The sequence below is a fragment of the Moschus berezovskii genome, chromosome 2 (genome assembly GCF_049115385.1).
Source record: "Moschus berezovskii isolate FMDL1 chromosome 2, NW_MosBer_1.0, whole genome shotgun sequence".
NCBI lineage: Eukaryota > Metazoa > Chordata > Mammalia > Artiodactyla > Moschidae > Moschus > Moschus berezovskii.
In genome coordinates this window covers 134450405-134592243 of record NC_142461.1, presented here as the reverse complement: position 1 = coordinate 134592243, position 141839 = coordinate 134450405, and the positions used below count along the sequence as shown (strand labels likewise).

The 141839-nt window shown below is 51.0% G+C and overlaps 1 protein-coding gene across 13 annotated transcripts; it reads left to right on the top strand.

The window, feature by feature from the left end:
• The first annotated feature begins 38838 nt into the window (after positions 1 to 38838).
• BIN1 (bridging integrator 1) lies at positions 38839 to 94935 on the top strand. Of its 13 annotated transcripts, XM_088830951.1 has the most exons (19): positions 38839 to 39227; positions 67931 to 68011; positions 74552 to 74606; positions 74815 to 74909; positions 75602 to 75697; positions 76560 to 76667; positions 81103 to 81188; positions 81367 to 81442; positions 82783 to 82865; positions 84072 to 84116; positions 85615 to 85762; positions 86943 to 87071; positions 89508 to 89615; positions 90106 to 90129; positions 91087 to 91194; positions 91966 to 92034; positions 92254 to 92364; positions 92579 to 92680; positions 94290 to 94935. In XM_088830951.1, the coding sequence occupies exons 1-19, from the start codon at positions 39144 to 39146 to the stop codon at positions 94395 to 94397; spliced, it is 1716 nt and encodes a 571-aa protein (XP_088687077.1). In that variant the 5' UTR covers positions 38839 to 39143; the 3' UTR covers positions 94398 to 94935. The 13 variants fall into 13 exon arrangements, with proteins under 13 accessions (XP_088687077.1, XP_088687084.1, XP_055253096.2 ...); XM_088830958.1 differs by lacking the exon at positions 84072 to 84116 and having other exon boundaries at positions 38848 to 39227; XM_055397120.2 differs by lacking the exons at positions 89508 to 89615; positions 90106 to 90129 and having other exon boundaries at positions 38854 to 39227.
• Positions 94936 to 141839: the final 46904 nt, after the last annotated feature.

Sequence of the window (141839 nt, the reverse complement as noted above, 5' to 3'; positions counted from 1 at the left end):
TGACTGATGGGGTAGTGGCTTAAGATGTTGCAGTGGGGAAACCAAGACAAGCAGCAGCCTCGCCCTCCCAGCCCGCCTTCCCCTTAGCCAAAAAGCAGCAGCGGAAGTCTCTGCCTCCATCATGCAGGGCTGGAGAGACAAGGCAACAGGAAAAATGGGCATTGGGTAAGGGCACACTTCCCATCGGCTTTCTCCTTACCCACTGTCATGCCTCCCACACCGTGCTGGGAAACATTATCTGTAGACTGGGTCAGAGGGACCCCAAATCCAAGATAAGCACACAACCAAGAGTCATTAAACACGGAGGAAAAGCACAACTGTGAAAGAGGCACAGAGCACAATGAGCAGAAGAACTGAAGCTCAAAGAAGCAGAACTGACAGAGCAGACACATGAAACATTTAGAATAAGCATGAGCACCCTCAGAAAGTTATCAGGAGAAACAGTGAGAACCCAGAAATAAAAAATTACTTAGAAACATACTCAATAAATGGGCTGCAAAGAGGTTGGATGCATATGAGTGACAGCATATAAATGAGCTGGAAAGTCCAGTTGAGAACTTCTAGAATGCAGTGGAGAGAATAAGAGAAGAAGAGAAAAACAAGTCAGGACAGATGAATGATAGATTCAGACAGTCAACATCCATTAAGTGGAAGTTTCAGAAAGAGGGCATAAAGAAAGTGGAAATGAAGAATACTGGAATAAACACAGGAGGAAATTTCCCAAATTAATGAAGACAAAAGTTCTCATAAGGAAAGGGTCCATCCCATGACAACAGAACAGAAAATAAGACAACAAATAGATATGTCATGATGACATTTAGAACATGAAGGATAGAAAGGAGGAAAGCAGATTAATATCAGATTCAACCGCAACACTGTGTGCTAGCTTATCTTTAGAAGTCCAAGGGACATTTACTTGAACCAGTCAAGCTATCATTCAAGAGGGCAAAATATATAAAGACAATTTCAGGCATCCAAGGATGATCGATCATCTTCAGTTTTACCTGTGAGAAGATATGTTCCAATACAAAAATAATTCCAAGACAGAGCTACAGGATTTAAGAAGCATATGTAAAAATTAACTTGTCTGTTCTCTGTGACTGTAAGTCTCTTTCTGTTCCATAGATAAGTTCATTTGTATAGTATTTTAGATTCCATTTATAAGTGATATCATGTCATCTTTCTCTTTCTGCCTTAGTGTAATAGCCTTTAGGTTTATCCATGTTGCTGCAAATGCATTATTTCTTTCTTTTTATGACTGAATGGTATTCCATTGTATATATGTTCTATATCCTCTTTATTCATTCCTCTTTTGATAGCCATTTAGGATGTTTTCACGTCCTGACTGGGGTTTCTCTGATGGTTCAGTGGTAAAGAATCCACCTGCCAATGCAGAAGACACGAGTTTGATCCTTGGGTTGGGAAGACCCCTGGAAAAGGAGATAGCAACCCACTCCAGTATTCTTACCTGGGAAATCCCATGGACAGAGGAATCTGGTGGGCTACAGTTCATGGTGTAGCAAAAGAGTTGGATATGAACAACAACATGTCTTGACTTTTGTAAATAGTGCTGCTATGAACATTGGGGAGCATGTATCTTTTTGAATTAAAGTTCAAGACAAAACTGTTGTTAGCAGAGAGTACAACTTTCTACCTAGGTAACCCAAGAGAGTTATTTGGCAAATGATTAAAATCCAGCAAGCTGGTCAGATTATAATATCTTTAAGTAACATAGACCTTCCCTGTGTGCCATCAATAATCAAGTTGAAAATGCCACCACCACCACTGCCACCGTCACAAAACATCGTTAGTGATTTTATGTTCTTCACACGCTGCCCTTTTAAAAGTAAAGCCTCCAGGAAAGCCACCTTTAATCCCTAACTTCTCGAGTTGAAAGTCTTTTCTGCAGAGTAGAGGTAGCAGATGGGAAGAAGGGTACAGACAGCAAAGAGGCAGACTTGATGCCGCCTAGAATCTTCCTTTCTCTGGAAGAACTGCTGTTTCAGGCTATACCGGAACTGGCAGAACAGAAGAGCACTTGGCAGCAGGAAGAGGGCTGGGGAGCCGGAGGGAAGGGTGACGAGATTAAACAGCAGCCAGCGGAGGCGCAGCCAGAGGCCGGCCCCTCGGACCAGCTCTCTGTGCGGGGAAGCACCTCTCCTCCGGGCCTCTGCTTCCAGGGCTCACGTTCCTAGAGGCCACAGCCCAGCATAGGGCAAAGTCTGAGGAACAGAAGGGTTAATGCCTAAGCCAGTGATTCTCAACCTTTGGTACTCCCAGAACCCCTGGGTGTAGAGGAACATCAAATGCAGGTGCCAGAGAACCCCACTTTCTGGAGCCCACCTCAGGGAGCTCCCAGGGGGGCTCACTGTACAGCAAAGCAGGAAACACTGCCCCGGAATCATGCCCAAGCAGGGACTGAGCTTCTCCGGCTGCACTCAGGAGGGGGCTGGCAGCTGCCCTGACCACAGCAGGGTCCCGCTGCTTGAGCTACAGACTAGGAAATGTGTGACATCATCTGCCTCCTCCACCCATCTCCTGACTTGTTTTTTCATCATCTTCTCGTCATTTCCACCATTAATAATGATAACAGTCAATTTTCAATTGCCCACACCAGCACCCCAGGCCAATTAAATGAAAATATCTGGGGCATGACCCTGGACTCAGGGTTTTCTGAGGCTCCCCAGGTGGCCCAGTGTGCAGCCCAGACGGCCACCACCTAAGGGTGGCCCATCGGACTTGCCAGTGATTGGTTCAGAGACGGGCACGTGACCCAGTTCTGCCCAGTGAGATGCAAGAAGTCCTGGGGGTGAGGCTTCTGAAATTCTGTCAGTTCTGGAGGATTCTTAAGTCCCAACTGACCCATGCTACAACATGGACGCACCCAAAAAATATGATTCAAAGTTTAAAAAGCCGGTCAAAAGAAAACATACTGTAATATTCTACGCATATGAAAGGTCCAGAAGTGGCAAACCTACAGGAACAGAAAGTAGATGCGTGGTTACCTAAGCCTGGGGAGAGGAACAGGGCTGGGGAGTGACTGCTTGGTGGTTACGGGGTCTCCTGGGCTGATGACGCTGATGTGGGACTGGGGCCTGCTGGTGGTTGCATAATGTGTGTGAGATGCTGCCAAGGAGAATCACGGTGTGTCTTCTACCTTAGAGATGCAAAGTATAGCTCTCCTCTGAGAGAGTTCCTGGGAGAGATGGCACCTCTCCACGTCAGGGGAAGCAGAGGGGAATCCCCAGATCCTGCAAGCAGTCTGATCCTTTGAGAGGGACCCCTGTGCTCCAGACCCTGCCCACAGGTGGGCAGCACAGTGGGACCAGTTGGAGAAAGTGTGTGTCGCCAGAGGCATGGTCAGAAAGGGGAGATCAGCCATCAGGCTCTGGTCTGGGGTCATGGGGAGCCTTGGCCTACAAGCCTGCCTTCTGGGGCCTCGTGGCAGGGCCACACTTGCGAGGGGAACCCGGTGATAGAACTCAAGGATGAGGCCCACTGAGTTTGGCCAGCCGTTTCCCTTTGCACTGAGCCAGAGTCACCCAGAACTTCTGGGAAGACCTTGGGCTTCCCACAACAATGCCCTATCAAGCGGGAACGTGCCAGCCTCAGGGAGGGGTGCTGAGGCTCTTGGCAGCTGAAGTTTTCACTGCCATTTCAAGCACTGGCATGTGTAAGGGCTCCATTGGGCCTGTCCCCAGTGTTGACAGACAGAAAAACACACATGTAAAAATGATGAGTTTTGAGTTTAATTTGGGGAACTTATTGAGGACTACAGCCTGGGAGACAGCCTCTCAGTGTCTCTGAGGACCTGCTGCCAAGAGGCAAGGGAGGAGCCTGGATATAGATGAACTTTTCTGCTGGGAAAGACAGGTAGTCAACAAAAGATTACGGCTAACCACCAAGAACAGACATCTTAAGGTGATGGTTTTAGCCCTTTTCTTTGTATGAAAAGGGCTCTTCCCGTACATAGAAAGTGGCTCAGTGGTAAAGAATCTGCCTGCCGATGCAGAAAACACAGGAGACATGGGTGTGATCCTTGGGTTGGACGGAAGAGACTGGCAGGCTGCAGTCCCTGGGATCGCGGAGTTGGACATGACTGAGCGACTGAGCACGCACGCACACATCTTAACTATCGAGGAGTCATATGACCAAAGCAGACAAAGTTCCTGTTTTTCTCCATCCTGAATCCCCCTCAGGGCGTGCTGTAGGTGGGCAACTGCAGTGGTGATGACCTAATCCCTCTAGAACTGGAATGGCTGGCAACATTTTTTTCCTTGCACTTGGAACAGGGTGGCACTGGGTGGCCTCTGGGCCACCTGGCTGAGACCACGCCAGCATGATGTGTTCACCAGCTCCCAGGGCCACTCCAACCCTTCCAGCTCCCCAAGGCTCAGGTCTCTGTTCTGCCAGAGCTCTGCAAAAGGATCGTTCACTTTTGGCTCTTGAACGGAGCGGCCGGTGCCTTCTCCAACTGCCTCTTGTTTTTCTGGAAGGAGAGCAGCCTCGGTCTGATTCTGCAGGGAGAGGTGATACATCCAAGACCAAAGGGAAAATTGCCTCAGGACTAACTTCCATTCAAACTGAGCCTCATGAGTGGGCCAGGCATTCAGGGAGATGCAAGGAGGAGGCTGCCGGGCACTGCCAACACCATCACAGCTTTCAGACCAGGGGAGCTACCAGGCTTATCCTGGCAGTTAGCTACGCCCACCCCCTGGCAGGTCACATCTTTCATCCCTCCGCCTCCCACTCCCATCCACACTGGGTGAGCAGTGTCCAAACCCTGCAGGGCTCCTCTCTACCTGACTTGCCCTCTCCTGGGGGTGCTAACATGCCCCATCCTCTCAGTTCCTGTTCCGTTGCTAAGACGTGCCTACATCATTAGCCTTGGGTTAACTTCCGTCGCTTCCTCCGCACAGTGCACGGAATGGACAGTGGATCTCAAGGCTCCGCCTCCCAGCCCTCGCGCCATCCGTCCCCTCCTCTCCGCACAGAGTCCATCAGATCCCCTCGCAGGCCCTTTCTCCTCCTTCCTCGTTCATTCCCCTCACCTCTCCTCCTCCACTGCTCCTCTCTCCCAAGGTCCCTCCCTCCCTCCATCTCCCCCGTTCTCCAAACTCAAGCCCTTCTCTGTTCGCTGACACCTTGGTCCCTCTGTTTCACCTGTGCCAACACTGGGGACACGTCAGGGATCTACTCACCTCAGCATCTCCGGACTCCCCAGCTTCTGGGGCTGACTTGCACTGGGCAGTGGGCAGGGCCGGGCACCTGCCTGCCTTCTCTCACCTTATCCTCACAACTGACTCACCAGCAGGTGCTGTTCCTTCGTGTGCTCGCACAGCTGCATGAAGGAACGAACATCTGCCTTCCTGTGGATGTGGGCTTCTCCAGGGCCTCTGCCCCAGGCTCTGACACAGTGAGGCTGCCACAGGAACGCTTGAAAGAGGCGCAGATCATTCCATGGCAGTGAGGACGGTTGGTGCCTGGGTTTCAGGGACGAGGGGATGACAAACATTCCGGACGGGGGGGAAGGGTTGACAGGATGCTGGGCCTTTGTCCACGGATACTTCCTGAGCAGGCAGCCCTGAGGCACTGAGGCCTTCCCTTCTCTCTCTCCCTCCCTCCATCCATCAATCACTCCCTCGCTCCATCATCCGTCCCTCTTTCCCTCTAACCATCCATCCATCCCTCCATCCACCCTCCTTCCTTCTATCCATCCATCCTTGTAGCTTGGTGTAGCTGTCCACAAGATATGCAGTGGAACAGATCAGGAGGAGGCCCATGGGCTTTGATGAGGACTGAGTGAATATAGGCAGCAGGCTCTGATACAGAAGGGGTCAGCTCAGCCAATTATTGCCAAGAGGAAGTGTGGTCCTGGGGGTGGGTGAGATATCCTAATTTTTCGAGAAAACCCAGAAATGTGAGTTTCTAAATAAACTTTCCTGATTATTAAATGTTGACAACTAATCACATTTAAAACACTGTGCAGGCCCCAGTTGTGTGAGTCAAACAAAATGTATACAGGCTGGAATCAGCCCAGGGGCCGCCAGTGTGCAGCCTCTGACATGGGGTGCAGAACACAGACTTTGGAGTCAGATGTAGAGCCTGCTCTCCTGCTGGCCGAGGTGTGGGGCAGGGCACTCAGCCACTCTGAACCTCAGTCTCCCGCTTTATAAACCGGGGTGAGACCTACTGACCTCACGGGGATGGTATGAGGCTTAAACAGATAGCTCACGGCAAGGACCATGCGCGGTGCCTCCCTGCAGCCCCTGCTCTAAACGATGCTTTGTTTCATCTCAGTGCTGAATGTCTGCTCTGGGCCTGGCCTGGGGCAGCCCGGCAGTGAGGACCGCCCCTCAGGAGCAGCCTCTGCAGCCTCGCTGGTGCCGGCTCCATGGGGGTGGCTCCCTCAGGCCCCAGGACCCCGAGGAGGATGAGGGGCTCCCAGCCAGAGCACAGACTTCCTCTTCCCGTCCCCTCTCCTTTCTCCTTCCTCTTGCATTCTCCCCTAGTCCTCTTCTGCTGAAATCGAAAAGAGGAAAAGGGGATTTTTAAAAAGCAGAACAGAGGTCTTGGTTATATTTTGTGTTTGTTGCTTTTCCAGCCTACTTGAAGTCCGTTTTCAAAAGAGTCAGTGTAGGTCATGAGCTAAGTGCAGGGACTAAAAGTTGTCTTCACGGTGATCAGAGCCTGGGGTGCTGGGTCCTGGGGACCCCTATTCTCAGAAGTCTCTTCCTCCAGGTCCCTGCTCAACGAGTGTTCTAGCAGGGAGGGGCTGCGGTGAGGAGTCAGGGGGTTGGGTGGGGTGAGCGCAAGGGCAGGAGGGCCCCCTGATCCCCACTTGTAGGCATCATAGACTCTCCTGGTTTGCTTGAGCTGCCCTCAGCTCATTTCTGTTATTTGAATCTTAGATGGAGTTGCTTGGGTTTCAGGGAGCAGTGCCGGGTCCATGTTGCTACAGACTGAAAAGGGGTTCGCTGCGGGTTCCTGGTGACCCTGCTCTGGGTCTAAGCACCCAGGTCTCTTTTTGCCTCCTACCCCGTCACTGCAGCTTCTCCCTCTCCTGTGACTGCTGTCTGTCCAGCTGTCCCTTGCCAGGGCCAGTGGGCAGGAGTGGGGCTTGGGTGCTTGGGGCTGGCCCCATTCTTGCCTATGTGCCTTCCCTCCCCCTTGCCTCCTTTCCTTTAATCTTTTTCTCAGCGTCTCAGGATCTTAGTCTCCATCTCTCTCTGCTTTCCAAATGTTATCTCATTCCTGGAGGTTCTCCACCTCACGACTTTTCACTTCAGCAATCCTTGCTGACCAGCTGCTCTTGTCCGGGTTTCCCAATTCAAAGGAAAAAGCTCCCTGGAGGGAGGGGTCTGAGAACACTTCTCACTGCCCACGTTGCCCGTCATTGTCCATCACGTCTTTGCGGGCCTGCTGGTGGATGAAGTGCCACAGGGGCCAGGTGTTCACTCCAAGTGCTTTGTGACCTTGAGCAAATTCCTGCAACCTCTCTGAACCTCTGTTCATCCCACCTGCCAAAAGCGACATTAATGTTTTTCTTACAGAATTGTGTGAAGAGCAAAAGCATAATCTCAGTGACGTGAATTCTCTGAGGTCAGGATCTGTGTCTTATTCTCATCTAGATCCTTCGATTCAGATTCATGATAAGTGCTCAGTAAATATCTGTTGGATTAAATTGTTTGTAAGTCGTTTATTTATGTGTGAATTAAGCATGCTTTTTGCTATAAATAACAGAAAATTATCTTTATAGGGCCTAGTCATATAGCAAGACTCTTCAGACCAGGTAACTGCTTACATTGGTTTAGCAACTCCTGATGTCTGTACAAGCTTATCAGCAAGTCTCTTGCTTATTGTCTAATGACTACAAGAGAGCTGCTGTGGCTCCAGACATTTTGTGTTCAAGGCAGCGTGAAGGAGGAAAAGCTGCATATTTCCATTTCCAAAAAACCCAAGCATTTTTCGTTTATTTTTAGTTTTGGCTGTGCTGGGTCTTCATTGTTGTGTGCAGGCTTTCTCTAGTTGCGGAGTGTGGGGGCTTCTCATGGTGATGACTTCTCTTGTGGAGCACAGGTTCTAGGGCATGGATACGGGCTTCAGCAGTTGTGCTGAGTGGGCTCAGTACTTGTGGCACACAGGCCAAGTTTTCCTGAGAAATGTGGCGTCTTCCTGGATCAGGGATCGAACTGGTGTCCCTTGCATTGCAAGGTGGATTCTTAAGCACTGGACCACCAGGGAAGCCCTGCAAGTGTGTGCTTAGTAGCTCAGTTGTGTCCAACTCTTGCAACTCATAAACTGTAGCCTGCCAGGCTCCACTGTCCATGGATTCTCCAGGCAAGATACTGGAGTCGGTTGCAATTTCCTTCTCCAGGGCATCTTCCTGACCCAGGAATCGAACCCAGGACTCCTGCATTGCAATTAGCCTCTTTACCGACTGAGCTATGAGGGAAGCCTTGCATATTTCCTTTTAATCAAGAAAAGCAGAAACCTTACCAATCTTAGAAAATTTTCACTTACGTCCCATTTCTATGTCAAATGTCCACTCAGTTGGAGGGATAAAGTAAGTATTTAACTCTCCCAGGCTCTTTAAGGGAGGCAGCAAGAAGCAAGGGGGTAAACCGTAATGGGATAGTCAGTGGCAATCCACTCCTGTCCTGTTCCTCCTGCTCTCCTCCTTCTGACGGAATTGGGAGATAGAGGCCTTTTGTGAGGACTGTGCCTGGAGTACAACAGAGGGAAAGTCAGCAGCAGGATTCAGGCCTGAGGACAGGAGGTTTGTGTGACTGGAAGAGTGGCTGTTGCCTAGCCCATGGCCCTCGCTGGACTTGGGCTTCCAGGCTCCTCGGTGAGGTGGCTGGACAAGGTGGTGTCTGAGGGCCTTATAGCTCTCATCATTTATCTCCGTGAGGTCATGGTGTGAGGGTCAGAGGGGAAGGAAGCACGTGATGGGAAGTCAAAGTTAGAAACAAGTGTGTGTGACAGGTGTGCAGAACTGTGGACATGTCGTAGGGACGGGAGCTGAAAGGCTGGATTGAAGCACCCCCTGCGCTGGGCCAGCCAAGGAAGAGGTGAGAAAGCGGGCTGTGGTGTGTGACAGTGCGCCCAGGCTGGCAGTGCTCCCCAGGTGGGCAGTGCACCAAGGCAGGTGGTGGCTGGGCCTCAGAGACGGTTCCAGCTCCCTAGCTGGACCGAACTGCGGGGCAGGGAAGGCAGCATGGGTCAGCCCTTCATTTTCTGTCCTGAGGAATGAGTCAGGCGGTCTGGACTCCCTGCTCCAGCTCCTTCATGCTAGGCAGGCACTCATTTATCATTAGCTCTAAAATAATAAGGATATCTACTCTTTATGGAGCTCATCTGTATTTTCTGCCTTTTCTAAAAGCCAAATTGGGGCCTACAGCAGGGTTTGCCATCTTTCCAAGGAAGGGATTCTCCCCTACATCAGGCATAAGCCTAAATTATATTTAAAATATAACTTTGTTTTTTTATGTATTATTTTTTTAGCTTGTGAGAATGACATAGGCTTATAAAAAAGTGACTCATTATGGAAAAGCATAAAAACTGAATTTTTGCTATTTTTCGGTGACTTTGTGCGTGCTTGTTCCCGGTCGCTTAGTCATGTCCGACTCTTTGCAACCACATGGACTGTAGCCTGCCAGACTCCTCTGTCCATGGGATTTTCCCCGGGCAACAATACTGGGGTGGGTTGCCATTTCTTCCTCTGGGGATCTTCCTGATCATGGGATCAAATCAGCATTGTTTGCAATTCAAAAAAGAAGAGCCTATAACTGACTTCATTATAAGATCTTTAGTTAAAACTAACGACTAGATTGTTTTGAGAATAGTGTTTCTTCAGTTCAGTTCAGTTCAGTTCAGTCACTCGGTCGTGTCCGACTCTTTGCAACCCCATGAATCACAGCACGCCAGGCCTCCCTGTCCATCACCAACTCCTGGAGTTCACTCAAACTCATGTCCATTGAGTCGGTGATGCCATCCAGCCATCTCATCCTCTGTCGTCCCCGTCTCCTCCTGCCCCCAATCCCTCCCAGCATCAGAGTCTTTTCTAGTGAGTCAACTCGTCGCATGAGGTGGCCAAAGTATTGGAGTTTCAGCTTCAGCATCAGTCCTTCCAATGAACACCCAGGATTGATCTCCTTTAGAATGGACTGGTTGGATCTCCTTGCAGTCCAAGTGTTTTTTGCTGCTGCTGCTGCTGCTAAATCACTTCAGTCATGTCCGACTCTGTGTGACCCCATAGTCGGAAGCCCACTAGGCTCCCCCATTCCTGGGATTCTCCAGGCAAGAACACTGGAGTGGGTTGCCATTTCCTTCTCCAATGTGTGAAAGTGAAAAGTGAAAGTGAAGTCGCTCAGTCGTGTCCGACCCTTAGCGACCCCACGCACTGCAGCCTACCAGGCTCCTCCATCCATGGGATTTTCTAGGCAAGAGTACTGGAGTGGCTTGTCATTGCCTTCTCCGAAGTGTTTCTTAAATATACACAAATATAAAATTAAGCATAAACTTCTTACACTTATAACTCTTATACTATTATGAAACCAAAACAAATTTGGACATCACATATAAACATCACAAATCCAATAAAAAATACCATTAATTTAACACGAGGGATGATAATGTTTTGCTGATAATTAATAAAAATTACACACAAGGAGATCCAACCAGTCCATTCTAAAGGAGATCAATCCTGGGTGTTCATTGGAAGGACTGATGTTAAAGCTGAAACTCCAATACTTTGGCCACCTCATGCGACGAGTTGACTCACTGGAAAAGATTCTGATGCTGGGAAGGATTGGGGGCGGGAGGAGAAGAGGACGACAGAGAATGAGATGGCTGGATGGCATCACCGACTCGATAGACATGAGTCTGAGTGAACTCCGGGAGTTGGTGATGGACAGGGAGGCCTGGCGTGCTGTGAATTCATGGGGTCGCAAAGAGTTGGTCACAACTGAGAGACTGAACTGAACTGAACACTTGGACTGGGGGACATTCGGCTTTATTTTGTTCTTTCTTTTGTTTTTGTCTCATTCAGCATGCCTACACTTCTAAGGACAAAGGAATTGAAAACAAATCTTAAACTCTGTTTAATAGTTTTTGTCCTCCAAGTAATATGAATAATGTAATTTTGAAATTATCTGATGCATGTTGTAGGAGAAAGTAAGTAAATACACTAAATAAAATAAAAATTTCAGTTTAAGGGGGAAAGATACAAATTAAAAACAAAGAAGGAGGAAAAACCCTCTAAAATTAAATTTGAATTGAAAATATCAATAAGAACATATGCTTTTTAAAAAAATTGAATTTTCTAGCTTTGCCCACTGGGAGGGCCCAGGAGCAATCATGTCTCAGTATCTCAGTAGCAATGAGCACACCTGGCATTCAAATTGTGGATTCTAATACCATTTCCCATGGAAAAAAATTAAACTTTCAGAGAAATGACTGACTCTAGGAATGGAGTAAGAAAACACAAGGTGAGCTTGGAATTTCTTATGTGAGAAAGAAAGAAAGTCTTTTGTGATGGTAAATTTTATATGTCAACTTGACTAGACTATGGTGCCCAGTTGTTTGGTCAAATGTTAATCTAGATGTTGCTGTAAAATTGTCTTGTAGATGTATTAATAATTACATCTACAATCAATTCACTTTAATTAAAGGAGCTTAATGTGGGTAACCTCATCCTACCAGTTGAAGGCCATAAGAACAAAGAGTGGATCAGAAGGCATTCCACCTGCTTGATTGTAGCATAAAAATTCTGCCTGAGTTTTCAGCCTGCTTGCCTACCCTACAGATTGCAAACTTGTTTGCCCCCACAACTATGTGAACTAATTCCTTAAAATAAATCAGACATATATATAATTGATTCCGTTTCTCGGGATAGCCCTTACTGATACACCTTAAGACTAATAGAGGATATCAAAAGGACAAAGAGTCAGCTAAAAAGGACTCCCATTGGACAAATTCAGGGCAATTTGAGTGTGAAAAAGAGTAAAAAAAGAATTGGTTAAAAACATCAAATAAATAAAAACTCATGAGTCCATGGGCTTCCAGGATGACTTATTGGTAAAGAATCTACCTGTCAATGCAGGAGGAGCAGGAGATGCGGGTTCGATCTCTGGGGAGGGAAGATCCCCTGTGGTAGGAAATGGCAACCCACTTGAGGATTCTTGCCTGGAAAACTCCTCAGACAGAGGGTCTTGGTGGGTTACATTCCACAGGATTGCGAAGAGTCAGACATGACTGAGTGACGGAGCGTGTGAGTCCATAGCAACGTTGAAAAAGACAGAGGAAAAAGCCACCTCTGTTGCTGCCATTTATGACTATGCTACCAATACCTTATTCTGGAAAGAACGGGAAAGACATAAACATTAATACTGTCTATTTAGCAGGAAATGTAAAAAGAATGTTAAAAAACAAGTGTTTTGCAATCCCCAGTGAAAGAATTGATTTGGGAATGGGTCATCAGTAGATGCTAACCCTCCATTAATTGACTTGCACGGGGCCAAACTGCCATCTTGCCTCTCATCTGCTAATTGCAAGACAAAAACATACCTTCACATTGAGAAGAGCAGTGTCACTACCTTAGCCAGACCAGTGGGATCAGCTGGTATTTCCGGCGCCTCCTGTAGTGGTGTGCTGCGAAGCACCCAGCAGCATGGGTCAGGCAAGCCTGTCCGAGAGCGCTTAGCTTCTGGTTTATAAGACTGGAAGTTTATAAGACTTAGCTTCCAGTTTATAAGAAGCTCAAGGAAGCAAGTCAAACCAAACCCTGAGGAAACACAATTCAGAATATGAGACATTCCATGAGACAACTGACCAGACAATAGCGTATGACACCCCATCCAAAGGTGGGGGCCTTTTCAAAGTGGACTAAAATGACCCAGCAACAAATTCAAAGTGTGAATGTTATTTGAATCCTGTTAACAACTCCCCCCCATGTCTTTAAATATACATATATGGCTCTGTGACAGTTGGTAAAATTAAACTTAGTTTAATATGAATTAGATATTAAATGATAATAGATGTGAAAAAGTGGAAGTATTAGTCACTCAGTCGTGTCTGACTCTTTGCGAACCCATGGGCCGTGGCCGCCAGGCTCCTCTGTCCATGGAATTCTCCAGGCAAGAATACTGGAGTAGGTTGCCATTCCCTTCTCCAGGAGATCTTCTGACCCAGGGATCGAACCTGCATCTTGTGTGTCTCCTGCATTGCAGGCAGATTCTTTACCATCTGAGACACCAGGGAAGCCTGAAAATAGACATATTATTGTTAATTTTTTAATGTGTGACAATGGTAGTGTAATTTATGAGAATTCCTTTTCCTTCGGAGAGGCACTAAAGTCTCTTGGAGTGATGTGCTATGGTATCTGCAGCTAAATTTAGAATGGTTCATATATATTATGTATACATTAAAATAACATATCATATATAAAATTATATATATAATGTATACCAATATAATATATAATGCATATAATATTATGTACATGGTTTATATGTAAAATTCATATATGATGTATATATTATATGCATACAATGCATATATAATTTTTTCACTACATATATATGTGGCAAAGTATTCAATTCTTTCATTGAGGAGATGGGTATATGAGGATCTGTGGTATTATTCTTCCCACTTTTCTTTGTTTATGAAATTTTCCATTAAGAAAAGTTGGAAAAACTGTCAAAGCAAAGTAACAATGTAAACGGACAATGTGATGAGCGATGTTCATACCTTGCAGGGTAGCTCTTGGAAGCACTCTTGCTGCTATATCAATTGTGGGTGCTGTGTGCCCATGGAACTCAGTGTCATGAGAAGGCTCAGTTGTCCAAGTACTTTCCCTACTCAAACAATCATTAAACCACTTTACAGGGCGTTATGCAGTTGTTTGGCTTTCTCTTGACCTGATGCTCACAGTGATGTATAAAATCTTTTCTATGTACCATGAGATACAGTCCTTGGTGACAGGATGACCCTAAATGGGAACACAGCTTTCAGCCTGCTGTGGCTGACAGGCATAAATGACCAGGTGGCGTGCAGATAATACAGGCACCAGCATAGGGGACCTGCCCAATGGGCCTCATTCTGTCAACATGCAAATTACAGCACTCAGCTTGAATACTCACTTTCCCAGATTCCCTGTTGGTGAGCATGACATGTGACTCAGTTCTGGCCAATGGGATGAAAGTAAAATGATTCTTCTGGACAACATTTGTACAAGGGACATAATTGGGGGCCAGGTGGCCTTTACTGTTTGCTCTTCCCATTCTCCCCAACTAAAGCTGGAGGCATAACAGCCAGAATACGCTAATGCTAAATGTATAGATTATCACATGTGCCATGGTGTAGATGCAAAAGTTTTCAAAAAATTTTAACAAATAGAACTCAGAAAATTATAAAAAATTATACACCATGATCAACTGTAATTTGTTCCAAGTGTGCAAAACTGTCTCAATATAAAAAAACGTCAATCAGCAGTCTTAATCATATTAATAACCTAAAGGAGAGAAAGTATATGATTGTATCAATTAAAGTAGAAAAAGCCATTTGACAAAATTCAACATCCATTCACAATTTTAAAAAAACCCTTTCAGAAAACTAGGAATAGAGGAAACTTCCTTAATTTGATAAAGAACATCTAAAAGAAACCTACAACTACCATCATACTTCATACATCATACTGAACTTCAGTTCAGTTCAGTCGTTCAGTCATGTCCAACTCTTTGCGACCCCATGAATCACAGCACACAAGGCCTCCCTGTCCATCACCAACTCCCAGAGTTTACCCAAACTCATGTACATTGAGTCGGTGATGCCATCCAATCATCTCACCCTCTGTCGTCCCCTTCTCCTCCTGCCCTCAATCCTTCCCAGCATCAGGGTCTTTTCCAATGAGTCAGCTCTTCGCATCAGGTGGCCAAAGTATTGGAGTTTCAGCTTTACCATCAGTCCTTCCAATGAATACCCAGGACTGGTCTCCTTTAGGATGGACTGGTTGGATGTCCTTGCTGTCCAAGGGTCTCTCAAGAGTCTTCTCCAACACCGCAGTTCAAAAGCATCAATTCTTTGGCCCTCAGCTTTCTTTATGGTCCAACTCTCACACAGACTACTGGAAAAACCATAGCCTTGACTAGACGGACCTTTGTTGACAAAGTAATGTCTGTGCTTCTTAATATGCTGTCTAGGTTGATCATAACTTTCCTTCCAAAGAGTAAGCATATTTTAATTTCATGGCTGCAATAACCATCTGCAGTGATTTTGGAGCCCCCCCAAAATAAAGTCTGACACTGTTTCCACTGTTTCCCCATCTATGTGCCATGAAGTGATGGGACCGGATGCCATGATCTTAGTTTTATGAATGTTGAGCTTGAAGCCAACTTTTTCACTCTCCTCTTTCACTTTCATCAAGAGGCTCTTTAGTTCTTCTTCACTTTCTGCCATAAGGGTGGTGTCATCTGCATATCTGAGGTTATTGATATTTCTCCCAGCAATCTTGATTCCAGCTTGTGCTTCTTCCAGCCCAGCGTTCCTCATGATGTACTCTGCATAGAAGTTAAATAAACAGGGTGACAATATACAGCTTTGACGCACTCCTTTTCCTATTTGAAACCAGTCTGTTGTTCCATGTCCAGTTCTAACTGTTGCTTCCTGACCTGCATATAGGCTTCTCAAGAGGCAGGTCAGGTGGTCTGGTATTCCCATCTCTTTCAGAATTTTCCACAGTTTATTGTAATCCACACAGTCAAAGGCTTTGGCATAGTCAATGAAGCAGAAATAGATGTTTTTCTGGAACTCTCTTGCTTTTTCGATGATCTGGTGGATGTTGGCAATTTGATCTGTGGTTCCTCTGCCTTTTCTAAAACCAGCTTGAACATCTGGAAGTTCATGGTTCACGTATTGCTGATGCCTAGCTTGGAGAATTTTGAGCATTACTTTGCTAGCATGTAAGATAAGTGCAATTGTGCGGTAGTTTGAGCATTCTTTGGGATTCGATTGAAAACTGATCTCATCCAGTACTGTGATCACTGCTGAGTTTTCCAAATTTGCTGGCATATTGAGTGCAGCACTTTTATAGCATCATCTTTTAGGATTTGAAATAGCTCCACTGGAATTCCATCACCTCCACTAGCTTTGTTCATAATGATGCTTCCTAAGGCCCACTTGACTTTGCATTCCAGGATGTCTGGCTCTAGTTGAGTGATCAAATCATCGTGGTTATCTGTGTCATGAAGATCTTTTTTGTACAGTTCTTCTGTGTATTCTTGCCACCTCTTCTTAATATCTTCTGTTTCTGTTCGGTCCATACCATTTTTGTCCTTTATTGAGCCCATTTTTGCATGAAATGTTCCCTTGGTATCTTTAATTTTCTTTTTTTTAAATTTTTTTAATTTTTATTTTTTTATTGGAGGCTAATTGGGAGGAGAAGGGGATGACAGAGGATGAGATGGCTGGATGGTATCACTGACTCTATGGACATGAGTTTGGGTGAACTCCGGGAGTTGGTGATGGACAAGGAGGCCTGGCGTGCTATGATTCATGGGGTTGCAGAGAGTCAGACACACTGAGCGACTGAACTGAACTGAACTGAATTACTTTACAATATTATATTGGTTGGTTTTGCCATACATTGATTGACATGAATCCGCCCTGGGTGTACATATGTTCTTCTTCTTGAACCCCCCTCCCATCTCCCTCCTCCTCATATCCTCCCTCCGGGTCATCCCCGTGAACCAGCCCCGAGCATCCTGTATCATGTGTCGAACCTGGACTGGTGATTCGTTTCACATATGATAATATACATGCTTCAGTGCCATTCTCCCAAATCATCCCACCCTCACGCTCTCCCACAGAGTCCCAAAGACTGTTCTATACACCTATGTTTCTTTTGCTGTCTCGTATACAGGGTTACAAATAGCTGTGAATAGAAGAGAAGCGAAAAGCAAAGGAGAAAAGGAAAGATATAATCATCTGAATGCAGAGTTCCAAAGAATAGCAAGGAGCGATAAGAAAGCCTTCCTCAGCGATCAATGCAAAGATATAGAGGAAAACAACAGAATAGGAAAAACAAGAGATCTCTTCAAGAAAATTAAAGATATCAAGGGAACATTTCATGCAAAGATGGGCTCGATAAAGAACAGAAATGGTATGGACCTAACAGAAGCAGAAGATATTAAGAAGAGGTGGCAAGAATACACAGAAGTGTACAAAAAAGATCTTCACGATGAAGATAATCACGATGGCGTGATCACTCACCTGGAACCAGACATCTTGGAATGTGAAGTCAAGTGGGCCTTAGAGAGCATCATGACGAACAAAGCTAGTGGAGGTGATGGAATTCCAGTGGAGCTATTTCAAATCTTGAAAGATGATGCTGTGAAAGTGCTGCACTCAATATGCCAGCAAATTTGGAAAACTCAGCAGTGGCCACAGGACTGGAAAAGGTCAGTCTTCATTCCAATCCCAAAGAAAGGGAATGCCAAAGAATGCTCAAACTACCACACAATTGCACTCATCTCACACGCTAGTAAAGTCATGCTCAAAATTCTCCAAGCTAGGCTTCAGCAGAATGTGAATCGTGAACTTCCAGATGTTCAAGCAGGTTTTAGAAAAGGCAGAGGCACCAGAGATCAAATTTCCAACATCCGCTGGATCATGGAGAAAGCAAGAGAATTCCAGAAAACTATCTATTTCTGCTTCATTGACTATGCCAAAGGCTTTGACTGTGCGGATTACAATAAACTGTGGAAAATTCTGAAAGAGATGGGAATCCCAGACCACCTGGCCTGCCTCTTGAGAAACCTGTATGCAGGTCAGGAAGCAACAGTTAGAACTAGACATGGAACAACAGACTGGTTCCAAATAGGAAGAGGAGTACGTCACGGTTGTATATTGTCACCCTGCTTATTTAACTTCTATGCAGAGTACATCATGAGGAATGCTAGGCTGGCAGAAGCACAGGATGGAATCAAGATTGCTGGGAGAAATATCAATAGCCTCAGATATGCAGATGACACCACCCTTATGGCAGAAAGTGAAGAGGAACTCAAAAGCCTCTTGATGAAAGTGAAAGAGGAGAGTGAAAAGGTTGGCTTGAAGCTCAACATTCAGAAAACAAGATCATGGCATCTGGTCCCATCACTTCATGGGAAATAGATGGGGAAACAGTGTAAACAGTGTCAGACTTTATATTTTTGGGCTCCAAAATCACTGCGGATGCTGATTGAAGCCATGAAATTAAAAGACGCTTACTCCATGGAAGGAAAGTTATGACCAGCCTAGATAGCATATTAAAAAGCAGAGACATTACTTTGCCAACAAAGGTCCATCTAGTTAAGGCTATGGTTTTTCCCGTGGTCATGTATGGATGTGAGAGTTGGACTGTGAAGAAAGCTGATCGCCGAAGAATTGATGCTTTTGAACTGTGGTGCTTGAGAAGACTCTTGAGAGTCCCTTGGACTGCAAGGAGATCCAACCAGTCCATTCTAAAGGAGATCAGTCCTGGGTGTTCATTGGAAGGACTGATGCTAAAGCTGAAACTCCAATACTTTGGCCACCTCACGTGACGAGTTGACTCACTGGAAAAGACTCTGATGCTGGGAGGGATTGGGGGCAGGAGGAGACGGGGACGACAGTGAGATGGCTGGATGGCATCACTGACTTGATGGACATGAGTTTGAGTGAACTCTGGGAGTTGGTGATGGACAGGGAGGCCTGGTGTGCATGGTTCATGGGGTTGCTAAGAGTCGGACACGACTGAGCGACTGAACTGAACTGAACTGATACAGGGTTAAGGTTACCATCTTTCTAAATTCCATATGTATGCGTTAGTATACTGTATTGGTGTTTTTCTTTCTGGCTTACTTCACTCTGTATAATAGGCTCCAGTTTCATCCACCTCATTAGAACTAATTCAAACGTATTCTTTTTGATGGCTAAATAATACTCCATTGTGTATATGTACCAAAGCTTTCTTATCCATTCATCTGCAGATGGACATCTAGGTTGCTTCCATGTCCTCGCTATTATAAACAGTGCTGCAATGAACACTGTGTCTCTTTCAGTTCTGGTTTCCTCGGTGTGTATGCCCAGGAGTGCAATTGCTGGATCATATGGCAGTTCTATTTCCAGTTTTTAAAGGATTCTCCACACTGTTCTCCATAGTGGCTGTACTAGTTTGCATTCCCACCAACAGGGTAAGAGGGTTCCCTTCTCTCCACATCCTCTCCAGCATTTATTGCATGTAGCCTTTGGATAGCAGCCATTCTGACTGGTGTGAAATGGTATCTCATTGTGGTTTTGATTTGCATTTCTCTGATTATGAGGGATGTTGAGCATTTTTTCATGTGTTTGTTAGCCATCTTTATGTCTTCTTTGGAGAAATGTCTGTTTAGTTCTTTGGCCCATTTTTTGATTGGGTCATTTATTTTTCTGGAATTGAGCTGCAGGAGCTGCTTGTATATTTTGGAGATTAATTCTTTGTCAGTTGTTTCATTTGCTATTATTTTCTCCCATTCTGAAGGCTGTCTTTTCACCTGGCTTATAGTTTCCTTTGCTGTGCAGAAGCTTTTGATTTTAATTAGGTCCCATTTGTTTATTTTTGCTTTTATTTCCAATATTCTGGGAGGTGGGTCTTGGAGGATCCTGTTGTGATTTATATCGGAGAGAGTTTTGCCTACGTTCTCCTCTAGGAGTTTTATAGTTTCTGGTCTTACATTTAGATCTTTAATCCATTTTGAGTTTATTTTGGTGTATGGTGTTAGGAAGTGTTCTAGTTTCATTCTTTTACAAGTGGTTGACCAGTTTTCTCAGTATCACTTGTTAAAGAGACTGTCTTTTCTCCATTTTATATTCTTGCTTCCTTTGTCAAAGATAAGGTGTCCATAGGTGCGTGGATTTATCTCTGGGCTTTCTATTTTGTTCCATTGATCTATATTTCTGTCTTTATGCCAGTACCATACTGTCTTGATGACTGTGGCTTTGTAATAGAGCCTGAAGTCCGGCAGGTTAATTCCCCCAGTTCCATTCTTCTTCCTCAAGATTGCTTTGGCTATTCGAGGTTTTTTGTATTTCCATACAAATTCTGAGATTATTTGTTCTAGCTTTGTGAAAAATATCATTGGTAGCTTGATAGGGATTGCATTGAATGTATAAATTACTTTGAGTAGTATACTCATTATCACAATATTTATTCTTCCAATCCACGAACACAGTATGTTTCTCCATGTATCAGTGTCCTCTTTGATTACTTTCACCAGTGTTTTATAGTTTTCTATGTACAAGTCTTTTGTTTCTTTAGGTAGATATATTCCTAAGTATTTAATTCTTTTCATTGCAACAGTGAATGGAATAGTTTCCTTAATTTCTCTTTCTATTTTCTCATTATTAGTGTATAGGAATGCAAGGGATTTCTGTGTGTTGATTTTATATCCTGCAACTTTACTGTATTCATTGATTAGCTCTAGTAGTTTTCTGGTAGAGTCTTTAGGGTTTTCTCTGTAGAGGATCATGTCATCAGCGAACAGTGAAAGTTTTACTTCTTCTTTTCCAATTTGTATTCCTTTTATGTCTTTTTCTGCTCTGATTTCTGTGGCCAAAACTTCCAGAACTATGTTGAATAGTAGTGGTGAGAGTGGGCACCCTTGTCTTGTTCCTGACTTTAGGGGAAATGCTTTCAGTTTTTCACCATTGAGGATAATGTTTGCTGTAGGTTTGTCATACATAGCTTTTATTATTTTGAGGTATGTCCCTTCTATTCCCACTTTCTGGAGGGTTTTTATCATAAATGTATGTTGAATTTTGTTGAAGGCTTTCTCTGCATCTATTGAGATAATCATATGATTTTTATTTTTCAGTTTGTTAATGTGGTGTATTACATTGATTGATTTGTGGATATTGAAGAATCCTTGCATCCCTGGGATAAAGCCCACTTGGTCATGATGTATGATCTTCTTAATGTGTTCTTGGATTCTGATTGCTAGAATTTTGTTAAGGATTTTTGCATCTATGTTCATCAGTGATATTGGCCTGTAGTTTTCTTTTTTTGTGGGATCTTTACCAGGTTTTCGGATTAGGGTGATGGTGGCCTCATAGAATGAGTTTGGAAGTTTCCCTTCCTCAGCGATTTTTTGGAAGAGTTTGAGTAGAATAGGTGTTAGCTCTTCTCTAAATTTTTGGTAGAGTTCAGCTCTGAAGCCATCTGGACCTGGGCTTTTGTTTGCTGGAAGATTTCTGATTACAGCTTCTGTTTCTGTGCTTGTGATAGGTCTATTAAGATTTTCTATTTCTTCCTGGTTCAGTTTTGGAAAGTTGTACTTTTCTAAGAATTTGTCCATTTCTTCCAAGTTATTCATTTTATTGCCATATAATTGCTGATAGTATTCTTTAATAATCCTTTGTATTTCTGTGTTGTCGGTTGTGATCTCTCCCTTTTCATTTCTGATTTTATTGATTTGGTTCTTCTCCCTTTGTTTCTTGATGAGTCTGGCTAGCGGTTTGTCAATTTTATTTACCTTCTCAAAGAACCAGCTTTTGGCTTTGCTGATTTTTGCTATGGTCTCTTTTGTTTCTTTTGCATTTATTTCTGCCCTAATTTTTAAGATTTCTTTCCTTCTACTAACCCTGGGGTTCTTCATTTCTTTCTTTTCTAGTTTCTTTAGATGTAGAGTTAGGTTATTTAGTTGACTTTTTTCTTGTTTCTTGAGGTGTGCCTGTATTGCTATGAACTTCCCCCTTAGCACTGCTTTTACAGTGTCCCAGAGGTTTTGGGTTGTTGTGTTTTCATTTTCATTCATTTCTATGCATATTTTGATTTCTCTTTTGATTTCTTCTAAGATTTGTTCATTATTCAGCAGCATGTTGTTCAACCTCCATATGTTGGCATTTTCAATGGTTTTTCTCCTGCAATTGAGATCTAATCTTACTGCATTGTGGTCAGAAAAGATGTTTGGAATGATTTCAATTTTTTTGAATTTACCAAGGCTAGATTTATGGCCCAGGAGGTGATCTATCCTGGAAAAGGTTCTGTGTGTGCTTGAGAAAAAGGTGAAATTCATTGTTTTGGGGTGAAATGTCCTATAGAGATCTATTAGGTCTAACTGGTCTATTGTATCATTTAAAGTTTGTGTTTCCTTGTTAATTTTTTGTTTAGTTGATCTATCTATAGGTATGAGTGGGGTATTAAAGTCTCCCACTATTATTGCATTGTTGTTAATTTCCCCTTTCATACTTGTTAGTAATTGTCTTACATATTGTGGTGCTCCTATGTTGGGTGCATAAATATTTATAATTGTTATATCTTCTTCTTGGATTGATCCTTTGATCATAATGTAGTTTCCTTCTTTGTCTCTTTTCACAGCCTTTGTTTTAAAGTCTATTTTATCTGATATGAGTATTGCTACTTCTGCTTTCTTTTGGTCTCTATTTGCATGGAATTCTAATTTTCTTGAAGAGATCTCTAGTCTTTCCCATTCTGTTATTTTCCTCTGTTTCTTTGCATTGATCATGGAGGAAGGCTTTCTTATCTCACCTTAATGGTGAAAGACTAATGCTTTCCTCCTAGCATTAGGATATAAGGAACATATTAGGATATAAGTCAAGGATGTCCACCTTTACCACTGTTGCTCAACATAGTACTGGAAGATCTAGCCAAGGCAACATGTCAAAAAAAAAAAAAAAAAAGACCAAGGCATTCACTGTGCTGGAGTAATGGGATATCAATAGCAATCCAACAGTTCACATTTTTTGCAAAAATTAACTTAAAATGGATTGTAGATTTAAACATAAAGCTATCATTTTTTAGAAGATGATATAGGGGGATACCTTTGTGATGAAGGGTTTGGTGAAGAGTACTTAAACATAACACCAAAAATGTAATTTCTGAAAGAAAAAAAGGATAAATTTAACTTCAAAATTAAAAGTCTTTGTTAAGGGACTTTCTTGGTGATCCAGTGGTTTAGAATCTGCCTTTGAATTCAGGGGGCTGGAGTTCAATCCCTGGTCAGGGAACTAAGATCACATGTACATGTGTGCTAAGTCGATTCAGTCAGGTCTGACTCTTTGCAACCTTGTGGATGGTAGCCCACCAGGCTCCTCTGGCCATGGAATTCTCCAGGAATCCTGGAGTGGGTTGCCATGCCCTTCTCCAGAGGATCTTCCCGACCCAGGGATCAAACCTGCATCTGTGTTGCCTCCTGCATTGCAGGCGGGTTCTCTACCATTAGTGCCACCAGGGAAGCCCCTGAGATCTCGCATGCACAGCTAAGCGTGCACACCACAGCTGCTGAGCTGGTGCAGTCTGGAGCCTGAGTGCCACAACTCGAGAGAAGCCCACGCACTACAAACAGAGAAGCCTGTGCACTGCAACGAGAATCCTGAGTGCTGTGACTAAGGCCTGACACAGCCAAACAAACAAATGTGAAAGACTTAAAAAAAACAAAACTCTGTGAAATGGATGAAAAGACAAACTATGGACTGTGGGAAAACATTTACTGACCACATGTCCGACAATGGACAATGATCTAGAATATATAAAAAGCTCTCAAAATTCAACAGTATAAAAATAAACAATCTGATTAGAAAGCAGGTGGAAGATGTTAAGAGATGTTTCACTGAAGAGGGTGTACAGATGGTTGATAAGCACTGAAAAGATGATAACACGTTTAGCCATCAGGCAGATGCAAATGAAGACTATGATGAGCTATTTAGTTAGTTCAGTCACTCAGTCGTGTCTGACTCTTTGCAACCTCCATGGACTGCAGCATGCCAGACTTCCCTGTCCATCACCAACTTCCAAAGCTTGTTCAGATTCATGTCCATCAAGTCAATGATGCCATCCAACCATCTCATCCTGTCGTCCCCTTCTCCTCCTGCCTTCAATCTTTCTCAGCATTAGGGTCTTTTCCAAAGAGTCAGTTCTTCCCATTAGTTAGCCAAAGTATTGGAGCTTTTAGTATACTCCAATCAGAATGTCTAAAATAAAAAATAGGACTTTCCTGGTGGCACAGTAGATAAGAGTCCATCTGCCAGTACAGGGGACACGAGTTTAATCCCCGGTCCGGAAAGATCCCACGTGCTGCAGAGCAACAAAGCCCATGTGCCGTGACTACTGAGTCTGCCAACCTCGAGTCCACGCTCTGCCATGAGAGAAGCCCCTGCAGTGAGAAGCGCGTGCACTGGAATTAGATAGTAGCACCTGCTCTCCACAACCGAAAAAGCCCACACATAACGGAAGACCCAGTGCAGCTAAAAATAAAACAATTAATTAATTAAAAAGAAAAATAATGATAACATCAAATGCTGGCGAAGGTGCAGAAAGTCTTGATCTTCCATACTTTGTTGGTAGGCAGGTACAATGGAACAGCCACTCTGGAAAATAGTTTGGTGGTTTTTAAAAACACACAAATATTCTTATCATATGACCTGTCAGTTGCACCCCTGGGTATCAACACTTTGGGATAAATACCAGAGAAATAAAATTTATGTTCATGTGAAAACATGTATACAATTGTTCATAGCAGCTTTATTTGTAGTCGTCACAAACTGGAGTCAACCCAGATGTCCCTTAATAAGAGAAAGGCTAAGAGAGGTGTGGTATGTCCATCCACGTCATGGAATACTCCTTGGTAACCCCGAAGAATGATGGAGATAATAGGCCCATCTCAACACGTCACGTCCTCTGCAATTCCATTTATATAACATTCTTGAAATGACAATATCATGAAACTGGAGAACGGTTAGTGGTTGCCAGAGTGGAGGAATGTGATGGGAGGGTGTGATCAGGATGGGACAGAATCAGGGAGGACTCTGTGGGCTGGAACCGTCCTGCATCTCGACCACGGTGATAGTTACTGTGAGTCTACATGTGTGATGAAACGGCAGAGAGCTGTACCCATATATGCAGACTCTTGAGAGTCCCTTGGCGATCAAACCAGTCAATTCTAAAGGAAATCAGGCCTGAATATTCATTGGAAGGACTGATGCTGAAGCTGAAGCTCCAATACTTTGGCCACCTGATGTGAAGACCTGACTCACTGGAAAAGACCGTGATGCTGGGAAAGATTGAAGGCAGGAGAAGGGGACGACAGAGGATGAGATGGTTGGATGGCATCACTGACTTGATGGGCATGAGCTTGAACAAGCTCTGGGAGTTGGTGATGGACAGGGAAGCCTGGCGTGCTGCAGTCCATGGGGTTGCAAAGAGTCGGACACAACTGAACGACTCAACTGAACTGAACTGATACACATGTATTGGACCAAAGGCATGTTCCTGGTTTTATAGTGGATCACAGATATCACTGGGGGGAAATGGGGTGAAGGGTGCATGGGATCTCAGCTACTTTGTCACTTTCTGTGAAGTTGTTATTATTTCAAAATTAAAAGTAAAGAGTAAGGGCCTAGGGGCTTCCCTGATGGTTCAGTGGTGAAGAATCTGCTACCGATACAGCAAACAGGGGTTTAATCCCTGGTCTGGGAAGATCCCACACGCTGTGGAACAGCTAAAGCCATGGGCCACAACTACTGAGCCGGTGCTCTAGAGCCTGGGAGCTGAGACTACTGAGCCCACGTGCTGCAACTTCCGAAGCCTACACTCCTAGATCTCATGCTCTGCAACAAGGGAAGCCCGAGGACCACAGCTAGAGAGTAATCCCCATTCGCCACAACTGGAGAAAAGAACACGCAGCAGTGAAGACCCAGCACAGCCAAAAATAAATGACTAAATACAAAAAACTTTGTTTTGAAAAAGAGTAGTGACCTATATGGAAAACAAATCTCAAACACAGCTGACATACATATATATGTATGTATATTACTGATTCACTCTGCTGTATAAACCTGAAACTAACACATATTGTAAAGCAAAAGTATACTCTGATAAAAAATTTTTTTAATTAAGGAAAAACATAAAAGTAAAGAAAAAAATGACGGCAAATAAAAGCTTCGGAAAAAAGTTGTTAGAATGGAAGGTATTAGGGCCCACCAACCCAAATGGAGGATCGTGGAGTGGGAGCGGCGGGGCTGGGATAGAATCTCACTGGGTGCAGACACAGTTTGGTTGCCTGGCAGGTGCCCTGATGAAGCCAACCGTGCTTGCCCCACGGGAGAGTGCCGTCTTGACAAAAGAGTCTGGGTAATATAATGCAAGGAGATCCAACCAGTCCATTCTAAAGGAGATCAGTCCTGGGTGTTCATTGGAAGCTAAAGCTGAAGCTCCAATACTCTGGCCACCTCATGCGAAGAGCTGACTCACTGGAAAAGACTCTGATGCTGGGAGGGATTAGGGGCAGGAGGAGAAGGGGACGACAGAGAATGAGAGGGCTGGATGGCATCACTGACTCGATGGAATATGAGTTTGAGTGAACTCCCGGAGTTGGTGATAGACAGGGAGGCCTGGCGTGCTGTGATTCATGGGGTCGCAAAGAGTTGGACACAACTGAGTGACTGAACTGAACTGAACTGAATATAATACCCTGTCTTCTGCCTCCCACTCTCCCCTGCTTCTCCCGAGCACTGAGGGCACCAGTGCTGTTGGACACTGGGGACGCGGTGATGAATAAGGTGGAGGCCTCCTCCTTGGAGGGCCTGATAACACGGTGGAAGAAGAGGCAACGAGCATTGGAATGCAGATGGTGGCCCAGCTGGCAGACCTGGGGAGGTGTCCTGGGTGGTAGGAGTCTTGAATTGGCTCTAGAACGATGAGCTGGAACCAGTGAGGCAAAGAAGGGATTGCTGGTTAGAAAGGACAGCTGGGGCTGAGTCCTGGAAGTGAGAGTTGGTGGAAAGGGCTGGGCATGCAGGAAAAGAAGGTGAAGAGGCAGGTGGGGGCTAAGCCTCCAGGGTGCTGTGTATTAATCTAAGTTATTTGTAATTTATTCTGTAGTCTCCGGGGAGGCAGTAAAGGACAGGAGAACGGCATGATCTTATGAATAATTCAGGAAACAATCTCCCAGGGCAGTAGAGAGGGCAGCCTGGAGGGCGGAAAGGCCAAGCCAGAGGACAGTGCAAGTGAAAGGTAGGGACCCTGGAGGAGGGCAGGCTATCGGCACCAGGTGGAGGGGTCAAAGGGAGACAGACCTCGGGGGCTGCGTAGATGCAACATAGATACCGTGGTTCCAGAGCCCAGGCCAGGCCCCCTCCAAGAATGCCTGGAACTCGGCTTCCTCAGGTCTGCCAATTGTCCCCGCCTGGACCCTGGGGCAGGGTGGACCCAGCCCTGGGATACCTCATAGCCTCCTCTGAGCTGCTGGGCCAGGAGTCTGCTCTCTGCTTGGGAATGTCTTCGTTTCTGCAGATGACTTGCACGGGGTCAGGTTTTTAGAGTGCATCCGGCAAGATGCTTCCTGCTGGGACTCCCACTCCCCCACCTCTAGGAACTGCAGTGCTTGCAAGGGTGTGTGTTCCCTGGTTAGGGTTTCTCTCCCACCTGTAGCAATTTTGGCAACAGTGCTTTATAACGTCACGGATGATCGTCTCCTGCGGGTACTTTATAGGGTGTTGTTTGTCTCCTTCCAGACTGAAGATTCCTTGTGGGCAGGGACCTGTGGGCAGGATTCTCCTCTGTGTGAACCCCTAGCAGCCAGGGCCTGGTGGCTCACTGTTGGCTGAGCACTGACTGGAGATTTCACTGCTTGGGAGGCTGAACTCCCTCTCAGCGGCCTTTATCGCTGCACTTAGAGGTAGGCTATGCTGGGGTCGTATTAGGCTATAAAAAACAATCCCCCACTTCATGTTTAGAGTGGGGCTCATGTAAACTGTGGTGTGTGTGTATGTGTGTGTGTATACACACAGGATAGTATTTGGAACACTAACCATTGCTACTTTCATAAACAATTTCTGTTACCCATTACCTTCCCTGGTTCAGATGGATGAGTTTTCATTGCCTTAAGGAATGGATCAAATTCTTGGCTTTTGACTTTTACTAAAAAAATTTTTTATTTTGTTGAAGTGTAGTTGGTTTACAAATATTATGTTAATTTCTGTTATATTAATGCCACGAAGCGGTTCAGTTGTACATATAAATAGATTCTTTCCCACGTTCTTTTCCATTGTGGTTTATCACAGGATATTGAATACAGTTCGCTGTGCAATACGGTAGGACCTCGTTGTTTATGATTCTCTCTATAGAATAGCTCCCATCTGCTGATTCCAAACTCCCAGTCCATCCTTCCACCCCTTGACAACCACAAGCTGTTGTCTGTGTCTGTGAGTCAGTTTCTGTGTCGTAGATAAATTCATCTGTGTCACATCTTACCTTCCATACGGTCTGAGTGATGTCACATGGTATCCGTCTCTTCTGTTCTCTGACTTATTTCACTTAGTGTGATAATCTCCAGGTCCACCCATGTTGCTGCAAATGGCGTTATTTCATTCTTTTTTATGGCTGGCAAGTATTCCATTGCATGTCTTCTTTACCCGTTCATCTGTTGATGAATGTTTAGGCTGTTGACTTTTGACTTTTAAAAAGTCTGGGTCTGTTTGTGAGCCAGTAGGCTTGGAATGGTACCAGATGCATTAGACTAGAGCAAGCGTTCCTCCTGTCAGATCAGAAAGCTAATCTGAAAGTGAGATTGTGGAGAATCGGAAGAGAACATGGCTGCATCTAGGTTCTGAAAGAGGCCCCGACCCTGCTGCCAGGACCCATCTGCGTGGATAGCGAGACTGACAGAAATCCACGTTTGGGAGAATCTGAGAGCAGAGTACACCTTGCCCAGAGTCCCTCAGCTGTCATGCATAAGGCAGGAGAAACCTGCCTGTCCTGTCTGGGCAGTGGGCCCCAGGGAAGCTTTGGAAGGTTCTCCATGGCCCCAACGTGGAGGGAGAGGCAAAGCAAAACCTTAGGTCTGCCCCAAGAGGTTGCCAAAGCCAGGTATCCTAAAATCCAGTCACAAGAGAAGGGGGTTGTTTCTCTCACGCCCTGGAACAGACCCATGATGCGGTTGGGTGGGTGACACAAGGACCCCAGACTGGAGAGAAGGAAAGGAACAACGATGCTATGGTGTGTGGAAGTAGCCAGAAAACACATGTGAGGACCAGAGCTTTGTTTATCTGGAGACTTGCCAGGGAACTTGCCAGGGAAAGAAGGGTTGGGAGAGAAGAGTAAAGGATGTTGATTCTTTCCTGCACATCCAGGACTGCGGATTGAAATCTGTCCCTATTACCTTTGACTGCACATCTCTTCTGCCATTTTTTTAATTTAAGAAAGCATTGTTGTGTTTGGGGGGCAGAACCCATTGAATTGGACATTGTCAGATGTTTACTTAGAATGAACAAAAACTATTATTATGTTCTGTGTCCTATTCTGTAAAATATAAAACGCGAGAAACATGATTTCATTGCAAGAGTGACGCTGGCCACCTGCACCCTCTGAATGTGCATCACTGTCTGTCCACCACGCCCCTGCCCCCAGAGGCCCACCAGTGAGAGCTCGGCCGTGTCCCCGCTGCTTCCACCGGCCCCCGGGGGCCAGGAACCAGGCTGCAGTGCTAGAAGCTGGCTTTAGAAGCCATACAGATCAGCAGGAAATAAGTCAATTACGCACACTCAAAGACGTATAACCAACATACTTAATGAAGCAAATGTCAGTAAGAGAAAGAGAGAAGGTGACAAGGGCGGGCACATGCTGAAAGACAAAAAGGTAGAGGACTTTGAATAAATGCTGCCTGCCCATTGATGAGCCATCAGCCCCAGGTAGGTCTCTGCCCTTCGGTGCTAAGCACCTTCCCTGAACTTGGGGATAGGGGGATGGTGCCCAGGGCCAACTGCAGTGGCCACATCCGTTATATATGCTGAGTGACTGATCTGTACTCTGCCGACGGAGGGCATTGGAGGTCAGAGCTCCTTAAATCTAGTCTCAGGAACCTCAGTTGGAGGCCATGGTTCTCAGTCTGGGCATCAGGTCCACTCAAAGGCAACTGCAAGTGCATGCAGGTGTTGTCACTTCTCAGTTTGGTGTCTGAGCAAGAAATGGTTCTTCCCTCCAAAGAACATAACCTCTTCTAGGTCTGGTCAGCACCATGACGAGGAGGAGCACAGTGGATGCTAACTGTGTTGGTGAAGAGTTGGGTCCCAGAGAGCCTCTCATTCACTGTTACAGAAAGACATTTTTGGGGTGGGTGCCCAGGTGGCGCTAGTGGTGTAGAACACGCCTGCCAGCTCAGGAAACAAAAGAGACGCAGGTTCAGTCCCTGGGCTGGGAAAATTATTTGGAGGAGGGCATGGCAACCCACTCCAGCATTCTTGCCTGGAGAATCCCATGGTCAGGGGAGCCAGACTACAGTCCATAGGGTTGCAAAGAATCAGACATGACTGAAGTGACTTGGCATGCATGCAAGGATTCTGGGGAGGAAGGCAAGCACAGGATTCTGGGGAGTTTGGAGGCGGGTCACTAAACCTTGCCTGGGTTCCCTGGAGGAGGTGACATACGAGCTGGTACTGAAGGGGGCAGAGGGGTTGTCAGGTAGCCAGGTGAGGAAACGAGGGCAGTGTTGGGTCTGTGTGTCCGGGCCTCAGGAAGGACGCATTCAGAGCCCCAGCGTGTGTTGGAGCCTGTGTGGGCACACTTGGGGTGAGCTGGGCAGCTGCTCTCCACGCAGGCGTTTGCATCCAGGACTCACGGTGTGAGCCACGCAGCAGTGCCCACAGCTAGCTTTCAGGCATAAACGATGAACCTGAGTAGATGAGGCAGGAGGAAAAGAAAGGAAGCAAAAGAAAATTTGCTGTGAGAAAAGGAGGAGAAATCTGACACAAGGGAAGAAATGGTTCTGGGGAGAGTTCCGGATGCTTCACTTCCTCACGAACGTTCGGTGTTGTCAGTCATTTTAGTTTTAGCCATTTTGGGGAGTGTGTAGTGTTAGCTTATTATGGTTTTAATTTGCATTTCCCTAAGGACTAATGTAGGCTTCCCTGGTGTCTCAAATGGTGAAGAATCCTTTTGCAATGCGGGACACCTGGGTTGGGAAGATCCCCTGGAGGAGGGCAAGGCAACCCACTCTAGCATTCTTGCCTGGAGAATCCCCATGGTCAGAGGAGCCTGGTGGGCTATAATCCATGGGATTGCAAAGAGTCAGACATTACTGAGCAACTAAACATGGCCCACAGCAAGGACTAATGAAGTTTAGCATCTTCTCTTGTGCCCACTGCCATGTTCTTTGGCCAAAGACTTCTTCAAATCATTTGCCCTTTTTTCTATTTTTTCTTCATAAAATGGATTGTTTGCCTTCTTGTCATTGAGTTACAATAATTATTTATATATTCTGGATCCAAATCCTTTGTTAGATATATGTATCATGAGTAGCTTTATCGGAGGATATTATTTCTTCATTTTCATAATGGCATCTTTAGAAGAAAAGGCTTTTTAAATTTTGAAGAAATTCTATTTATCAATTTTTAATGGTAGCATAATATTCAAAACATACCACAATTTTAGAAATTAACTTATTTAATCAACCCACATTTGGACATTTAGGCTGGTTCTAACTTTTCACTATTTTTCTTGTAAGGAATGCTATTACATGTGTAACTCTTCCAAGGGTAGTGCAGGTGCATTTTACGGTGCCAGCTTCTATAAGGTTTTTGTTAACCACTACTAAGGGGTTCCTCGTACACTGTCAATGAAACCCAGTTTCAAGAGACTGTCCGGGCTTCTTAGTGTTCCTTCCCATAGCATGCTAGTTTGTTTATCGATAAATGAATCTTTAGAAATGCTTAAAAACATACATGTGCAATCTTGTCACAACACTTTGTCTAGCAAAACATTTTCCCGCTAAATAATACAAAGACAATTATAAAATATTTCCAGTGAATATTTCCAAAGGCTAGTATCTTACTTCTAAAGGAACTCAGCCATGATTCACTGAAGTATTGCTAGGCCAGGGGCTGTTTGCTTTTCTGCACCTCGTTTACCCATCTGTAAAGCTGGCAGAAGTCAGCCTACTGTGTGTCACTAGCAAAGAGGGCCCCAAAGCAAAGCCCCTGTTCCTGACCCTCAGGATAGGCTGTCATGACAGTAACCACTGGCCGAGGCCACTAAGGCTTGGGCAGGGACAGCTAGGTTACCTCTAATCCTCAGCAACAACCTTGCCTCTTGCTATTTTGGTTTCATTTATTTGTTTACATTTTTAAATTATTTATTTGGCTATGCTGGGTCTTAGTTGCAGCATGCAAGATCTTTAGCTGTGGCCTCTGGGATCTAGTTAATTGAACCCGGGCCCCCTTCATTGGGAGCGTGGAATCTTAGCCTCTAGACCACCAGGGAAATCCCTATTGATTCATTTAGAAGAAGCAGGTTCAAGGTCAGTCACACCACTAATAGTAACAAAGCTGGGTCCTCTGGCCCTGAAGCCTATGCTGTTTGCCATCATCTTATTGGGATCTTTATTACCTTCAGCTGTACCAAAGGCCACAGGCGGTCAACAAAACTTTCAAGACATTGGGGAGGAACACAAGGAAGTCGATTGTCTTAAAATTTTTTTTTTCTCTTGAAGACTTCATTTGCCTGTGGCCAAAGGGAGTGAGGATTTTTGCTGGAAGTTTTGAAGAGATCCTGGGGTTGGTGGGTGGCTTGGTGACTGGCCTGCTTCCCAACCCCTCCTGCAGGCTCTGGTTGGACCGGACGCAGACTGGAGCTGACCATCTGGGTCAGTAGGTTTGGAAGCCAGGACGTGGAGCCTGAGCACAGTTCTCCCTTCAGAAGTTCCCCTGGAAGGCTGCCCTCCCGTCTGTGTAAAAGTCTCCTGCAAGATCCGTCCATTCTCCTGAGCCTGTCCACCATTCGGGAAGGGGCCTTTGCAGAGAAGGGAGGCATGAGAGGGTATCGGCACTGAGGCCCAGCATGTGAATGGCACGTCCTTAGCCCTTGCCACCTGTACTCTGAACGCCCACCCTGTAACTTGGGCTTCCCTTGTGGCTTAGCTGGTAAAGAATCCACCTGCAATGTGGGAGACCTGGGTTCGCTCCCTGGGTTGGGAAGATCCCCTGGAGAAGGCAAAGGCTACCCACTCCAGTACTCTGGACTGGAGAATTCATTGGATTGTATAGCCCACGGGGTCGCAAAGAGTTGGACATGACTGAGCGACTTTCACTTTTACCCTGTAACTAGGAACTTGGATGTCCCAATTTGCCCAGGACAGTCCTGGTTGAGGCCTAATGTCATTTAGGCCAATGTCATTATTTTTTCCCCACTTTCACTCAAAACTATACAATTTTGGACATTTCATCTTAATTCATATGAGCCAGGTAGAGGTGCTCAAGGGAAACTCTACGTCGAGGATACTTACAGCATTAGGGACTCACCAGGTTGTCTCTCAGAAGGATATTGTTTTGATAACAATATATCAGTCATGACAGTTCCAGGTGACTTCACATTGGCTTTAGCAAGAAAAGAGTGCATTGGTTTGTTTAGTTGGACAGTGGGAGGTGGGGAGTGGTAGGATTGAAGCCGTGTACTCCAACAATATTGGGATATCTATCTCTGTCTCTGCTTCTCTGTCTCCATCTCTCCAACTCTCGACTTTATTTTCTAGGCTAGCTCTTTCACATGGTGAGCAAGCTGGCTTCTGGAAGCTCCACACTCATACCTCAAGTCTTCTTAGCAAAACCAGCAGAAAGAGGAACTTCTGTGTCTTACAGGGATATACCCCATGAGGGCAGGGAAGACTCTTATTGGCTCTGCTGGGCTCATGTACTCATATCTGAGCCAATCGTGTGGCCTGGGTGAATGGCCCACCTGGAGTATGTATTCATCCTGGTACAAGGGACAAGACAGCATCAAGCCACACCAAACAAGGAAGGACGTCCTAAAGGAAGAAGGACAATTAGCCAAGCAGAGTAAATTTATAGCATCTGCCAGTCACTACATAGAATCACCATTTACAGAGTCACTTCTCACACTCCAGGGGCTTTATATCTATTGTTCTCTATTTCTACAATAATCTAAAGAGTGTAATATGCCCCCATAATGCAGATGGCGCTGGAACAGTGTATATGACATACCCAAGTGGTGAATTGAGAAGGTGACCTCTGACTCCAGTTCTGACTAGCCTTCCCACTACATCATGGTGACATTTTATACGTGAGAAGGAGTGAGGATAATTTGAGTCAGGGGGCCCTTCTTGGACACCATGTCACATATGTGCTGCCCAGAAATAATGCTTCTGGAAATATGTATCCCCTCTGGTTCTGGGGTACTCTTCTGCATGCTCCCTGTCTCTCTAAAAGATGAAGCTTGCTGTTCCAGGAAGAAGTAAGAAGATGTTTTGTTCCAAGTTCTGAAGAAGGCCAGGTGCCAGGTGACCCCAGCACAGGACCCAGCAACCATGTGCCTTCAGGCAAAGCTGTCTTCTCCAGGTCTCCAGCTGAAAGAGAACAGCGAATAGTCCTACTGCTGCTGGACACAGGATTACTGTGACAGTCAAATGAGTATGAACAAGTCTTGCTTCGTAAGACAGAACGATGCTGGTGATGACAACAGTCACAGTGCCAGCTCAGAGCCTCTTACTCGATGTTGGAAGGATGGAAGGAAAATATCTCGTGGTGCTCTTTTTCTCCAAGGGACAGGAGGACTGACCTTCGCCCCAGTCTGAGTCCTTCATGGTTTAAAAAATAATTTCTCCAGGTATCACCATTCAGACATGCAGACCAGCAGGCATGGAACACACTCCACAACCAGGGAACACTTTCCTCAACTCAATTTGTGTTTTTAATAGCATTTCTTCATGATTGTGAAAGTCGCTCAGTCGTGTCCTATTCTTTGCAACCCTTGAATTCTCCAGTCCAGAACACTGGAATGGCTAACCTTTCCCTTCTCCAGGGGATCTTCCCAACCCAAGGATCGAACTCAGGTCTATCACATTGCAGGCAGATTCTTTACTGTCTGAGCCACTAGGAAAGCCCAGAAATACTGGAGTGGGTAGCCTATCCCCTCTCCAGCGGATTTTCCTGACCCAGGAATCGAACCAGGGTCTCCTGCATTGCAGGCAGGTAACTCATTTACCAACTGAGTTATGAGCTATCCCTGATGATTTTGATGATTACAAAAATAGTACATGAACAAAATTTGCAAAATAAAAAAGGAAGAAGAGAAAAAAAAAACCCACCCTTTTACCACTCCACCCAGAGATACCAACCACATTTGAATATCCATTGGCACTATACCATTGTACTAGTCAATATCCTGCATTATATTATTAACAACACATTATAGCATTTCCCCATCACAAAAATGTAAGTGTTATTGTTTTGGTAAACATTTCATGTTTGGCTATTCTATAACTTCATCACATCTGGTTAAAGGACTTTGTGCAGAGGGCTGGGGTTGGGTTGTGGAGAGCTGGTGGGGTGCAGGGACTGGGAGACCTGGATGCTGAAAGAACAGAGGAAAGGTAGATCAATAACACGTGGGACACTTGTCTGTCTGTCCATTTGTTCCTGCCTCCGTATTTGAGGCCTTTGCTGGGCAGCAGGCTTCCATCCCTGTTCTCCTGTCAGTGTTTCCAGCGGTCAACGTCATTTCCTCAAGGAGCCTCCCAACCCTCCCAGACCCCATCCGGCCCCCCACATAGTGAATTCCTGAGGGAGGGGATTCACTGCACGCACCACTGGCAGAGCTAAGCCCAAGACTGGTACTCAGGAGGTAGGGGCTTCCCAGGTGGCGTTACTGGTAAAGAACCTGCCTGCCAATGCAGGAGATAGAAGAGACGCTGGTTCGATCCCTGGGTCGGGAAGATCCCCTGGAGGAGGGCATGGCAATCCACTCCAGTATGCTTGCCTGGAGAACACTATGGACAGAGGAGCCTGGTGGGTTATAGCTCATAGGGTCACAAAGAGTCAGATACGACTGAAGCAACTTAGCGCTCATGCGAGTCAAGAGACTGAAGGAGTGGGGGAATATGTGTATTAGTATAGTGGTAACAAGAACAATAATGATAGCCAATGTACTGTCAATTTTGTACTATTATAATGGGATGAACATCTGTGTGATTAAACTTTGCTAAAATTTTGAGATGTTTCTTATACTTGGGATTCTAGGTTTGAAGAGTATTTGATAATTCTTAATACATATTGCAAGATTGCTTTCCAGAAATCCTGTGTCTGTTATATTCTCAGAAGCAGTATGTGTCTGTCTCTCTGGTTTTAAATAACATAATTTAAAAAATGACTTGCTGATTTGATGAAAGTGAGGGCACGAATGGTATCTCATTGATTTAAGAAGCAATTTTGTTTTTCTGGTAAGACTGAACTCTTAATACCTATGTATTGATCATTTGAATCTCCAATTTTGTGAACTGTCCATTTTTACCATTTGCCCATTTATTTGTGAAAATCTTAGTGTTTTCCTTATGAATTGTGAGAGTTTTATTTTCAAAAATATTCCCCTAACTTCTTACACTTTAATTTTTTATGTCAACTTTCTTTTCAAAATGTAAATAATCTTTTTTCCTGACAGTAAAAACAATGGACTGGCCTGCTAAAAAAATCAGACACTATAGAAAACCATAAAGAAAGTAAAAATCCCCTACATGGCTAGCCTTTGGCCTTATAATAACATCTTGGGAGCATTTCTTTCCAAATTTCGTCCTATGTGTCAATGGCACTTTTTGAGGTTTAAAATAATTGAATTTTTACATACCCCCAAACAAGAATTTTTTTATTTCAAAACTTCCTCCAATGGTTTTGTGCTTAAAAAAGTCTTTCCAAACTAGAGATCAGATCAAAGAATTGTCTTCTTTAAAGATAAAAGTCACTTGTGTTTATGAAGGCAACACAGCATATTATAGAATATTTAGAAAGTTAAGGGGAAAAAGGCTTCCCAGGTGACGCTAATGGTAAAGAACCTGCCTGCGAATGCAGGATACAAAAGAGACATGTTCGATCCCTGGGTTGGGAAGATCCCCTGGAGAAGGGAAAGGCAACCCATTCCAGTAATTTTGCCTGGAAAACCCCATGGACAAAGGAGCCTGGTGGGCTACAGTCAATGGGGCTGCAGAGAGTCGGACATGACTGAAGTGACTTAGCACACAAGGGGAAAAAATCAGCCATAATGCCTTGACCTAAAAACATCTATTTCCTTGGGCATGGTTTGTTCGTCTTTGATCATGAGCATTTATATTTATTTTTACGTGGTTGTGAAGGCAGTACCTGCGCAATTTCCTATCTTCTCCTTTTCACTCATAATTATACCTAAGCATTATTTCATGTTGCTGCACCGTCTCCATAATTGTTTAAAATGATTCCCTTAATGGTCTCTCTGGTTGCTGTGCTGTCTAGCTGACCCTATCCTTATTGATTACCATTCAAGTTGCTTCCAATTTTTCTGTCAAGTGACCCAAGTCCAGCGAAGCAGAATCTCCCACTTTCCCTGGGGGCTGACTGTAATCTGATTTGACTTTTGCACATTTTCTCCTTTCGTCAGAGGAGGGCTGGAAGAAATCGCTCTTTAGAGAATGGTTAGAAAAGTGCCATGCATAAAATTGGGAGGAGAACAACTCTGAGGTGAAAGCTGATGAGCATTTAGGAGAAAGCTGCCCGAGAAGCTGCACTGCTTTGGTTTTGCTTTTGTAATTCAGGAATCAGGCATGAATTTATAATAATAATTTTGACAGAATCCTTTCTGCTCCTGTGTGCTTGGTGCTTTTCCTCGAAAGCAGGTCCATGTGCTAGCTGAGAGCTTTAGTGCGGGAGGGTCTAGGTCCGAATCTCCGCTTGTCTCTGTGACCTTCAGCAGCTGCAGTTCCTCAGCCTGTCTTCTGCAAAATAGGAGTAAGAATAGGCTGGGACGACTGAGGTGCTGAGCAGTCTTGCAGGAAAAAGTGGAGGAGAAGCCAGGCTCTAGAGAGGAACATGTTTGCAGGGAGCCCAGGAGGAACCTTCTATTGCTGGGTCTCAGTTTCTCTGTGTATGGTGGGCCTGGTGGATGGTTGGCAAGAGCCTTTGCTGCTCTTCCTGGAAGCTTGCCAGGGCCCTCTACCCTGGCTCCTGTGGGGTGCTGGACATGTCCAGGCCTCCTCAGCAAGGTTTCCAGGACTCTCTCTCAGTTCAGCCTGCATCCCTGGGACAGGCACTGGCCTCCCGGGCAACACAATGCTGTGGTATCGTTCCAAGCCCCTGACATGATTTTGAGGAGCCTTGGGGGTGGGATCAGTAAACCCAATGCATATTTATTAATTTCAAAAAAGGGTCATTGGTCTGTTGGCAAAGTTGTCATTGGTAGGTTAACCTTCTTTCATTTGAATAATGACCATTCATTTTTCTTCTAGCACGGAACAGGAGACCGACCATCCAGGATAGAGCGTTTGGAAAGCCTGGGGTGTGGAGTCAGAGGTCTGGTTCCAGGCCTCTGCGTCTCACTTGTAAAAGATGAAAAATAATAGCACCTACTTCATAGGGCTGTTGCCAAGGGGGCACTTAACAGAGTGCCAGGCACCCCTCAGCGCTCAGTACCGTTAGGCTGTTGTTATCATAATAATTATCCGCAGATTAGAAGATCCAGCGTCTGGTTAGCAAGGGACTAGGCAAGAGGAACAGTTCCCCGGTGGCGTCCCGAGAACCCCGGTGGAGAAGGGTGAACCTAGAGGCCAAGAAGGGGACCCTAGGTGAGCGCGCTCCAGCGCAGGCTCCCGGATTCCCCGGGGCGCTCAGCAATCGCCACCCACTTCATCCTCGGTGTGTGAAAGGGCCCTTCTCCTCCATCTGGCCTCTTCCTGGGCTGCGGGAGGTATCTACTGGGTTGAAAGAAGGGCTCGCGGCGGCGGCGGACCCGGGGCGGTCCTACTAGTTCCCGCCCCGGGGCGGTGGCAGCCGAGCGTCCCGGGAGTCCGGCCAGCACTGCAGCCGCGGCGGCGGTGGGCGCCGCGCCCTCCCCGCCCGCGGCCCGGCTCTGGCCTCCGGGGTGGCCCTTTAAAAGGCAGGGTCTCGCCTGGAGGGGCGGGCGGGGGGCGCTGAGCGGCCCCTCCTCCCCGCCTCCGCCCCCGCCCTCCGCCCGGCCTCCCGCGGGCCCCGCGTCGCTCGCTCGCCGGGCGCTCGCTCCGCCCCCGCCAGTCCGCTCGGCTGTCCAGTGCGCGGCGCGGAGCGGCAGCCCGGGGCCGCGGCCGGGGGCTGGGAGATCCGCGCCCGCCACCGGGCAAGCCTGAGCCGCCATGGCTGAGATGGGCAGCAAGGGGGTGACGGCGGGGAAGATCGCCAGCAACGTGCAGAAGAAGCTCACTCGGGCGCAGGAGAAGGTGACCGAGCCCGAGCCCCGGCCCCCGCGCCGTCTGGACACCTGTCCCCTGCCCCCGCGCCGGGGCTGGTCCCCGTCCGCGGCCGGGCGCTGTCACCTCCAGGCGAGGGTTGCCGAGGGCCTTCGGGGGTCCGCAGGCTGCGCCGCGCGGCGCTCGGGTGTCCCCGCGCCCGCGTCCTCCGCCTCTTCCCCCTCCCGGGGCGGGCAGGAGCGGGCGCCGCTGTCTCCCCCCGGTTCCCCCGCAGCTCCAGCCGCCTTGCACCTTCGCTGCTCGTCTGCAGCCGAGAGGCGGCCCCGGCTCTCGGGGCGCGAGGTCCAGGCTAACCCCTCCCGGAGGCCGAGGCCGGGAGGCCGGGAGGTGAGCTGGCGCTCCAGCCCTCGCCGCGGGCGGGGCCGGCGCTGGCCCGGAGGCGTCTGCCCCTCGTCCCCAGGGTGGCTCAGATCCGGGATCCCCGAGACTGTCCCCTGCTCGCGAGTGCCGGCGCGTCGGCTCCAGGCCTCTGAGCGTTTCCTGCGCCCGCCGTGCCCTCCTCTCCACCCGCCTCGCCACCTTCTGTCCCCGCGGGCAGAGGGAGCGCTCAGGTTTCCTTTCACCAGTGGCGCGCGGCCTGGAAGCTCCGGCCCGGCTCCCGCGGGAGGGGAGGGCGGCGGGCCCCTCGGGGAGTGCCCTCGCCCGAGAAGGGGCTTCGCCTTTCCGGCGGCCGAGGCGAGGGTGGCGGCCCTGGCTTGGGGAGCCCGCGGCCGGGTGGGGAGCCAGCCGCAGCGGAGAAGGCGCGGCAGGCCGCCGCAGGAAACGCGACCCCTCGGCCGGGAGAGCCCCTGGCCGTAGGCTGGGGGATGCAGCCGGGGCTTCCCGTGGCAGCCTGGCTGTGCAGGAAATGCAGGGTTTGGGGGCGGGGGTCCGCGCGCGCCAGCTGTCCATCCCCAGCCACCTCTGGTTTATTGAATTGGATCGCGCCAGTTGCTGACGCCACTTCCCCTGCCGACTCCGACTCTGAAATCTGAGATCGCAGAATCCGTGATCCTACCGGGGTGGCCCCCCGCAGTGCCCCCCCCCGACCGGGTCTGTCCCCTCTCCCGCCCGACGCACGGCCGGGTGGGAACCCGGAGACCGGCCGGCCTCCCCCCGCCTGGCTGTGGCTGTTTATAAACAATGACTTTCGCAGCTGAGACCTGCGGGCTCCCTAAGGATGCAGCCACGTGATCGTCGTGGGTGGGGGGCGGCGGCGGCCGCTGGAGCTTCCCCCGCGCTTCCCTCAGAGTCTGCCGCTCATCCCCGTGGTCCCTGGCTAAGGAGGTGGTGGGTCGTGTAGAGGGAAGGGCCCTCAACCAGACTCCAGATCTGGCCTGCCCCAGCTGTCCTCCTCCCCTCCCCAGGGCGGGCGGAGGGATTAGAGCCCCACAGAAAGCTGGCTGGAGGCTGGGACGGCTTCAGTTGCCCAGATTGGGGGTGGGGGGCAGATGCTGCTGCTCTGGCTCCCTCCTTCCCACCCCCCTCCCGCCATGACTGGCTAATCCGTTTAGGTGCCTGGGTCTAAGCCTGCTTCCTGCACCTGAGAGGCTGAGGAAGATGAATGGGAAGCTGAGGGAGGCTGAGACAGTTTCCTTGCCCCCATTCCAGTGATGTGCTAGCCCTACCCTTGCTCTTGCTGCGTCGCCTTTGCCCTACTTGCCTTGTTTCTGCAGCAGCATCTTTCAGGGATTTCAGCGAGGGCAGGCCTGGGCCGTATCCCCTCCGGGTATGTGGAGACATGTTTCCCCTGAGCTGCCCCCGTCGCTCTTTAGCCTCTGTTCTGTGGCCTTGGGCCGTTGGCTGACAGCTGCTCGGCTGCAGATACTGGCCTTGGCCAAGGGCTGGCCCTGCCCTAGCCTGGGCCTCGTGGGACTGGACTTGCTTAGCGCTGTGGCTGTTCTCTGCCGTGTGGGCTCTGGCTGGGAGACCCTCCCCTCCAGAAGCCAGAGCGGCAGCACAGGCATCCTGGCTGAGTCTGGAAAAGTAGCCTCCCCTGTTGGTCCAGGAAGCCGGGTGCCTCAATCCACACCAGTCTCTCCCCTCTGCCCTTCAGAGGCTCAGTCTGTGTCGAAGCCTGGCTGCTGCTGGCCTGGCTGCCCCCTCAGCATCTTCTGGTGGCCTTCAGGGCCACACCTAACTCGCACTGTCAGAGGTCTCATGGGCATCCCGCCCCCCACCTTGCCTTGGTCAAATCTATGAGTGATGGGGCAATTCCAGTTGTCCCGTTGCCATGGCAGGGTATTTCCTGACCAGGGACAAGCAGGAGCTTGGCTGGAGGGCCCAGGCAACATCCGTGTAGGAAGAAGGGCCCCATCTCTCCTTTTCCTCGCCCTCGATTTCCCCCATCTCCGCTCAGCCAGTCCGCCAGGATCCAGAGCGGGACTGAGCGGGGAGGAAAGCTTGCTCGCCGGCGCCTTTCGAACCAGCTATCCTATCCCCCAGTTCAGTGAGTCCCTCAGGGGGCTTGCCACTGCTCCTCCACCTGCCAGCCTCCACCACTGGTCTGGGTGCTCCCTGGGGGTTGGGCAGATCCGTGTGTGCACCCCACATTCACCTGGCCCCAGCCAGTGCTGAGCGATGGTTAGGAACAAACAGGGGTGTTTGGGGGCTTGGTGTGGAGCCCTGATGGGAGCTCTGGGTGGGTGATTTGACCAGAGTGCTCCTCAGCCTTCCCTCATTCAGCAGATCCCATCAGCACTTGTGTGGAGAGCCTAGGCCTGGCTGGGCCTGGGTGCCGAGGGGAGCAGGGTGCACGTGGCTCTGGCCAGCAGGGAGGTAATTGTTGTTGTAAGGGCCTGTGGCCTCTGGCCCTGGTGTGACGAGAGCACAAGACCATACTGGAGGGCTCCCTGGGGTCTGCCAACCCAGCATGGCACTGTCACAGCTCACTTCCCAGCCCCCAGCCGCCCGCAGGGTGCTCAATACCCTGAGGTCATCTTCCCATCGCGCGTTTGGCTTGTGGGACCCTCTATAAATGACTCTCTCCATTTTTGGGCCTCAGTAGGTGGCTGGGCAGAGTCAAGCTGGGGTGGAGCCTGGATCAGATGACAGAGAGGATTAGGGATTGGCGGGCTGGGTCCTTGGTGGCGGGGGATGGGACAGTTGGGGAGAAGGGACAGCTGGGGTGGGGGTAGAATCTGGCCCTCTTGCCCCTGAGTTCCACTGCTCAGAAGTCCTCATGGGGCATGTGCGAGGGAGGCCAGCCTATGCTGGAGGAGCCAGACCCGTGAAGGGCGCAGGAAAGGAGACTCTGCACCCCACCACCCCTCACTGCCAGCCCTGAGCTGCTGGGAGTGGGGAGACCCGGCTTGGAGGCGCAGGGCCCAGGGCTGTCCGTGGCAGGTCACAGCTGATGCTCCCTAGAGGGAAGGTGCAGGGGCAGTTATTTATAGGAACCCGACACATGGCCATGATGGTGCCACTCTCATCTGGATGGTCAAGGTCTCCCACGCTGTAGCCAGGGACCTCCTCAGTAGGAGCCAGGCCTTTGCAACCAGTTCTTTTGCTCAGAGTGGCCTTGAGAGGAGCCAGGCCACACTGAAGGGCGGGGGGCAGGGAGCCCGCCCAGGTCTGAGGCCCCAGGCTGCAGTGGTGGCTCTCTCCCACTCGGATCCCTCTCTGCGCTCCCCGTCGGGGTGCCTCTCTGTCACCCTGAGTGTCCTCTCTCGTGTCTGCCCCACGTCGGCTTTGCCTCCATCTCTCTGCCTCGCTGCTCTTGTCTCTTTCCTCTGATCCAGCACATGCTTTTCTGCCCCTCTCCCGGCTCGGATCAGCGTCTCTCTGAACCCGAGTTATTTATGGCGTTGGTTCATCTTGCCAGTGCTGGAGGGAAGGCTCTCCAGCCAGGCGTCATCTCTGGGTGGGGTGTTTCTGGGGGCTCAGTGGACATTTGGCTGAGGTCCGTGGGTGTGGGGAAGTTGCAAGCGTGGCCTCCAGATTTCCTGGGCCCCAACAGGCCCAGTTGGGCTGAGCCCAGGCGTGAGTTGAGGCCCTCCTCTGTCGAGGCTGTTGGTTCATGCAGGGCCCAAAGCAGGCAGAGGCTGTTTTGCCCAGGCCGGCTCATGGGGCTGCCTGGGGCCTGGGGGAGGTGTTGGGGTGGGGGTGGGGGACGGCTGTGGGCCGGGGAGTGTGAGTGGAGTGGGAGAGTGAGCTGCTGGCCACTAATGGAAGTTGTGGGGTGTGTCAGGAAGTGGCTGGGGGTAGATTTGGACTGGGTTTGCTTGACTCTTGAACACCGGTGGGATCTGTGAATCCCATGGCTTCTCAGAGAGGCTGCGGCCTCAACTCTACGCCGCTTTCTTCTCAGATGGCCCCGCTGGGTCCCCTTCTCACCTGCCCTCTCTGGCATCGCCCAGGCTCTTGGCCCTCCGCTCAGCTCGCCCCACACAAATTGTGCTTCTGTTCCTCCTGCCTGCCTTAGCCTGGCCTTGCCTGTACTTTTCCCTGAGGTTCTAGAACCCCTGTGTCCTTCCCTGCTGGGTCTTGAGACAGAGCCCAGGCATGGGCTGGGTAGGCAGGCAGCAGTGGCACAGGCCTCCTGGCTCCTCCAACCAGCCAGGACCGTGGGCAAGTTTCAGGACCCTCCTGAGGGCAGTTTCTTCGGTGTGAGATGGGGATAACAATGGTCACCTTCCCACGCCTGTTGTGGAGAGGAGGGCCTTGGACAACAGTCAGTCAGAGACCAAGTCTCGGTGGGCAGAGCCGCACCGTAGCCCAGAGGCCTGCCTTCCCCCAGCCCTCCTCCCGGCCCTTCTTGCAGTGTCCATTACAGGCCCCTGCAGACAGCTAATCCCTGCTGAGCCCTGGATGGATCAGCCCAGGGTGGTGTGTGTGCGTGTGGGTGCCCGTGTCTGTGTGTGTGTGTGTGTGCAGACGGACAGCATGTGATGGGGAAGGGAATCGCACAGTTTTCTGGGTCGGGGTGGAAGTGGGAATCTGGACTCATGTACATGTAAATGCTGTGGCCCTGGGTAAGTGTCCCCACCGCCCCCACGCTTCCCTCTGACCATCAGTAAAGTGATCACGGGGTTTATTTCTTCATTTACTCAGAAAACAAATACTAAACACCCACGGTGCGCTAGGCACTGCGTAGCAAGGGGGATACAGGGCTGAACAAAGGCAAATCCTTCACACCTGGAGCGGATGCTCTGCCCTCCTCCCAGGGGGTAGGCAGTCAAGAAACGAAAAGTATGGTGGCAGGTAGATACAGGGCAGAGTAGCCTTTCCATAGTGGAGTTTGATGGTTCAGGGCAGTCTTTCCTGAGCACCCCAGGGCCAGTGCTCACACGGTGTGAGGGATTGGTGAGGGTGTGTGCGCATGCAGGTGGGTGGGTGTGTGCTAAGCCGCTTCACTCATGTCTGACTCTGTGTGACCCCATGGAGCTGTAGCGCTAGGCTTTTCTGTTCATGGCTTTCTCCAGGCAAGAATACTGGAATGGGTTGTGATGCCCTCCTCCGGGGAGTCTTCCTGACCCAGGATTTGAACCTGCATCTCCTGCAGCTTCGGCATTGCAGGCAGATTCTTTACCGCTGAGCCAGCGGGGAAGCCTCTGGTCAGGGAGAAGCTGAGCCAAAGCTTCTGGTCTCCAGGTGAGAGAGCACTTGGGGGACCAGGGCTTCCTGTTGGATGTCACCCTGGTAGGTCACCCACACGTAAGCTCCTTTTTTGGCAAGTCTCCCTTTGGGATTAAAAGTGCAAAGCAAAGGGCACTCATGCTGAAACCACCCTGCAGGGCATTGACAGTGCCGGCCAGGGCAGCTTGGCGGTTCTAAGAGGGGAAGAAGGAGGGGACAATAAAGGGAAGGGGAGGCCCCAAAGATGGCCCAGCCTGAGGAGGACCGCTCGCAAAATTTCCACATCAAGCCCCAACGCAAGGTAGTGACAACCATTCGGTTTCTAGAGAGCTGGGCTTGAATCCCTCCCCACAGGTTACTGCCCTTGGGCAGGTTGCACTGACCTCGCTGAGCCTCCCTTTCCCCACCTGAAGGCAGTGGTGTAAGCCACAGAGGATACCGTGAGACCAAACGGGCACCAGCGAAGGGCAGGGCTGGTGGTTCCTGTGCCGGGAACTGGCCGGCACCCGGCTCCTGGGGCCTCCCCGGAGAGGCTGCCAGCTTCCAGAGAGGCCACATGGTACTGGCCTGGGCAGCGAAGCTGGCTTAGTGCCAAGGGCTGGCGGGGGTCAGGGCTGGGGAATTGAGAAGAGAAAGACAGGCTCTTCCTGCTCCAAGGGAAGCCTTTGTCAAATATTAACTTAAAAATAGTCTGATTTTGTGGCAGGCCTGCTGAGTGCCAGGTGCTTGGGGAGAATTCTCATCCCCACTGCAGCCTGGGGGGGTCATCATGATTCCCATTTGGCAGATGAAGAAACTGAGGCTCAGAGCAGTGGTGTCACTTGCCCATGGGCTGTTTTGGCCCACTGTCTAGGAGGTTGCATCTCCCTTGGTGACTCGGTCCTCAGACTGGGGGAAAGCCTGGAGACAATCACTGCAAATAAGACATGGGTCTCCACCCAGGAGGCGGGACGAGGAGTGTCAGCTGATGGGTTTGGGTCCCAAGACCTTCTCCCCCATTAAAAGAGGTCTGAGTCTGCTTGTCTGTGCCTGGGTCCCCACCTGGCGTCTAAGTTTATACTTCAGAATGGGGTCTTTCTGTTTGGATGTATTTGGTAGGCCTTGGGTGCTAGTGGTGGAGAATCTGCCTGCCAGACATAAGAGACATGGGTTCGATCCCTGATTCAGCAAGATCCCCTGGAGAAGGAAATGCAACCCACTCCAGTGTTCTTGCCTGGAGAATCCCATGGACAGAGGAGCCTGGTGGGCTATGGTCCATCGGGTCGCAAAGAGTCAGACATGGCTAAAGCGACTTAGGACAGATGGACAAGGTGAGGGGACAGCCTGGGGTTTTGTGAGACAAGTCTAGGGATGGGAGTTCCTGCAAGGGGGGACACATGGTGGGGGGTGTGTGTGTTTTCCCAGATATGAAGGCTGAGTCTCCTTTACTCAATATAAAGGAGCACACTTTATCCTGGGATGGTACCTACTTTCGTTGATATTTTTGCAGCAGTGTTTCTCTCATGAGATGATGGTGCTACTAGCTGTTTCCTGTGTTCTTGGGGAGGAAATAGTCACGATGCTGATCCCTGCCTCCCCCCAGGCTGAGAAGGTTTTCCTGGTGTGGAATCTAAATGTCCGGGGCCTCCTGCCCTGGGGCAGTTTTCTGCCTACCCTGTGGACTGGCCGCCAGGAGTTGGGGTGGGTTGGCTGTTCTCCTGGTCCGCGCTTGAAGCTCGGCAGTGGCTCGGCAAGCCCCTGGAATATCTGCTCCACGCAGCTGGGTGCTGTCTGCTGCAGTCACTACAGTGACCCCAGCTGTGCACACAGTAGGCGCTCAGTGCATCCGTGTTGCCTGGATTCTTCAGGGGGATGGAGACAGGTTGATGGCTGGCAGAGGTCCTGGAGGCCGTGGGTTCAGGGTGTGGGGTGGGAGGGGGAGGGGCGATGTGGCTGCAGGATTTTACGCCTCCAGTGAGCACAAGGGGTGTCATGGCCCCGACACAGGCCATCCCCAGGGGCCTGGGCATCAAACCCAGAACTTTCTCCCACAGTAAAGTCTCAGGGCTGTGATGGTGCTGACCTGAGCCACGGGTTTCAGGGCTTGGGCCTAGATGCTGGCCTTCTCAGGAGGGGACTGGGGCCCTGCTGGGGCCTTCCTTGGCTTTAGGCCAGTTGCCAAAGAGGTTGGCCTGGGTCATCTCTTCCGAAATGAGAAAGCTTTGGGGTGACTGGGGTCCTGGGGCTCACTGACCTGAGGGTCTCTGTGATTTGCCGGCCCCAAGACTGACGGACGCGCTCAGACCCCTAGGCCTCCTGGACCTCACCTTCAGGCCCAGGCTGTGACCCAGGTCCCAGGGCCACCACAGACGGGGTAGGAGAGAGCCCACAGCTTGGATGGAAGGTGGGGGTTGGAGCCTGGTGCTGTCCACGGTGCCCTTGGGCGGGGCATGTGTGTCCCCTATGCTGTGCCCAGGGGTTTCCCTGGTGGCTCAGACAGCAACGAATCTGCCTGCAATGCGGGAGACCTGGGTTCGATCCCTGGGTTGGGACAATCCCCTGGAGAAGGGAGTGGCAACTCATTCAAGTATTTCTGCCTGGAGAATCCTATGGACAGAGGAGCCTGGTGGGCTATAGTCCATGGGGCTGCAAAGAGTTGGACACGACTGAGTGAGTGCCACATGCTGTGCCCAAGCCTGTGGAGATGGGCTGGGTCCCTGCTGCTGGCCCCGCTCAGTGGACGAGGGGCTTGGTGGATGGGTGGCAAGTTGGAGACACCCCTGCCTGTGCAGTGTGGAGGCTGCAGCAGTGTGGGAGCTGAGCCCCAGGGGCTGGGGAGTGAGTGGGTGGCAGCAGGCGGCGGGCAGCAGCCTCCAGCCGCCGCAGTGCTGGGGGGAGGGACTCACCGCTGTTGTCACTGCCGGGCTGAGCTAGGGCTCTCAGGGCCCTGCACGGCCTGCCCCCCGCATCCTGGAGCCCCCAGGGCGCCTTCCTGGGGATATTTGTGCTGCTCCTCGCTTCAGCTCCTGGTGATGAAGTTGCTTCCCTTCTCCTTGTCATTCTCTGGTTCATGGCCTGCCCGCTCTGGGCCAGGATGCTGAGGTCTGCGGGCACTCAGAGGAGGAGAATGGGCCCTGCCCTCAAGGAGCTCCCCATCCCACACTCCGTGCCCATCTCAGCACTGGGGAGAGGTGGGGAAGGGCACCGGAGCCTTCCATAAGGCCTGGGCAGTCAAGAAAGACTGCTTGGAGGAAGTGGCCTGGCCTCCTGAGGCAGCCAGAATCCAGCTGTGCCCAGGAAGGCATGGGGGCTCTGGGGCAGCGCTGCCGTCCTGGAGTCCACTACGTCAGGGCTGGGGTTGTGGCCTTCCCGGAAGGCCGCTCTACATCCTGCATTCCCTCCCACTGCGTGCAGACCTGCCCCCCTGTGTTTCCAGGCCCCAAGGTGGCACCGTGGAGGGGATGATGCTGCTAAGCTGGCAGGGCTGGACAGCTGCAAGGGGTCAGTGGGTCAGCTCACCCCCGGTGCCAGGCACACCATTGCACTCGCCTTTCGAGACCAGACCAGATGGCCAAGTGGAGGCCCCCTTGGTCCTGGATCGGAGCCGGGCTGGGTCCTCAGGGGGTGAGGGGTGATGCCAGCTGGTTGGGATCCTGGCTCTGAGCGCAGATGGCCTGGTGAGGAGTGGACGACTGTAGCGTCATGTTGTGTGACTGAGGCTCAGGACGAGCGGCTGGCTGGTGAGGGGTCCACGTTCCCACCCAGGCCTGTGTCTGCAGAGCTTTGCAGAGGCTGTGGAGCCGGAAGGGGGCTGGAGAGAGCGGAGACCTTGCCAGCCCTTTTTCCAACAGCTGCTGATACTTTCTTTGGACCCTTGCTCAGCTCAGCCTGTCCCCGGGACTACAGCCAACACACTGGAGCCCTGGGCGGGCCTAGGCCCAGCACTGGGCACTGAGGACAGACCTGGCCCAGGGAGGGCTGGGCCGGAGAGACCCCTCTAGGGGACCCCTGCTGCTCCCTCTCCGGCCCCATGTGGCTCCCCACCCCCCTACTTTTCTGCTCCGAGGCAGTATCACCTCTCTTCAGACATGCCCTCCATCCTATCAGCAACTACCTTGGGACCAGATGTGGGTGATAAGGTGGATGAAGATGGTGACCTGGATTGGGCCCCTGGCAGGTGGGCAAGAGTCAAGGAGAGAGATTGAACAGGGAAGGGGAAGAAGGAGGTTGATCCCAGTAACTACCCACCCGCACTGGGGTCCTGGGCAAGTCACGCCTTCCCTGAGCCTGCGCTTCCTCCTCTGTAAATGGGAGTGGGGGTTCCTGCCCATGGACTTGTGGTGAGAGCCTAGGAGGATGTGATATGATCAGGGCCTGCTGGGGTGGACACGCAGGTTCTGTTCCAGGGAGCATCTTGGGGAACCCCTGGGAACCCACAGGTAGGGACCGTTCTGGCTTTTGTGTTTTGAGCTGTTTCTCCTTGCTGAGTGACCAGATTCTTGAAGTTGAACTGCAGTGGGGCTTTTGTTCCCTTTGTCCCTGTATAGTCTGAAAACGCTAAATTGGGAGGGCTGGTGTCGTCTCCCACAGGAGGGAAGCCAGAGCGCCCCCTGAGCCAGGGCTTGACTGAATGGGCTGGGGCAGGGGGAGGGCAAACAGCTCCAGGTGGGCTGGGTTGAGGGGTCTCCCATCCCTCATTCATTCATTCATTTGAGGAGCCGGAGGCGCATCTAAAGGAGAACTGGAGCTTAGAGACCTGGGTTGAAGCCTTGGTTGCTCATCTGGGAACTGGGAAGCATGAGATTCCCCTGGCAGAACAGAGTTCTGCTGGGTCCAGCTGGGTCTGGATGATTCTGGAAGGGAGGACAGGCGAGCGTCTCTGCGGCACTTCACTGGTTTACTCAGAACCTGCCATTTTTCGTTTGTTCTTCTCAGTGACCAGCGCAGTCGGCAGGACTGGATTATGGTCCCACTGGGAGAAGAGCACACTGGAGCTCAAGGAAGCCCTAGGATTTTTTTCCCCCTTGTTCTCTGACTTGGCCCCAGGCTGGCCTTTTCTGGGAGCTACCACCCCCATCCCTGAGTGGGGGAGAAGGTGGTTGGAGGATGCTGGAAATAGACTATTATAGTGCAAATATAAATGCCTAAGTGTTTTCAAATGAAAGCCAGTGTGTGGGGGCTGCCTTTGTGGGGCAAACACCTGGGGGAAGGGGTGTGTGTGTGTGTGTGTGTGTTTGGGGAGGAGGTTGGGGAGGAGGCTGACACACTGAAGGAGAAGATGGCAGAAAAGCCATCTTGGAGCTTTTCACATGGCTCCTGCTTCCCCTGTAACTCCACCATGGTGGTTGGGGAACCTGGCTGCACAGAGGAGTCACGGGGACCCCCAGAAGGTCAACGTCGGATGTGGACAGGGCTGGCTGGACACAGCACTCCTTAGGGGGCCTCAGTAGGAAGAGTCCCAGGCACAGATGCCAACGCTGTGCAGGAAAACACAGCTGGGGAGGGTGCGGGAGTCGGGGTGGGGGCCTGGGGCGGGGGAGGGGAGGGACACTTGAGGAGGAATTAAGGGTCAGGAATACAAGTTGAATCTTGATCTAAACTGATAAACAGAATCCGCAATTAATTGGCTGCATTTGCTGAACCTAGGACAAGATGAAAATGTTTTCCTGAAATATAACTTAAGTCAGCGGGGGGTGTGTGTGCATGTGGGTGTGTGGGTGTGTGAGAGAGAGTGTGTGTGTGTGAGAGTGTGTGTGTGAGGGTGTGTGTGTGTGTGTGAGAGAGGGTGTGTGTGTGTGAGGGTGCGTGTGTGTGTGTGAGGGGGGGTGTGTGTGTGTGAGGGTGCGTGTGTGTGTGTGAGGGGGTGTGTGTGTGTGTGAGAGGGTGTGTGTGTGTGTGTGTGTGTGTATGTGTCCCCACCATGGGCTCTGTGGAGCAGTCTGCTCTGGAAGTGGGCCTGGCTGAGCTGGAATGTCACCATCTTCCCAAGTTTACCAGCCCAGGCCTCCTGGTGGAGTGGACCGCGGGCCTGGAGTGGGCCACTGCTGAGGGGTCAGGGCCCCTCCTGTGGGCTGGGGGTGGTGCCGCCCTGGATCTGCTGGGCCAGGTGGGGGCCGGCCTGGTGCCACAGCAGGGAGGCTGCCCCGAGGTGTGGGTGCTGGGCTGCCTGGCCTGCAGAGGAGCTGAGTCAGCGCCGCGGGAAGCCCGTGGTCAGCAGCGGGACAGAAGCCGGTGCCTGCGTGCTGACTTGAGTCACGGCACTCTCAGGTCACCCTGTCCTGCTGCGTGCGCTGGGAGACCAGGGGAGGCCTCCCCCACAGCCTGCAGCCAGCACAGGGCTCTTCGGAGCCAGCTGGTTGGTGAGGGGGCTGGATGTGGGGCGGCTCTCTGTGTGGCTTCTGATCCCCTCCGCTCCCCTCCGCTGGGGACTTGGGTCACTTACTTGACCTCCTCATTTCGATTTGCTCCTCCATAGAACGGGGGTGACAGTGCTCCCTGCTCGGCCCGAGCCCTGGACGGTGGAGTCTGTGACCCTGCGCCTAAGTGCACGTAGTAGGCCCTTAGCGCAGGGTCAGTTGGGGTGAGGGGCTTCTGTGCCCAGGGATGAGAAAGCCTTAGCAGAGTATCTCGCAGTGTGGCAGGTGGAAAGCCCACATTCAGGTCCCAGCTCTGCTCCTCCCAAGGCCTTGACCTTGGGCAAGTTACCTGTCCGCTCTGAGCCTCGGTGCTGTTGTGTGTGAGGGTTTAATGGGGGGACAGGTGCTTCCATTTCATGCCGTAGGACGCTGAAGTTTGGGGTGGGGGTAGAAGGTGCCTTAGCGGGCATGGGGCGTTCTGCTTGCGGGTGCTGTTGGATCTTCCTGCCCAAGTCCGGACCAGCCTTGGCCCAGCAGTGGTGGAGGTGTGCTGGCTTGGCTTGGGATCCAGATGGTGAGGCCATGGGGGGAGAGTGAGGGAGGGCCAGAGGGGGCCTGGCAGGGGCCTGGTGACCCCTGGACCCCTTCCCGTCATGCTCAGTGCCTCCCCCACCCGACCTGATCTCCTGTAGGTAGCAGGAGTCCCTTCCAGCTGTCAGATGCTCCGTAAGTGTCCAGAGTCATACCATGGGCTGGCTAGGGACTGACCTCCTGGGATCTAGCCCTGGATGTTCACCCCAAGCCATGCCCTGCTCCACTCTTTTCTGTTCTTTGGCACTTTCCTGTGATTTTGTCTTTTTTTTTTTTAATTGGTAACTCTGGCAGTTCAGCTTCCCCTTACTGTTGAACTGAGTTTCTCTTGGGAAAGAGGGCCCTGGGGGAGGAAAGGGCCAGGTGAGCGGGAGCCCCTCGGCAGTAGGCCCAGAGGGTGAACTGGTGTTTGCTGTGATTGTGGGGGGCCCAGTGCTCTCTGGTGTGTGTGTGGGGGTGGTGGCCTCTGCTACCCCTCCCCGTCCACGCTGCCTCAGCTCTTCTCAGGGAGGGATATGGTCTCACCCCGAGAACCTCTCTAGATGGCAAGATAGACTCCAGGGCTGATGCTCGGCCTGTGTCCTGATAAGTCAGAGATGCAGGGGCCCTTTGTGTCCACCGGTCCTCGCCTCCCACTCTGAGAGTAGAGATGGGGCGCTGAGTGGTGGCTCCCAGGCTTCTGGCAGCCCCTCACCATCCTTTGTGGTCTCCAGGCTGGGAGGGAAGGCCCCAGCTCCTGTCCCCTGTTTGCAGATTTCCTGCGTCTGCTGGGCTGGGAGGACCAGGGCCTTCCCCTCAGGCCTCGCCTTGCCCCCCATGTTTCTCTGCTCCACCCCAGCCCAAGAACAGCGGTGCAGGCTTAGCAAGAGAGAGCCTGGGAAAGCCCTCCTGGTGCCCTGCACAGTCATTGCATCTGCTTCCCATCCCTTCTTGGCCTCTCTTGTTTCCTGTGCTCATCTTCACCCTTGCTTGGTCGATGCTCCCTCCCAGCCCCCTCCCAGCCTTCCTCAGCTCCCTTGCCCCCAACCAGGGAAAGCAGTGGGACTGGCCGTGGGCTGGGAGTGGACCACCTTTTTCTGAACCGGTGAGAACCAGTGAGTCCCCACCCTTTGATCCACCATATCTGCAAAGTGGAGCGTCCACACAGGTGCTGGGAACTTGGAATCAGCCCAGGGGCAGAGGTAGGGGAGCCCCTGGGGCCGCCCCCTGGGCAGCCGAGGGCCTGGGAGTGACCACGGGACTCAGGGTGGGGAGGAGTGGTGGCCCTCCCCACTGCAGTGTCGTGGGTGGGGTGTGTGACTGCACTTTTGCTTGGCAGGACTGGGTGGAACTATTTAAAGCTGACTCTGGGCATCAGCTCCTGTGAATGATACAAATAACAACAATAACCAAAATAATAGCAATAATGTGTTGGGGAAAAAAATATCATGGCTTATGTCCTTTCAGTTCAGTCGCTCAGTCGTGTCTGACTCCTTGTGACCCCATGAATCACAGCACGCCAGGCCTCCCTGTCCATCACCAACTCCCGGAGTTCACTCAAACTCATGTCCATCGAGTCGGTGATGCCATCCAGCCACCTCATTCTCAGTTGTCCCCGTCTCCTCCCGCCCCCAATCGCTCCCAGCATCAGAGTCTTTTCCAGTGAATGAACTCGTCGCATGAGGTGGCCAAAGTATTGGAGTTTCAGCTTTAGCATCAGTCCTTCCAATGAACACCCAGGATTGATTTCTTTTAGAATGGACTGGTTGGATCTCCTTGCAATCCAAGGGACTTGTATTTTTTAATCATTCCAGGTTCACAGATGTGGCTATGGACGATTCCGAGTGGTAAAATGAAGGAACAGCCTGGTTGCATGTTAGGTTGAACAGACATAGGCAAAGGGCTGAGGGCATTTAGAGGACTGAGCGAGTTCATGTACCTGAGGTGAGATCAGGAAAGGCTTCCTGGAGGAGGTGATATGAAGGAGGTGACTTGGCCTGGCATCAGTAGGGAAGAGATTTCTTGATGAATATTGTGGGGGTGCCAGTAGTCCCTCCTGGGTCAGACTTGACCCCAGGCTGGTGCGTGGAGGCAGGATCTTCACCTGCCCTCCCTGGGCTCTGGCTTCATGCTCTGCTGAGCTGGGGGTGGGCTCCTGCTTTGCTGCTGCTCCACAAGGGCTGGGTGTCCCCTCACCCAGCCCAGGAAGCAGCTGATGAGGGGCTGCTGGGAGGTGGCCGGGCTAGAGGGGCGAATTCCACCCCTTTGCTGATGGCCGGCGTCCTGGCGCCTGCCTGGGGCTGAGAATAGCACCCACACTTGCATGGAGGGGACAGGTGGGCCGGCAGTGGCTCTGGGGGGGGCGCGGTGCTGACATCTCTGAACAGGTGGCCCGAGGCTGGGCCGAGGGCAGGGCTGCAGTGTCCTCAACCAGCCCCACCCAGCCCCTCCTCAAGAGGCCAGCGGGTGGGCTTGTGGCACTGCTATCCCGGGTGACCTGGCTGGAAGCCCTCCCCGGCCCCTCTAGCGTGGGCTGTGTCCCGGGCTCAGTGCTGGGAGGTTAGGGATCAAGGCGCCCCAGGGCCGTGCGTGGTGGCTGCTGCAGGGCATCAGAGGCCAGAACTTCCAGCTGCTGTTTGGGCTCTGGAGCAGGGTCACGGTGGTGGGGCTGCTGGCAGGGTCCCTGCAGAGCCGGGGGGAGTCTGCTGAGGGCGGTGGGGCCAGGAGCAGGAGGCGAGGCACGGTGGGGCACGCTGTCTCCTGTGTAAGCCTGGCTGAGTCATGGGGAGCAGGCGCTCGGGGCACCAGGCACCAGCGCGGAAAGGCATGTGTGGGCTGGGCTGGGCTGGGGTGGGACGGGGTTAGGGAGAGCGCACTGGCTTGGGTGGGCACTATCCTAGGTCAACAGGGGTGCAGGGCTGGCGTGGGGGGTGGGGAGGCTAGCCCCTGCTCTGTGCTAGACCCTCTCACCTACACAGCCCGAGTTCATCCTCACGCTTCCTTAAGGGACAGGGCTTGGCTCAGTTTTACTGATGGGATTCAGGACTCGGAAAGATGAAATTCCTAGCCCAGGGGTACACAGCCTGGACCTGCTCCTTATGTCTCCTGCTCCCCCTTCGACTCTCCCCATCCGAAGGGGTCCAGAGGACCCTCCTTCCCTTCCTTTCTCTTAGTCACCATCCAGACCAGACATGGAGCGGGTCAGCACCCTGAGCTGGTCGCCAGGGGTGGGAGCCACTGAGGGGGCAGTGGGTGAGGACGGGGAGCCTCAGGAGCCCAGTGGTGAGCCTGCTTTGGCTGCCTGTCCCCACCTCCCTTCCCAGCATCTGGGACACCAAACTCACAGTGACCCCCAGGTGTTCCCACCGCTGTCCCCCTCACTTTTCTCCCTGTCACCCCATCCTTGACCTCTCCTTGCCATTTCCTGTCCCGGCCATAGACCATTATTGCCTCACCTGGGTCATCGCAGTCACCTAAGTGGGCTCCTTGCTCCAATCTGCTCTGTAGTCTGTCTGCACATAGCAGCCTGGGACTTTAAAACTGTGAGTCAGATCACAACTCTCCAGACTTCCTCCTCCCCGCTGGAGTCTCAAAGCCCCATAGCCCTGCCCTTGCTGCCAAGGCAGTTCATACAGTGGTTACAGCCTCTGGAGCCAGGCTCACTGGCTGTGTGACCCTGTGGAGTTTTTAAGGCAGTGCCTCAGTTTCCACATCTGCAAAGTGGGGTAATAGTCGCACTTCCTTTGTGAGGTTATAGAGGGGATCGCTTGAGGAATCATGCAAAGGCCTCAACTCCTGTGTCCAGGGCACCTTCCTCCTCCGCCCACCGTCCTCTTTCACTCTAGCCTTACTCCTCCCACCCCAGGGCCTTTGCACATGCTGTGCCCCCTGCCTGGCGTGCTCTCTCTCCTTCATCAGGTCACAGAGGTCACTTTCCTGAGCCCCACCCTTTCCGTGTCCTGCGGTGTTTTTGTTCAATTGCCACTGGACATGCCTCTGCTGGAGCACTGACCCCTCCAGGGCAGGACCTTGCTCTGCTCACTGTAGAACACGGCCGGGCAGCTGGGGGAGGGTGTCGCAGACCACCAAGCCTCAGCTCCAGTCCCAGCCCTTGCCACCTAGGGTCCAAGTCCCAGCGCCCAGGGGTGGGGACTCTACTTCCCCTTCCCTGTGACGGCCAGAACCATGGGGGATGGTGAGGGGAGAGGGGGCAGTGAGGAAGGGGCAGCCTGGGCCACCCCGAGAAGTTGGTGAAAAGTTCCTTTGTTCCCCTGAAGTGTGGGTCAGGTGGGGTGAAGGCTGGAAGGATGGGGTCTGGACGGCTGGGTGGTGCCTGAGTGCTGAAGGAGGTGGCTTTCCCCTCTGGGTGGCCCTGGCCCTTCCAGAAGCCCTCTATCCTCATGGAGGCCTCTCCTGGAGGTTCTGGGTCTGTTGACATCTAGGAATGAACTCAACCTGATGGGTGGTCCCTGAGGGGAGGAAGCCAGTCACGACCAATTCTGGGCCCCTCCTGCACCCCCTTGGGGCTCTGGGTCACCCCTTGTGGCCTGATCCCTCCTCCCTAGGCTCCCATGCATGGAAGGGGTCTCCTTTTGTGCCGTTGGGTTTGGGAACCGATGGCTGTGTTCAGATTCTAGATCCTGTTTACTTACCCCGGGACCAGGGATGTTAGGCCTCAAGTTTCCTCATCTGAACACCTCCCTCTCCTAGAGAATGCTTGGCAGCCTCTTGGGATACCTGTGGATTAGCGACTACTTCTGCTTTGTGGGTGCCACCTCACGCCACTGGCCCAGCCCAGCCACCTCCCAGAACTCCCACCCCCTTCCCCACCCCGACTACGGCCCCTGACACCTCTGCTCCCCTGCGCCCTGTTCTCAGCCGTTCCAGCCTCCCTCACCCACCATAGCCCACCCTAGCTTCCTCTGGGGTCTGGGTGGCCCTGCCCTGGCTGCTGGCCACTAGCTTATCTGCTGAACAGGCTGGAATTTCAGGCTTCCTGGAAGGGGGAGGGGGGAGAAAGGACAGGAGGGCAGGGTTTCTCATCTGGAATCATCTGGAAACTTCTTACCTGGGGTCAGAGCCCTTCCCTTCCACCTGGCAGTGAGTGTACAGGAGGAGACACCCCCCCCCATCACCGCCCCCCAGTCCCTACCTTTCCCAGGGGCCTGGCTGTGAGGCTGGGAGAGGCTGGTTTCGACCAGACAGCTGTATTTCAAGGCATTGTTGCGGGACTGACATACACGGCAGCCAAGTTTTTATGTATCAGTTAAGGACGTAAAAAAAGAAAACCAAACATCACTTTTTACTCTCACCAGTATTTCGAAAGGAAAGGAAAAAATCACGAAAAGAGGAAGGAGATAATTTTAGAGTGACAGTCTCCCAAGAAAGGCCCTTTGGCTTCCTCAGTGGGTCAGCCGCTCTTAAGCAGGGGCCCACGTAAAAATCTCTGTGGACTGGTGTCAGGGGACAGCGACTTCTAGAACACGAGGACTTGTGAAAAAAAAGAAAAGATTACTGTGGGGTGAGGCCTTGGAGATTCAGGGTGGGAGGGACTTGGTTTTATATTTCATTGCAAAAATCCTTGCAAACTTTGCATTCTAATACACAGTCTTTGTTGATTATGGCACAAAAGTGGTTTCTTCACCAGGTAAATCTTTGGAACGCAGGTGGGGCAGGAATTTTTGGAGTGGGCAGATAGGCTGCCTGTCATCCCCGTTTAAGAATCAAAAGTTGAGGGAATTCCCTGGCACTCCGTGGTTAGGACTGTCACTGCTCTGAGGGCCTGGGTTCGATCCCTGGTCAGGGAACTAAGATACCACGAACTGCGAGGTGCAGCCCCTGGCCACAAAAAAGAATCATCAGTTGGGTCTGGGCTTTGAAATCCATCCAGCTTGGGGTCCGTGTTCTGCCACTCTTTAGCTGAACGATCTCTCTGAACCTGTTTTTTCATCTGTAAAATAGGACCCAAAGTCACACCTTTGGATGTCCTGGTGATATGAGCCCACCTGTAAGGGAGTGTCAAGGGTGCTGAGCCCCCTCAAGGTGAATCCTTGATGCAAGCTCCCTGGGCTTGTGCTTTGCAGTGTAATTTTTTTTGTGGAGTTTTGAAGGAGGGGCAGCTGCAAACCAAGGGGAGCGTTCCCTGGCAGGTGGGTGGCTGAGAGGTGACATCCCCTGGTGAGGGGTCCCCTCAAGAGTGTGAGCTGAGCTCAGAGCACTTTCCCAAGAGGAAGGCGGATGACCACCTTTTAGCCACCAGCCTGGGAAGATGGAGGTCCAAGGATGGGGGTGCAGAGGAATCAGGGGAGAAGTCTCTCTCTTGGGGACAGCCTTGTGTGTGTGCTGGATTAGGGAGAGGGATCTGAGTCAGAAGGCCCCCGTCTCCTCTGAGATGCTCTTGCGCAGAGCCGGCCCTCCCCAGGCCAGGAGCCCGGCGGGTTCCCCTGGGAGCCTCTTGCTTTCTCTTTCTCTGGTTTTCTCTCCAGCTCCCTTCTGCATCCTGGATTCTTCTTCCACACTGTCTCCTGGCCTCCACTCAGCTTCTTGCCTGGCTCTGTGGCTTCTGGATGGTTCCTGCCACCTTCCCACTGTGCCTGGAGTTGACCGAAGGGCCGTGGGCAGGAGCCGTGTCGGGGAGCGTGTGTGTGTCTATGCGGACAGGTCGGTGCGCACCAGTGTATGGACACGGATGGTGCAGACGGGCCCGCGTGGGGGACACTCTCGCCTCCTGGGGGTGGAATGCTGCTCCTGGCTTTTGCCCAAGGCCAGCATTTTAACATTTATCTTTCTTAAAAAGTCACTGCCCTTTTGGGAAGTCGACAGGCTGAGTCTGGCACCGCAGGAGGGCTGAGGAGTCTTATCGGCCAGGCCTCTTGCTGTGCCTTCTGGAAGCCATGTGTTCTGGGCTCTGCTTCTGGGCAGGAGAACCCTGAGCTGCTTCTCCCCACTGTCATTCACAACTGGGCCAGGGAGGCTAGGCCCCTCAATCTAGCCCCTCTCTGCCTGTGTCCCCAGGGCACAGCGACAGCTCCCAGGCTGCTAACTGTGTCACCCTGGCCAGCAGATCACCAGTCTCGGGCATAAGTACTGTGGCTCTGATGGCAGAGATGTCCAGCATGTCCATGTGAGGGAGCTCATGGTCCCTCAGAGGGAGAAGCAGAGTTTTTCTTGCTGTATGACAAGATGAAGCTGCCCCCGGCGCAGTCACTAGCCAGGCTGCAGGCAAGAGCCGTACCCCAAGAGAGGCATTCAGTGAAAAGGACCCCGGAGTCGGGAGCCCTGGGTCCAGTCCTGGCCTGTCCACAGTCTCTCCACTCAAAATAGGGGTGCCAAGGCCTGCTGGAAGAAGAGGCCCAGGGACCCAGACTGCAGCTTAGTGCCCAGACAGGGTCAGCCAGGCCAGCCGCCAGGGCCAGAGGCGCCTCTGCGTCCCCCAGGGGTCAGTCAGCGAGCGGTGTGGCCTCAACACAGTGACGGACCCAGCAGGCAGCTGCTAGGGCCCTGAGTCCAGCCCACTTGCCATAGCAGACGAGAGCTGAGCCACACTTGCTTGGCGACCACAAAGCTACCAGACTCTTGTGGTCGAGCTGTGGCCAAATTCCTTCCTTTTCTTATCTCTAAAGTAGGGGTGAGAATACTTAGAGGAGGCCAGGCATAAAAATGGCAAGAAAGGACTAGGAGTAGGACGCCCAGAAGCAGTGCACACACCTCTCCTTAAAGGGAACCCGGGCTTCTTTGAGAAATGGCTTATTCTAGGCCCAGGGCAGGGACATACCCCCCTGAGCCTGGAGCATCTCGCAGTGTCTGGAAACAAGGACATGCTCAAAGACTAAGGGAGACACGTCCTCAGGCTCCCACTGGCCAAATTTAGGATGGTTGGTGGCTCAGATGGTAAAGTGTGTGTCTACAATGTGGGAGACTCGGGTTCAATCCCTGGGTTGGGAAGATCCCCTGGAGAAGGAAATGGCAATCCACTCCAGTGTTCTTGCCTGGAGAATCCCAGGGACGGGGGAGCCTGGTGGGCTGCCGTCTATGGGGTCACACAGAGTCGGACACGACTGAAGTGACTTAGCAGCAGCAGCAGCAGAACATCAAAAAGAATAATGATAGTAATAGACTATAAAACATTGAATGCAAAATGGAGGCAAGAGTCCGTAATGATGTCCCTATAAAGACATGACCTGTGTAGAACACCAGGTAATATGGAGGAGGGTAGAAGCCCTCGATGACAGTCCCGGCAAAGATGAGCGATGCAGAGCTTCTCAGGCTTTCATGTGCACACAGGGCATAAGGGGTCTTGTTAAAATGCATTGTCAAATCCAGCAGTTCCAGGGTGGAGCCTGAAGTTCTGCATTTCTACCAGATTACCGAAGGGCTGTGATGCTGTTGGTTCATGGACCCCACTTTGAGTAGTAGAGTATTAAATGGACATAAAGGCATCAGGTAAAAAGTTATTGGCTGTAAACATTTATGCAGGGATGATGTATCAACCCTCAGATGACTAGTTAATTACCTAGAGAAAAGTCACCTTAGTCACACCAGAGCTCTGGCAAACACTGCCCAACCTGGGCATGTGGTCAAGCTCAGCGCCGGAAGCAGGAGACGCCCCGGCGCTTCAACAGCAGGTGATGCTGTTGAAGGACACGTTGCCTCTGTCGTATGCTTGCCAAAACAGTGTTTAACCTGGACTCAATCACGAGGAAGTGAGCAGATGAACCTAGAGTGTAGGTCATGCTCCACGGGACTGGTTTGCACGCTTAACAAATGTCTGGCGCAGGGAACGATATTCAATATTTTGTAATAACCTATAAGGGAAAAGAATCTGAGAAAGAATATATATGTATCTTACAACTGAACCACTTTGCTGCACACCTGAAACTGACACGACATTGTAAATCAACCATGGTCCGATAAAAAATGTCAGTACAATGAAAGAGAAAGAAATATGTACAGCGAATAGGTGTGGGGAAATAGTCTGGATTAAAGGAGACGGGAGACACGACAACCCAATGCAGTGTGTATACGAAGAGAACTAAGTCAGAACGAGAAAGATAAATACCATCTGACATCACTCATGTGGGATTTGACATATGACACAAATGAAGCCACCTATGAAACAGACCCAGACAGAGAGCAAACTCGTGGCTGCCGAGGGTGAGGGGCACGAGGTGGGAGTTCGGGGTTAGCAGACCAACTATTATATATAGAATAAGCAAACAGTGAGACCCTACTGTATAGCGGAGGGCCATCCCTCAGTGGGTGGTGGCTCAGTGGGTAAAGAATCTGCCTATAATGGAGGAGCCACAAAAGATGCAGGTTTATCCCTGGGTTGGGAAGACTGCCTGGAGAAGGACATGGCAACCCACTCCAGTGTTCTTGCCTGGAGAGTCCCATGGATGGAGAGCCTGGTGGGCTGCAGTCCATGGGGTCTCACAGAGGCAGACACGACTGAAGAGACTGAGCATGCATGCAGGCACGCACAGCACGAGGAACTCTACACAGTGTGTCGTGATAAACCATAAAGGAAAAGAAGATGGAAAGGAATGTGTGTGTGTGTGTACTGAATCATGTATATACACGCATGACTGAATCACTTTACTGTACGGCAGAAACTGACACAACATTGTAAATCAGCTATTCTTGTTCTTCAGTCGCTCAGTCGTGTCCGACTCTTTGCAACCCCATGGGCTGCAGCACACCAGGCTCCCTGCCCTTCCCCATCTCCCAGAGGCTGCTCAAACTCATGTGCATTGAATCGGTGATGCCATCCACCCATCTCGTCCTCTGTCATTTCCTTCTCCTCCTGCCTTCAATCTCTCCCATCATCAGAGCCTTTTCTAATGAGTGGGCTCTTCGCATCAGGTGGCCAAAGTATTGGAGCTACAGCTTCAGCATCAGTCTTTCAAATGAAAATTCAGGATTGATTTCCTATAGGATTGAATCAATTATATTTCAATTAAAAAAGCAGTGTGTGAAGCACATTTGGATCCCAGATCAAAAAACAAATAACCCAAACATAAGGGAGTTGTGGGGGACAACTAGGCATGTTTGCATGTGGACATGTGTTGGATGACAGTAATGAGTTAAGAGTAAACACTGGGTGTTCTCTGCTATTACGGGGGTTTAGGAGAATATTCTTATTCTTTGGAATGTGCCAAAGGAGTTAGGGGTGAAGGACTGGGTTAAAGGGTCATGATGTCCACAGCTCCTTCCCAGGGGTTGGGCTAACATATAAACAAACGAACCAAACTATTTAAATAGAGAGAAAGTAAAGGTGGCCTCTTGGTGGCAATGGGTGAGTTGAGGGAAGGACGGATGGCAGTCTGTCGTACTATTCTTTCAACTTCTTTTGCGGTTTGTAGGGTTTATATTTCAGACTAGAAGTTGGGGAGGGAGTCTATGCAATGTGGCAGTGCCCGGTGGGCGGGGGCTTGCCTCTCCCCACTCTTTCCTGGCTCTACTGAGGCCCTGCCCACTTGGCTCCTGGGTTATCGTAAGCTGGGAAGAGTGTGGGACTGAGTGTCCATCATGGGGGCCAGGTGTCTGGGCACCATCCGGGCAGGAGGGCCGTGAGGCCAGCTGCGAGCATAGCTCTCGGGCATGGCTGATACTCTGCGTGTGGGCAGGAGACAGGGGGACCCCTCAGATGTCAGGGAGTGAGCCAGAGGCCCTGAGGCCGTGGGCAGTCAGGGCGGAGTATCCTACCCCGGCATGTCTACCAGGGCAGGGGACAGCTCCAGTCACCAGGTGGCCTTTGGTCCAGTTCTGATGGCCCCCTCTCGCCTCTTGAGGTGTCTCCTTCCAAGTGGATCCCAGCTGTGTGACCCGTGGGAAAGGCTAGCCTCCCACCTGCCCACCCATCACCCAGTCTGTCTGTCTGTGCCCCTGCCCACCCGGGAGCCTCTGGGAGCCTGTGAGGGCGTGCATCCTGTTGCTGTGGTCCCCTGACCGCAGGCTCTGCCGCCAGCGGGGGAGGAGGAAGTGCGATAGTGACGCCCAGCCGCCCGGGCGCAGCTCGTTCTGTGACCAACCTCGACTGAGGCCGTGGCCTTGGAGCGCCGGGAGATGATGAGGAAGGTGAAGGCCCACTGGGGTCTCGGCCGCTGGGTGGTGGGTGCCGGGGGCGCTGTCTGTGTGTGTGAGAGAGAGAGTGTGGATGGGGGTGCTGGGGATGCTCTGGATGGGGGTGGTCCTTCATCTCTACTGGTCGCTGGAAGAGCTTTTCCTGTCTGGCCCAGAGCGTGGGGACCGGGGCTTCCCTCCTGGGCCCCCGGGCTTGGCTCTTCCTCCAACCTTGGCTTCTAGAAAGTGCTTATTCTTACCTGGTGCCACATGCTCAGATGTGGGCATGTGCTCCTACACAGGTAGGGGACTGGCCGCGCTCTGGGGGGAAAGAGGGGTCCAAGAGGGCTCCTGGGGTCGGCCTAGGGGTGAGGGCCTGTGGGCGTGCTCCCCTGCCCTTGCTGGCCCAGCTGGGGTGGCACGGAGAGGGCCAGGTCTGCTGGGTGCCCCACCTCCAGTTTGGGTGCCCTTCTTCCCTTCTGGAGCTTGGGAGAAGCCCTCTGCCTGCTCCGAGTGTGAGGCCCTAGGTGTCCTGGTTTGCTGCCGTCCGTCCCACGAAGGCAGAGACGGTAGCTGGGAGGAGGGCTGCGTGGGGTCTGTCAAGTGCTGTGCCAGGTGAGCAGTGAGTGATAACTTGCTCCTGTTTCAAAGGACACTGGCCCTGGGCGCCCTTTCTGGGTTTGGTGGCCGGGTGCGCGGCACAGCTGTGTGGAGGCTGTCACCATGAGTGGCCTGTCCCCTGGCTCACTGACTGGCCAGGCGCAGAGGAGCAGGCCTGGGAAGACCAGAACCGAGGCCTCTGGGCTGTGAGAGAGGCTGGGGAGGGGCACACAGGAAGCTGTCCCTGAGCCCTGGTACTCAGAGCTGCTCAGCCGTGTCCTGCGGGCCTCCTGCCCCGCCCAGGGAGGCCCCCAGCCCTGAGTCACAGCCCAGGCTCTGACAGGCCGACCCGCAGATGTTGTCAGGAGGAGGCCCATCCTGCCACCGGCTCCCCTCGCTCGGCCCTGCTGGGAATCGGTCCTCCCGAGGTTTTCAGCCCCTCGCGTCCATGCTGCACTGCGGATGTGGTGAGCAGCGCAGGGGCGGTGATGAGGCTTCCTGGGCTGCGCTGGGCTTGGTGCGGTGGGGCTGTGACCTGTCCTCTGTCACACTGTCAGAAAGGTTCCCCTTTGTTTATTACAAGGGAGACACGCAAGATTGGTGTGACATAGGGGTGTCTGCCCCCCCATCCCCGCACGGATCTCCATAGCCTCAGACAGGGATCGGGAAGCCTGACTGCCTCCAGGCCCCCTCCTCACCTGACTCCTGCTCGTTCTCCAAAACCCGGCTCAGTCATCACACATCCCCTGAGCCCCGGCGGCCCACCTGCTGCTCGCAGTGGCTGGCTGGACGCCATGCGCTGAGTGTGGCATCTGTGTCCCCCAGGCCCGTGGCCAGGGCTCCCCTCTTGGCGTGCAGAGGGCTCTGAGCATGTGTGTGTGTGTGCATCTCCCAGGTGAGGGCACTGGTGGCGGCTGGACAGAGCAGCCTTGGTCTCTGAGTGTGGGGCCAGGTCGGGCAGGTGGCAGAGCAGGATAGGGTGTGGTCTGGGTCCCCCAGGGGCCGGTGGGAAAGGCCTCTTTCCCGGTGTCTGGGGGATGCAGCAGGAGCCTCGCTCTGGAGGGCAGGAAACATGTAGCCATCGGGGCTGTGGGGCTTCACTGCACCAAGTTTTGTGTCGGTCTCTGTGCTGGGCTAGGTGGTGCCCAGCTTGTTTCTCCCCTGCAGCCACACTGGGAGCTTCCCCCGAGGACAGGGCCCCAGGGTGTGTGCCCTCCTCCTCTCTGTGAAGTGGGGCAGGTTCAGTGAGGAGGAAACAAGGCCAAGGCCAGCACACACTCACTGGGTGTCCGCCTGAGCCGCCACGTGCTGTGGGTACAGTTGTCACTCCCGTGTCACAGGCGGGCCCTGAGGTATCAGAGGCGAGGTGAGCGGCTGGCTGGAGGTCACCAGAGCCATGCTGGTCACCCCCCTCTGCGGCACCCTGCAGGGTCCAGTGGGGCCCACTGGAGCCAACTGATTCCCCAAGACCAGACCTCAGATTCGTGTGAATGCCGGTTCTAACCCCTGATCCTAATGGCTGCCTTCATGGTGAGCTCTCTGCGTGTCAGGTCGAGTGTTCTCCATATAGACCCTCTTGTTTTATGTAACAGGAAACTGAGAGATGGGCTCTTTTGTTCTAGGTCATGACTCTGACCTCAAAGTTCACAGCTCAGATGAGAACATGTTGTGTGTCGACGCTGTGCTCAGCCCTGTTAGTGAGCTGGGGACACAGGAAGGCTGGACACTGTCCTCGACCTCGGGCTGTGCAGGCTTGGGTGGGGCCAGAGGCAGACCCCCAGGCAATGAGGAGAGCTGGTCCCAGGCCCTAAGTGGTAGAGTTGGGGGAGGAGGAAGAGGGCAGCTTCACAGAGGAGGTGTCGCCTGAACAAGGTTTTGAAGGATGAATAGGAGTCGGCTGTGTGCACATGCCTGCCTGTGTATTTGAGTGCAGAGTATGCGTGCTTGCCTTCTGTCTGGCATCTTGGGATGCCATCCGTCTGGACTAGGAGGGTGGGTTCATGTCAGGCCCAGCCCTCAGCTGTGTAAAGACAGCTCTGAAAGCCCTGTACTTGAGTACCTGTTGTGGGCTAGATATGGAGTCGTGTCACACGAGCCTTAAGGTGGGTGCCAATGTTCTCTTTATTTATTGACAAGGTGCTTGAGATTCAGAGAGACAGTACGAGCCCCTTTTCCCAGGGTTCATCCCACCGCCTGGCATGTCACCATGGCTGGTCTTTCTTGAGGCCTGAAGGTCTCACTGCTGGCTACAGCTGGCTGGTGAACCACGCGGCTGTGTTTGATTCCTGGAGCCAGATGTGGACATCTGGGGCTTGGCCTCCTTGGGATCCCTGATGGCGGGAGGGGACTGGCAGCTCTGCTGATTGAGTGCAGCTCCGCAGGGAGAAGGAGAGGTGGTGGGTAGACAGCGTCACCTCCCAGTCCTCCTGCCTCGGGGCTGGCCAGGCTCTGGTCCTGCTCCCTAGGAGCCTCTGTTTGCTCCAGTGGACTGTGCTGACTTTTGGAAGTTCTTTCTTTCCCACCTGGTGGTCCATTTCTCTCCTTGGCGTAGATGGGGTGAGTCACCTGCCCGTGCTCAGTGTCAGGTGCACCAGGTGCCCCCGAAGCTCCACCCTGTTCCCATGGGCCAGCCAGATGTGGCTGCCAGGGGGAGGGGGAGCCTGGATTGAGGGCAATGCCCGTCTTATTGCTCGTGGCAGTTTGTTCTGCTTTTCTCCTCAGTTCAGTGTCAGCACTTGGCACCCGGTTGCCCTTGCCTGATGGACAGTGTCCTGACAGAGTTGTTGGGGGCCGCTCCCCAGTGTGCACCGCCCCCCACCACCTTTCCTCTCCATCCTTTGGGACCTCTGGTCACCTTGAGTGTCTTGAAATTCCCTAGTAATGGACCTCATCTTTCTGGTCCTCCTGTTGGCAGAGCTCCTCTGTCTGAGCTGCCACTTCTCCCAGGAAGTTTTCCTTGATTACCCAGGCTGGATAGGCTCCCCATCCTGGGCTCCCACAGCCCCATGTGCTCCCCTCTGTCTCAGGACGGGACCCTTGTCTGATTGATTGCTGCTGCAGCAGAGATGCCCAGGGCACAGAGCAGGTGCTTGGCAAGAGATGGCTGAATTCATTACATGATGAGAGAGAGGGTCAGAGGGCTGACTGGCCCCACTGCGGCTCCTGGGCAGGTGGGGAGCGGGAGCAGGGCAGCGCCGGCCATCCTAGGGTCAGTTGGGGTTCGGGAGGGTCCAGGCTGTTCTGAGACTGGGCAGCCCTCGGTCCAGGACCCTGACCTGGTGTTCCAGCCCCATCTGAGCTCATCCCTGCTGGGGGCTCACCTGGTTTTCTCCTCCACCTGCCACCCCTACCCGGAGCCACCTGCTTCCTTCTTATTCTTGTTGGGTTTTGGTCGCTCTCTGCTGACCTTCATCTCCATGTTGTCCCTTCTGCTCCCTGTGGAGGTGCCTGCCGAAGCCTGTGGAGGGGAGCCTCTGCCTCCCTCTCTCCCTGCACACCCCACCCTCTCTCTGCCTAATCTGTACTCCATCCCTTATTTTTCCCTGCTCTTCCCCTATTGCCCTCACCCATCCTTGCTTCTTGAATCCTCTCTCTCTCTGACCATAGAGAACTCTGGAGTTGGAGGCAGCAGGAGCTGGGAGTCTGGGAGAACCTGGTGGACCAGCCCTTCTGCTCAGGGCTTTCAGGTTCCTGGTCCACTTTCTTCTTTTTCTAGAGCTTTCTCCCTCTCCAGACTTTGGGTCTGTCTCTCTGCCTTCACCCACCCATCTCCCCACCTGTGCCTGCCGCATCCTCTCTTTGACACCACCGAGAAGGGACAGCCGTGACTCACCGAGGGGAGAGCCAGCCTCTGAGATGTCAGGAATAGGGTGTGTGTCTGTGAGCCCGTGTGTCCGTGCTCTTGGGTGCCTCTGTGTGAGTGAATGTGTGTGTGCCAGTGTGAGAGCCAGGAGTGGGAGGGCATCTAGATGCGGGCTAGAACGGGTCTTAACCGGAAATCTAGGCAGATTGGAAGCTGACTCCTAGTGGCAGCAAGAGCCTGACCCTCCGCCAGCCCTCCCTCCCCTCCTGGTCCTGGAGTGATTGCCTCCCTGCCCCTCCCTCTGGGATTCGTGAGCAGTGGGCCCAGGAAATGGAGTCATGTGGGGAGGTGGGGCCACCCCTGCCAGCCCCCTGGTGTTTGACTCACTTTTCAGTTGCCAGGTTGGGGTGCAGCAGCCAGGGCTGCAAGGTGATAACAGCTGGGAGGGGCACACAGCCCCTCGCACTCCTGGTTTCTGTCACTACAGCGAGCCTGTCCTAAGCTCCTCCTCTTGTCAGATGGGTGAGCCCTGAGAAGAGGAGGGAGAGATCTCAGTCCTGCCCTTGGGGGTCAAGCAGCCACAAGCCCTCTGGTGGTCCCAGTGGCCTGGGCTGGGTGACCCTGGCCATGGGCCTCCCAGAACCCCGCTGGGGTGGAGAGGGGTCTGTGGTGTTGGTGAGCTGGTACTCTTGGTTTGGCCACTTTCCTTCTCAGTGTAACATTCTTCCCTTCTCCCTCTGCCTTGGAAGGTCCTCCAGAAACTGGGGAAGGCGGATGAGACGAAGGATGAGCAGTTTGAACAGTGTGTCCAGAATTTCAACAAGCAGCTGGTGAGTATGGGTGGCCCTTGGCCTTAGGGAGCTTGTGAAAATGGAACTGTGGCTGCCAGGTGGAAAATGTCAAGAGCTGAATTTGTGGAGTAGAGGAGCTTGAGAAGGGGATCAGTGTGGGCTGGTGAGTCATGGAAGACTTCTTGGAGGAGGGGGCACTGGCACTGGGTATGGACTAGGGGAAGCGGGGGTTGCAGGGATTTACTTTAGATAAGATGTAAGGTTGGGGTGGGGTGGGAGTGGGAGCTAGCGTTAGATCATGGCCAGATTCTGGGCAGCCTTGAATGTAGAGGCAAGTGGGCTCTCTAGAGGTGTCTTGTGAGGAGAGTGGTATCTGCAAGGTTTAATACGGGAGTGGAGCAGACTGGGTTTGATTGGGCACCTGCTGAGTGTCGACTGTGCCTGGCTGAGTGGCGGGCTCCAGGCTGGGATGGCTTGTGGATCCTTCCGACACCCCTGTAAGGCAACTGGTATCACCGTTCCCTTTTCGTAGCTGAAGCAGTTGAGGCTTAGAGAAGTTGGGTAATCTGCCCAAGGAGATCCAGCTTTGGGAGTGGATTCAGACCCATACTTCTCTGGTTCTAACAACTGCAAGTGAGTTAAGGGCATCCTCAGCATTTCCTTTCATAGACCAAGGGCTGGTGACAGAAGGGCCTTAATTATGTGGACAGCCTGGGGGCAGTGGTTATATCCAAGGGAGGATGTCCTGACCCCAAAGGGCTCTAAATACCTTGACTGGGTTGTACCCAAGACATTCCCCCCCTCAGATCTGCCAAGTCTAGAATAAGCTACTTTGGTGGCTGTATCTGAAGATAATAGAAGTTGGGAGTGAAATGACTCTGGTGATTCTCCCCTCCCTGGGAAAGGCCAAGGAAGAGCTGGGCCATGGATCTGTGGCTTCTGCAGATCAGTCCCAGTGAGTGACAGACAGGAATGGAGGCCAGAAGAGGCCACAGGAATGAGCATGGGTGTTGGCAGTGAGGTTGAGATCTAAGCTTTGCTAGGAAAGGGGCTGGTGGGCCTAGACTGGGGGCAGGGAGGGACCAGGCCTCTTCCTACTCCTGGTCCACATCTGAGGCCTCAGAAAGCACAGAAGACACCCACCAATGCCTCTGTGGCTGGAAGAGAACCCCTGGGAGAAGGGGCCTCCTTTGAAAAACTGAACAGCCCACGGCCCGTGACTGGGAGCAGCTGGAAGAGGGCCAGGGAGCATCCTGGGAGAGGGCCGGGGAGCACGCTGGGAGAGGGCCGGGGAGCATGCTGGGAGAAGGCCGGGGAGCGTGCTGGGAGAGAGCTGGGGAGCATGCTGGGAGAGGATCAGAGGGCATGCTGGGATAGGGCAACTGTGCGTGCTGGGAGAGGATAGGGGAACATGCTGGGGGAGGGCCCAGGGCCAAGTCCCTCACCTGCCAGAGAAGCTCAGCTGAGGGGCTCCTCAGAGCAGGGTTGGGAGCCCCCATGACTGCTTGTCCCCCTAGGCCAGTAATGGGAGGTGTTTCAAAGCCCGTAGCAGAGACTGCTTGTTTGGCTCTGGCTGACTGCTCGCCCCTTGGGCCTCAGTTTTCTCACCTTCAAAGTGGAGGCTTGAAGAAGAACACTGAAGTCCCCTCTGGGTCCCTGGCTCTTGGCAGGCAGTCACTGATCCTTGCCCAGAGCGGCTGGGGAGTGAGGCTAGGGCTAAAGATAGCCAGGGCATTTGGCTCCCTGGCTGTGGATATGGGTGGTCATTTGAGCTGGTGCTCTGTCTGACCGCAGATAGGGTGGTGTGGTCAGCTTCTCAAGGACCAAGGGTAGAAGCAGGAGTGGGCAAATACGAGGTCTCGTTTGAGGTTCAGGGTAACCCTCCCTTAGGAGTTAGGGCAACTGGACAGTTCTGGATTTGATTGGTGTGTGGGGGTGACTGGGGCCTGGGGCTGGGGTTTAGGATTTAGAAAGGGTTACTAAGTGAGGATCACTCTTCTCAGGGAAGTGAATTCAGAAAGCTGCGGGGTTTGGGGAGCCCTGGGAAAGGCAAGGTGAAGCTTGAGCATGTGGAGCTCTGCTCTTCATCTGGGAATGCCCAGCCTAGTGGGCCAGCACTAGTCGTGGCCAGGGATGGTGGGGAGTTTGGGCTTCAAGGACACGAATCTCCCACCCCTTCCTCTGGGGGTGGGCCCTAGCAGAAGGGCTGGGTTGCCTTACTATTGCCTGCTTTCACAGGGAACCAGTTTACTAGCCCCTCTGAGCCCATTCAACTTCAGGTCTGGCCTCCCTGGCCCTGTCCTTTCTGTGAAGCCCTGGAGGGCTCACTCACACTCTCACCCACCCAAGTGCTTTCAATCCAGCTCAGATCCTTGGGAGCCATTCTGGGTCCTCCAGATGGCCCGGCCTCTTCCTCCTAGGGGACCGCCTGGACCTGGCTCCCCAGGGCTCAGAGTTGCTATTTGTCAATGAGATGGGGCAGGTCTGGTTCCTTCTCATTCTTCAGGGCCCACCCAGGGCTCTCCTCCAGGTGGGCATCCCCTGCTGTCACGTGGAGATCCTCTGGCACTGACCACAGAGGCGCAGGAGTCCAGCTGGAGCTAGAGGGGTCCTTGCAGGGAGCACTTCCCAGGGAAGATTGGAGCTGATGACAGGGAGTTGGGGGATAGCCTTTGGAGGGAGGTGTGGGGGGATGTGGGGTGCCTGCTGGCCAGCTTGTGGAGCCACACCTGGTGTTAGTCCTGGGCTGCCAGCAGAGCAGGCTGAGGGGGGTGGCTCCAGAACTTTCTCCTTCCTCCAGCTGCTCTGCAAGGCATATGTTAGAGCCCAGGGACCTCCAGAGAGACACTTCTCAGAGCCAGGGTGGAGGGTAGCCTGCCGCCAGGGCCGCCTGAGGAAGCAGCTGGCTGAGGGCCCTGGGGCGGGGGGGCACGTCGACACTGGGGACCAGCTGCAGTTGGCACAGGGGATGCAGGGCTCCGGGCGGCCCTCACACATCTGCGCCCAGTGTGCCTGCTCACAGCGTGGCCTTGTTTGGGAAGCACAAGGGGCCCTGGTACAGCCTGAAGCCTGGGCAAGCACAGCAGCCTGCCCTGTGGGTGACCCCTTTCTCTGGGTGCCTTGTGGACAGATGCTAGGGGACAGTGGGGAGGAGGGCAAGCTGATGAGGCTTGGTGTGAAGAGAAGCTGCGTCTGGAAGATTCTGACATCAGATGAATACAAGAGCATTACATCATCAGTTCAGTTCAGTTCAGTCGCTCAGTCGTGTCTGACTCTCTGCGACCCCATGAATCACAGCACGCCAGGCCTCCCTGTCCATCACCAACTCCCGGAGTTCACTCAAACTCATGTCCATCGAGTCGGTGATGCCATCCAGCCATCTCATCCTCTGTCGTCCCCGTCTCCTCCCGCCCCCAATCCCTCCCAGTGTCAGAGTCTTTTCCAGTGAGTCAACTCTTCGCATGAGGTGGCTAAAGTATTGGGGTTTCAGCTTTAGCATCAGTCCTTCCAATGAACACCCAGGATTGATCTCCTTTAGAATGGACTGGTTGGATCTCCTTGCAGTCCAAGGGACTCTCAAGAGTCTTCTCCAGCACCACAGTTCAAAAGTATCAATTCTTCGGCGATCAGCTTTCCTCACAGTCCAACTGTCACATCCATACATGACCATGGGAAAAACCATAGCCTTGACTAGACGGACCTTGGTTATAATGTCTCTGCTTTTTAATATGCTGTGTAGGTTGGTCATAACCTTCATTCCAAGGAGTAAGCGTCTTTTAATTTCCTGGCTGCAATCAGCATCTGCAGTGATTTTGGAGCCCAAGAAAATAAAGTCTGACACTGTTTCCACTGTTTTCCCATCTATTTCCCATGAAGTGATGGGACCAGATACCATGATCTTTGTTTTCTGAATGTTGAGCTTCAAGCCAACCTTTTCACTCTCCTCTTTCACTTTCATCAAGAGGCTTTTGAGTTCCTCTTCACTTTCTGCCATAAGGGTGGTGTTATCTGCATATCTGAGGTTATTGATATAGGTACACTTAAATCCTCATCTCTACCACCACAGCACTTAATTGTTAAGACTGCGGAGGCTACATGGGGAGTAGGGTAGACGCTTCCTCTTGCCCCCGTCTCAGGCCCACGCGTGACCCCCCGATGGGCTTCCAGGGAGGTGTGAGTGCTTGTGGGCTGGCCTTTGGTTCCCTACTCTAATCAGCACTCCTTGAACTTGGATGTTCAGGAGATTCCTACGTGGCCAGGGTTGTATACTCCATGGGGACTGAAGGAGTTTGGGAGAGTGTTTCCGTTTTTAATGTGATGCCCTGCAACCCTCTCTCTGTGGGGTCTGCTGTCCCATGGCTGCGTTTGTTGTAACGAATAGGCAGCTGCCTGTGTTCCTGGCCTTGTCATGACTGATTCAGCAAACTGGGGCCCATGTGCCCGGGCCTTGGAGGTTCTCGCCAGCTCTCCCTGTGCCAGTGTGATCCTGGGCAAGTCTCGGAACCTCTCAGCTTCCTCTTCCTTAAGTGGCGACAGTGGTGTTGAGAGGCCATGTGTGGGACGTTCTGGCCCCAGCGAGGAACTGTTGCCCCAACTCTGAGGACTTCAGGGCAGGAGGAGAGGGCTCTGGCCAGGAGGAGGGGCCCTGTTTGCAGGGGGACAGGAGAGATTTGAGGGTGCTGGGGTGGGCCCATGCCCGGGGCCCACGTCCTGGCCTGCTCTTGGCAGGAGCGTTGTTTGAGCGGCAGGGGTGGAGACCATTGCCTCAGGCAGGAGCGCCGGGCTGGCAGGCAGAGCTCTGTAGAGCGCAGATCTCCTGGGCGGTGGTCTGTTTAGGCCTCCCTCAGAGAGCGGGACTTCCAAACCAGGTGGCCCTGAGGTGTGGGCTGGCGAGGGGCCTGGGAGGTCAGCCCCAGGCTCAGCCAGTCACGGCCCTCCAGAGGCCGAGCTCCCCTGTGTCCCCCTCCACGCCCATCATGGTGCCCAGGGTAGAGCCCACCTCCTGAGGTTGCTCTTCATGGCCGCAGTGAAGCCACTCCTGGCACCGGCCATGGGCCAGGTGCCCTGCAGGTGCTCCGTGCACATGTGCTTGTGGTCTCCCAGGCCAGGGTCATTTGATGAGGAGACTGAGGCTCTGAGAGGTTCAGTAACTTTCGTAGGATTCAGTTCAGTTCAGTTCAGTCGCTCAGTCGTGTCCGACTCTCCGCGACCCCATGAATCACAGCACGCCAGGCCTCCCTGTCCGTCACCAACTCCCGGAGTTCACGCAAACTCACGTCCATCGAGTCAGTGATGCCATCCAGCCATCTCATTCTCTGTCATCCCCTTCTCCTCCCGCCCCCAATCCCTCCCAGCATCAGAGTCTTGTCCAGTGAGTCAACTTGTCGCATGAGGTGGCCAAAGTATTGGAGTTTCGTAGGGTTACATGTATGTAGAAGGGTAGAGCCCACCTCCTGAGGTTGCTCTTCATGGCCGCAGTGAAGAAGGATGTAGAAGGAAATGGCAGCCCACTCCAGTATTCTTGCTTGGAAGATTCCATTGACAGAGGAGCCTGGCGGGCTACAGTCCATGAGGTCGCACAGAGTTGGACACGACTGAAGTGCCTGAACATGCGTGTGTCTAGTAAGGGACAGAGCTGGGTCTCCACAGCCCTGCAGCCTGTGTGTGTTTCTCCTGCATTCCACACGGCTTCTGGAAACTTCAGCATCTCCCTAGCAGGAGGCTCAGACTTTGCTTGCTGGCCTCAACCAGCTCACCCGTCCTCACACCTGGAGCTCAGCTTTCCTGCTCCTGCCTCCTGCTGATGCCAGAGGGAGCTGAGGCTGCGCCTGTGGTTTCACCGCTCTGCTGGCCCTACTGCTCCAGGGAGCCCCTGGGGCTGCCCTCCTATCTCCAAGGGCTTCACTCCCTGGGCCACTCCCCCCTTTCCCCTGTATCTTCCCTCTCAACAGGGCCGGTGTCCTGAGAGGCCTGGACACGACCCTACCCTTCTCTGTACTCCTTTCTAAGGCCTCCCTTCTGGATCTCTCCTCTCCCCACTGGGTCATCCTCTGACCCTGTAAAGGCTTGCCCCCGGCCCCGCCATCTCGGGTGGGATGTGCTGGGAGCCAGCTGGCCTCAGGCAGAACCCAAACTTTCAGGACCAGGTGCTGGGTGGTCCCTATACCCCCATCATCTTCCTGTGCTTGTTGTCACCTGGCTCATGGTTGCCCGGGGGCGGGCTTGCCACACGCTGGTCCCATCATACACGCGGGCTGTGCTCCAGTGTCTCATCCAGGGTGGAGGGTCCCTGTCTTGCTGTCTTCCTTCCAGGGCTGACAATAGTGCCTGGGAGAGAAGGTGAATGTCCCTTCAGGCACAGGGCTCCCCAGGTGGGAGCTCAGTGTGTGTCTGTGGCCAGAGAGGCAGTAGCCGCCGTACCCCAAACCCAGGGTGTTTTCCTATCTGGTCTCCTGTAGGCCCCTGATGCTTTGCAGCAGACAGCCCATCTGTGGCAGGTGTCCACAGGGTGCGGGAGGCAGAGGGCAGGTGTGGGCTGTGCTCCAGGCCCTCCTCTTCTCCTCGTTTTTCTCCTTGTAGACCGAGGGCACCCGCCTGCAGAAGGACCTCCGGACCTACCTGGCCTCAGTCAAAGGTAAGGGGCAGACACAGCCTGGAGGGGTGGGCTTCTTGGGACGCAGAGAGGGGCCTTCCCCATGTGGAGCTGATGGATGCAGAGCTGGGAAGGGGAGCAGGGCTGTCAGGTATGGCCGCATACCTCCTGGGCCTTCAGGGCTGGGGGCAAGGCTACCCCTCCCCCCTGCCACCAGTCCTGCCTGCAGTTTGGACTGTCTGCCCACTAGCCATGCATGAGGCCTCCAAGAAGCTGAACGAGTGTCTGCAGGAGGTGTACGAGCCCGACTGGCCTGGCAGGGATGAAGCAAGCAAAATCGCTGAGGTGAGTGTGGGCCCAGTGGCCTGGGTCCTTCCCCTGAGGAGCCTGCTGGCCTCAGCTGGCCACCCAGCGCACCCTGCACCCTCTGGGAACAGCCTTTCCACTTCTCACGTGCCAGGTGCTCTTGGGCAAGTTCCCCCCCCTCTCTGGGGGTCATTTTCTCCCCTGACACGCCCTCACGGTGAGATGCGTTTCCTGTGATGTCTGCAGGCATCTCTCCTCTCTGAGGTGTATCGCCTGGCTCAGGAAGCCTGCCTCCCTGGCCCCACCAGCCCTGGGCGTATCTCATCCTCAAGGTCACCTTGTGAAAAGGCAGGAGTTGTGACCCCGTTTTATAGATGAGGTTGGGCTTCCCTCATCGCTCAGTTGGTAAAGAATCTGCCTGCGATGCAGGAGACCCGGGTTTGATTCCTGGGTTGGGAAGACCCCCTGGAGAAGGGAATGGCTACCCACTCCAGTATGTTTGCCTGGAGGATCCCGTGGACAGAGGAGCCTGGCAGACTATAGTCCATGGGGTTGCAAGAGTCGCACACGACTTGGCAACTAAACCACCACCACCACAACCAGTCTGAGGCTCTGAGGCGCCACCCAGCTGTGGGGCGACGGGGTTGGCCCCTGGGTCCCTGGGAGGGGGAGCTGGCCCTGCTGCAGCCCAGAGCCCCCGGTGTGCACTCCTGTGCTCTCGCCTTCTGCAGAACAATGACCTGCTCTGGCTGGATTACCACCAGAAGCTGGTGGACCAGGCGCTGCTGACCATGGACACATACCTGGGCCAGTTCCCTGACATCAAGGTGAGTGGTGCTCTGGCCTTCTGCCCTGCTGCAGCCTGGCAGCCTGTGTTGGGGGGCGGGAGTGGGAGAGGGGTGTGGGGGCATGTGGGCAGCCCAGGGCTGAAGGCAGGCCTCCCCTTCACCTCCCAGTTCACCCTCCGGGGCTGCTCCCTCTGAGACTAGCCTTTCAGTCCCCAGGCCTGAGCCTTTCTGAGCTGGAAACCCTGTACCTGTGGGTCTCCGGGCTATGGAAAGAGACCTCCTGGAGCATGTACGTGTGTGGCCGTGTAACTGTGGAGTGACTCTAGGGCTGATGAAGTGTATTAAGGGGCTGGAAGGCCTGGGCGTTGTATGCCCTATATGAGACTCTGTGTGCTTGGAAGGGAAGGTGTGTATAATTGTGTGCGTTGCCTCTTATCCGGATGTATCTGTGTGACTGCACGTGTTCAAAATGCGAGTTGCCCTTGCCAGGCCCAGGTGAGTTAGCACTTGTCGGTGTGTCAGGATCTCCACGGAGGCAGCTGGGACCCCAGGTGCTCCCGACACGCAGGCAGAGTTGTCTCGAGCTCAGGTAGTGACTGTGGTGCTGGGCCTGAGCCTCTGGAGGGGTCAGACTCCATGCTGGCCCCTGGCCACACAGTGCAAAGGCTCCTGAAGGAGCTTTACAGGGGGTGCAGAAGGGAGGCTGGTGGGGTGGCTCAGGAGGAGAGAAGCCTTGAGGGTGAGCTCTTTGCTGTCAGAAATGTTCACGCGAGTGTCTCAGGCATCTGTGAGACAGACTTGCTGAGCCTGGGGTCGGCGGCCCTGGGCCCCCCTTGCCTGGGTCAGCATCCCAGCATGGGCGTCAGGCCCTGTTCAGCTGCGTCCTCCTTCTGTACTGCAGTCACGCATCGCCAAGCGTGGGCGGAAGCTGGTGGACTACGACAGTGCCCGGCACCATTACGAGTCCCTCCAAACCGCCAAAAAGAAGGATGAAGCCAAAATTGCTAAGGTAAGGCTGGCCCTGGCGGCTACTGGGGGAGAGTCCTTGGGAGTCTCCTGTACTGGCTCACCAGGCAGGGGTCCTTGGCCCGCTTTGCAGAGGGATTCACAGCCAGTGACTAGTTCTGGGTCACAGGTCACAGGGCGAGTGAGTGGGAGGCCTCCTGGGCCTAATGGGTGGGGCCCCCGCCTGGCCCGTCCCCCGGGCCCTCCGCCTGGCCTCAGGCCGCTTTCCAGGATGAGAGCAGGCCTGGCTTGGGTTTCACTGGTCCAGCCCCTCCTGGCCTGGTGTGCTCCGAGTGGGATTCCGTCACGGGATCCAGTGTGAACATGTCTCAGCTGGAACAGGCCGGGTCGGGGTGGGGGTCCCCCGCAGTGAGCGCCCCCAGGGCAGGACCTGCTTGCTGAGTCCGCCTGCCCTTGCTAACGATTCTCACATTCTGCTTTGCAGCTGGAGTTCACCCACTTCTCCTCCGTCCTCGGGGCTCCCCTTAGCTCTCTCAGCCTCAGGGGCCTCTACCTGCTGTGGGGGGCTGGCCCTCTGGAGGGTGGCCGGGCTCCGTCACTGCCCTGGAGGCGTCGGGATGTGGTGTTTAACGTCTGTGTCCTTTCTCTCTCCCCGTCCCGTCTCCCTCCTCTCTCTACTCTCCTTGGCCTTGACCTCCCCTCCCCACCCCTAGCCTGTCTCGCTGCTTGAGAAAGCCGCCCCCCAGTGGTGCCAAGGCAAACTGCAGGCTCATCTCGTAGCTCAAACTAACCTGCTCCGAAATCAGGTGACACTGGCTTCTAACCTTGCACGTGCTGGCGCCTTCTGGTCTGTCGTCCTGTCCTTGGTGCTGGGTGGTGCTGGGTGCCCATCTGCCCAGCCCCACTGGGGGGTGGGGGGAGGGCTCGCCTCTTTCCCCACTTGGGAGGCAGGGCTGTTTTCAAATGTCTCTGCTGGGAGGCCTCCTGCTTCAGAGAGCTGAGGTGGAAAGGAGGATGCGGATGGGGGCAGGGGTTCCGCTTAGCCCGGGATGGCCCGTCTGTGCGCTGTTGCCTGGGCCTCTGGTCATCCTGGCTCTGACTCTGAGACCCTAGCCTCCAGGAGCCCGGGAAAGCCTCAGACTCTTTGTCCTCTGTGAGGGCTCTTGCACGGACAGATGTGGTGTCTTCAATGTGTTGTCCTTCAAACTGCATAAGAACTGTGAGGTTAACCTGGGTTTACTGAGGAGAGGCATCCAGAGAGGCAGAATCTCCTGCCCAGTTCCCAGAGCCGTTTAGTGACTGAGTTGGGGCTCACCCACCTCAACCCTTGGGTCACTCTTCTAGCTCCCTGGACCGGGGGTCCCTGTGGGTGGTCCTGCCACAATTGGCCGGAGTCATGGTGACCCTTGGACCTATAGGCCCCAGGGTGCCCCTGGGGGGACGCTGAGAAGGCTCTTCAGTCTGGCTGGGATACTGAGACCTGGGGCCGAAAGGACTGGCTCTTTGGGAATTCCACGGAGGGCAAACAGACTATATCACAGTGGTCCCAGAGGGCTTCCTGGAGGAGGCTCTTTGAACAAAAGAGACACTACTCTCCTGGCAGTACTTTGGAGTGGGCTGGGTCCCGGTAAGGACCATGAAGCGGTGCCCTGGGAGAGGCAGCCTCATGGCTCTCAGTCAGTGACACTGACATGACTGTGGCAACACTTTGTGGTCCTGGGAGGGGGCAGGAGACAGGCCCCACTGAGGAGGCTGGGTTTCCATCCGGGCAGCTGCCCCATGTTTTCTGGGCCACTTCTGATTTCATCATCTTCAACTCACATGTATTGAATACCTGTGATGTGGAGAGCTCGCTGGGTTTAGCATGGGCTCGTGGCCCAATTTCTTATTCATCCTGCTGCCTGATTTCTCTTAGGCCAGAGCTGTGGGCCGACTTTAGAGGCACTGAGTGACAGCCCCACCTCCTTAGGGTCTGGGGGAGGTGGCCTGGGTTAGGCCAGCCTGCAGGAGGGCTGAGAGACTGGAGTGGCCTGTCCCGCCTGTAGAGTTCAGGACTTCGGGCTGGAGGGGAAATAATGGGGCCACTGACCCGGGGCCAGGATTTCTGCATAATTTTCCCTGACATGGGTTTGGGAGGATGCCAGGTGAACATTTTAGTCCTGTGGGATAAGCTCCTGGGAGACTGTGGGGCCAGGGGTGGTGGCCATGGCCGATTTGGGGCTCCTGGGATGGGTGTGGTTGGGGATCCAGCTGGGAGGGTCCCATCCCCCACCTTCACCCCCACGCTGGGGGATTGGCAAGAGAGGCCAGGGCACGGGATCTTGTCTCTGGATGTTGGACGGCAGATGTTTTGCCTTTTGGCCAAGTTGACGTTCCCGTTTGGATCCGTTTTCATGCGAGCCTCTCCTCTTTCTTCTTCACCCTGCCTCACCCCGGCTGGGGGCTGGGGAGCCTTCAGGCCACTGACTGACAGTGAGCTGGGGTACTTGGGGCCCTGCGCCACCTTTGCTGGCGGACTTGACTTTGGAGGGACAGCACAGCTCCTGAGCCTGTGTTCTTCTGAGCTGGCCAGCTCCGGGTGTTCCCTGGTCTGGTTCCAAGCTGCTCTTTGCACGTGTCATGGTCTCCCCAAAGCTGCCTGCAGGACCCTGGTGACAGGCTGCATGGCAAGGGCGGCACTGCCTCACTGCTCTCCGTGTGTGGAGGCGTGTAGCACAGCCATGGGGGCTGCAAGGTCTCCCCAGCAAGGGACAGCTCTCCCCCCGCCTCCCGCCCCTAGTATTTCTGAAAGAGCCAGAATATGAAGAATGCGACTCAAAGGAAGTAAAGGATGGGCCCTGACTTCTAGGAACTTTCAGACGAAGCCACCCTGTCCTTTGCAGCATTGGTGAGCTCTGTGAGCAGGGCTTGGTGTCCAGCTATGAACTACCGTGCCGTCCTCACCGTCTTGGCCATGCTTGTCCACTCAGGGAGTTGGGACCAGCATCGTGGGGACCAGGGGCTGGTCTCTGTGCGTACAGAAGCCAGGAAGGTCAATGTCCTGGAGGAGGAGGAACTTGAACTGGCCAGTGGGCATTGAATGGGAAGTGCACGCGACGTATGGGGCTCTGGCGTCTGGAAGTGTGGGAGTCACTGTTTTGGGGGGTGGTAGCCCCCGTCAGGCACTGGGGTTCTCAGAGAATTAAGGCAGGGATGATCTGGCTCCTGGCCTGGAGGGCACCCCAGGTCTGATCCATTCTAGGCGTGGCCAGAGGCATGCATATTTATAGAGACATTTCTTTGATTTCTTATACTCCCTTTAATTTTTAAGTGAGATTTTAAAAAGTTAGATGAGATGCTAATGCTCAGTCTAGCAAGTTTCAACAACCTGAAGGTGTTGGGGTCAGGAACGTGGTGGCCCCTCTCTGCTCCGGTTCCCTAGTCATTCTGGCTGGGCCAGACCCTGAAGGGATAGGACCCGACTTGGGCTGCTCCCGGCACCTGAGGCTGCATGGACAGCCGGGTGGGCTTCAGTTGGACGGGCAGCTCTGGGTGTTCTGCAGCAGTGTGGCGTTCAGGCCAGCTGGCCTGAGAACGAGGCTGCTGGAGGGAAGTTTTCTCCTGGGCGAGGCCACCGCGTTCCTGGGCTGTGACTCAGACCCCGAATCCAAGTCACCCCCCTGAGTCACCATTTCCTGCAGCACTCTCCAGAATGAGCCAGCAGAGCCCTTTCTGGGGCTGGGGTCTGTGACTCACCTCCACCCTCCGCCCAGCTCCTGCCTTTCCAGGATTCTGCCATGGGGCCTTAGCGCCCCCAACTGGTGTGTGTGTGCAGGCATGGAGGGCGCGGGCCGGCCCTGGGAGGGGGCACAGGCACCCTGCCCAGCAGCGCAGCCCCCGCCTCACCTGCCCTCTCCCCTGCCTCTCCGCGTGTCCCCGAGCTCCTGCCTCTGTTGGGGAAGTGTCAGAGCAGAGAGGGGTCAGAGGAGAGGGTAGGAAAGCTTCTCCCATGGAGGTGAAGTCAGCCTGGTGGTGGAGACTGAGTAGGGGCCAGCCCTGGAAAAGGGGAAGGAAGAGTCAGAGGGGCCGGCATGCATGGGCCAGGGCCAGAGAGCTGGGCCGCAGGCAGATGCTTAGTCCAAGAGGGGCTCCAGTGTCAGTGGACAGGGCCCCACCCGGCTGGGTCTGGGGCCGCGTGGCCTTCCTGGGCCTCAGCCCCCTCGTCCCCTTGGCTGGCGCCTTCTCATCTGCTCCATTCCTTCCTCGGGGGTTCTCTCCTTGGCCATGGCTGCTCTACCGGCCCCTGCCTGGCGCGCCCCCGGGGTGCGGAGGAGAAACTCGGGGAGGTCTGCCCAGGCGTCCACAGCCAGTTCAGCCTGTCTTGCCCGGAGCCCTGGTTCCAGTGCACTGGGGAGAGTAGGTCTTGGTGGGGGCCCGGCCTAGCCTGGGCTGCCTGGGACGCAGGTCCGCAGAGGGGAATGACCCATCCCACCCCCCAGGCCGAGGAGGAGCTCATCAAAGCCCAGAAGGTGTTTGAGGAGATGAATGTGGATCTGCAGGAGGAGCTGCCATCCCTGTGGAACAGGTGAGGTGGGGGGGGGAGGCAGTGCCTCGGCCACCCTCTGGAGGCTGCAGGGCTGTGCTGCTCTGCTCTATGCCCTCTCGACGCTGGGGCTGGTGAGGGTGGAGGTACCCGCGTGGCTCTCCTGGGCTGCCCACCCTGACCTGCAATCCACCTGGCCCTTCTTCCCTCTGTCCTGCAGCCGTGTGGGTTTCTATGTCAACACATTTCAGAGCATTGCGGGCCTGGAGGAAAACTTCCACAAGGAAATGAGTAAGGTAGGTCCCTTTCCTCCCCTGCAGCCCAGCCACCCACCACCCAAGGCCACGCTTCACCTGCCGAGGGTCACAGGGTGGCCCGACTTCCTCTTCCCTGCTGGGGTTAGAGACACAGGTTACCGCAGTGCCCCCTCTGAGCCCCTGCCCTTGAGGAACAGGGTCAGGGCCCAGTAGGAGCTGCTGGGTGCACTGGGAAGCTGCAAGCCAGCCCCATGGGTCTAGCCCTAGCCCCTGCCCTGTTCCCAGTTCTATTCTCATTGCCTGGGCAGGGCCAGTGGCCCTCAAACTGCAGAAATGTTCTCAGGCAACCTTGACCCAGGGAGCTCAGTGTTAGAAAATGGTGGTGGTTTCCCAATTTGTAGTCTGATGATAAATTAGTAAAATTTTTCCATTTAAAAGTTTTTAAAAATATTCCTTAAGACATTAAAGCAGATTTGCATTACCTACTGGAATCTGATGTAAGATGGGGTCCGATTAGCTTAAATTCCTATGTTGTATTATTTTCATCTTGATGAAAATGGCAGTTAAACTGCAAAGCTGAGTTGGAAAAACCTCATGTTGGCAACTTCCTCTTTCCCTGTGCCGTGGGTGGGCCTGACTGTCTCCAGGGCCCAGAAGAATGAAGCTATAGATCATGGGGGATCCCAGGCCCAGGACAGGAAAACGGCTTTGGCCACCTTGGGGCCTGTCCTGAGGGACCACCCTGAGTATTGTTTCCTGCCTGATTTTTCCTTTTTTACCTTTTCCTTCTTCCCTTCAGTATGAGACAACTTGTGAAAAATTAAAAGGAAAAAAACGCAAACAGAGATGTGTTTTGGGAAGAAAATATTTGTAAAGTCAGGAGGAGAATTCAGCTCTGGGCTTCCTAGTGGCTGAAGGAGAGGGAAATATTTTCAGTAAGCAGCACCACAAGATGCATGGGGTCAGTCCCTCATCCTGCTGGTGCTTTTGGTGAAATCTCTGAAAGCATCTTGGCAAATGACTTCAGCAGTCAGGATCAACAGTTCATTTGCAAAACTGAAAAAAGAAAGAACAAGCAAAACAAAACAGTACAAGCTTTATGTGGCATTTTAGGAAGTGCCTATAAGTAGAAAGAAGAAAAAGATGGTCCCCAGAAACCGTAACTGCTCAGCAGCGCAGCCCGCTTCCTCCTCCTGTTCGGTTTTCTTTCCAGGGTTGGTGTGCCGGCTCCCAGCTTCCACTGCTGGAGAGAGAAGAGCTTGTTCCTGGTCCAGGCAGAGGCGTGGGGCAGGGCTAGGGTAGAGCAGAAGCAGGGACATCACTGGGAGGTGGGGCTGGTTGGTGGCCCCCACCCAACCTGCTTGCTGTCCCTCCTGCAGCTCAACCAGAACCTCAACGATGTGCTCATCAGCCTGGAAAAGCAGCACGGGAGCAACACGTTCACGGTCAAGGCCCAGCCTAGGTGTGTGAGTCCCCTGAGGGCGCTGGGGGCTGAGGGAGCTGTCGTCTGTGGCAAGGCATCTTCCTGCGGGCCCCTGTGGGCTTGGCCTTTCTGGCTTGGCCTCCCTGTGCTGCGGGGAGCAGGAGAAGGCACCCCTTCTCCTTGGCTGTGTCCCTTCTGAGAAGGAGCGATCCGGGCAGTCTGTGGCTCCCCCAGTGCAGGCCTGGCTTCCTCCGCTGTGGAGCAGCAGAAGTGGTGCCTCCACTGCTTTGCAGGCAGGGCTGGGACTGAAGGATTCAGGGGGTCCTCGTAGCAGGGAGCCCCCTTCCACCACTCACTGCGTGGAGGTCCTTGTTCCTGCCTGGAGGAGAGCCCTGCTTCCTGAGGGGGCGCCTCGAGGCAGGAGGGGATGCGCCTGGCCCGCAGCCCCCGGGAAACCACGCGAGCCTGGGACTTCCTTCGTCCCTGTCCTTGAGGTGCCGCGCGCCACGGCGCTCCTCGCTATCCTTACCAACCACGCAGGATGCTTGCACCGGGTTCTTGGGGTAACTGGGGACGAGGAAGGCAGTCAGTATTCGGTGACTGCCCCACTTCTCCCTGGAAACACAGTGTGGGAGCAGCCCACAGGTGCCCTGCAGGAAATGAGGGCCTGGGGCGTTGGCTTCACAGGCCACCTTCCCGCCTGGAGGTCAGGGCGGCACACGCAGGGCGGTTGACGAGGGTGGGCCGTGCAGGCTGTGGGGGCCAAGCTGCCCATGGGAAACGGCTGGCCTGAGGGGAGGGGACGGGCTGTGGAGGATGCTTGTGAGCCTCCTTTGCTCCAGAGTGGCCCCCAGGGCAGCCCAGTGGCCTTTTCCCGGGCCCTGTCCTGGCCCGCTGACCCGGCTCCTTCCTGGCCCTGAGCCCTGTGGCTGGACCCCGGGCAGGGAGGGTGGCTGGCGCTGTCCCGCCCGAGAGCCGCTCACCAGGCTCTGTTTCAGGGAGCACCTTCTGCTCGGTCTGTCGACACCGCCTCGTGGCGCCTGGCTGGATGCCAAGGCCTTGGCACTGGACAGCAGGGATCGTGGGCAGACCTGGGGCCTCTTCACACTGCCAGGGAGTTGGGGGTGCTTCAGCCCTTAGTCTTCCTCCACGCACAGAGGGTCTGCTGGCGAGGGAAGGGGTCAGGCCAGTCCCACATCCTCATTCCCCCAAATGAAGGCCTGCACGTCCCATCCACCCCCACAGAAAGAAAACTAAACTGTTCTCCCGGCTGCGCAGAAAGAAGAACAGGTACCAGTAGGGAGTGCTGTGCTGTGGGGCCTCCGAGGACAGCCCCCAGACCCCATGCATGCGCCTGGCCCGGTCGAGGGCCCCACTAACCCTAACCTGCCTTCCTGTGTGTGGTGTGTGTGTTGGCGTGGGCAGAGGGCAGAGAGGTGTCGGTGGGAATCGGGCGGGGGAGGGTGGACAGACCACCTTAGCACGCTCCTCCCGGGCTGCAGCCTGAACAGGAGTGGAGGATCCGCCAGAAGGGAGGCCTGGGAGGCTCGGGGAGAGAGTTGCTGCAGCATGCCACATTGTAGGAATTCTGTGTGTGTGTGCGTGCTCATATACTGGATGTATATGTACTCTTTAAGGAGGCAAAGACACCCCGGGCAGGTGACAGGGTTCCTAGTTTCTGTCTGTCCTTCTGGACTTGCCCCATTCAACACGGTGTCTGTCCACCGTGTGGCCGGGGAGCAATTAAAATGTAGCCCGTGTGACCGAGGAGCTGCGTTACTATTTAATATAAACATAAAATATGGGCTTCCCTGATAACTCAGTTGGTAAAGAATCTGCCTGCAGTGGGGAAGATCTGGGTTCAATCCCTGGGTTGGGAAGATCCTCGAGAGAAGAGAAAGGCAACCCACTCCTGTATTCTGGCCTAGAGAATTCCGCGGACTGTATAGTCCATGGGGTTGCAAAGAGTCAGACGTGGCTGAGCGACTTTCACTTTCACTTTTCAAACATGAATGTAAGCAGCCCCCTGTAGGTGGGCTGGTCTGGTCAGCACTGTTCTAGAGTCTCTCCAGGCAAGTACAACATAGGTCTTTATTTCTGCCCGCTTTGCGCCCAAGTGGTGGGCTGTGCATGCCGTTTGTCCTTGTCGGTACTGAGACTTGACCTGGCTTCTCGCTTTTCATCCAGGCTCTGAGACACCCCCTTTATTCATCCCCTCTGCCTGTGGCCTCTGCTGGTCACCCAGGTTCCCTGGAGCCAGCCACTGTGGTGTGGTGGGGAGCCGGGCCCTGGAGGTGGGGCTGGCTGGGCGAGGGGCGGCCCGGGGGCCCCTGGGGTCAGGCTGAGGAGCAGGCTCGCCCTGAGCGCAGGGGCTGCCGAGTGCCGCGTCGGATGATACTCTTTGCTTCTGGGATGTCTGGCTTTCTCCTGCTGTGGGCTCAGCGCCCCTGCACGAGGCTGGGGATCCCGCCTGCTCCTCCCGCTGGGGCGGGGGTGTCAGTGTGTCCAGGGCAGGCCCTGCTGCGGACACCTGCGCGTGCTGCCTCAGGCACACTCACGCGCACTCATGCGCACACGGTGTCATATTTTCACAGTGAGTCTGTGGACACACGAGCACCCTCAGTCTCCCAGGATCTACATGGACACACACATGTGTGCGCCCGTTTCCATACACGGGTCCCCAGGGCACTGGTGCGTGCACACAGCCCATCACACACACACGTTTCCTCTCTCCCTCTCGGACGCCTCACCCTCCCTCCATCAGGCTCTCCCTCATCTCTCCCTGCAGTGACAACGCACCTGCAAAAGGGAACAAGAGCCCCTCACCGCCGCCTGATGGCTCTCCTGCTGCCACCCCTGAGATCAGAGTCAACCATGAGCCCGAGCCGGCTGGCGCGGCCACCCCCGGGGCCGCCCTCCCCAAGTCCCCGTCTCAGGTAGCTGCCTGTCTTGGTGGCCTGTCCCCTCCCTTGCTTCTTCCTGCTCTGCCGTCCCGGGTCCTTCCAGTCCCCTGTCCCTGCGGTCCTGGCCCCTCCCAGGGGCATCTGTGACAGTCTGGCGCCCCACCCTGCCGCCGCACCCCTTCTCCCCTCTCCCTGGCCTCTGGGCTGCTGAACGCACTCCATCTTTCTTTCTTGCGGAGACACAGGTCCCCGGGGCCTTCAGCCCCCAGAACATCCGGGTCTGCCGAGGTGGCTGCCTCTCCCTCTGCCTCACCTTCTTTCTTGCGGGGGTAGGGGGCTCCCAGGACCCTGAAAGGACCGGCAAGAGGAGGGGCTCGGGGAGGACCCTCCCCGCAACCCAGTTTCTTCCAGGTTTCTGCGGCAACCCCAGGAGGAGTGGGGTCCACTGTGCAGCCCCACCTGAGCCCCGATGGGCTGGCCGCGCCCCCCGCCCCCAGCCAGCCACTGGGCTCCCGGCTGCAGCTCGGCTGGTTGCAGGCCCGCTTCACAGCTGATTAGGAGAGCGATGCTAAGAGGGTGATGAGAGCGCACGCCCGACACTTACTCTGGGCCGCACCCGCGCCAGCCTTCCTGTATTTTCATTCATTGTCGTCACAGCAGCCTGTGAGGCGGATACTCATCGCCTCAGCTTGACAAGTGAGGAAACCCAGGCTTGGTGGGCAGCTGTGTGGCCCTCGGCGGGGCCCTGGCTGCACGCTGCCTCCATGGTGGCCTCCAGAGTCTGGACTGCAGCCGCCAGGGGGGTGGGGGCAGGGGGCCTGGGTGCCGGCCCTCGCTCAGCTCCCGCTTCTCTCCTCAGCGTCTCCAGCAAGGGCAGTGAGAGCCCGGCCCCCGCGTGGCCGCGGGCAGCCTGGCAGGCCCGTCTCGCCTCCCGCTCTGCCTTGCTCGCTCCTTTCTCTGCTCTCCCACTCCCCTGCCCTCTGACCCACCTCTCTCTGCGCAGGCTTCCTGACGGCCGGGCCTCGGCCGCTCCCGGGGGCCCCTGTGGTCTCCGTGTCGGAGTCTTGGGGGGCGGTGACTTTCCGTGTCTGTTCCGCGGTTGCTGGTGGGGCCGTGGCCGGGAGGTGACTAACCGTGGCTTTGTCTGTCTCCCCCACCCCCACGCTCCGCCGCGGCTTTCCACGCGGCCCCCTCACCTGCTGCCGACCCACAGCTTCGGAAAGGCCCACCAGTCCCTCCGCCTCCCAAACACACCCCGTCCAAGGAGGTCAAGCAGGAGCAGATCCTCAGCTTGTTTGACGACACGTTTGTCCCCGAGATCAGCGTGACCACCCCTTCCCAGGTCAGCCGCGGCCACCGCGGCCCAGCTCTCTCCCCTTCTCTTGCTCTTTCGGGACGTGCATGGCCTTCCCCTCCATCCCATGCCCTGTGCCTCTGCCTCGGGAGCCAGGAGGCCGGCCGCAGGGATTGGTTCTGAGCCTCCTTCTCGCACATCCGTCCACTCCCCCGCCCATCATTCTTCATTTCTCTCTGAGCATGTGGCCTAACGGAGGGACATTGGCAAATGGTCCTCATAGCGATGGCTGACTCAACAGTGGCCTCCTGTGTGGCCCAGAGGGGTGGGCGGCTCAGAGGAACTGGGCCAATCAGGGAAGCCTTCCTGGAGCAGGTGAAGTTTGCCGAGTGGCTATGAGCAGACACTGTGGAGCCAGAGGCGGCAGCTCGTGTATAGGCTGGGAGGGGTGGGAGGCAGGCTCAGGCAGGGCAGGAGCTCAGCGTCAGGTGAGGAGGCGACCGGACCAGTGCACAGTTCGGGAGCCCTCCAAGGCGGTGGCCGGGTCACAGAGCAGGGAGGCTGCTGTACCCGCCCTCGGAGGCATGCAGCGCCCTTTCCCAGATGGACGAAGGGAGGGCAGAGCAGGGAAGGTAGCCGTGCTGGCAGAGGCGGCGGGCTGCCTGTGGTCAGATCAGCTCACAGAGGCCGCAGTGCGCCGACCTCTCCAAGCCTGGCTTCCAGGCCTCCCTGTCTGGGCCGGGCTCACCTTTGGTGGAGGCCAGCCAGTCCCGAGCTGCACTGGGCCCCGCATTGCGGCGCTCCTGTGGGCTTGCCCTGCCAGGGGCCTCCCTCTGCACCAGCTCAGAGGCCTGGAGGGAGGGGCAGGGCTGGAGGGTGTGCGTGTGACCTAAGAGGCAGCTGGGAGCACAGGACAGCGTTTCCTGCTATGAAGGGCGGTGGCCGAGTGGGCGTCAAGCCCCCACAGGAGGACTTCGGATTAAGCTTGGAGCTTTCAATACAGGTGGCTGGGGGCAGGCCCCGGCTTGGGGACCAGGGAGGGAGCCCCTCTGCAGAGCGCGGCTGAGGCTGGCTCAAGGTGCTCCTGGGGTCTAGGGGAAACCACGACCTCCGGGCAGATTGCAGCTGAGGTGCTCGCCGCCTGGAGCCCGCCTCCGCCTCAGGGGCACGTAAGGGCTGGTAGACGCTGCTGGGGATGGCCATGGGGCGGGAGTGAGTCCACTTGGCCTGGGGCCTCTGAGCTCAGCCCCTTGTCCCCTGAGCTGCGGCTTGGCAACTCCAGTACTTCTCAGGACCCTGGTCTTGGGCCTCCCTGGACAGGCCACAGCTCAGCTGGGAAGGCCCTCCAGGAGTGCCCTGCCCATGCTCCCAGGTCTTGGGCCCTTCTAAATGGAGGACCTCGGGTGCCTTGGGCTGGAGGGCGAGCCCCATCACTTCTGGGCACCATCAAGGGGGTAGGGAGGGAGCTGGCTGCCCTGGGCTTGTGGGGCTGTGGCCCTTTCAGCTCTGCTTTGGGGGAGCACCCTGGGCCAAGGCAGGGCAGGCAGGGTACGCCCGGTCCCTGGGGTAGCCAGGGATGGGGATGCAGTTGAGCAAGCCATCCTCGTAGGGAGGCAGTGTGTCCACTGGACTGCTGCCGGTGGTGTGTCCTCCAGGGTGGCTCTGGGAAGACTTCTTCCGTGGTCGTCTGGCCCAGCTTACTAAGCAGCTGGCTTCTCACAGTGTGGGCAGTGCCACCACACTCTGGTCTCCTGGGGGCCGTGCCTGCTCCATGTACATCCCTGGGCTGTGCTCAGCCCCGCTGAATGGGAACCGTGGGGTGACTGGAGAGGGCCCTGCACTGTGAACACAGGTGCTTCTGTGTTGGGGACCCCCATGTTTACGACGGGGCTCCTGGGCAATGCGGAGAAGGCACTGGTGACCCACTTCAGTGTTCTTGCCTGGAGAATCCCAGGGACGGGGGAGCCTGTTGGGCTGCCGTCTATGGGGTCACAGAGTCGGACACGACTGACGCGACTTAGCAGCAGCAGCCTGGGCAATGTGTGCTGGCTCGGTCGGCCCTGAACTGGCTGGGGGTGGGTGTCACTGAGGGACCACCTGTCCATCTGGGACAGCCTGTGCCTGTGTAGGGCTCCTCTGAGCCAGAGGGGCTGAGTGGTCTTGTCCAGGCCGGACTGTGTCCTGGGCCGCTGCTGGAAGGAACACGAGATCAGGGGAGTTCTTGGGCCCGGGCACTAGGACATGTCCTCGGCCTGTGGGAAGGAGAGCGTTGGAGGCTTGGCATTGGTCTGGGGGTGGCTGCCCAGCTGAGGGCTGAGCTGGCCCCAGATGTGTCCTTGTGAGGGTGGGGCCGATGCCAGGCGTGCAGGATGGCCCTGCCCTTGTGTCTGCTGGTGTGTCTGGGAGAGGACCCTGCTGTGCGCGCCCTGGCTGAGCGCTTGCTGTCCGTCACTAACTGCCTTCCTCTCTGCCGCTGCTGCCAAGTTTGAGGCCCCGGGGCCTTTCTCGGAGCAGGCCAGTCTGCTGGACCTGGACTTTGACCCCCTCCCGCCTGTGGCAAGCCCTGTGAAGGCGCCCACGCCCTCTGGTCAGGTTGGTGTGAGCCCACCACTGCCCACGGGCCCACTGGCCTCTGGGCACCGGGGCCCGGGTTCATGTCTGCCCACCAACCTCCTTTGGGGGTTTTGGGGTCCCCGGGCCCTCCTCCCATTCACCGCCCTTCCCCTGGAGCCCTGGTCCCCGCTCTTGTCACCTCCCTTGGTCCTGACCACAGGTTAGAGAGAGACCCCTCAGGAGGTCAGCTGTGTACTCACCTGGCAACTCACACAGTCCATCCATCTAAGCACCCCGTTCCTCTCCCGGCGGCAGCCCTGGATGCGGGTGCGCCCTGGCCTGTGGGCTCGGTCTCCCTGTAGGTGTCCAGGACTCGGTCCTCTGGAGGCCTCAGAGCCTAGCTCTGTCTGCCCCACACCTACTGGGCTTGAGGGCCCTGGGGTGGGCCTGGGGTGGGGGCCCTGGGGACTGCTTGCCTGCCTGTCTCTAACCTTCGTGCTAACTGTCCTTCTCCCCTCTCTGCGCTCAGTCGATCCCGTGGGACCTCTGGGAGGTAAGCTGTGTTGGCTCTGTGCCCGCCCCTCAGGGGAGCCATGTGCTGTGTGTGCGGACCCGTCCCGCCGCGTGCTGCACCTGTTCACAGGTGCACGCGCACGCACAGCCCTGCTCACAGGCGCGCACGCGCACGGCCCTGCTCACCGGTGCGCGCGCACGCACGGCCATGTTCACAGGTGCACGCGCACACAGGGCCCTGTTCACAGGCGCGCGCACGCACGGCCCTGCTCACAGGCGCGCTCGCTCACGGCAGCGCCTCCCGCTGTGTCTGCCAGGTGGGGACCCTGTGCCTTCAGCCAGGCCCTTTGGGAAAGGGCTCCTCAGTTCAGCCTCTGAAGAGTTCCCCAGGGTGCAGCCCAGTTTTCAGGGGCTGTGAATGGCCCTAGATAGTGACCAGCTGGTCCCCAGGGTGGATGGGGTCTCCCTGTACTGGGCCCAGGTGTGGGGGCAGGGGGACCTCGGGGTGGAGACTCCTCGCCCCCCAGGGGTTTTCTGTCAGCAGAGGCCCCGCAGGGCAGTCGGACTAGCGAGCTGGTGGGACACAGGAGAGGAGAGACGATTTGAGGAGCAGGACAGGTGGCCTGAGGCCGGACGGGGGCCGTCATCACCGGGCGGCTCAGACACGGAGACTCGGGGGGCAGGGGGACACCCCACAGCTGGCGATGGCGCTCCTGCAGGAGCAAGAGGGGCTGGCGTGAAGGTGCCGGCAGCCCAGGCCTGGGGGCTTGTGAAGCTCCGCTGGAGGAGGCCAGAGGAAGTCTGGCGCCGGCGGGCAGCACCACTTCCCTGGCAGGGGCTGCGCTGCTGCGGCACATCCACACCTCCCTGCCCTCTGGGCACTCAGCTCGCAGTGTGGGCCGCTCACCACCTTCTTCTCTTGTCTCCCGCCCCGCCTGACACCTGCCCCCCTCGGCCCGGCCCTCCCTCCCCGTTCCCCCCGCTGGCCCGTCACTAGCCCACAGAGAGTCCAGCTGGCAGCCTGCCTTCCAGGGAGCCCAGCGCTGCCGAGGGCACATTTGCTGTGGCCTGGCCCAGCCAGACGGCCGAGCCGGGGCCTGCCCAAGTAAGTGCCCTGTCAGCGCCCCCACCCTCCCCTGCCTCTTGGGGTTGTAGCATGGAGGAAGAGCCCGGAGGAAGGGGCACAGGAGGGACCACGGTGGGACTGAGGGTGAGCCTTTAGCCGGGAGGCCCCTGGACGGGGCTCGTCTGTCACTCGTGCTGGAGTGGCACAGATCCGGTCAGCACCTCATCTGCTGGCCAACAGCAGCCTCCTAGTTCAGGCCTGCCGCGGTGGGAGGGAGGTGTGTTGAGATGGCCTCCTGGTTTACAGTGGGCACTTTCCAGAATTCTCCTTTAATCTTCACCCTAACCTAGACATTTCCCCCTTCTACCAATGAGGAGGTGGGGGCCAGGAGGGTTGAGTGATTGCTGCCAGAACTCAGACGTGGCTGCGTCTCAGAGCAGAGCCATATCCGCCTGATTGCAGCGGGGCAGCGTCCGCGGTACCCTGCCTGGGCCCTCACCATGGGAGCCCAGGTGTGAGGGGCCAGTGGGGCTGAGCAGGTGGGAAGAAGGAAGCTGAGGCTCGACCAGGGTTTGGTCTTAGAAGGCAGAGCCTGTGAGGGGGCCCAGGGACCTGTGCTGGGCTTCTCAGTAGCTTGGGGTCCGGGGTCTGTGTGCCTGCCAGCGCCTGCTCCAGCTGCTTCCCATGCCCAGGGCCTTTCCTTCAGGGGCTCCCTGTACTGGACAGAAACACTGGCCCTCTGCAGCGTCTCCTTGTTCTGGCCGGCACGCCCTGTCTTGCGTCTGACCCCACGTGGCATTTATGTTGCAGCCAGCGGAGGCCTCGGAGGCGGCTGGAGCCGAGGAGCCGGGGGAGCCGACCGCAAGTGAAGCAGCCTCCGTAAGATGCCAGGGACCCAGGCCCTGTGACTCCTCCCCGCCGCCCGCGGCTCCCTAGCCCCGTGTCTTGCTCTGTGCTGGTCCAGGTCACAGTTCCTGTCGAGGAACCTGGAGGCCCGCTGGTCTGGCGTCAGGCGCAGACACGCCCCCTCCTCTGCCGGCGCGGCCGCCCTCCGGGCCCCCCTCCCGCCTCCACTGACCTGCTCTCCTCCCCCGCCAGAGCTCTCTCCCCGCGGTGGTTGTGGAGACCTTCCCGGCAGCTGTGAATGGCACGGTGGAGAGCGGCAGCGGGGCAGGGCGTCTGGACCTGCCCCCGGGGTTCATGTTCAAGGTGAGTCTGGCCTGCTGACCTGCAATCTCCTTGGACCCTAGGCTATGGGGGTGGCCCACACCCATCCCACGCCTCTCCCCCGCTGCTCCCCAGTTGTGAGCTGGTGTCCCAGCCCTGTTCCTGCTGCTTTCACTTGCTCCCGGCGCCCATGGGCCTGCAGGAGGGACAAAGGTCGACGAGGGAAGGGGTGTCAGCTTTACCCCACCCTCTGCAGGTGCAGGCCCAGCACGACTACACGGCCACTGACACGGACGAGCTGCAGCTCAAGGCTGGGGATGTGGTGCTGGTGATCCCCTTCCAGAACCCGGAGGAGCAGGTGAGGCCGACTCTGCGGGAGGCACGGCGGCCAGCAGGGGGCAGCAGAGCCCCGCCAGCCAGCCTGTGGTCTCTGCCCACCGCCGAGCATTTGTTTCCCTTCCGTCCCTGCGGCCCGCAGGGCTCCCCTTGGCTGTTCGCGCTCTTCTTCCCATCTCAGCCTCTCACTTCCTGCCTCCTGCTTCCTCCTCCCCTCGGGCTTGGTCTGCCTTCCCCCGGGCTCTCTGCACCGCAGTTCCTTCGTCATCTTCTCCCTTCCCTGCCCCTCCGCGGTCACCCTCCTCCAGGACAGGACCCCTGGCTGCCTCTCCATGGGCCAGGCTGGCCCTGCCCTTTCCACAAGGACCGCACACTTCCCTGCCCAAGAGTCTCCAGCCCTGTCCCCCGCTGGTCCTCACCCCGAAGCATCCCAGACCCTTCTGCTGCGGCCTTGCCTTGTTAGTGAGCGTCCTCAGAGTAGGTCCCATCGGTCCTGGGAGGCTCAGCGTGGGACAGAACTGCCCCACTAGGTCCGGGGCAGGCTGCCTAGTTCAGATTGCCGGGCCCCTCAGCAGGAGCCCTTGACTGTGGGGCACTGACGGTGCTGTGCGGGTGCCCATGTGGGTATCCAGGTGGCAGCCATGGTGCGGAGCAGGCCTGGCGGGACTCCTCAGCTCTTCGTCATCAACACGTCTGTGTGATTTAATTATCAGAGTGACTGAGTCGGGGAGGGCCGGGTGTGGGGTCAGGCCAGCCTGGCTGGGGCGTCCTGGGTACTTTTTGAGCCCACCGTGGGCTGGGAGCTTTGCATAAGAAGGCTTTCCTGGGCCTGGTGCTGAATCAGCTAATTCTCCTAAAGCCCCAGGTCTCCGCTGATCTCCCTGGTGGGCCAACCCTGGGCTGGGCGGGGTTCTCAGGAGCAGAGTCCTGGTCCACCAGCACACAGCGGGAACCATCTGTGATGGGTAGATGTGGCTCACTTAGGACCCACACAGGGTGTAGGACAAGGCAGGTAATCAGGTGGGTAGGTCCCAGGGATGGCCCAGCTGCAGGGGCAGCAGTGGCCTTGGCTTCAGGCAGGGTGTGTGGTCACCGCAGGCCCAGGGTCAGGGCTTGTCAGGGCTTGAATGGATGATCCCTGTGAGGGGTCAGTATTAAAGCAAAGGTCAGGTTCAACTTGGAGGGCTTGGTGGAACACCTCAGGTCCCTCTAGAAGCTTTTAAGTGGTCAGTGCTCTGTAGAGCTTTCTGGCATTGTTTGTAGAAGGCCGGAAGGACAGCTGATATGCTCCTTGGTGATGTCCTCTGTGGTCACCAGCCATGGAGAAGCTCTTTGGTGGGGGGCTGAGGGAGTTGTTTAGAGGCGTTTGGACCAGTGCAGCAGTCAAGCTGTCTTTCTGCAGTGAGGAGGACTCACCAAACAACAAAGAGTTAAATCTGCCTACTGAAGGCTGGGATGACTCCTGGGGGTGGGGGGTGTCAGTTTGGGTCTTAAAAGCAGGAAGTGCTGCTCGGCAGAGGTGTCCTAAGGCGGGTCTGCAGCCTAGAGGAAATTGAGCAGGCACAAGGAGGGCCCACCCTGTAGGTGTGAATGCCCTCCTCCCCCTGCAACCGTTGCTTGCCTCCCCTCAGGATGAAGGCTGGCTCATGGGTGTGAAGGAGAGTGACTGGAACCAGCACAAGGAACTGGACAAGTGCCGGGGCGTCTTCCCCGAGAACTTTACCGAGCGAGTACAGTGAGAGTGCAGCTGGTGGAGCTCTGGGCGCCTGAAGAACAGCACCTTCTCCCGAAAAATGTGTGTTTCTTTCTTTCTGTTTTGTTTTTGTTTTTAAACTTTCGAGAAGTAAAGGGAAATTGAGAGGAGAGACCTAAGCCAGGAGGTGTTCTCCCAAAGATGAGGTTGTTTTCCAAAGAGCCTGGTTTCGGCGAGTCCGGCAGAGTCACCAGTGTTCCTGAAGCTGCTGTGTTCCCTAGTTGAGCTCCTGGCCGCCTCCCCCGTCCTCGCCCATTGGGCGTCACCGCCCCCGCAGCTTGTGTACCCGGCCACGGGGCGGGGCCTGGGGGCCACCGAGCCACCGTGCTTGCCTGAAGCTTGGGCTGTGCCGCCTGGGCCAGGGTCTCCTTCCCTGGCAGCTGCCGTGGGTGGGGCCCAGGGTCTCCAGAGACTTCAGGCCCCGTCACCAGCCTGGCCTAGCCCAGCCCCGCAGGTGTCTGTGTGCTGTTTGAAAATAAATCTTAGTGTTCAAAACAAAATGAAACCAACAAAAACTGACAGAAGCACTCAGAAAGCGTGTGTTTATTTTTTCCCCTCCATTTCTGTCTGCCATGTGGGCTTCCCTTGTGGCTCAGCTGGTAAAGAATCTGCCTGCACTGCAGGAGACCTGGGTTTGATCACTGGGTTGGGAGGATCCTCTGGAGAAGGGAACGGCTACCCACTCCTGTATTCTGGCCTAGAGAATTCCACGGACTGTATAGTCCACGGGGTTGCAAAGAGTCGGACGCAACTGAGCAGCTTTTACTTTCCATCTGCCATGCAGTGGCGCTGTGATTATCTGTGCTTTTGTCCTGGGACAGCCTATCCCACAGGCCCTATGTTTTGGACAGCCCCCTGCCGGGGTGTGACCTCTACTTTCTTTTGAGTTCCCCTGGGCTTCAGCCCCATTCACTGATGTTTTCACTGGTAGTTGGCTGGAGTGTAGGACATGGGGACCTGGTGACAGGAAGGGCAGATAAGCGTGCCAAGGAGGCTGCTGGGTGCTGTCCTCAGAAATGTTATTTAACAGGGAGAACTCAGGAGGCAGTCCCAGGACTGCATTTCGCAGATGTGGTATCAGGCCCAAGGAGGGGTGGGAGTAAACCTGGACAGTTGGCCCCCAGGCTCAAGAAGGCCTGAGCATGATGGGCACGCTTCCCTCTCTCCCCACCTGCCTGCCTTTCCAGCATCAGGGCCTGCACTGCATGTAGCCCGGATCTCCAGCGCCATCGGGGTACCTGAACTGCACACACAGCAGTGGCCTGGGTCCTTTCTGAGGGTCATGGAGTTGTGCTCCTGGGCCTGGGGGCCAGCCTGGGCTTCCAGGGGCAGGGATTTATGTCTGTGTAAATCTGTTCTATGGGAAAAGCAGGTGAAGGGGATGCCTGTCAGAACCTTAGTTTTAGTTTTGGGTAAAGCTCCTGAGCTTTGTTTCCGGTGGCAGCATTGTCACTGCTGGAGCTCCGCCTTGTCCTGTGGCCAACAGTGTTGGCTCTGTCAGCCAGGATTCCTGTGAGCAAAGCAGTTAAGGAAGGGGGAGTGGGGAGCTCATTTCTAGGTGTCCCTGTTAGAAAACTTAGCTTTTCCCTTCCTTCCTCCCTCCCTCCTCCCTCCCTCCCTCCCTCCCTTCCTTTCTCCATATTGACAGGTTAATTTTCTTGCCCAAGGCCACACAGCTCATTGGTCGTGGAACCAAGCTTGAAGCCCAGACCTAGCAATCTCCAGTGAGCTTCCAAACCTGGGGTTCCGTGCCCCGGGATAGTGGGCGATCTGCCTCCAAGGTGCCAACATGAGAGTCTTCACTCTTATGTCATGATGAAAAATTTTTATTCAGTAGGAAATATTCACATTAGGTTTCTCACAAGATGAGATTCAGCTGGTGGGGTACTGTGCCCGGAAGAGCCCTGCTCTGTCACAGGTGGGGCCTGGAGGGAACATCTTGTGGGAGGGGGGTGGGAACTGGCTTTGCAGAGAGAGCTCCAGGGGTAGGACCTGGTGTGGTGATCCTGCCCAAATGAGTAAGCAGCAGGTTAGCGGTCTGAGCTGCACCGAGTGTCTGGGAGCTGGTACACCTCCAGGCGTGTGTCAGTGAAGAGAGCTGAGAGGTGGACAGGTTACACTTGTGGGCCTTCTCTCCCCCTTCTCAAGGCCTCAGATGCCCCTGTCCCATCTCAGGGCCTCCCCTAGCCGCACTTCCCTCCAGCCAGCTCCCCAGGCCTTCCACAGTGACTTGGACACTGTCCAGCCTGCTGGCCCCCTTCTCTTCATTCTTGGCTGGATTTGGTAACCACGCTGGCCTTACTCCCCTTGGTTCCACTGGCCTGCAGAGGCTTGGCCCTGCCTCTGGAACTTTTAAGTATTCACACCTCTAGCCTCCCCCACCACCAACACCAGGCTCTCACTCTGCAGGGATGTTGTGACCGAACTTCGGGTTCGTTGGCTCAGCAAGCCTCGACTGGGTGTCTTCAGTGTCCAAGGTGGGTGGGCACTTGGACTGCAGCTCAGGCCCTCTGAGATGCTCTTGGGAAAACTTCATTGCCTGAAGCCCCCAGCAAATCTTTGTCTCATTGGCCTGAACTGGGTCAGGTCCCCAGTGCTGAACCAGGGGTGGGACCTCTAGGGTGGACCAGGGCTGGGCTAGGGGAGACAGGACATGCGAATCAAAATCTGGATATAGTTTCCAAGAAGAGGGATGGATTTGGGGAACTCAAACCACTGACTGTGCGCTCTGTGATGGCTTCCCATGAGACCCAGGGAACGTGCCTGGATGGAGATCACGGGTGTGTGTGAGTGTGTGTGAATGTGTGTATGGGTGTGTGAGAGTGTGAATGTGTGTATGTGTATGGGTGTGTGAATGTGAATATGTATGTGTGTGAATGTGTGTGTGTGTGTGAATGTGTATGTGTGTGTGTCTGTGTGAAAGTGTGTGTGAATATGTGTGTGTGTATGTATGTGTGAATGTGTATGAGTGTGTGAATATGTGTGTGTGTGTGAATGTGTGTGAATGTGTATGGTGTGTGTGTGTCTGTGTGAAAGTGTGAATGCGTGTGTGTGTGAGAGTGTGTGTGTGAGTGTGTGTGTGAATGTGTGTGTATGTGTGTGTGTGTGTGAATGTGTATGTGTGTGTGTCTGTGTGAAAGTGTGTGTGAATATGTGTGTGTGTGTGAATGTGTGTGAATGTGTATGGTGTGTGTGTGTCTGTGTGAAAGTGTGTGAGTGTGTGTGTGTGAATGTGTGTCTGTGTGAAAGTGTGTGTGAATATGTGTGTGTATGTGAATGTGTGTGTGAATGTGTGTGTGAATGTGGGTGTGTGTGAGTGTGAATGTGTGTATGTGTGTGTCTGTGTGAAAGTGTGAATGCGTGTGTGTGTGTATGTGTGTGTGTGTGTGAAATTGTGTGAATATGTGTGAGTGCGTGTGTGTGTATGTGAATGTGAGTGTGTGTGAATGTGTGTGTGAGTGTATGTGTGTGTGTGTGAGAGAGAGAGATTATATGACACTTGGGAGATCCTGGTTTATTCACCCCATCCAATCTATCTCGGACTGATCTCAATGAGGTCAGCATGTGACTGGCAAACAACCCATGAAAGGCTGTTCTTTGTATTCAAGGACTAATGTTCACCTGACCCTCCCCTGCACCCCCAGAGATAGAACCTTTCCCCCCCACTGGAGAAGGTGTGTACTGTGACCTTCACCAGCCATTTGGAGACTTGAGGCTGGGGGTCTGCACCACCTGGCTTCATATGGGAGGGGGCATCTTTGCTGGAGGTCCCTGGGAGCTGAGGCATCTGAGGCCCACTTCAGAAGGAAGCAGGCGGAAGCGTAGGTGAGTCTGGGGGTCAGATCAGTGGGATTGGAGGGGCCTGGAGCTCAGGAGAGAGGCCAGACTGAGGGCCAGGATGGTGGAGACGGGCCGGAGGAAAGAAGAGGGTGCCTGGGAGAGGGGTGTGCCCTGGGGCGGGTGGGCCAACCATAGCATCCAGTGGAGGGGGGTGAGGAGGTTTCATGGAGATGGGATGCTGAGGAGCTGTGAAATGCCTTCCTGTAAGAAGAGTCCCCTAGTAATCAGTGATGTTGAGCATCTTTTCATGGACCTCTTGGCCATCTGTCTGTCTTCTTTGGAGAAATGTCTGTTTAGGTCTTATGCCCATTTTTTTTTTTTTGATGGGGCTATTTGTTGTTTTGATGTTGAGCTGCATGAGCTGTTGGTATATTTTAGAGATTAATCCTTTGTCAGTTGCTTCGTTTGCAAATATTTTCTACCATTCTGAGGATTGTCTTTTTGTTTTGTTTATGGTTTCCTCTGCTGTGCAGAAGCTCTTAAATTTAATTAGGTCCCTATTAGCGTGGCAGAAATAAAGATGCAGATGTAGCCAGTGGGCCTGTGGACTTGGGGTGGGGGATGAGGCGTTGAGGTAAACGGAGAGGTTAGGATCGACATATATACACTGCTATCTGTAGAGCAGACAGCGGGAAGCCGCTGTACAGCACAGCTTGGTGCTCTGTGATGACCTGGATGAGTGGATGGCGTGGAGGGAGGTGCTAAAGGGGGGCCTGTGTGTACATCTGGCTGATTCACTTCCTTGTACAGCAGAAACTAATGCAACATTGTAAAGCAATTTTTCTCCAGGTAAAAAAAAAGAACGCTTGTGGCTGGTGAGTCCAGAGACGATGGAAAGAGCAGGCAAGAAAGCCCGGCCTGGCCTGCCCTTGGACCCCTGGGGGTCTGGGAAGCAACCGCTGTGGGCCTGCCTGAGAGCACAGGCGGGCCACTGCTGCCTCTCCAGCACTGGCTCTGGCTGTGCAGACGGACAAATCGCTGAGGAAGGCCCTTCTCAGTATAACTGACAAGGATAAATAACAGTGAGCTCAGAAGCCACCTTCCTGGACACCCCTGATTACAGATGAGCATCCTGACTGCTGGCAGGGAGAGTGGGGAAGAGACCTCCCTGGTACCCAGCCAGCCAAGGTCAGCTCACAGTGGGTAGACATGGATGCCAGGTCTTGGAATCTCAGGGTGGGCAGAGGCTCTGTCAACTCACATCCCTGTGCCTTGCCTTGTGTGAACTGCCGAGGTGACGAGGAAAGAGCCCCAACTCTTCCCACAAGGAGGTGATAAGCCTGTGGTGGGTCAAGGTTCACACACACAGGCCATCCGAGAGCCATGGCAGTGGAATTCCTCCTTTGGAAGCCGATAGGATGCCCCATTCTTACTCTGGTGGGTCTACAGGGCAGAATGGGCTGGGAAACTTGTAGAAGGTCATCCTTCATTGGGAGCTGGCAAACCCAACTCTGTGGTTTCAGGCCAGTGTCCGCATCCAAGCTTCAGGTGCGGATGTCTAACTGCCCATCTTCCTGATGGCCATGCATCTCTAAACTGGGCTGGTCAAACCCAGGGCAGGCTGGTCAAAGCCCAGACGCTGCAGGGTCTTCACCTGATACTCAGATGCTCCTTCTTCCCAACTGAACTCTGATTTTGTTCAGGGTACCAGTCAACTCCCTTGAAGTCACTCAGCCTTCCTCACAGCTATGTGTGGCCTTTCAACATAGTTTTGGCCAACGAGATGAGGGAGGGCATCTTTTCTCCCCAAAGTCAAAGCCTTCTTAAGAGAAGGGCCCTTGGGAATTCCCTGGTGGGCCAGTGGTTAGAACTTGGCAATCTTACTGGGCTCAATCCCTGGTCAGGGAACTAGGGTCCTGCAAACTGCAGGCACAGCCAAAAAAAGGAAAATTAGAGAAGGGCCCTTGCCTCTCTCCTTGCTTGGAATGAAGCAAGCCCATCATGTTGGTGGGTTTTCTATTACCAGGATGGTCCTGGTAGCTTGGTGCTCCTGTGCCTGTCACCAAGCCCCCTGCAGGCCTCTTAAAGAGCTCTAAACCCCTTTCCTCCCTACCCTGCCCCCCGCCCCCAGCTCAGGCCTGTCGCCTCCTCCTGCAGGAACGTGACAGGTGGTGTCCCAGCCCACCTTGCTGCCTCTAGCTGATGCCTGAAGCAGACCAGGGCTGCCAGTGAGATTTTTCAGGAACTAATTTCTGATCAAATCGCTCTTCTTTTTAAAGTCTCCATTTTCCCCACAAACCCAATCCCTCACCCAGGCCCTTAGGGTCTGGTTCCTGACTATCTCTCCATCCCATCTTCTTCAGCTCCCTGCTTTGAATTTGCTGTCTGGAGCACAGGCAAACCGCCTGGCCTCTCTGGCTGTTAACTCCGCTTCGCTCTGCTCTGCTGTGCCCTAATGCCCTGCAGAGATGTGCTCTCCCCCACCACTGACCCTGAGCCTGTAGCATCTGCATATCTATCTAGTCCTAGGTGTTGGCTGCCTCCTCTGAGCTTTGACCCCCACCCCCACCTGTCCATCTGTCTGTCAGGGCCCTTGGCACTTGCATCATGTGTAGGGGGTGGAACTATCCCCTCCTCTGCCCGAGGCTTCGCCTCGAGGTCTAGGCTGGAGTGTTCAGAGTGCTGGGCTTCCCCACTCTTTGCTCAGTGCCTGCCAAGCAACTACCATGTCTGCTATTGCAGAAGCTACAGGTCATTGTTTAGTAAACCTGGAATAAATGAGTCATACTCTCATCCCCCTAGACAGGCCACCTGTTTAATTTTTGCCTGTTTTGATCTGTGGTTTTTAAAACTCCAGAGCAGACTGGTGATTCTCTTGGCCACATTTCCCTTGTGGCCTTGGTCACCACGTCTGAGATATCTCAGCTCTCGGTGGGCTCTGATCCTGCCACAGCTGACTTCTGTCCATGTCAGCCTGTGTCCTAATGTGAGTTATGCCTGACACCCAGGGCGATGGAAGCAAGTCCCGAACTGCTCAGAACCCTCAGGGGACCTCCCCTAGTCTGCTTAGAGGCTTTGAAGCCAACTCCTCCAGATTTAAGTCAGGAGGTTGTGATAAAATTTCTGAACCCCACCAGTCAATCCTAAAGGAAATCAGTCTTGAATATTCATTGGAAGGACTGATGCTGAAGCTGAAGCTCCAATACTTTGGCCACCTGTTGTAAAGAACTGACTCATTGGAAAAGACCCTGATGCTGGGAAAGATTGAAGGCAAGAGAAGGGGATGACAGAGGATGAGTTGGTTGGATGGCATCACCCACTCAATGGACATGAGTTTGAGTAAGCTCTGGGAGTTGGTGAAGGACAGGGAAGCCTGGCATGCTGCAGTCCATGAGGTCACAGAAAGTCAGACCAACTTGGCAAATGACCAACAACAAAAACAAAGCCAGCCTCCTGCAGAGCTCCACGCTCCTCAGATGGTCTCCTCTGGAAGGCTGGCTTCCCCTCTTTGACACCCCCCTTCATCTGCTAATCTTTCTCTATTTTGTTCACAAGGATTTCTTGAGAGCTCATGAGATCCTAAGGCAAAGATTGAATTTTAAGATGTGTGTCCATAATTTTTTCAGCCAACAGTTCATCCAAGTGAACATTTATCTTTGAAAATAGTGTGTTTTGCAGAATCAGACTCATGGATGCAGAGAACAGACTTGTGGTTTTGCCAAGGGGGAGGGGGAGGAAGGATGGATTGGGAGTTTGGGATTAGCAGATGCAAGCTATAATATATAGAAAAGATCAAAAACAAGGTCCTACTGTAGAGCACAAGGAGCTATATTCAGTATTCTGTATAAAACATGAAGGAAAATAATATAAAAAAGAATGTATATATGTATAATGAACCACTGCTATACAGTAGAAACGAACACACACTGTGAATCAGCCAAACTGCAACAAAAAATAATAGTGTATTTGGTGTATGTGTCCTTATTCCAACAAAAGACTACACTTGTTCAGCATATTCTGGGATTTCCTTTCGGGGAGCATGTTCAGACCACAGAAACGTGAGTGGAAGTTTTCTGTGTTGGAAGATTATCCTCTTCTGTAGCGGAATTTCAGTTTGTGTGTGATAGGAAGAAAATTTCCATCAGAAAATTTGTCTACAGTTAGCAGCTGGAATGGATTAAACTAAGAGAAAGCAAAAAATTCCTCTGAATGAGGAAAAAGGTCCTTTGTTGGAAAAAGCATCTGTAGATCTTGTTTGATTTGCTTGGGTCTAACCTCGGTTTCTCCCCTCACTCACAGGCTGCAAGGAAAGAGACAGAGGTGAATTGTTCTGCACAAGGAAGTACTTTCCCTCTGCCTGTGGGGGAGGAGGATGGGGGTGGGGCCCTCAGGAGGGGGTGGTGGAGAGAGAGGCGGGGAGGGGTCTGGAGGGAGAGGGGCCTGAGGATGCAGGAAGTCAGGCCCAAGAACCGGCGGCAAGAACATTCATGGCAGCGAATCCTTGCATCTGCGAGACATTGAAAACTAGCATTCAATTTGTTTCTAATTCTGTGTGGGTGTGCTCAGTGTGTCTGCTCTTTGCCACCACAATGGACTGCAGCATGCCAGGCTCCTCGCTCCATGGAATTTTCCAGGCAAGAATACTGGAGTGGGTTGACATTTCCTCCTCTAGGGGGTCTTCCTGATCCAGGGATCAAACCCACATCTCCTGTGTCTCCTGCATTAGCAGGCAGATTCTTTGCTACTGAGCCACCTTGGGAGCCCTTCTAGTTCTGTGTGCTGGGCTGAAAATCCTGCCTTTCATTCTGAACCTTTTGTGTGTCAAGTCTGCTTTGAGGAAATCCAGGAGCAGGAGGTCCTGAGAACAGAGCATGGAGGAAAGGGCCATCTCCCCTCAAATCCTCAGCCCTGTGAAGGTGAGGCAGGGTCTGAAATGTTCAAAATATGTAGGAAGGAACAGAGGACCATTCCACTTGGGAGCAAAGGAAAGGGTGGTTCCAGAAGGAGCAGGAGCCCAGGGCATCAACAAGGCAGATTTGGGTGGCATTCAGGCCCCCACAAGCTGGTGCCGGGCTGGTTTCCAGCCTGGCTCTGGGCTCCAGCCTGGCTCTGGGCTCCAAGCCTGTGGCCTTGATGGAAGGACATTGCCTTGGGCCTCAGATTGTTTCCTGTGAAATAGTGATGACAATACTTAACTGGCAGGGTTGTTGCATGAAATAAGAAGTATTATAGAATATTTTTTAAGAGGTAAAATCATATATACATATATATTTGCATATCAAACAAATAAAAAGCAACACATTTTATGTAATCAGTTAATAAGGAACCAGTGAGATGCTATCAGGTAGCTTCAGTGGGCACTAGATTCACAGAGATTGAGTCTCTCCTGGACAAAATTCTCGTGCCCTGGGGCCAGGAATCACATGCATCTGTTTGTCCTGTACCAGCTAACTCAGTCTCCCCAGAACAGCAGCCACAGTTAGTCACAGGCACGCCCCCCTTACAATCAGACAACCCCTGGGTGACACCCGTAATTCCATCAGTAATTATTTCTTTGTGCAATAAAGTTTCTGGCAATTTTTTAAATGGTCTTATCTTCTCCTCCAGGACCATAATCATCACCCCCAACTCCCCTTGATCACAAAACTATGGCCTCATTCAGTTTGACCTGATTATTTATGTAGGTGCGGTAAGAAATTTTGTTAATTTACAAGCCTCCTTAAGTTTGTCCTCTGCCATTGTCAAGGCCCTGGAATTAGCTTCTGTGGGAAGTCTTCACAATGAGTCTCAGCCTGGATTTTTTTTTCATTGAAGTATAGTTGATTTATAATGTTGTGCTAATTACTGTTGAACAGCAAAGTAATTCAGGTATACATTCATACTTGCTTTTTTGTGTTATTTTGCCATTATGGTTTATCACAGGACATTGAGTGTAGTCCCCTGTGCTCTAGGGTAGGACCTTGCTGTTTGTCCATTCTATATATAGTTGTTTGCATCTGCTAACCCTAAACCTCTGATTCATCCCTCCCCGTACCTCTCCCCCTTGGCGACCACCAGTCTGTTCTCTGCGTCTGTGAGTCTGTTTCTGTTTCATAGATAAGTTTACTGCATCGTATTTTAGATTCCATGTATAAGTGATATCATATTTGTCATTCTCCTTCTGACTTGCTTCACTTGGTACACAAATCTCTAGTTCCATCCTTGTTGCTACAAGTTGCATTATTTCATTCTTTTTTATGACCGAGTAGTATTCTAAAACCACAGGAAACTAACCAAACTGATCACATGGATCACAGCCTTGTCTAACTCAATGTAACTATGAGCCATGCTAGGTAGGGCCACCCAAGTTGGACGGGTTATGGTCGAGAGTTCTGACAAAACATGGTCCACTGGAGAAAGGAATGGCAAACCACTTCAGTATTCTTGCCCTGAGAAACCCATGAACGGTATGAAAAACCAAAACAATGTGACAATGAAAGATGAACTCACCAGGTCAGTAGGTGCCCAATACACTATTGGAGAAGAGCAGAGAAATAGCTCCAGAAAGAATGAAGGGGCTGAGCCAAAGCAGAATCAACACCCAGTTGTGGATGTGTCTGGTGGTGAAGGTAAAGTCCAATGCAGTAAAGAACAATATTGCATAGGAACCTGGAATGTTGCATCCATGAATCAAGGCAAACTGAAAGTGGTTAAACAGAAGATGGCAAAAGTGAACATCGACATTTTAGGAATCAGTGAACTAAAATGGACTGGATTGGGTGAATTTAATTCAGATGACCATTATATCTACTACTGTGGGCAAGAATCCCTTAGAGGAAATGGAGTAGCCCTCATAGTCAACAAAAGAGTCCAAAATGAAATACTTGGGTGCAGTCTCAAAAATGACAGAATGATCTCAATTAGTTTCCAAGGCAAGCTAGTCAATATCACAGAAATCCAACTCTATGCCCCAACCACTAATGCTGAAGAAGCTGAAGCTGAATGGTTCTATGATGACCTACAAGACATTCTAGAACTAACACCCAAAAAAGATGTCCTTTTCATCACAGGGGACTGGAGTGCAAAAGTAGGAAGTCAAGAGATACCTGGAGTAATGGGCAAGTTTGGCCTTGGAGTACGGAATGAAGCAGGGCAAAGGCTAAAAAATTTCGTCGAGAGAACACACTGGATATAGCAAACACCCTCTTCCAACAACACAAGAGAAAACTCTACACATGGACATCACCAGACAGTCAATAACTAAATCAGACTGATATGTTCTTTGCAGCCGAAGATCTTATCGATTATATTCTTTGCAGTCAAAGATGGAGAATACAGTCAGCAAAAACAAGACTAGGAGCTGACTGTAACTCAGATCATGAACTCCTTATTGCAAAATTCAGACTTAAACTGAAGAAAGTAAGGAAATCCACTAGCCCATTCAGGTATGACCTAAATCAAAACCCTTACAATTATACAATGGAAGTGCCAAATAGATTCAAGGGATTGGATCTGATAAACAGAGTCCTTGAAGAACTATGGACAGAGGTTTGTAACATTGTACAGGAAGTGGTGATCAAAACCATCCCCAAGGAAAAAAAGTGCAAAAGGACAAAATGGTTGTCTGAGGAGGCCTTACAAATAGCTGAGCAAAGAAAAGCGAAAGGCAAAGGAAAAAAGGAAAGATATATCCATTTGAATGCAGAGTTCCCGTGAATAGCAAGGAGAGATTAGAAAATTTTCTAAGTGAACAATGCAAAGAAATAGAGGGAAACAGTAGAATGGGAAAGCCTAGATATCTCTTTAAGAAAATTAGAGATGCCAAGGGAAAATTTCATGCAAAGATGGGCACAACAAAGGACAAAAATGGTATGGACCTTATCGGGGACCAGCCTCGATATGGCCCAGGGTATCCTCGGGATGAACGGCGTCAGCGTCAGAGAGAGAGAGAGAGAGAAAGAGAGAGACAGGGGCTGATGATTCCTTGGTTTATGCTGGAAACCAATAAAACCCCAGCATGGGGTTTGCTCTGTTTACGTAGGCCGCAGGCGCCCTCTCGAATCACTGGAGGCACCCCACCAGGGCACCCCCTCGAGTGGGTCTTAGAAGCCCAGGCAGATAAGTAAACGCAGAGGGCCCAGCGCTCCAAGGATCTCAACCAGAAAAAGGAGAATAGAGAAAAGGACGGAAAAAGAGAAAGAATGACACGGGGAGACCAAGCTTCAGTGAGCAAGGCCCAAAACTTTATTTTCCAGTTCTGCTTTTATACCCTAAGTTATGCGCATAAGAAACAGAGAAAGGGAGGTATAGAGTCACGCCAAAATTACGTGGGGTCAGCAGTCTTGACCCTTATCAGGATCAGGGCTTATTGTTGTGTGTCTCGTGATAAAAGTTTTAGGTGGTTTACATCATCTTCTGGCCAGGGGGCCTGCTAACAGTTTTATGGCCCTCTCTCCTGACAATAGGTTAGTTAGCAAGTAAAAGACTTTTCTTTTAAGGTGACTTTCCTAAAGTTAGGTGCTAGACACATAACAAAGTTAAATTCCTATAAGGCACCGGTGTAGTGAGCTACAAGAAAGGAATTTATTAACTTAAGATCTGATGTGGTTAAATCAAAGGCTACTACTTTTATTCTCTATATGTGATTAATATATTTCCAAGGATACAATAGATAGAGGAAACTTTGCAGCAAGCATTGATTCAACAATGAAATCTTTTTAAGTACTACTCTAATGATTTTAACTTCTTCAACAGATTCCTGTATTTTAGAATATTAGGCTTTCTGTCCTTGCATGGCTGGGAGGCTATAAACAGTCACACTCATAGTTGTAAGAGCCCGGACAAACTTGTCATGCAAGTTAGAAAGCTATCAGAGGGGCTTGGATTGGAACACTCCTATTAAGCCGAGGAGAACTTTTAAACTACAGCTCTGAATTAATGTTTTCAGAGAAAGGTGGTTGGGGGGAAGCCCCCGTAAGTATTAGAGGACTTGGTAAGAGGCGTAAGATAGTAAAGCAGTCAGACTCCGGTTTTCTTTGGGGTAGATGCTCAGGTAAGTCCAGGGGGTTCCTCGAGTCCTGATTAGCCTTTGCCCGTCAGGCCTCTTCCCCAGTTGACCTTTGCCACGGGTAGGATTTCCCTCGCTGGCCCCCAGCAGGACCTAACAGAAGCAGAAGATATTAAGAAGAAGTGGCAACAATACACAGAAGAACTACTCAAAAAAGATCTTAATGACTCAAATAATCACGATGGTGTGATCTCTCACTTAGAGCCAGACATCCTGGAGTGTGAAGTCAAGTGGGCCTTAGTAAGCATCACTTTGAACAAAGCTAGTGGAGGTGATGGAATCCCAGCAGAGCTCTTTCAAATCCTAAAAAATGATGCTGTGAAAGTGCTGCACTCAATGTGTCAGCAAATTTGGAAGACTCAGCAATGGCCACAGGACTGGAAAAGGTCAGTTTTCATTCCAATTCCAAAGAAAGGCAATGCCAAAGAATGTTCAAACTACCACACAATTGTACTCATTTCACACGCTAGCAAAGTAGTGCTCAAAATTCTCCAAGCCAGGCTTCAACAGTGTATGGACCATGAACTTCCAGATGTTCAAGCTGGATTTAGAAAAGGTAGAGGAACCAGAGATGAAGTTGCCAATATCCACTGGCTCATAGAAAAAGCAAGAGAGTTACAGAAAAACATCTACTTCTGCCTCACTGCCTATGCTAAAAATTTAACTATGTGGATCACAACAAACTGTGGAAAATTCTTAAAGAGATGGGAATACCAGACTATTTTACCTGCCTCCTGTGAAAACTGTATGCTGGTCAAGAAGCAACAGTTAGAACTGGACATGGAACAAGAAACTGGTTCCAAATTAGGAAAGCAGTACATCAGGCTGTACGTTGTTACCCTGCTTGTTTAATTTATATGCATAGTGCACCATGCGAAATGGCAGGCTGGATGAAGCACAAGCTGGAATCAAGATTGCCAGGAGAAACATCAATAACCTCAGATACACAGATGACATTACCTTTTTGGCAGGAAGCAAAGAGGAACTAAAAAGCCTCTTGATGAAGGTGAAAGAGGAGAGTGAAAAAGTTGACTTAAAACTCAACATTCAAAAAACTAAGATCATGACATCTGGTCCTGTCACTTCCTGGCAGATAGATGGAGAAACAATGGAAACAGTGATAGACTTTATTATCTTGGGCTCCAAAATCACTGCAGATGGTGACTACAGCCAAGAAATTAAAAGATGCTTGCTCCTTGGAAGAAAAGCTATAGAAAACCTTGACAGCATATTAAAAAGCCGAGATGTTACTTTGCAACAACAGTCGGTATAGTCCAAGCTATGTTTTTTCCAGTGGTCATGTATGAATGTGACAGTTGGACCATAAAGAAAGCTGAGCTCCAAAGAACTGATGCTCTTGAACTGTGGTGTTGGAGAAGACTCTTGAGAGTCCCTTGGACTGCAAGGAGATTAGACCAATCAATCTTAAGAAATCAACCCTGAATACTCATTGGAAGGACTGATGCTGAAGCTGAAGCTCCAATACTTTGGCCACCTGATGCGAAGAGCCAGTTCATTGGAAAAGACCCTGATGCTGGGAAAGATTGAGGGCAGAGAAGGGGACAACGAGGATGAGATGGCTGGATGGCATCACCAACTCAATGGGCATGAGTTTCAGCAAGCTCCAGGAGGCAGTGAAGGACAGCGAAGTCTGGCGTGCTGCAGTCCACGGAATTGCAAAGAGTTGGACACGGCTGAATGACTGAACAGCACAATAGTTTATTACAAAGATATTAAATATAGTTTCCTGTGGTATATAGTAGGATCTTGTTGTTTGTTTTATATATAGTAGCGGGCATCTGCTAATCCCAAAAGCCTAATTTATCTCCCCCAACCCCTGCCCCCTTTGATAGCCAAGTTTCTTTTCTATGTCTGTTGAGTCTATTTGTGTTTTCTTAATAAGTTCATTTGTATCATTTATAAGATTCCACATGTAAGTGATAGCATATGGTATTTGTCCTTCTCTTTCTGATTTATTTCACTTGGTGTGATCATCTCTAGTCTCATCCTTATTGCTGCAAATGGCACTTTTCATTCTACTTTATGGCTGAGTAATATTCCATTATATATATGAACCACATCTTCGTTATCCATTCATCTACTGATGGTCATTTACATGGCTTCTGTGTCTTGGCTATTGTGAATAGTGTTGCTATGAACACTAGGGTGCATGCATCTATTCAAATTAGAGTTTTCTCCAGGTATATGCCCAGGAGTAGGGTTGCTGGATCCTATGGTAGTTCTATTTTTTAGTTTTTCCCTTGTTTTCTGTTACAAGATGACTCAGTCTCACTTTTTACATGTTGAGTCCTAGACCTGTAATTGGCCAGTACCCCTAGTAAATGCTGTCTGGAGAGCACGACCTAGGTGTAAGTCTGCTCCGTGCAGTGCCCTCCTCCAGGGGATCTTCCCAGCCCAGAGATCGAACCCAGGTCCCCCGCATTGCAGGCAGATTCTTTATTGACTGAGTCACCAGAGAAGTCCAAGAATACTGGAGTGGGTAGCCTATCCCTTCTCTAGGGGATCTTCCTGACCCAGCATTCGAATCGGGGTCTCCTACATTGCAGGCAGATTCTTTACCAGCTGAGCTACAAGGGAAGCCCCATAAGTGTGCTCACTAATAGTGTATGGGCATTTCTTCTAGACCTTTTTAGTGGATGGAGCTAGGAAACAGATACTTTTTAAGAGAAAAATACTCTATGATTTCATACCGCTATTTCTGATTTATTTTTAATTAATTAATTTTAATTGTAGAATAAATGCTTTACAATATTGTGATGGTTTTTGCCATACACCAACATGAATTGACCACAGGTATACAAGTGTCATCCCCATCCTGAAGTCCTTCCCACCTCCCTCCCCACCCTATCCCTCTGGGTTGTCCCAGAGCACTTGCTTTGGGTGCCTGGGATTTTTGCCTAACTTCTTTGATTTTATACTGTATCATTTTTATGGTGAAAATTATGGTTCCTAATGTGAAGAAAGCTGATCGCCGAAGAATCGATGCTTTTGAACTGTGGTGTTGGAGAAGACTCTTGAGAGTCCCTTATACTGCAAGGAGATCCAACCAGTCCATTCTAAAGGAGATCAATCCTGGATGTTCATTGGAGGGACTGATGCTAAAGCTGAAACTCCAGTACTTTGGCCACCTCATGAGACGAGTTGACTCACTGGAAAAGATTCTGATGCTGGGAAAGGTTGGGGGTGGGAGGAGAAGGGGACGACGGAGAATGAGATGGCTGGATGGCATCACCGATTCTGTGGACATGAGTTTGAGTGAACTCCGGGAGTTGGTGATGGACAGGGAGGCCTGGCGTGCTGTGATTCATGGGGTCGCGGAGAGTCGGACACGACTGAGCGACTGAACTGAACTGAACTGAACTGAATGATGGCAACATAATCACTTAATAAAAACATTAATATTACTGAATGCAGCCTATAATTTCCCTTCTTATTATCCATAGAGTATTTCCTTCTTGGGATGTATAGCAAAAATGCTGTGTTTTAAAGCCACTTCAAGTAACTGTTTTCTTTATGTGGTTAAGCCACACTTGATATGCAGTCAGTCTAATTCATTTTGGTTTACTTTCAAATTTTACGAGAAATTGTCTTTTGTGACTACAATTTTTAAAATTATATAAAATATTTAAAGTTCAAAGAAAAAACTATTTAACAAGCTGCACTCACAGAAGTCTTGCTTCCATTATTTTTGTTCAGTCACTAAGTCGTTTCTGATTCTTTTCCACCCTGAGCACACCAGGCTTTCCTGGCCTTCACCATCTCCTGGAGCTTGCTCAAATTCATGTCCTTTGAGTCGGTGATGCCATCCAACCATCTCATCCTCTGTCGTCTCCTCCTCCTCCTGCCCTCAATCTTTCCCAGCATCAGGGTCTTTTCCAATGAGCTGGCTCTTTTCATCAGGTGGCCAAAGTATTGGAGCTTCAGCTTCAGCATCAGTCTTCCCAATGAATATTCAGTGTTGATTTCCTTTAGGATTGACTAGTTTGATCTCTTTGTAGTCTCAAGAGTCTTTTCCAGCACCACAGTTTGAAAGCATCAATTATTCAGTGCTCAGCCTTCCTTATGGTCCAGTTCTCACATCGGTACATGACTACTGGAAAAACCATAGCTTTCATTATATGGACTTTTTTCGGCAAAGTGTTATCTGCTTTTTAATAGGTTGTCTGTGTTTGTAATACTTTTTCTACCAAGGAGTAAGTGTCTTTTAATTTTGTGGCTGAAGTCACTGTCTGCAGTGGTTTTGGAGCCCCCCAAAATAATATATTTATTTTCCCTTTACTCTGTTTCTTTTTTTCCCAAATAGATAACCATTAAAAAGAAAAAAAAAAGATAGGTATTTCGACTGTGTAAATAGAGCAAGAAAATAGTGCCTGTAAGAGTTGTAACCATGGATTCACAGTGTGAAATTCTGAGCACTTTCACTTGAATCAGAATGATTAAAAACTGGTTTGATGATAATTATTAGTCCACTGTAAATTCTCTAAAGCCAAGTTAGAGTCCCATAGTTTCTTGTACTTGATGATTTAAACAGAAAAAAAAATCCCATATATGATACCTTGACCTCACCAATACCATTGTACCATATGTAATACAAATGGAGGCGGTTTTAAAAAATGGAGGTGACTGATTTTTGGGGAGTGGAGTTGATTGCTTCCAAGTGGAGTTACAGAGGTTGTCTTGGTCTTGCCATCCTTCTTGAGGTTCACTTTCTTTGGGATAGGAAGTCTTCCCTGAAGAGCACACAGACAGAAAAACACACAAAAAGACACTGAGTCAGGCTTCTAAAACCATTTGAAAAATTGTGCTTCTCCCCGCTGCCTTTTAGGCTTCCCACATGGTGCAGTAGTGGAGAATTCACCTGCCAATGCAGGAGACACAGTTCAATCCCTGGGTCAGGAAGATACCCTGGAGAAGGAAATGGCAACCCACTCCAATATTTTTGTTGGAGAATCCCTGCATAGATGAGCCTGGCAGGCTACAGTCCATGGGGTCCCAAAGAGTTGGATGCAGCTGAAGTGACTGAGCATGCACACATGCAGGAGATACAAAATTTTATAGATGTGACTCTGGAAAATTTTATAAATGTGACTTTGGAAAGTTCCCATGCACAGTAAGCAGAACAATTTGAATATCAAAACCATGACTCTAGGATAGTGTATGATTACACTGGACAAGTTCAGTATGAAGGTAAGTGTGCCTAGTCACATGACAATACTGTCAGCACACACTTTGTAGATAAATCACCCCCATCTCCACCCTGCTGATTCTAAGAATTAAATTTAACTGAGCTCTTAGCTCTAACTTGTATTTTATAGGCAAAACAGGGGGTAGAGGAACAAATGAAATGACACCACAAAGCAACAATCAGACAACTCTGAAAGATGGGTCATCCATGTGCCAATATAGGTCAATACAACATACAGAAAGATCACGAAGTGAGCAAGGGGAATGTTCTAGGCCAGCAGTGCCCAGTATAAATTTCTGTGACGATGGGAATGTTCTCTCATATAGATGTGGCTGTTAAGCACTGCACTGAGGAGCTGCGTTTTTAATATCATTTCATTGTTATTCTTTACTTTCAATTAATTCAGAGAGCCACATGTGGCCAGTGTTTACCATTTTGGACAGGGAAACATCTAGATTACAAGATACCCAGAAGTCATTGCAGCTTCATGTGATGAGTGGTTCTTCTTTTTGTTTTTAACTTATTTATTTTTCAATTGAAGGATAATTGCTTTACGGAATTTTGTTGTTTTCTGTCAATCCTCAACATGAATCAGTCGTAGGTATACATATATCCCCTCCTTTTTGAACCCCCCTCCCATCTCCCGTCCCATCCCACCCCTCTAGGTTGATACAGAGCCCCTGTTTGAGTTTCCTGAGTCATACAACACATTCCCGTCAGCTATCTATTTTACACATGGTAATGTAAGTTTCCAAGTTACTCTTTCCATACACCTCACTCTCTCCTCCCCTCTCCCCATGTCTGTAAGTCTATTCTCTATGTCTGTTTCTCCACTGTTGCCCTGTAAATAAGTTCTTCAGTACCATTTTTCTAGATTCCATATATATGTGTTAGAATACGATACTTATCTTTCTCTTTCTGACTTACTTCACTCTGTATAATAGGCTCTAGGCTCATCCATCTCATTAGAACTCACTCAAATGTGTTCCTTTTTATGGCTGAGTAATATTCCATTGTATATATGTACCACAACTTCTTTATCCATTCATCTGTCAATGGATATCTAAGTTGCTTCCATGTTCTAGCTATTGTAAATAGTGCTGCAATGAACAATAGGATACCTGTGTCTTTTTCAATTTTGGTTTCCTCAGGGTATATGCCTAGGAGTGGGATTGCTGGGTCATATGGTGGTTTTATACCTAGTTTGTTAAGGAATCTCCATACCATATTCCATAGTGGCTGGTGCAAGAGCATTCACTTTTCTTCACACCTTCTCCAGCATTTATTGTTTATAGACTTTTTGATGATGGTCATTCTGACTGGTGTGAGGTGATATCTCATTGTAGTTTTGATTTGCATTTCTCTAATAATGAGCAACGTTGATCATCTTTTCATCCATTTGTTAGCCATCTGTATGTCTTCGTTGGAGAAAAGTCTGTTTAGGTCTTTTTCCCACTTTTTGATTGGGTTGTTTGTTTTTCTGGTATTGAGTTGTATGAGCTGCTTGTATATTTTGGAAATTTATCCTTTGTCAGTTGTTTCATTTGCTATTATTTTCTCCTATTAGGAGGGCTGTCTTTTCACCTTGCTTATAGTTTCCTCTGCTGTGCGAAAGCTTTTAAGTTTAATCAGGTTCCACTTGTTTACTTTTGTTTTTATTGTTACTCTAGCAGGTGGGTCATAGAGGATCTTGCTTTGATTTATGTCATCGAGCATTCTGCCTATGTTTTATAGTTTTCTAAGAGTTTTATAGTTTCTGGTCTTACATTTAGATCTTTAATCCATTTTGAGTTTATCTTTGTGTGTGGTCTTAGGAAGTGTTCTAATTTCATTCTTCTACATGTAGCTGTCCAGTTTTCCCAGCACCACTTATTGAAGAGGCTTATTGAATTTGCCCCATTGTGTATTCCTGCCTTCTTTGTCAAAAATAAGGTACCCATAGGTGCATGGGTTTATTTCTGGGCTTTCTATCTTGTTCAGTGAAACAATGGGTCTATATTTCTATTTTTATGCCAGTACCTCAGTGGAGAAATAACTATAGAAGGAAAAAAGGGATGGAGCAAAAGCAAAACCAATACCCAGCTGTGGATGTGACCAGTGATAGAAGCAAGGTCCGGTGCTGTAAAGAGCAGTATTGCATAGGAACCTGGAATGTTAGGTCCATGAATCAAGGCAAATTGGAAGTGGTCAAACGGGAGATGGCAAGAGTGAACGTCGACATTCTAGGAATCAGTGAATTAAAATGGACTGGAATGGGTGAATTTAACTCAGATGACCGTTATATCTACTACTGTGGGCAGGAAACCCTTAGAAGAAATGGAGTAGCCATCATGATCAATAAAAGAGTCCAAAATGCAGTACTTGGATGCAATCTTAAAAACGACAGAATGATTTCTGTTCGTTTCCAAGGCAAACCATTCAATATTACAGTAATCCAGGCCTATGCCCCAACGAGTAATGCTGAAGAAGCCGAAGTTAATCGGTTCTATGAAGACCTACAAGACCTTTTAGAACTAACACCCAAAAAAGATGTCCTTTTCATTATAGGGGACTGGAATGCAAAAGTAGGAAGTCAAGAAACACCTGGAGTAACTGGCAAATTTGGCCTTGGAGCACGGAATGAAGCAGGGCAAAGGCTAATAGAGTTTTGTCAAGAGAATGCACTGGTCATAGCAAACACCCTCTTCCAACAACACAAGAGAAGACTCTACTCATGGACATCACCAGATGGTCAACACCGAAATCAGATTGATTATATTCTTTGCAACCAAAGATGGAGAAGCTGTATACAGTTAGCGAAAACAAGACCAGGAGCTGACTGTGGCTCAGATCATGAACTCCTTATTGTGAAATTCAGACTTAAATTGAAGAAAGTAGGGAAAACTACTAGACCATTCAGATATGACCTAAATCAAATCCCTTATGATTATACAGTGGAAGTGAGAAATAGATTTAAGGGACTAGATCTGATTGATAGAGTGCCTGATGAACTCTGGACGGAGGTTCGTGACATTGTACAGGAGACAGGGACCAAGACCATCCCCATGGAAAAGAAATGCAGAAGAGCGAAATGGCTGTCTGAGGAGGCCTTACAAATAGCTGTGAAAAGAAGAGAGGCGAAAAGCAAAGGAGAAAAGGAAAGATATAAGCATCTGAATGCAGAGTTCCAAAGAATAGCAAGGAGAGATAAAAAGACTTCCTCAGTGATCAATGCAAAGAAATAGAGGAAAACAACAGAATAGGAAAAACAAGAGACCTCTTCAAGAAAATTAGAGATTCCAAGGGAACATTTCATGCAAAGATGGGCTCGATAAAGGACAGAAATGGTATGGACCTAACAGAAGCAGAAGATATTAAGAAGAGGTGGCAGGAATACACAGAAGAACTGTACAAAAAAGATCTTCATGACCAAGATAGTCACGATAATGTGATCACTGACCTAGAGCCAGACATCTTGGAATGTGAAGTCAAGTGGGCCTTAGAAGCATCACTACGAACAAAGCTAGTGGAGGTGATGGAATTCCAGTTTAGCTCTTTCAAATCCTGAAAGATGACGCTGTGAAAGTGCTGCACTCAATATGCCAGCAAATTTGGAAAACTCAGCAGTGGCCACACGACTGGAAAAGGTCGATTTTCATTCCAATTCCAAAGAAAGGCAATGCCAAAGAATGCTCAAACTACCGCACAGTTGCACTCATCTCACATGCTAGTAAAGTAATGCTCAAAATTCTCCAAGCCAGGCTTCAGCAATACATGAACCGTGAACTTCCAGATGTTCAAGCTGCTTTTAGAAAAGACAGAGGCACCAGAGATCAAATTGCCAACATCCGCTGGATCATGGAAAAAGCAAGAGAGTTCCAGAAAAACATCTATTTCTGCTTTATTGACTATGCCAAAGCCTTTGACTGTATGGACCACAATAAACTGTGGAAAATTCTGAAAGAGTTGGGAATACCAGACCACCTGACCTGCCTTTTGAGAAACCTGTATGTAGGTCAGGAAGCAACAGTCAGAACTGGACATGGAACAACAGACTGGTTCCAAATAGGAAAAGGAGTACGTCAAGGTTGTATATTGTCACCCTGCTTATTTAACTTCTATGCAGAATACATCATGAGGAACGCTGGACTGGAAGAAGCACAAGCTGGAATCAAGATTGCTGGGAGAAATATCAATAACCTCAGATATGCAGATGACACCACTCTAATGGCAGAAAGTGAAGAACTAAAGAGCCTCTTGATGAAAGTGAAAGAAGGGAGTGAAAAAGTTGACTTAAACTCGACATTCAGAAAACTAAGATCATGGCATCTGGTCCCATCACTTCATTGGAAATAGATGGGGAAACAGTGTCAGACTTTATTTTTCTGGGCTCCAAAATCACTGTGGATGCTGATTGCAGCCATGAAATTAAAAGACGCTTACTTCTTGGAAGGAAAGTTATGACCAACCTAGATAGCATATTAAAAAGCAGAGACATTACTTTGCCAACAAGGGCCATCTAGTCAAGGCTATTGTTTTTCCAGTGGTCATGTGTGGATGTGAGAGTTGGACTATAAAGAAAGTTGATCGCCGAAGAATTGATGCTTTTGAACTGTGGTGTTGGAGAAGACTCTTGAGAATCCCTTGGACTGCAAGAAGGTCCAACCAGTCCATCCTAAAGGAGATCAGTCCTGGGTGTTCATTGGAAGGACTGATGTTGAAGCTGAAGCTCCAATACTTTGGCCACCTGATGCAAAGAGCTGACTCATTTGAAAAGACCCTGATGCTGGGAAAGATTGAGGGCAAGAGAAGGGGACGACAGGATGAGATGTTTGGATGGCATCACCGACACAATGGACATGGGTTTGGGTGGACTCTGGGAGTTGGTGATGGATAAGGAGGCCTGGCATGCTGCGGTTCATTGGGGTCGCAAAGAGTCGGACATGACTGAGCGACTGAACTGAGCTGAACTGAATTTGATAGGGATCACACTGAATCTGTAGATTGCATTTGGTAGTATAGTCATTTTTACAATATTGATTCTGCCTACCCAGGAACAATCTAATTTCAGTATTGACCATCTGGTGATGTCCATGTGTAGAGTCTTCTTCTATGTTGTTGGAAGAGGATGTTTGCTATGACCAGTGTGTTCTCTTGGCAAAACTCTGCTAGCCTTTGCCCTGCTTCATTCTGTACTCCAAGGCCAAACTTGCCTGTTAATCCAGGTGTTTCTTGACTTCCTGCTTTTGCATTCCAGTCCCCTATGATGGAAAGGACAACTTTTTTTGGGTATTAGTTCTAGAAGGTCTTATAGGTCTTCATAGAACCATTCAACTTCAGCTTCTTCAGCATTACTGATCTGGGCATAGATTGGATTGCTGTGATATTGAATGGTTTGCCTTGGAAATGAAGAGAGATCATTCTGTAGTTTTTGAGACTGCATCCAAGTACTGAATTTTGGACTCTTTTGTTGACTATGATGGCTACTCCATTTCTTCTAAGGGATTCTTGCCCACAGTAGTAAATATAATGGTCATCTGAGTTAAATTCACCCATTCTACTCCATTTTAGTTCACTGATTCCTAAAATGTTGATGTTCACTCTTGCCATCGCCTGTTCAACCACTTTCAATTTACCTTGACTCATGGACCCAACATTCCAGATTCCTATGCAATATTGTTCTTTACAGCATTGACTTTACTTCCATCATCAGTCACATCCAAAACTGGGTGTTGTTTTTGCTTTGGCTCCATCACTTCATCCTTTCTGGAGTTATTTCTCCACTGTTCTCCAGTAGCATATTGGGCACCTACTGACCTGAGGAGTTCATCTTCCAGTGTCCGATCTCTTTGCCTTTTCATATTGTTCATGGGGTTCTCAAGGCTAAAATACTGAAGTGGCTTTCCATTCCCTTCTCCAGTGGACCACGTTTTGTCAGAACTCTCCACCATTACCCATCCATCTTGGGTGGTCCTATATGGCATGGTTCAGTTTCATTGAGTTAGACAAGGCTGTGGTCCATGTGATCAGCTTGATTAACTAAGATCATGGCATCTAGTCCCATCACTTCATGGCAAATAGATGGGGAATAAATGGAAACAGTGAGAGACTTTATTTTGGGGGGCTCCAAAATCACTGCAGATGGTGACTACAGCCATGAAATTAAAAGACACTTGCTCTTTGGAAAAAAAGCTACAATACATAGGGGGTGGAGCCATCACCATAGTCTCTCTCTCCCCACAGGCCAGCATGGGGAGCTGAACAATAGAGAAGCTGGCCCATCAAATGCCTGATGCACTGAACTACAGAGTAGGACCCCACCCAGAGTGCCCCTTTAAGTCCCTGACCCACCAATCTACAGAAAGGACCCCAGTCAGGGGGTCCCCTCTATGTGCCTGATGCATGGAACAACAGAGAAGGATCCCAGGCAAGGGAGCCCTCTAAGTGCCTGAATGGGACTAGCTACAGTGAAAGACTGGCCAAAGAGACCTTCTGATCACCAGCTACAGGAGGCTCGAAAAGACTCAGGGCCATAACTCCTGCATCGGAGGCAGTCCGTGTGCCTGCACACTTGGTGCTGCTGGGGTCCTCCAAAACCAAGCAGCTGTGCCACCTTCACACTCAACTCTCATTGGGGCAGAGCTGCCACAGGCCAAAAAAAAAGTCTTGCATCTATGTGCATAGGGTCACTTCGGTCATGTCCAACAACTGTGGCCTGCCAGGCTTCTCCATCAGGGGGCTTCTCCAGGGAAGAATACTGGAGTGTATTGGCCAATACTGGTTACCATACCCTTCTAGATCACTTTCCTGCTGCCCTAGCCACCAACTCTCCTGAGTGCTGCCAAAATCCCTGCTACCCAAGCTGCTGCACCACCTACACACCTGGTCCTCACTGGGGCAGACCCAAGTCCTCCAGGGCAGCCTCAGAAGCAAATCCCAGTGGACAACCCACATGCAGAGGTGGAAATAAAACCACAATTGAAACCCAGGGGCAGTGTGGCTAAGGAAGAAGACCCAAAACCTTCCCACCAGCTGTACAAGCTGCAGATTAAATCCACATGATCAACTAGGCAAACTCTATGTCTGTGGACTATATAAAAGGTCATTGAGAGCTCCCACAAAAGAAAACGCACTAGTTCTGATAGCTGTGGACATTGGAGGCAAGAATGCACAGGAGTAGGACCAGATTAAAATCTGAGCTGCCCTCACAGCAGGTCCAGAGATCAGCACAATGTTGGAGGGCATCCTAGCGAGGTGAGCTGGACTGTGACTCCCAGCGAGGGAAAGGATCTGACAGCAGTGATTCAAGAAAAACATTCATTATTCTTATGTTTTGACTTGTTCTGTAGATTCGTTTGGATTTTTTTTCTCCCCCCACCTCCCCGTTGTAGTTGTCAATTTTATTGGCACTATGAAATCTTCTTAAGGTTCTGAGCTTTTTCTTTTCTCAGTCACATTTTTTTATTGTTGTTATAAACTTCTGCCTCTATGTTGGGCTTTTGCAGTTCTGTGGAGTTTTCTTTTTTTTTTAATTCTTCTTTTTTTTCTCTTCTTTTAATTTTAATTTTTAAACCTATATTCTTTTCTACATTCATTCCTTTTTTGCTTTTCCCACTGTTCTTTCCCCTTGCAGTTAATCTTTGATGTGTATAAATCTTCTTTATCTATCTCTATTTAACTTTGCATATTAATTCCTTCCTTTTTTCTTTCTTTTATTTCCTCTCAAAATATTTGTTAGTTTTCTGTTCATTGCTTTATTTCCCACTTGGTACCTTGCTTTAGTTTTATTTTCCAGTTTGTGCTTTAGTTAGTTTTGTTCTTAACTGGTAGATATAATTTTTTATTTCCTTTGTTTGCTGGGTCAATCTACTGTACTTTATTTTTGTTGGATTGCTTTGGAAACCACTTGAATATAATACCCAACATCACCCAACCACCAGTAGCACCCTGTGCAGGACGCCTCATCTAAACAACAAACAAAACAAAAATACAAACTAAATCATCAGCAGACAGGATTACCACCTCACTTAGCCTTGACCATCAGAGGAAAAACAAGGCAAAACAAAAAAGCTAAGCACAAATCTCACTCTATAAAAAGCTTACACAAACCATTGGACCAATCTTAGGAGGGCAGAAACCAAAAGGAAGAAAGAATTCAACCCTGAAGCCTGGGAAAAGGAGACCTCAAACACAATAAGTTGAAAATGAATAATGAAAAGACAGAGAAATACTACACAAATGAAGAAAAAAACTAGAAACACAGAAGTTCAGATAAATGAAGAGGAAATAGGCAAACTAACTGAAAAAGAATTCAGAATAATGATAGTAAAGATGATCAAAAACCTTGAAAACAGAAGGGAGAAAATGCAAGAATCAATTAACAAAGACCTAGAAGAAATAAAAAATTAACGTACAGAGACAAACAACACAATTACTGAAATTAAAAATACTCTACAAGGACTCAATAGCAGAATATCTGAAGCAGAAGAATGAATCAGTGAGCTGGAAGATTAAATGGTGGAAATAACATCTGAAGGGCAGAATGAACTAAAAAGAATAAAAAGAACTGAGGATAGTCTCAGAGACCTCTGGGACAATATCAAATGCACCAACATTCGAATTATAGGGGTCCCAGAAGAAGAGAAAAAGAAAAGGTATGAGAAATTTTTTGAAGAGATTATAGTCAAAAATTTCTCCAACATGGAGAAGGGAATAGTCAAGTTGAAGAGGCACAAAGAGTCCCATTCAGGATAAACCCAAGGAGAAACACACCAAGACACATACTCATCAAACTAACAAAGACAAAACACACACAAAAAAAGAATATTAAAAGCAGCAAGGGAAAAGCAACAGGTAATATCCAAGGGAAACCCCTTACGTATAACAGCTGATCTTTCAGCAGAAACTCTGCAGGACAGAAGGAATGGCAGGATATATTTAAAGTACTGAAAGGGAAAGATTACTGTACCCAGCAAGGATCTCATTCAAAACTGATGGAGAAATAAGAAGCTTTTCAGACAAGCGAAAGTTAAACGAATTCAGTACCATCAAACCAGCTTTACAACAAATGTTAAAGGGACTTATGTCAAGAAATACAAGAGAAGAAAAAGATCTACAACACAACCCCAAACAATTATGAAAATGGCAATAGAAACATATATATCAGTAATTACTTTAAATATAAGTGGTTTAAATGCTCCAACCAAAAGACACAGACTGGCTGAATGGATACAAAAGCAAGACCCATATATATGCTGTCTTCAAGAAACCCACTTCAGACCTAAAGATACATATAGACTGAAAGTTGAGAGGATGGAAAAATATATTTCATGCAAATGGGAAGCAAAAGAAAGCTGGAGTAGCAATCCTCACATCGGACAAAATAGACCTTAAAATAAAGAATTTTGCAAGAGATAATAAAGGATACTACATAATGATCAAGGGATCAATCCAAGAGAAAGACATAAAAATTGTGAATATCTATGCATCCAACATAGGCGCACCTCAATACATAAGACAAACACTAACAGACATAAAAGGAGAAATTGACAGTAGCACAATAACAGTAGGAGACTTTAACACCCCACTCTCACAATGGACAGATCATCAAATCAGAAAATTGGTAAGGAAGCACAAATCTTAAAGGATACATTAGATGAGATGGATCTCATCGGTATCTTCAGAACTTTCCATCCAAATGCAGAAGAATACACCTTCTTCTGAAGTGCACATGGAATATTTTCCAAGATAGGCCACATCTTGGGTCACAAATCAAACTTCAGTAAATTTAAGAAAATTGAAATCATATCAAGCATCTTCTCTGGCCACAACGCTATGAGACTAGATATCAATTACAAGAAAAAAACCATAAGAAACACAAACACATGATGATTAAACAACACATTTCTAAATAACCAATAGGTTACTGAAGAATTCAAAAGGGAAATAAAAAAATTTCTAGAAACAAATGACAATGAAAACACAACTCAAAACCTATGGGATGCAGCAAAAGCTGTTCTAAGAGGAAAGCAAAGCAATGCAATCCTACCTCAAGAAACAAGAAAAACATTGAATAGACAACCCAATTTTACACCTAAAACAACTGGAAAAAGAATTAGTAGAAAGAAATAAATCATAAAGATCAGAGTAGAAATAAGTGGGGGAAAACTGAAAGAAACAATAGTAAAGATTAATAAAACTAAAAGTTTTTCTTTGAGAAGATAAGCAAACTGACAAATCTTTAGCCTGACTCATCAAGAAAAAAAGAGAGGAGAATCAAATCAACAAAATTAGAAATGAAAAAAGAGAGCTTACAACAGACAATGCAGAAATACAAAGGATTATGAGAGACTATTATGAACAACTATATGGCAACAGAATTGATAACCTGGAAGAAATGGACAGGTTCTTAGAAAAGTTCAATCTTCCAAGACTAAACCAGGAAGAAACAGAAATTATGAACAACCCAATTACAAGCAACTGAAATTGAAGCTGTGATAAAAGCTCTCGCAAAAAAACAAAAGCCCAGGACCAGATGGCTTCACAGGAGAATTCTATCAAACATTTAGAGAAGAGCAAATGTCCAAGCTCATTCTATGAGACCACCATCACCCTGATACCAAACCAGACACAGAGACACAAGAAAGAAAAGTACAGCCAGTATCACTGATGAACAGATGCAAAAATCATCAACACAATTTTAGAAAACAGAATTCAGCAACACATCAAAAAGCTCATTCAACATGATCAAGTTTGGCATAATCCAGGGATGCAAGGATTCTTCAAAATACACAAATCAATCAGTGTGATTGATTCACACTGAATTGAATCAATCCCTGAATATTCATTGGAAGGACCGATGCTGAAGCTGAAACTCCAATACTTTGGCCACCAGATGGGAAGAACTGACTCATTTGAAAAGACCTTAATGCTGGGAAAGACTGAAGGCAGGAGGAGAAGGGAATGACAGAGGATGGATGGCATCACCCACTCAATGGACATGAGTTTGAATAAGTTCCGGGAATTGGTAATGGACATGCTGCAGTCCATGGGGTTGCAAAGATTTGGACACGACTGAGCGACTGAACTGAACTGAATTAATGTGATATACCATATTAACAAATTGAAAGATAAAAACCATATGATAATCTCAATAGATGCAGAAAAAGCCTTTGACAAAATTCAGCTCCCATTTATGATTAAAACTCTTAAAAAAAATGGGCATAGAAGCAACCTACCTCAACAGAGTAAAGGCCAGATATGTTAATCCTACAGCAAACATTATTCTCAATGCTGAAAATATGACAGCATTCCCTCTAAGATCAGGAACAAGACAAGGGTGTCCACTTTCACTACTATTATTCAATATAGTTCTGGAAGTCCTAGCTACAGCAATCTGAGAAGAAAAAGAAATAAAGGAATCCAGATCTGAAAAAGAAGTAAAGCTCTCACTGTTTGCAGATGACGTGATACTGTATGTAGAAAACCCTAAAGACAGAATCAGAAAATTACTAGAGCTAATCAGTGAATTTAACAAAGTTGCAGGATATGAAATCAATACACAGAAATCACTTGCATTTCTATATACTAACAATGAAATATCAGAAAGAAGAATCAATCCCATTAACCATTGCAACAAAAAGAATTAAATATCTAGGAATAAACTTAAAGTTGGCTTGAAGCTCAACATTCAGAAAACTAAGATCATGGCATCTGGTCCCATCACTTCATGGGAAATAGATGGGGAAACAGTGGAAACAGTGTCAGATTTTATTTTTTGGGGCTCCAAAATCACTGCAGATGCTGATTGCAGCCATGAAATTAAAAGACGCTTACTCCTTAGAAGGAAAGTTATGACCAACCTAGATAGTATATTAAAAAGCAGAGACGTTACTTTGCCAACCAAGGTCCATCTAGTCAAGGCTATGGTTTTTCCCGTGGTCATGTATGGATGTGAGAGTTGGACTGTGAAGAAAGCTGATCGCCGAAGAATTGATGCTTTTGAACTGTGGTGTTGGAGAAGACTCTTGAGAGTCCCTTGGACTTCAAGGAGATCCAAGCAGTCCATTCTAAAGGAGATCAGTCCTGGGTGTTCATTGGAAGGACTGATGCTAAAGCTGAAACTCCAATACTTTGGCCACCTCATGCGACAAGTTGACTCACTGGAAAAGACTCTGATGCTGGGAGGGATTGGGGGCGGGAGGAGACGGGGACGACAGAGAATGAGATGGCTGGATGGCATCACCGACTCTATGGACATGAGTCTGAGTGAACTCCGGGAGTTGGTGATGGACAGGGAGGCCTGGCGTGCTGTGATTCATGGGGTCGCAAAGAGTCGGACACGACTGAGCGACTGAACTGAACTGAACTGAACTGAAGGAGACAAAAGAACTGTACACAGAAAATTATAAGACACTAATGAAAGAAATCAAAGATGACATAAAGCGATGGAGTGATATTCCATGTTCCTGGGTCAGTTCACTTCAGTTGGTCAGTCATATTTGACTCTTTGCAACCCCATGGACTGCAGCACGCCAGGCTCCCCTGTCCATCACCAACTCCCAGAGCTTACTCAAACTCATGTCCATTGAGTCGGTGATGCCATCCAACCATCTCATCCTCTGTCGTCCCCTTCTCCTCCTGCCCTCAGTCTTTCCCAGCATCAGGGTCTTTTCCAATGAGTCACTTCTTCGCATCAGGTAGCCAAATTATTGGAGTTTCAGCTTCAACATCAGTCCTTCCAATGAATATTCAGGACTGATTTCCTTTAGGATGGACTGATTTGATCTCCTTGCTGTCCAAGGTACTCTCAAGAGTCTTCTCCAACACCACAGTTCAAAAGCATCAGTTCTTCGGTGCTTAGCTTTCTTTATAGTCCAACTCTCACATCCATACATGACTACTGGAAAAACCTTAGCCAAGATCCATAGCCTTGGCTAGATGGACCTTTGTTGGCAAAGTAATGTCTCTGCTTTTTAATATAAATAAAAATTCCAGTTCCCAGCTGCTGCGCCTTCTAGGGGAACTGCATCCCTATCCCCGGCTGCGGCAAGGACTGTCTTATTTCCCTTCCATTTAGGCTGCCACAGATCAACTGTTTCACTCTCAGCTTTAAATGCTTCTCCTCTGACTCAGACAATTGCCCTGATGTGGGGATCTGATGCCAGCTTCAGTTCCCCCACCCACCAAGGGCAGGTCCAGTCCTACTAACATTCCTGGTTTCCCCCATAGTTCCTTCATCCTACCGAGTTTTGCGTGGTTCTATCTATTCTTTTCCACTGGTCAGGCACTCCTGTCTGCTCTCAGATGGTGTTCTGCATGCACTTCTGTGTCTGAAGGCGTATTCCTGATGTATCCACAGAGAGAGATGTATTCCATGTCCACCTACTCCTCCACCATCTTGTTCTCCTGTCTACAAGTGGTTCTTGGTTGGATCTTTATTTCAACAAACCAACTGCAAGACATTTTGGGGAGGTATAAAAGGGAGGCATTTAAACGTGTTCTGGTTATAAGATGATAGTTTTGTTGATTTTCTTAGGTGTGATGATGGCTTTGTGTCTATGTGCTGCTGCTGCTGCTAAGTCACTTCAGTCGTGTCCGACTCTTGTGACCCCATAGACAGAAGCCCACCAGGCTCCCCTGTCCCTGGGATTCTCCAGGCAAGAACACTGGAGTGGGTTGCCATTTCCTTCTCCAATGTGTGAAAGTGAAAGTGAAGTCTCTCAGTCATGTCCGACCCTTAGCAACCCCACGGACTGCAGCCTACCAGGTTCCTCCATGCCTTCTCCGATGTGTCTATGTAGGTAGATGTCATTTTTTAAAAAAGATTTACATCAAAATGTTACAATACTTGTAATTGACCTCAAAATATCTTTGCCAAAAAAAGTAAACATAAAAAAATGTCAACCATCATTCAGTCTAGGTAATGGATACATGGAGTTTTGTTATACCATTCTGTTTACTGTTCTGCTTGAAATTTGTCATCATAAAAAGTAAAAAAAAAAAAAAATCCTTAGAAGGGGTCATTACAATTGTAAACTAGGTTTTATTTGAGATAAAATGAAATAATTTTATTTTTATAATTTTTAGCTTTATTTTTCAAATTAAATCTAACTAGAAGATTTTCTTCCTAATACTTCCTCTAAATTTTAGTTTCTGCTCTAAGCAAGTTCACTTTTAGTGGACTTTTTTCCTATTGGCGTCAGTATTTTTGAGTAAGAGCTTGAGTGCTCACGACTTTACAAGAATTCTAAAAAATTCCCTTTGAAAATGAAAGTGGAAAAATTCCTATTGAAAACAAAGCCAAAGTCCTACATTTTTGCTTCCTGGCCACTGCCAAGTGGCTACAAGGGGCGTTTCTCCCAGATTCACTCACCTCCTGTCCCAGGTGCTGGGTCCCAGTGTGAGCACTTTCCTTGCCAGCTGTGTCCCAGGCCAGTGCCTTGACTTCCTGTCTGTCAAATGGGGATATTAGTGGTCTCCCAGGAGACAGCGTGGAGTAAATGAACTGATGCTGCAAACCCAAAGCAGTTTTAGGCTGGCCCTGAGAGGCCCTGGGTGAAGGCTGTGCCCTGAATGAGACATGCTGGGTGTGTACCCTGCTTCCAGAACTTCCTCAAGCTCCCAGCTTTATTGGAAGTACTTATAAAACAAACTCTACTGAAGGAATTTCCAAGAGAGATAAAGTAGGGCTGGAGGGGCCTGGCCAGCTCTGAGAGGGGCTGTGGAAATAGTCACTATGGCCCAGAAAGACCAAACAGTTTGAGCAAAAAGAGGGGATCTGAAGTGCTGGCTTTGGTGGGTAAATTTTTTCAAACAATTAATTTTATTGAATATAGTTGATTTACAATGTGTTAATTTCTGTTGAACAGCAAAGTGACTCAGTTATACATAGACACATTCATTTTCATATTCTTTTCCATTATGGTTTATCACAAGATGCTGAATAATACAGTTCCCCATGCCACACAGTAGGATGTTGTTGTTGATCCGTTCTGCATATAATAGTTTGTATCTGCTAACCCCAAATCCCAGTCTACCCCTCCTTCACCCTCTACCCCCACTGCCAGCAGTCTGTTCTCTGTGTCTGTGAATCTGTCTGTAAATTCATTTGTGTCAGATTTTAGATTCCATATATAAGTGATACCATATGGTATTGGTCTTTCTCCCTTCACTTACTATTATTATTTCTAGGACTGCCCGTGTAGCTGCAAATGGCATTATTCCATTCTTTTTAATGACTGAATAGTATTCCATTCCATTCATTCCATTCCATCCACCACGTCTTCTTTATCCATTCATCTGTTAATGGATATTTAGGTTGCTTCCATGTCTTGTCTGGGCTTCCCTGGTGGCTCAGCTGGTAAAGAATCTGCCTGCAGTGCAGGAGACCTGGGTTCAATCCCTGGGTGGGGAAGATCTTTGGAGAAGGAAATGGCTACCCACTCTAGTATTCTGGCTTGGAGAATTCCATGGACTGTATAGTCCGTGGGATCACAAAAAGTTGGACACAGCTGAGTGGCTTTCACTTCCCTGTCTTGACTATTGTAAATAATGCTACTATGAACAGTTGAGATGCCTGTATCTTTGAATTGTGATTGTCTCCAGATATAGGCCCAAGAGTGGGATTGCTAGATCATACAGCAACTCTATTTTTAGTTTTTTGAGGAACCTCCACACTGTTTTCCATAGTGGCTGCACCAATTTACATTTTGGTGGGTAATTGCTTCTTAAATTCCAAGCAACATTACATAATTCTTTGGGCAAAGGAATCAGCATGACTCTAGTCTCACTCCAGCCCCACTGGAGGCCCTGGCCTTGAGTGAACTTGCATCCTGGTAGCTGCTACAGGTGCAGTGACTGTGTGTATGCAGGTGAGTAGCCATTTCTTTTTACCTCCAGCCCAGACTTCTCTTCTGAGCTTTACACATAAATGTGCCTACCTGATCTGCTGTTACGGATTTCTCAAAGGCACCTCAGATCGGGTCCAGCACCTACGACAAAATGCAGAGCTTGAGGCCCCCCGAAACCTACTCCTCCTTCAGTGACGGACATCCTCTCCATCCAGAAGGGGGAATCTAAAAATATTTTTACCTCCTTCTCCTTCCTTCTCCTCCCTCCCAGAGCCAATCATAACCAAGTCTGATCAGTTTCTGCTCTATTGCCAGCCTGCCCTTTTGTTCCATTTCTGTCCCCTACAGACTTCCAAAGCCATGGATCTCCTTACATCACCCCTCTGTGAACAGTTCTTCAGTAGCTGTCCATTGCTCTCACCTTTAGGAACCATAGTTTCTATCAAGTCCTTCAAGGTCTGTTGTGGTCTGACACTTGCCCACTGCTCCTGCCTTGTCTTGTCCTATTCTCTGCACTGACTCTGGTTCCACTGAGGAAAACAGGCTTGGCCAAGAAGGGAGTTAATTAGTACCAGCCTAGAATACAAACTTTAGGAAAAAGAGAGCGTGTCTGGTTGATTATCACCAAACTAACTCTTGGGAAACAGGATGGCTGCCATTTGTCGGAACATGGGATTCTGACAAACTAAATTGACTCACTGAGCTACCATTGCCTCCTTTTTCTGATTTGCAAAGCTCAGGAGCCAACATGTCATTGGTACCTTAGGGTGTATTTCTGGATTGACATTTGTGACAATTCTGATCTTTTTTTGAAGTTTCTTGGCCTTAAGTTGTTCCTTGAACCTGAATAGTAGTTGTCTGGTACAGTGGACCAATGTTCAAATACTGGCTCCTCTGCTTAGTAGTCCTATGAGTAGGATCATAACCTCTCTGACCCTCAGTCTCTTCCTCTATAAAACAGAGATAATTCTATTTGTTCTGTTTGCCTCGAAGGGTTGCTCTGAGGCTCACAGAACTCATGCAGCCATTGTGTATGGATAAGGTGACTCATATGGGTCATTGATCCAAGCTGGGCCAGATTTAAGAGTGACAGGGTATGGTATTTATCATTACAGAGGGACAGTAAGTCCAAATGGGACAATGCTGTGAAAACTGGGACATTTGGTGACCCTGAGCATAGAAGGCAACCTTTTTGTACACTATGGCTTTTGTTCTCCCAGCTGATGACAGTGGGGAAGGTGAGAAAGGCTGCCATGCTCAGAATGAGTTTGTATTTAAAAGTTTTCTATGTACTTTTGGCCCCCATGGAGATCATTTCCATTCCTTAGAGCATCCAAGATAAACAGTGGGTTTGTTTTTGGACGCTATTAAATTACTCACTATGCCTGCCATTGCAGGAGATCAGGGTTCTATCCCTGGGTTGGAAAGATCCCCTGGTGTAGGAAATGGCAAGCCACTCCAGTATTCTTGCCTGGAAAATCCCATGGACAGAAGAGCCTGCTGGGCTACAGTCCATGATGTTGCAAAGAGTCGGACACGACTTAGTGACTAAACAACAACAACAAATGTTCCTGTTACTGTGTCTGGCTGACTACAAGTATTACCAGTTTGAAGGGAAAGGCTTCAGATCAGGGCAAGGCTGCACCGTGGGTGGGGAGCTTCTGAAGTCATAAGCTTGGCCCCAGTCCTTTCTCTTCTCTTTAATCTTTGCATCTTCTCCACTTCTCCCTCTCTGTGTCTTTGTCTCTCTCTCTCTGATCTCCTCTCCCAAAACTGTCTTAATTGTTCATGGTTCAGGTTGATTTGTTATCCCTCTTGCACAAAACACGGCAGGGAATGGCTTGGTCTAGAGCCCCCTTCATTGGAAGGTCCATGTTAGTTTGGGGTCAGGGCTGGCACTAGGGTGAGGGAATGGGGAGGTGCCTTGGGTGCAAAATTTAAAATGGCACCCCAAAACTCAGGAATCAAGATATGTATTATTTTAACACAATGTTAAAAATAATAAAAATTAAGGTCAAATTTCCAAGATGAACTAAAAAAATATTGAAGTTTTAAATAAAGACAAGATTAGTGCCAAATCATATTGGCGCTGAGGCAAAAAGAAAAATCAGTAATATTGATCCTGTCTTTAACGGAAATTTTTATATTTTGTGTATCATGGAGTTTTTGTTTGTTTGTTATTGTTTTGCATTAATTTTGTCACAGGATGAGGGGGCTCTTTACAGCTGAAACACCACAGATTCCCTCATCCTTCCCCTTACTACTGGAAGTGTCTCAGTGGAAGGCTGGGCTAATTTCATGCCACAAAGTCAAGAAGGAAAGCAAGGCCAAGACAGAGTTACCGCTGGGACAGTGAATGGGGGCAGGCTGGAAATTGAATCTAGAGACCGGAGACAGGGCCACTGTAGGCAGAGGAGAGCCCAGAGTGCCTTCTGGGTTGTGTCAGAAGAAAGACTGCAGGTCGTCTGTGCAGAAACTTGGACTTCTCAAAGTAAGAGTGGAGACTGAGGCCTCGAGGTGCTTGTTGGGTTGCCCACCCTCCCTGGGAGCGCCCACACTCAGAGAACAAGAGCCCCCAGGCCAGTGGGGAGGCAGGGTCTGGGGAGACACCCACTCCACAGTCCCCTTGTGGGCATAGAAAGCTGTCCTCTCACTTACACTCTCTCAAGCACTAAAACATGTGCTGGAACTTTGCACAGGCCTGAGTCTGCCATGGATTCTGGCTAGGCTCTGACCCAGGGCTCATTCTTCAGGGCCTCTTCACCTGGCGGGCTTTCCCTCTGGGGTGGAGAGAGTCAGAACCTCTGCTGGCACACTTGTTCTGTGAGTTAGAATGAGGTATCCTGAAGAGGAAGGGGAGGGGAAAGCACCCTGCACGCTGACTGATGTGAACAGAGTGGGGCCGACCCCCACCCCTGGGAAAGCACTGTAAGTTAGGGGGGTCCCTGGAAAAAGAACAAGGCACGGCTTTCTTGATGTAAGAGAAGCCATTTCTGAATCTAAGCCTGGCCACAATGCTTGACCTTGAACAGATCCTAGTAATCAACTATCTTAAAGGAACAAAGGAATACAAGAACAGAGAAAAGGTAGTCAAACAATCATGCAATGATAAAGCAGTGTCCTAGTTCCTCCTTAGGGACTAATTTTGTTGTTCAGTCGCTAAGTCACGTCCAGCTATTTGCGACCCCATGGACTGCAGCACATTAGGCTCCCCTGTCCTTCACTATCTCCTGGAGTTTGCTCAAATTCATATTCATTGAGTTGATGATGCCAACCAACCATCTCATCCTCTGTCATCCCCTTCTCCTCCTGCCCTCAATCTTTTCCAGCATCAGTCTTTTCCAATGAGTCAGTTCTTTGATCAGGTGGCCAAAGTATTGGAGCTTCAGCTTCAGCATCAGTCCTTCCAAGTGGATATTCAGGGTTGATTTCCTTCAAGATTGACTATACATAATGATATATTTTTGTGCAGGAATCAAAGCCCCCACCCAGCTGGAGGATGGAATGATGGTGTTGCCCCTCCTGACTTAAATCAACTAAAGCTTGGACTCTGTTGACCTTTGCCCCAATTCTATGTTGAATTCTCTACTCAAGCCCCTCCATGAATATGCAAGGACCCTTAGCTTAAAACTTCCTCAATTTTGCTGTTAGAAAGACACTGCTTTGGAAAAGATCCCCAGTGTTCTAATTTGCTGCAAGTAAAAAAAAAAAAATCCTTCCTGTAAGCCCAGACCCCGGTGGCCATCTTGGCTTCTCCTCCCCGGTGGCCATTTTGGCTTCTTCTTCTTCTCCTCTTCTTTTCCCGCCAGCGGGAAAAAGTCCTGCCAAACCGCTGAAGAGTCTCTGACACAACAGCTCTCGACCGAAATCAACCCTCCCTCCTAACCTCCAGAGCGACCAACCTGGTCTCGCCACCTCTACTAGCTGATGTATGAGAGACCGCCACTGCAGACCTTGCCTTTTTTGGGAAGAATTTCGCTGCTCCTTACAGAGAGGCTATATAAGTCGCTCTCTGCCTTTGTTCAGTGCGGACTTCCCGACCTCGCTCTGTTAGGTCTTTTGGTTCCACCCGGGGGCACCTAGCCAGTAAAGCCTGTTACATTATCTATTTGGCATCTGGGTTCTTTTATTCAACATCATTGGGCCATTTCGACCTTACACTTCCATCCTTCCTTCTCCCAATCTTTGTACCTATTGGTTTGACACCCCTCAAGAGGCCAGCCCAGTTTTCAGGTAATAGCACCTTCGGGCAGAGTGTGGTCTGTACTGACTTGGGCTGGACAGTGTCCTGCAGATGGGTCAAGCAAGGATCCCTAGACATTAGGTCAGCAGGTCAAAACTCAAGCCTGGGGTGGCGCCCAATCCAATGGGCCCCTGGACAGAGCAGCCTGCCAGGGGTCGGGGTCAGGATGCAGGGCCTGCTCGTCCCTGTGTCCTTCCCCTGCCACCCCACAGGAACCGATCATCCAGCCCTGAATGACCACCACTGTGTTTGTGGTTCTCTCTAAAGCTGCTCCACTGGTCTCCTGAACTCCCCTGTTGGCTCTGGGAGCCCTCCTCCCCCTGCTCATGACTGTCTTGTCCCCAGAAAGGCCACACTGCCATTCTCTGTCCATCTAGACTCTCATGGCATGGAGGTGGGGCCAGGCTTCAGGTTGCTCTGACACGTTCCCAAGCACGGCGCTGCAGAGTTGCCCCCAGCTATGATGTGTGTGGTCCTGGAAACCCACTCTGCAGGGATTTTATTTGGGAGGTGACCCCAAAGGGAAGCAGGAGAGGCAAACCAAGATTGGGAAGCAGAAAAAGCCCATATCAGGTAGGATTTTGTGAGCAATGGGATCACTGCCAAGGATGGTTCATTGGGAGGTCAGGAGCTGAAGTATTTACTACTCTCGTCCCCCACGGGCTGGGGTGGTCCTTGGGACCATTAAGGACCTGGGCTAAGACAGTCAGACACACTGGCTTCTCCTGTAGACTCAGGCCTGGTACCCACTCTGCACTTGGAGCATCGTGACTGAGGGTGGATTTTGTACCTGAGCACCCCTGGGCAAGACAACAGGACTCCCTCTCGTCTTTCTCTGACTCCACTGTAGGTCCATGGTCTGGCCTGTAGCTTGGCCCACACCAGGCCCAGAGGATCTGCTTTTGATTGATTGAAGTGTGATGCAGTCCTGACACTAACCATTTGGACTTAGCACAGGCCTCACAGGCTGAGGGCACCCTCTTCCATGAGACTCCCCCTTCTTCAGACACCAACCATAGGCTCTGGCGCTCCCAGGCCACTTGTGCTTCTGACCAACCAGCTGCAAATTCAGGCACTCTCATGACCACCTCAGGGTCAATAGCTCATTAGAATGGCCCTCAGAATTCAAGAAAGTACTAGATTTATCAATACAGTTTTGTTTTAAATGGTACAATTCAACCAAATGAAGACACATGTAGGGTCAGGTCTGGGAGGGCCTCACATGTGAAGCCTCTGCTCCCCTGGGCTGAACCACCCTCCTGGCACATCAGTGTGTTCACCATGCAGTAAGTTTTTACCGAGATTTCATTACGTAGGCACAAGTGACTGAGTCACAGCCAAACCTGAGTCAAGGCTGAGCTTGCTGCACATGGCCCCTTAATCACACAAGGCTCCAAGCACAACTCTCTAATCACAGGGTTGGTCTTTCCCTCAACTTGAGATATCTCAGGGCCCACATGACTAACCTTGTTAGCGTCAACTCCTGGCCTCAGCATGACTAACCAAGATGCTCTTCTCAGAAAATCCTGAGGATGTTACTTCCCAGACACCTAAGACACCTTCTTCATTATACAATGTGCGCCCATTCTGATTGGTTAGCGGCTGCTTCCACAACTGTGCCAAGAAAGTTTCCGAGCTTAGATTCAGGCTCAGTAGAGTGTGACAATCAATGGGCGGAGGTGGGGGCAGTGCTCTATGACATCCTTATAAAGTTAGAATTATCATAAAGAGAGGCAGTTTTGTAGATGCTGGAATATTTTTTTATCCAAAGTCTGTTAGCACAGCCCAGCAAAAGCACTTGGAATATAGCTTTTTGTGACACAGCTAAGAAGCCCCTTTCAATGGTGGCTAGAACATTAATTTCCATTTACTAAGGGCCTATTGGGTTCCAGAAATTGTACTGGGTACTTCATAAATAGTCTCATCTAATTCTCATAACGTCCCCCAAAGCCCATGTTATTATTCTTGTTTTTCTTGACAACTAAACTGAGACTCAGAGATGCTGACTAATTGACTCAACATCAAACAGCCTCTGTTCTGGTCACGTCACTTCTCTGCCTTACTGGCAAACTTCTGTAAGCTGCAGGCACATCACTAGTTGACATAAGTGGAGGGTTTATGCTGTCATCGACAGTGATCTAGATGTGGGGGGGAAGGGCCTGAGTCTAATAGAGAGAAAGGAGAGCTCAGGCTGAGCCCAGAGCAGAGGGCCTTCTGGAGGAAGCAGGGCATGAGGGGAACCCTGAAAGGAGAAAGATGGTTGGTGTTTGGGGAGGAAGAAAGGAGTGGGTGAATGTTCTGAGAGGGGCCAGGCCTGGTCAAAGGGAGATAGAAAGCTTGCAGGCAGTGGTGGGACCTGGGGTGAGTATGGGGAGGATGCGTGTGTGTGACCATCTTGGATGGCAGGGAGGGCCAGGTCAGGGGTGGCTCAAAACGTGGCGGAGGAGCTTAGACTGGAAGCACAGCTGATGGAGCAGAATGATAAACTGTCCAGTCAGTTCTAGGCTTGCCAGGCTGAGACCAGGCACTAACAGACTGCAGAGGTAACCTCAGCTCATGCCCAGGTCACAGGAGAGAAATGGAGGTTCCCAGAAGGGCTTGGGCTTACCCCAGATCACCCAGGAGGAGAAGAAGGAGCCAGACCTGTGGACCAGGGTCTCTGAGCGCCGAGCTGCGGGGCGAGGGGTGTGTGAGATCCGGAGGACCTACCTCGGGACTGGGGGCTGGTGCGCCCGTCACAGGAGGCCTCTGCCAGGGTGGGAGCGGGGCAGTGTGCAGGCTGAGAGGCTGCAGGACGTGGGGAAGGCTTGCCAGCGTGGCCCGTGGGGTGAGGGGGAGAGAACGTGTGGAGGGCTTTCACGAGGAACCCACGGCCGGCCCGCGGGAAGCGCCCTCCAGGAACTTCCCGTGTCCCCATCCACTGCGGACTCTGGCTGCACTTCCTGAACGGCAGGTGTGGGGGCTACTTTTAGCTGCCTGCCTGTTAATTGGGATGGAGGCTAAGGAGGGCTGTTGTTTACACAGAACAACAGGATGTTATCAGAACAAATCCTGCGTGGGCGCCCGCAGTGTGGAGGATGAGAGAAGTCAGCAGGAGAAAGCAAACCTTTGGGGGCCCCACAGGTGGATGTGGTGGGCAACTCTGAGCCCCACCCATCCTGAGTTGTTAAAGGTGTCAATCACAACTTTAATAATAATTCCATATATCTCTGGAGCGATTTCTTGCAGCCTTCATAGACAACTGCTTTCCCCTCCTGTCACAGAAGGATCATAGTTGCTAGTAGCAAAGCTCCCATCTCCAGCACTTTCCCCAGCGCAATGGGGTGACTGGTCCAGCGTCTGGCTCAGCTTGTCTTCACCGCTGTCTTGGCTCTTCCTTCTGGCAAGCATGGGAGCTCCCTTCAGGCTGGGAGCACGTTTCAGGCTTCGGGTCTACACCTCACAGTGAGCAGAGGAAGAGATATCGTCTCATTCATTCATCCAGCAAATATTTACTGGGTGCCTACTGCATGCATTTTACTGTTCTCCGGGCTGGAGGTAAACCAGAGAACAAAACTCAGGTGGAGAGCCTTGTCCAGGCGCCCATGTTCCAGCAGAGGGCAGTAGACAGTAACTGTAGTCAGTTTCTTTCCAAAGTGTTAAAAGTGATAGGAATAAGGAGAGCGAAGCACTTCCCAGTGGCTAAGACTTCACACTCCCAATGCAGGGGAGCTAGATCCTGCATGTCAAAACTAAAGATATCCCATGCAATGGAAGATCCTGGCACAGCAAGGAGATGACAGGTGCACGATCCAACTTGGCAATTGGGGCAGGCCTCATTGAGGAGTTTTCTGGAGGAAGAATGTTCCAGATCGAGAGTAGCTGGTGCAGAGACATGGAGGTGGGCGTGTTCCTGGGTGTCCCAGGAGCAGTGAGGCAGCCAGGTGGCTGCAGTAGAGGTTGAGGTGCGGACAGTAAGAGTTGCTTGTGGGGCTGGTGGGGCCAAGAGGTGGCCGTTTGTAAGGACTCTGAGTGAAATGGGAGTTATGGCAGGGTCTGAGCAGAGGAGTAACACAACAGAACTCAAATTTGGAAAGGCTCTCCTTGGCTGTCACAGAAGCAGGGGGCCCAATTAAGACGCTATGTCAGTCACCTAGGCTTGTACCAGGGTGAAAGCAGTGGAGGTGTGAGCATGGTCAGGTTCCAGACACATTTTGAAGTCAAAGCCAAGAGAATGTCCCAGAAGTTCAGATGTGGGGCTGTAGGAGGAAGAGGGCAGGGGAAGCTGACTCTGGGTTTTTGGTCTGGTCTCTGGAGGAGATCACTGTTGGACCTGTTAGGGATGATTTGCCCATGAGGCATCTGGTGGAGATGTGGAAGAGGCAGGAGTCCAGGTGGCCTGGAGTGCTGGGAAGATGTCTGGGGTGCAGACAGCTAAATTCAAGAGCTATGGGCAGATGGGTGGTCTTTGGCGCCATGGTCTGAATGACAACAAACGGGTGGGTGTGGAAAGAGAAGGGCACTGGTGCTGGATCCTTTGCCTTCACCAGAAACAGCCAGGGAGAGGAAGACTCAGCAGAGGAAACGGAGCTGGAGACGGACAGCCCAGAGCTGGAAGCTGTGATACTGCGACTTACAAAAAGAAATATATATTTAGTCTTTGTCCCCTCTTCTGGCCCAGAGCTCCTAAAACCCTTGGAACTTGTCTTTGTTGTGTTAATGAAGCAGATTTTGGAAAGCACCCAAGGATGGTGGCTGGTGGCCACGTGATGAGAGAACTGGAACTTTAAGTGGATGGTGGCTGGTGGCCACGTGATGAGAGACAGATGTTGGTAGCATCACTGACTCAGTGGACCTGAATCTGAGCAAATTCCGGGAGACAGTGGAGGACAGAGGGGCCTGGCTTGCTGTGGTCAGTGGGGTTGCAAAGAGTCAGATACAACTTAGCAACTGAACAAGAACAACAACAGCAACAAAAAACTGACCACCCCATACCCTGGGGCCACTTTCGCTTTCTGGATGACCTGCACTCTATCTGTAGAGTATGCTTCTCTCTAAATAAATTCACTTCTTACCAATCACTCTGTCTCTCACTGAAGTCTTTCTGCGACGAGACACCAAGAACCTGAGCTTCATTAAGTCCTGAGACCAGTGTGATCTCAGTTAAAAGATCGTGGTTTATGCTTGTGAACAGCCATTTTCTGTTAGAAAACGGAATCAGGTTCAACATGGCTCCCGGCATCAGGAGTTCAGGTTGAGTTCTCAACCACCCATCCATCAGTCATATCCGAGGCCTGGCCTTGACATCCAGGGAGTGGCACAGATGAGGCCCACCTCCCGGCTTCATAATCCAGGGAGCAGAAGAATTACGACAGAGAACAAATTTTTTTAGTAATTAAATATTTCTATTTTTCAATTGGTATTTTTATCAATTTGGGATTTGAAAGATAAACTCCAGTACCATACCTGTTTATATTATGTTCCATGCATTCACCAGCATTCAAAAAGCTTCCATTTCATCATTTAAAAAAAAAAAGTCTGTGGTTTAATTCTCAAAATGAGGACACAACCCAGGAGACAGCACCTCTGTCTCTGACAAGCTGCCCTCCACTATCTTCATCGTCCTTCTGAGTGAGTTTGTTTCCCGGAACGCGTGGCTACAACATTTCAACAAATGATGTAGAGAAAACTGGATGTTCAGATGCGAAAGAACAAAGTTGGGCCTGTTGACTTAGAAAATTGCTCAATGTGAGAATTGCGAGTTAAATTTTATTTAGGGGGAAATGAGGACTGCAGGCCAGGAGACAGCACTTCAGATAGCTCTGAGAAAACTGCTCCAAACAGGTCGAGGGCATTGACCTAAAAAACAGCCACAACCTGAAAGTAGAGAGTTGTTTTATTCAGTGGGGAATTCTTAGGACTTCAAACCTGGGAGAGAGCATCTCAAGGAGCCCTGAGAAACTGCTCCATGGAGGCAGGGGAAGGAGTCAGGTTATACAGAAGTTTGCAACAAAGGGGCAGGCAGCCTGAACATCAAAAGATTATTGTTAATTAAGGAAAACCAGGTTTCTCAAGTTATTTAGCTCTCTTCTGTGTATAGGAAGATGCAAGCATCTGGACTCACTGAAATAATTTTCATATTCATCTCAGCTCTCTGGGGCCAACACCCTGCAGTTTTCACTTCCTCCCTTCGTAGGGAGTGGCTGCAGCCTGATGGCTGTTAGGTTGTAGGTATACTTCTTTCTGAATTCCCTGAGGGTTTACTGGCTCACACCTGGAAGGCTAAAGTCCTTGATGACTGTGACATCCTTGTTTGCTGATGTGGCAGGAAATACTCCATTTCACAGGGGGATGGTCAATATACATGTGATTTTGGTGAAAGAGAAGTTCATGCAATCAAGTACTTATCTTGGCCAAAATTTTCTGCCAGTCCCAAGGAGCTGCTGTCACCATGAAGGGATTAAGTGATTTTCTAGATACGGGGACATGTAAGGATTGGGCTAAGTCACTTCAGTTTCTTTGTGACCCCGTGGACTGCAGCCTGCCAGGCTCTTCTGTCCATGGGATTTTCCAAGCAAGGATACTGGAGTGGGTTGCCATTTCCTCCTCCAGGGGAACCTTCCCAACCCAGGGATCGAATCCCTGTCTCTTAGTTCTCCTGAGTTGGCAGTCAGGTTCTTTACCACTAGAGCCACCTGGGAAGTCCCAATATAAGGACTGGGTTCATAAAAATCTTTTCCTGAAAATGCCTATCTGAAGGCCTGTTCCCAGAGCACAGAGTACCTCATTCATGGTCTCCACCCTGAACTCCCTTCAGGGGGAGATGAGGATCAGCAGCTGCAGCAGCACATAATTGAATCCTTGTAAAAGTAGACGGCAAGTGCCCGTGGCAAGTGACAATCTGTAGCTGACAGACCCTCACCTGACAACATAAACAAGAATGAACTTAGAAAGCAAAGATAGGAACATAAGGATTGAAACTATAAAACTCTGAGAAGACAGGACAGAGATGTCATTGAATTTGGCAGTGCGTCACCAAAGGCACAGGCAGCAAACGAAAGACGAAATGAATTTCTTCAAAATTAGAAACTTTTCTGCATCAGAGGACCCTGAACAGAGTAGAAAGGCAGCCTGCGGAACGGCAGAAATGCTTCTAATCATAAGTCTAAGAAGGGATTAATATACAGGATATATCAGTTCTGTTCAGTTCAGTCGCTCAGTCGTGTCTGACTCTCTGCGACCCCATGAATCACAGCACGCCAGGCCTCCCTGTCCATCACCAACTCCTGGGGTTCACTCAAACTCATGTCCATAGAGTCGGTGATGCCATCCAGCCATCTCATTCTCTGTCATCCCCTTCTCCTCCCACCCCCAATCCTTCCCAGCATCAGAGTCTTTTCCAGTGAGTCAACTCCGCATGAGATGGCGAAAGTATTGGAGCTTCAGCTTTAGCATCAGTCCTTCCAATGAACACCCAGGACTGATCTCCTTTAGAACGGACTGGTTGGATCTCTTTGCAGTCCAAGGGACTCTCAAGAGTCTCCAGCACCACAGTTCAAAAGCATCAATTCTTCGGTGATCAGTTTTCTTCACAGTCCAACACTCACATCCATACATGACCACGGGAAAAACCACAGCCTTGACTAGATGGACCTTGGTTGGCAAAGTAATGTCTCCGCTTTTTAATATGCTATCTAGATTGGTCATAACTTTCCTTCCAAGGAGTAAGCATCTTTTAATTTCATGGCTGCAATCAGCATCCACAGTGATTTTGGAGCCCAAAAAAACAAAGTCTGACACTGTTTCCACTGTTTCCCCATCTATTTCCCATGAAGTGACGGGACCAGATGCCATGATCTTTGTTTTCTGAATGTTGAGCTTCAAGCCAATCTTTTCCCTCTCCTCTTTCACTTTCATCAAGAGGCTTTTGAGTTCCTCTTCACTTTCTGCCATAAGGGTGGTGTCATCTGCATATCTGAGGTTATTGATATTTCTCCCGGCAATCTTGATTCCATCCTGTGCTTCTTCCAGCCCAGCATTCCTCATGATGTACTCTGCATAGAAGTTAAATAAGCAGGGTGACAATATAAACCTTGACGTATTCCTTTTCCTATTTGGAACCAGTTTGTTGTTCCATGTCCAGTTCTAACTGTTGCTTCCTGACCTGCATACAGGTTTCTCAAGAGGCAGGTCAGGTGGTCTGGTATTCCCATCTCTTTCAGAATTTTCCACATTTTGGTGTGATCCACACAGTCAAAGGCTTTGGTGTAGTCAAGAAAGAAGAAGTAGATGTTTTTCTGGAACTCTCTTGCTTTTTCCATGATCCAGTGGATGTTGGCAGTTTGATCTCTGGTTCCTCAGCCTTTTATAAATCCACCTTGAACATCTGGAAGTTTATGGTTCACATACTGTAGAAGCCTGGCTGGGAGAATTTTGAGCATTACTTTGCTAGTGTGTGAGATGAGTGCAATTGTGTGGTAGTTTAAACATTTTTTGGCATTGCCTTTCTTTGGGATTGAAATGAAAACTGACCTTTTCCAGTTCTGTGGCCACTGCTGAGTTTTCCAAATTTGCTGGCATATTGAATGTAACACTTTCACAGCATCATCTTTTAGGATTTGAAAGAGCTCAACTGGAATTCCATCACCCCCACTAGCTTTGTTTGTAGTGATGCTTCTAAAGGCCCCTTGACTTTGCATTCCAAGATATCTGGCTCTAGGTGAGTGATCACACCATCATGATTATTTGGGTCATGAAGATATTTTTAATATAGTTCTTTTGTGTATTCTTGCCACCTCTTCTTAATATCTTCTGCTTCTGTTAGGTCCATACGATTTCTGTCCTTTATTGAGCCCATCTTTGCATGAAATGTTCCCTTATCTCTAATTTTCTTGAAGAGATCTCTAGTCTTTCCCCTTCTATTGTTTTCCTCTATTTCTTTGCACTGATCACTGAGGAAGGCTTACTTATCTCTTCTTGCTATTCTTTGGAACTCTGCATTCAGATGCTTATATCTTTCCTTTTCTTCTTTGCCTTTCGCTTCTCTTCTTTTCTCTGCTATTTGTAAGGCCTCCTCTGACAGCCACTTTGCCTTTTTGCATTTCTTTTTCTTGGGGATTGTCTTGATCACTGCCTCCTCTACAATGTCAGAAACCTCCATTCATAGTTCTTCTGGCACTCTGTCTATCAGATCTAACCCCTTGAATCTGTTGTCTGTTGAATCCAGAGCGGTATTTCTTTCTTTCTTTGGCTGAGCCTGGTCTTCGTGCGGCATGTGGAATTTTCAGTCGTGGCATGGAAACTCTTAGTTGTGACGTGTGGGATCTAGTTGTCTCACTAGGGAC

Bases quoted from the DNA above. Each gene is read 5' to 3' on its own strand.
- BIN1 (XM_088830951.1), top strand. From the start codon at position 39,144: ATGGCTGAGATGGGCAGCAAGGGGGTGACGGCGGGGAAGATCGCCAGC. The intron at 39,228-67,930 runs GTGACCGAGCCC...CTGCCTTGGAAG, and splicing joins TCACTCGGGCGCAGGAGAAG to GTCCTCCAGAAACTGGGGAA. The intron at 84,117-85,614 runs GTACCAGTAGGG...CTCTCCCTGCAG, and splicing joins CTGCGCAGAAAGAAGAACAG to TGACAACGCACCTGCAAAAG.